The 143468-nt window shown below is 38.4% G+C and overlaps 9 protein-coding genes across 12 annotated transcripts; 3 read left to right on the plus strand and 6 right to left on the minus strand.

Moving 5' to 3' along the window:
- Positions 1-931: 931 nt before the first annotated feature.
- Positions 932-51918, minus strand: LOC146553327 (guanine nucleotide exchange factor VAV3-like). Of its 2 annotated transcripts, XM_085254614.1 has the most exons (28): positions 51592-51918; positions 48247-48363; positions 40074-40132; positions 39392-39457; positions 38743-38860; positions 37673-37765; positions 37240-37308; positions 37047-37150; positions 36583-36682; positions 36199-36294; positions 32497-32565; positions 31948-32034; positions 30638-30723; positions 30019-30151; positions 26506-26615; positions 24529-24630; positions 23947-24038; positions 22520-22563; positions 21515-21539; positions 20003-20133; positions 16297-16362; positions 16032-16066; positions 15774-15890; positions 10467-10554; positions 9834-9963; positions 5419-5472; positions 3782-3930; positions 932-3167 (listed from the first exon to the last, which is right to left on the minus strand). In XM_085254614.1, the coding sequence occupies exons 1-28, from the start codon at positions 51793-51795 to the stop codon at positions 3126-3128; spliced, it is 2586 nt and encodes an 861-aa protein (XP_085110740.1). In that variant the 5' UTR covers positions 51796-51918; the 3' UTR covers positions 932-3125. The 2 variants fall into 2 exon arrangements, with proteins under 2 accessions (XP_085110740.1, XP_085110741.1); XM_085254615.1 differs by lacking the exon at positions 5419-5472 and having other exon boundaries at positions 933-3167.
- Positions 51919-53805: 1887 nt separating this feature from the next.
- On the plus strand, positions 53806-64635 carry dcaf8 (DDB1 and CUL4 associated factor 8). 2 transcript variants are annotated; one of them, XM_085253357.1, is made up of 13 exons: positions 53806-54077; positions 54578-54660; positions 54751-54846; positions 56700-57346; positions 57872-58012; positions 58106-58200; positions 58455-58565; positions 58710-58840; positions 59284-59391; positions 59516-59646; positions 60183-60302; positions 61082-61198; positions 62178-64635. In XM_085253357.1, exons 2-13 carry the CDS (start codon positions 54615-54617, stop codon positions 62283-62285), a joined length of 1851 nt encoding a protein of 616 aa, XP_085109483.1. In that variant the 5' UTR covers positions 53806-54077; positions 54578-54614; the 3' UTR covers positions 62286-64635. The 2 variants fall into 2 exon arrangements, with proteins under 2 accessions (XP_085109483.1, XP_085109484.1); XM_085253358.1 differs by having other exon boundaries at positions 53807-54077; positions 54578-54651.
- A 1049-nt stretch (positions 64636-65684) lies between these two features.
- Positions 65685-77822, minus strand: ndc1 (NDC1 transmembrane nucleoporin). 2 transcript variants are annotated; one of them, XM_085253355.1, is made up of 18 exons: positions 77648-77822; positions 75071-75191; positions 74885-74986; positions 74188-74362; positions 73972-74098; positions 73332-73440; positions 71236-71287; positions 70984-71116; positions 70337-70429; positions 70157-70238; positions 69711-69872; positions 69337-69588; positions 68990-69102; positions 68537-68587; positions 67888-67951; positions 67696-67796; positions 67304-67464; positions 65685-67199 (listed from the first exon to the last, which is right to left on the minus strand). In XM_085253355.1, exons 1-18 carry the CDS (start codon positions 77684-77686, stop codon positions 67136-67138), a joined length of 2001 nt encoding a protein of 666 aa, XP_085109481.1. In that variant the 5' UTR covers positions 77687-77822; the 3' UTR covers positions 65685-67135. The 2 variants fall into 2 exon arrangements, with proteins under 2 accessions (XP_085109481.1, XP_085109482.1); XM_085253356.1 differs by lacking the exon at positions 68537-68587.
- Positions 77823-78000: 178 nt separating this feature from the next.
- On the minus strand, positions 78001-79279 carry LOC146553330 (uncharacterized). Its single transcript, XM_085253359.1, has one exon. The coding sequence runs from the start codon at positions 78933-78935 to the stop codon at positions 78177-78179; it is 759 nt and encodes a 252-aa protein (XP_085109485.1). The 5' UTR covers positions 78936-79279; the 3' UTR covers positions 78001-78176.
- A 760-nt stretch (positions 79280-80039) lies between these two features.
- Positions 80040-84274, minus strand: yipf1 (Yip1 domain family, member 1). Its single transcript, XM_085255181.1, has 10 exons — positions 84191-84274; positions 83867-84012; positions 83597-83751; positions 83433-83513; positions 83254-83341; positions 82978-83094; positions 82020-82186; positions 81659-81841; positions 80966-81045; positions 80040-80669 (listed from the first exon to the last, which is right to left on the minus strand). The coding sequence occupies exons 2-9, from the start codon at positions 83898-83900 to the stop codon at positions 80986-80988; spliced, it is 885 nt and encodes a 294-aa protein (XP_085111307.1). The 5' UTR covers positions 83901-84012; positions 84191-84274; the 3' UTR covers positions 80040-80669; positions 80966-80985.
- A 236-nt stretch (positions 84275-84510) lies between these two features.
- lrrc42 (leucine rich repeat containing 42) lies at positions 84511-87715 on the plus strand. Its single transcript, XM_085253969.1, has 7 exons — positions 84511-85148; positions 85240-85371; positions 85445-85566; positions 85691-85776; positions 85857-85970; positions 87087-87171; positions 87249-87715. The coding sequence occupies exons 1-7, from the start codon at positions 84760-84762 to the stop codon at positions 87536-87538; spliced, it is 1218 nt and encodes a 405-aa protein (XP_085110095.1). The 5' UTR covers positions 84511-84759; the 3' UTR covers positions 87539-87715.
- A 1204-nt stretch (positions 87716-88919) lies between these two features.
- Positions 88920-92950, minus strand: tmem59 (transmembrane protein 59). Its single transcript, XM_085255101.1, has 8 exons — positions 92721-92950; positions 92393-92498; positions 92065-92159; positions 91621-91773; positions 91415-91487; positions 91153-91276; positions 90905-91022; positions 88920-89668 (listed from the first exon to the last, which is right to left on the minus strand). Exons 1-8 carry the CDS (start codon positions 92874-92876, stop codon positions 89516-89518), a joined length of 978 nt encoding a protein of 325 aa, XP_085111227.1. The 5' UTR covers positions 92877-92950; the 3' UTR covers positions 88920-89515.
- A 522-nt stretch (positions 92951-93472) lies between these two features.
- tceanc2 (transcription elongation factor A (SII) N-terminal and central domain containing 2) lies at positions 93473-95427 on the plus strand. The gene is made up of 4 exons (XM_085254107.1): positions 93473-93904; positions 93981-94122; positions 94392-94585; positions 94901-95427. The coding sequence occupies exons 1-4, from the start codon at positions 93806-93808 to the stop codon at positions 95087-95089; spliced, it is 624 nt and encodes a 207-aa protein (XP_085110233.1). The 5' UTR covers positions 93473-93805; the 3' UTR covers positions 95090-95427.
- Positions 95428-95541: 114 nt separating this feature from the next.
- cdcp2 (CUB domain containing protein 2) lies at positions 95542-98990 on the minus strand. The gene is made up of 6 exons (XM_085254967.1): positions 98924-98990; positions 98367-98714; positions 97611-97952; positions 96272-96625; positions 95978-96156; positions 95542-95847 (listed from the first exon to the last, which is right to left on the minus strand). The coding sequence occupies exons 1-6, from the start codon at positions 98988-98990 to the stop codon at positions 95542-95544; spliced, it is 1596 nt and encodes a 531-aa protein (XP_085111093.1).
- Positions 98991-143468: the final 44478 nt, after the last annotated feature.

Below are 143468 nucleotides of genomic sequence, written 5' to 3' on the forward strand. Positions count from 1 at the left end.
TGAAACTGTTTCTTTTAGATGGTATTTTGATGCAGTTGTTACCATCTCTTACTAACATGACACATAAGAGCTGCGAAGTATAGTAGTGTGTAGTGTCTACAGCTTAGACACAAGTTCAGCAGTGAAATGCTATTATAGGCACCCCTGTTTTTGGTAATGCTAACAAAGACTTTCTTATTTCATTTATTTAGGTTTTGGTTTTCCATCATTATTTACTCAGTAGGACATTTTTCTGTAATGCTGACCTATCAGCCCCACAGTCCTATGACTGTTTTCTCTATAATAATTAATCTATAATCCACCTCCTATGCAATTATTCTAATGCCCACTTTGGGGTGGTAAATGGACTAAATGGTAAATGGACTAGTTCTTATATAGCGCTTTTCCACTCTTCTGAGCACTCAAAGCGCTTTACACAACTTGTGCATTCACCCATTCACACCCATTCGCACAAGCACAACTGACATTCACACACATTCATACTCCGATGGATGCATCGGAGAGCAATTTCGGGTTAGTATCTTGCCCAAGGATATTTGGCATGCAGACTAGGGGAAGCCGGGAATCGAACCACCAACCTTCCGATCAGTAGATGACCTGCTCTACCACCTGAGCTACAGCCTGCAGAAGCCCATCAATCCTGGCAGACTCCCATGTTTAATAACTTTAGCAAGACAAAATGCTAAAAAGACTTCAAAATGCAGGGTCAAAAACACTGTGCGACATCATACTGCCTATATCTTTTTTTTTTTACATATACTATATGGTTATGACAAATACATGCATGTGACGAGTGTACAAAAAAATCCTTGCATTTGCAAATACTGGAAATCCTGCAGTCACATTCTTTTACTTTAATTGAGCCATTGCGCTCAAGTTATAAATAATTTAGGACAAAGGATCAACAAATATAATTTCCAAGAGAGGAAATATGTTGCAAATTTTAGCCTGTACAATGCAAATTTGCTGAAGGGGGTACAATTTTGTGCCAAATTTCAGTGTGGCAAAGAAAAAAAAATACTGTTCTACATCTACATGTTCCTACATCATAACGGTTTTCAGTCGTCTTCCCTGTTCTGTTTGTTTGGACATTATTTGAGCACTGCCTGTTCTCCACTGCGCCTCCAAAAACCATATCAGACACAGCTGTGATTTGTGATGCAACCTCGCAGAGCCTTTGTTCCTGCAATGTAACATTTGTCCGAAGAGGGAATAATAGCCTATCCCATTTTAAAAGTGCAATTCAAAGAGCGTGCTTTTATTAAATATTTATGTCAAACACATGGTTAGTGGGGTATTAATGTTTGAAGGAAAACAGCATCACTTAACGCCCTTGTGCTACCTTGCTCTACAGTGAACAGCAGTTACATCACCCTTGAATCATTCATACTGAAACCAAAAAAAAAAAAAGAGAGAGAGTTGAGGTAAACACAAAATCCGTGGAATGCAAAAGGGCTCTCTGGTTTCCACAGTAAATGATCAAAAGATCAAGGAGCTCATAGTGAAGTGTAGACCTATCCACACCACACATGTACTTTTAAAATGTATTTGGCTTTATAATTCCTTTTATGCATACACTTTTTCTCTTTGATGTCTAAAAATGTATGAGTACTGGGCATTATATTTGCTCTAGTGTCATCAAATGGGAACACTGTGAAACCACCTTTTTCACTGTGACAAGTTGCCATATTCATTTGTAGTCTTGTAGGCCAGGAATAACCACGGCTGGAATAGGTTGATATTTTGGGAAATGCTTATAGAGTTCCTTGGTGAGTGTAACAGAGGACTGATAACTCTTGTGTCTTTCCACTAAATATGAACCTGCAGCCACAAGGAGGTTAGCTTAGCTTAGCATAAAGACTGGCTTCAATAACCCAACTTGCTATGGAGATTTCAATACCCACCTACCAGCCCCTCTTAAGTTCTCTAACATCACTCGTCATCACTATGGGTTTGCCAGACAACCCACAGAGACATAAAAAAGTCCCCACTGACAAGAAAGTCCAACACATATACAAGTAAAACCGCACATTGAATGTTTTACAGTTTTGCTTTATTACAAATTGAACAAATGAATTCTAACCTCTCAATAAGTGAGCCTTTATGCCAATGACTGTTTCATACTTTATATTAAACAGACTAAATTCAGACTGGTATTAACCTTCTCATCTAATTTTGCCAAAGGAGCAAATAAGTACATTTCTCAAAATGTCAAACTATAGCTTTTCAGGCTAAACAGATTTTTAATGATTTTCATCAACTCAATGTTTATTGAAGGCTGCACTTAAAGTTGAGGTGATTATTTAAATAAAACAGTATTTAAAAGGACAGGAATCTAATTTGGGAGATGTAGCTTTATCAGTGGCGTCCTATGGCCACATAATCAGCTGTTTCTCTGCAGATGTGCATCACTTCAGCGTCCACAGGTCCACTGACTGACAGATCAGTCCATCATGGTTCCATCCTTTTTCTCCATGTTCCACCCCTTTTTAAAATTAGGGTCAAATTCAAAGTTTGGCAGTTACAGTTTTATCAAAGGTTTGTGTCCACGCAGTTTGGAATGCAAAAAACAAGATTAAAGAGAACTGAACGCAAATATCGACACAGCCATGAGGGCTATAGTGTTCCAGGAAGAGTCAAAAACTTCTCAACACTTTCACTTTAATTTGGTACTTGAGCAGGGCACTATAAGCAGAATCTGTGGTCCAGCTAGATGATTGAGCCTTGCTGACCTCGATACATGACAACAACGAAAGGCAAGACTCATACCAGATGATGGAGTCATCAATAATAAGAGAAGTTGAGTGGGAGAGGAAGGGAAGGGGGAGGGTTATCTAGGCACAGCACATGTACTTCCCAGTGGGCCGCAGGGGCAGACAGGACTGCGTAGAGGTAAGATATGGCATGACGCTCCTGGAATCTGTGATTTGACATTTCTGTGTGAGAGTCTGTCAGAGGACAGGAGAAGGTTTTTAAGGGCACTGCCACCTCCTCTTGTGTCCAAGTCTCTGGATTTTTATCAAAGAGAGATATGACTGTGGGCCCAGACAGTGGCAGAGCAGCATGGCGTTCACTGGAGGGTTTCAGCCTGAATGGGTGCTGAATACACGTTCCAACAAGCGAAGTCAGTCCTCCTCTTCCACATAAGTAGAGGGAAACCATCCCACCTAAGAAGAGAAAAGTAGCATCTAGATCAGCATTTCAAATTCAACCAGACCTCCGCTGATCTTGTGAAGAATTCTTCTCCTGTCACAATGTACAGACTGTTATATGTAGTCTTGATCAGGATGGGTCAATAATTCTGACAATTTGGAGGTGAGTACAAGAGATAATTCATTGTTAACTCTAGGATGAGTGGTAACTGTGATACTGTGCCTGCATGGCAGGGTTGGAGAAGTGTGTTCACAAGCAGTGCCATACTCAGATGTGAGCAAATTTAGTGGCGAGTCGTTGTGCATCGAAATGCATAACAACTGATACTTTGGCTAAACAAACCTGGTAAAAAAAATAATAAATTAACTGACGGACGTTTTGTTGTGCCAATGTGACATGTCCCATTAAAACTAAGGAGCTTTTTTCCATTTAACTATGGATGAAGTGGTTCACCCTTCATGACATGCACACTCACAAGCTCCCTGCCAAACACAGCCATTTACTGATTCACCCTTTTTAATTTCATTTTTAATACAAAATATTTGTGAAATATTTATTTGTTGTCCCACTTTGAAACAAGTAAAAAAAATCCTGCCAGCTGCAAAGAGCAAGTTTGTCAAAGACATACCCTGCCACCGACTACTCCCTTCCACCACCCATTGGGCATCTTGGTGTAGATAGTGATAACGTCTCCCTGTTGCAGAGAAAGCTCCCGCGTGTCTCTGGAGCAGAAGTCGTAGCGTGCAATTGCATAACCCACCACTCTAGGAGAAAAGACTGAAACAGAGAGAGATCTTATATTACTTTTGGACCCATTTACAAAATTTCACCTTATCTTAGACTCTGTGAAAACATCTGCTGACACTGATCCAGCAAGAAATATCACACTTACAGATCAGAGTTACACTCCTCACAAAAATGTAAGCTGAATTTAATATTTAAAGACAAAGTTTACAGATGTACTGCTGTTTTCAGGGTGAGATTAAACTTTCATGCTCACTTACTGTAAGAAAACTAACTAACAAGGATCAAGAGAGAACTTGAGCCAAACTAAATTCAGTTCATCTATATAAAATTATTATGGTTCATTGATTTTTTTCTTTTTTTTTTAAGTATAAAACATATTCCTCACAGGTATTAATCGTAGTAAACTGACTATGTCATTTTGTGAGAATGATAGGGCAGCGATTCTAAAAAGCCTTGACTCATGGGTTTGATTCATGTAAAAGCAAAACCGCAGAGGCAGAAATGAGATAATGCTTAAGGTTCGCGGGTGAGAGAGGAGAAATGTATCCGACAGCTCAGCTTGGTGGGTCCAAGCACGCAGCCAGGATGAGAGAACTTGGGTTATCATGGTCATGTGTTCATCTTATTAAAAGTTAAAGGTGAATTCAAGCGATGCATCCAGCACTTATCAGGTTATCCAAGTTTGTTCCTACGCATGCAGGTCAGGGCTCATATCACACGTGAACACGGCTGTGCATAGGTTTGTTTACCTTATCTTTGAAAACACAGATGACACGACTGTGCAGATATGCTGGACGAAAGGAATACATCTATCCTCTCATGCACACAGACATCCAAAGTTAACCCACATCACAACAACTCAGGTGCTCAGTTCCACACACGCATGCTTAAAGTAAGCACAGAGAGAGATCATTTAATTCTTAAATATTCTTAATAAACTAAAATTTTTGCATTCGTGTCTTGCTGGAAACACGAAAATGTGAAAAACCTCCAGTTATTCTGACTCGGGAGCCCTTACTCATTATTTCAAGAGGGTAACCACCACTGTTGGCCTTAAAGTCACAACTTTTAATGGATACTAAAGCTCAATTAACTGTTTTATTGTGTAACATATTTGTCACAGTTCATTAAGTGAAACCATACAAACAAAAGCGCATGTCATCTTTTTAATTAGCTGAATTGATAGTGTTATTGTTGGATGTAGTAAAATGTAAATGCCAGCAATGGTGGCTTTGCAGCTCTTTGCCAGTGGTTTGCTGACATTTCTGCAGTTATCTTGACCAAATGGGAGATATCATAGCCGGCAGAAATTCATAACATCTGTGATATTTAATTTCCAGAAGACTGATGTGAGGGTTTTTCCCCAACGGGGTGACTTATACACTCTGTGTAATTACCAAGGAAAAAAATGCATTATTTAAAAGAGACAAGAAAACAAGACAGCTCATCTTTAGAAACGTGGAAATGTGGACATACAGCGGGGGGAATTCAAAGAGAGTAGAAAAGCTGTACCTGTACCTGACCAGAAAGGCGAGGAGGAGGGAGGAACAAAGCTGCAGCCGCCAGGAGAAACTACAGAGAAACGAAGCGAGTGATGGGAGGGGGTTCAGGCCGTAGTGGGAGCAAAGAGAGAACATAAGCAAAGTAAACACAAGTTTGACAGAAAGAGAGCGTGTTTGTGTGAGGGTAAAGGAGAGAGAAAGAGTAAAAGTTGTCAAAGTCAAAGTACAAGCAAAAAAGCAAATAAGGTTGGGGATACGCAGTGAGAGAGGAGGGCAAAACAGTGAAACCATCAGACAAATTGTTACTGCCCCGGGCACATGCACAAAATCTTACACAGCACAAACCGCAGTAAGGTGGGTTAAGTGAGTGAGCCTATAATGCGTTTTGATGCCTGAAAGTCAGTATAGGTATGACTTTTTTAAACACTTATATGTTGCTTTTTATGCCTCAGTACCAATTCAGCAAAATGTCAGTGGTAGGCAATGGACCAATATTTAAGACAATTGTGTGCTTTTGACGTAGCAAAAACAAGTCTGAGAAAGTATCATTCCTAATTCAGGATAAAAATGTGGAGACAGGAGCACTACAGTGTGGCAGTCCTACGCAGAACTGCCAAAACTGCCACAGCCATATCAAGACATTACAAGATATTTCACAAAATGCTGTATAAAGTCCTTTATTTGGTTACCACTTCTTCTCTAATTGTGGTCCAATCCTAAAAGAGAAAAACTTCAACAAAAATAATCAGAATATATAATTTAGTTTGCTTTGGCATACTAATATAGCAGGATAAAATGAATGATAATGTGTTTTTCACCAAAGGACCTAACCCAGTGAAAATGAAAAATTGATGGGAGACACTTAATTTGGAGATGGTATAAGCAGGACTGCTGGTCTGAATACTAAAGACTATTTTGGTATACAGATGGATCTACTTGTTGTAGGAATTTCTGTAAAGAATCCCTTTGCCTATTAACGTCCATCATTTTTGGTTTACTATGCTGAATAATAAGTCTCGGATGTAAACTTTTGGCTACATAATGTGGCTTTCTTCAACTTTGTGCTGGTTACACTGCATAAAAATCAGCAATAGCAAATTTTTCAGCTTCAACTAAAAAAGCAGCGGCAGCTTGTGTGTAAGTATACGTCTGAGCAGAAGCACGGTGCTGTGACAAGGCAGCATCTGGGATTCCACACTGCAAAGCTAAGAGCTCCTGCTCCCATATGAAATCTCACCTGAGCCAGCAGACCCTCATGCTCAGAAAACAATTCCCGTCAGCACAGCAGTATGGTTTCATGCCTTCTCTTTGTACCGTACAGGCAGAGACCAACATGCGTCAAATGTCTGACCAGAGTTCGCACAACTATTAACATACTAATATAGCATGAGTATTTATACTTTACATGAAAATATTTTTGATTCTTTTAGACAAGAACATATGTGCATGGACCGTGCACAGGGTGACATGAGTTTCTATTATTTAAAATATGCTATTTATATCAATGTGGGCCAGAGAAATGACCACAAAGCTACAGCAACTGAATACTAGAAACCTTGTGAAAATGTATTGCAGGCCTGATGTATTCGATGTTTTCAGGTGAATGCACAAGTTGAGTATCTTAAAATTCTTTCAATAATTCTGTCATAAATATTTTCAGGACATTATACATCAAATTTAATGATATTGATATAAGATAACAGACTCCGGTGTCCCAGTAAAAGTTAGACAAAATGATTACCCTGACAGACAACACAAGATCATTGCATTGCTAATTAGTTCCCAACTCCAGCTTTCACACACACAGGGAAATGCACTCAGTCAGACTTAATTAAAAATTCTAGCTGGGGTTTTTCCAAGCAAATTACTCCAGAGTTTTGATGGCTTTACAGTAGTTCTGCATCTTGTGATTGTTTACTCAGCCTTGCATTCTATTTTCTTTGCTATGAGGTGTCTGTTTTGAGATTGTTGTTGTTTTGGCATGACATCTGTCTTTCCACAGAGGCTGTTTACCAGACAGAGAATACGGTGCCCACTCTAAGTCTGTCTATGGGGGTGGACGACTTAAGGCAATAATAATCTATCCCAGAATGCAATGAGGCAACGGCAGGTCTGTCAAGAGTTTTTCAGAGACAGCGGCGCGGTGAATGGCAGCAATGCACAAACACGGCTCTTGCAGAGCTGCTTTGAAGCTTGATGCGCTAGGAGACCGATGCTGACAAAGGAGTGAGAGGGACAAGGATGTAGCAGAATTTTACATCCGAAAAGACACAAAGGGCTAACTTTGACTTTGTTCCTGTGTTCAGTTGCTTGCCTCTGCCACTCTTGCGGCAGCTATGGTTGTTTACACATACACCTTTCTTTAAGTTAAGACAGTTTACCTCCAGCTGCTTCCTGCTCTTTTACATCAGATCATATTTGCAAACTTTTCCCACTTTTGCGGAAACAGTCACGGTCTCTCGGTTGGACCAGGGGTATCCCCCAGGTGTGTGTCAGCAGGCGGCTGTCACAGGTTTTTTTTCCACGGCAAGCCCAAGTAAAATGTCATGTCCTGTCAGGAAAATTGTGAAGCCATCTCAGAGCTGAGCAGAGTGCGGAGTGTGACGTTTGGAGTAGCAGGCTCCTGGTGCTTGCCTCGGGCACTGGGCTCTAACTGGGACCTCGCTTTCCCAAGCCTGGTGAGCTACAGAGGCTCTTTTATATTTCTCTCACTCGCTGTCTCTGACTCTCTTTTGTGTTTTCCTCTCCTATCTCTCTGACTCCACATCCCTTTGTACTCTTTGCCTCTCTTTGCATCTATTAAGATGCAGTAAGATGTATAGGATGAAAACATACACAGATTAACTTGACGCACAAATACACACAGAATAAATAACAATTAGAATAGAAGTAGATCACATATAGGTGGCCATGAATGTCACAAAATCAATGGATTTTAATGTTTTTTTTTCCAAATTAGTCATCTATAACTGTGAGTCATTTACAATGAGGGTAAAATCAACATAACAAGAACAGCTATTAATAGCCAGCGTAAATCATCATCATTATCCAGATTACGTATCCGGATGCATGTTAATACAACGTATCATCTTTTGCACTGCATTCTCTGTCTCGCCTGTTCTCGCCTTCTGCTGCTGTTATTCTCCGTCTCCGGGCTTCCTCCAAATGTCTATCCACATTTTCTACTTCGATTTTCTACTTTCTACTTCTAGTGTATGCTTCCTTCTTCACTGAAGACAAACTGAACAAATAATTAGCACAGAATCAATTAATGAAGTCATGTTTTTTATATTCTTCATTTAAAACCTAGATTATACACCACCGCTGATACAGACAAGGACAGCTGGAGAGCCAACTGCTGACTACTTCTTTGAAGTCCGCCACCTGGGGCACATGTGTAGTTGTTGTACTATAATGTAAATTCTCTACGGAGTAGTCTGTGCAGTCACAAAAAGCAGGCAGGCACACCGACGGTCACATGGACCCTCGTGCTCGCTGTCTGATGACGAAATTTACGTCAATGGGACCCAAGCGGACCCTAACAGGCTTACTGAACATACAATCTAAAAAGTTCATGCTGGTTTTTATAGAAAGGTGTCAGAATACAAAGTGCAATGCAGTTTGTTGTGTGCAATGCAGCTTCTTGGTGCTACATACAACAACACACCTTCAGGGGTCTAGTGAAGTCCATACGTCAATGGGTCAGGGCTGTTTTGGCAGCAAAAGGTGGACCAATACAATATTAGGCAGATGGTCATAATGGCATGCCTATTAAATATACCGATCAGGCAGTTAAATCTTAAATGACATGAGAAGACCAACCAAGCAAAAAAAAAAAAAGAGGTTCGAAGATAAATCTGCTGCTGTCTATGCTATGCTATTCCAAGGGGAATCATGTTAGCTCATTATGCTGAACTAAGTGTTTCTAACATGTCTCAAATGTTAGGAATATGACAGCCTTGGGTATCAAGACAGAGGTATTAGACACTTAAGTGTCTAATAATGAAACAACTGCTTTGTCAGCATGTTTATATATATATATAAAGCAAGAGTGTATAGTACACTGACTTGACTGTAATGTAAGAAACTGTGTAGTAGGTGAGAAACTGATTACAGCAAATGGTTTTGGGGTTTAGAGTGTTTTATTGTGTCTATGAGATGGCATGGGAAATATAGACCACTGACTATATCCATCATAAAGACAGGTCTAAACTTCCCAGGGAAAAAAAAAATACTACTCGCCTTGCTTTATCTGACCTGGTCTGTTGTAGCAAAAGTCTGACCCTCTGGTCCTCCAAACAGGTCAAAACAAACGCTCAGAATATCTTTCAGCTACAACTGGATAAAGCTCTGATCTGAACTTGGAGCTTTTCAGCCTGTCATACAGATACCATCAGGAAAGGAACCTGAATGTTTGCAAAGCAGACTTACCACTCCCGACCTTGGTAATGGCCGTGGGCACGTTTCCATTGGGCTGTTCCCTGTAGGGGTGCTGTAGAGTGGTGTCGAGACTGCTGAAACCCTCCTTTAGAGAGTGCTGTTGGTAGTATTCCACCAAGTCCTGTGTCAACCACACAAGAAAAAGAAATGTACCCAAAGCACCGCTAAGCCATAAAAATACAGACTGTATAGTGCACAAGTCTATAGAAGTGAATGCAAGGACAAGTTGAAAGGTTAGCTGCTCATTATTCTTGACAGTACAAGCAATGCAAATACAGAGAGTATTACAGAGAAAGTGTCCATGGGCCAGCGTACCACAATGGTTTTTTTTTTTACACCAATGTCAAGTGCAAGCACTGAATACATTTGAATATCAGCTGCTGCGATACAAAGCCACAGCTTTAAAGCATGTCCCTGTGGCTTTCTAAGTGGGTACAAACATGTCAAAATAAACCAGTGGTAGTTATATAATTTTAATTTTAAAAAGTACATTTTTACTTGTATGGAAATTGCATTTTTCTCAAGAGAGGTCTGCAAAAATAGTGGAAAGTAAAAATGATTATGCTTATTAATGCTATAGCAGATTGTAGGCTGCAAAAATCCATAGAAAGATAAAGCCATTACCTGCACAGTTTTGAAAACCCGACTCTCGGCAATGTAAAAGCCTCCATCCTTGGTCAGAATCTTAATGTGCTTGACTTTATCATTGAACCTGTGGAGGATGAATAAGACATGGGTTGTTAATCAAGTAGACATGCTTCTGCATCAGTCCAGTCTCTATGATGAACTGTCACTAAGGTCTGTCTATGCTGAGAGTTGGTTACTATGCTGAGCCAATTTCTATCTCTTACCAAAGCACCGTATAGTCAAAATTATGCCAGAATTAGACTGATCCTTTTATTATAATTCACAAAAAATGTAGAAAAACTAAAAAATGAAGCCAGGGGCTTTGTTCGGTGCTGGCTTTGTTCAGTGCTGCCAAAAATATGTTGCCTACCCCAGCTTTAAATACATTAGCTGACACAACAGTGTCACAACTGTGCTCAGGGTTAGACAACAGTAATTATTTTACTCATAAATTATACTCCGTAACAGTTTCTAATCAGCCAGTCACAAATAGACAGAATAACAAGAGTGTCAGCTTTTGACAGCCACCATAATACCAAAGTACAGCGTGCCCTCCCATATGGAAAAGATATATGTAAATCTTATAAAGTTTGTATCTGTCTTGTGTGAAACTTGTATGAAAAGCATATAAGTGTGAAAACAGATATAAGATCCCTTGAAAAATTATATAATGAAACTTGTATGTTTTGGATACTTACTAAAACAATGTATGAAAGTAATGCGAAAGTGGCCACTTTCATGAGTAAATCATGTAAGCCTTATATGATTTACTCATGAAAGTGGCCACTTTCATGAGTAATCACATATAAGTTTTTACTATTTCTTTTCCGTATGGGCTCTTTTTACTAAGGAATGTGAATTCTGCAATAGAGTTGCCTAATTACTGCTGCTGATTGTATGGACTTGGTGTGTTTGCCACACTGAAAGTTAGTACAATTGCATCACAACCAAATGTAAAACATAACAGTTGCAATTGAGTGATATTGTGGATTAAACGACTAAATCATCACTCAGTGCTGTGCAAAAGTCTTGAGCCATCTCTCATTTCTTTATATTTTTCAACAGCTGTCCAAGGTTCATTTATTCATTCATTTTCAGTGCAGTCTTTGAACCTGACCGCTTTCAGAGGAATGCTTTTTGTTTGTATATTTTTTACTACGTCATATAACATTGAATCTTAGTCAAAGAGCAGCTGTTAAGAAGCGTTTCCTAATTAAAGGAAACAGGCTGAAGTATGGCAAATTACACAGAACTGGACTGAAAAATCACTGGCCAGGTCTTATGGACTGATGAATCAAAACTTTACATTTTTGCTGCATAGTTATCATACAGTATGTACTGAAAAGAGTACGACAGAGGACAAATGCTACAGTCATGGCTTGGAGTTGCACTTAAGTCAAATTTTGATGATCTTGACAAAAGTGATGAAATTATAAATGTAGAAACTATTGTCAGATTTTGATTCGGTGTGTAATACCATCTGGAAAGTATCTGATTGATAAACTTCTAGCATGACAATAACCCCGAACACACTGCCAATGCAGCAAAAGAAGACCTGGATAGAAAAAACAAACAATTGAATGTGATCTACCATGGATTGGGCTCCCCGGTGCTAGGACCTCAACATTAATGTGATGTAAAAAGAAGAAGAAGAGCTTTAAATGTCCTTCAAGAGGCATGGACAACTATTCCTGGAGACTACTTAAAGAATATACAAGAAAGCCTGCGTATGATAGTTCAGGCTTTGTTGAAGAATAAGTGTGGTCTCTAGCTTGTTAAAATTGGACAAACCTTTTTTTTGCCTTGTAGACTGTATTCCCATGTATGTTTGCAAACGTTTCAATAAAACACTGCATCTATTTGAGATTATAATACTATATATAGTTCTATGTTTTAATGTAGGAGTGTTTGAAGTGGTAGTGAAAGTAAGTTGGGAGTTTGAGCCATTTCCTGTAGTGTGCTGTATCTAACATGTCCTTAATATTAAACGAAGGCAGACTGAAAATCTCTCAGTGCAGTGTATAACCAATGAAAAGAATATTTTCAAGTTGCATGTACGACTGTATGGATGTACTAAATGTATGACTGTACTGTAAGTAACATGTTACTGATTTGCAGTCATAGGGTGCCTAACACACAGAGACAGATAACCCGTTTGGTGAAGGCAAGATGTTTCCTTCCCTCGTAAAGGCTCCCAAGGTGTTACACACATGCAAACAGCATTCAGCACACACAAACTGACCGCTTGTAGTGTTTGACACCAGACAGTTCCAGTTGATTAGTAGCAGCTCTCTGTGTAAAGCTCCATTATCTCAAATGGCCATCCTGATAATGATCTTAAGCATTGAGACAGGCAATTAGGATTGGAGTGTTCAGAAACTGGCCCTGTACATCAAAGCTTTGAATGAGGAACGGTATGAGTCCACCAAACCAAATGGGCTGGAATGGTGTGTCACAGTCTGAATAGTCTTAACATCCAAACACTATTTCAGAGTGCACCTTCACTTGTTATAATCTCTTGGAGCCATCATGGCAGGTCAGAGGGACTCGATAGTCCTTTCTTTTTTAACAGAGTGAACAAGCTTTGATGTGCCCTGAAACGTATTCACTAGTTAAATGGGCAGGGCTGTATTTGAAAAGAGGAGTACGCAGGCACTCATCTTGTAGATAAAGCAGTCATTTGTTGAGGCCTTAAGGGAAGTATGTTTTATCTACAACTCAAGTGTGTTTCTAGCCATCTTTTGAAATACACAGACTGATAACTGAAGAGCATCAAACAGTCTGATGCAACGCTATCAAGTTTTCGTTGAATATACGTCTGAGACAGATGGTGAAATAGACTATTCGATTCCCCCTCTTTCCCATGCTATATTCAGTTGAATAACTGTCATACAATAACAAAAATGAACTTCTACAAACTTTAGGCATGATGTGCAAATGCCGGACAAGGTCTCCTTCACCAAAAAATGTTTTTAACTAAAACTAGAAAAGTTTTGAGAATTTTGTACTTTAGCAGTGACAATTGAAAAATGTGTCTTTCAAGGAACATTGTTAATCTAACTCTATATTGTCACAATTACAGGCATTTGAGAATCAGAGTACAAATACAAAATGCAGCTATTCAATGATGATTTCATTCATTAAGGGGAAAAAGCCATACAAACCTACCTGGTTAAAAATGCAAAAAAGTAATTGCTCCCCTTGTTAAATAATGAAATAACTGTGATTAACTTGGTTGTTTGGAAATCTGAGTTCAATTTCATTAGCCACACCCAGGCCTGGTTACTCCCACACCTGCTGATTCACTTAAATAGAACAATAACTGCAAGCCTCGCTTGGCTCAGTTAAAGTTTTTGTGATTCAACAATAAGGAAGACGCTGGGGAAAACAGCATTCATGGGAGAGATTCAAGGTAAAACCACTCCACCACGAACCAATATAAACACTAAGGTTCGACTCAAATTTGCTGAAAAACATCTTGATGAGCTACAAGACTTTTGGGAAAATATTCTATGGACTGATGAGACAAAAGTTTAACTTTGGAAAGTTTGGGTCCCATTACATCTGGTATAACACTAATACAGCATTTATTAAAAACAATGTTATACCCATAGTCTAACATGGTGGTTATGTGATGGTCTATGGCTGCTTTGCTGCTTTAGGACTGACACGACTTGCTTTAATTACTTAAACCATAAATTCTGCTCTCTAACACAAAATCCTGAATGACAATGTCCGGCCATCAGTTTGTGGCTTGAAGCTCTGGCGCACTTGAGTTATGCAGCAAGACAATGATTCAAAACACACCAGCAAGTTGACCTTTGAATGGCAAAAATAAAAGAATTGAGGTTTTGGAGTGGCCAGACTTAAATCAGATTGAAAGGCTTTGTTTTGATGTTAAACAGGCCGTTCATGTTCAAAAACTCTGCAGTGTGACTGAATTAAAACGAATGTGCCGAGAAGAGTGGGCCAAAATTCCTCCACAGTGATGTGAAAGACTCATTGCCAGATATCGCAAACACTTGATTCCAGATTGTGCCACCCTCTGCAAATTTAGTGGATAATTACTTTTTCACATAGGGGCAGATAGATTTGGATGGCTTTATTCTGTTACAACATGAAATCATCATTTTGAAAGCTTTATTTTGTATTTACTCATTTATCTATCTCCAGTACTATATTTCTAAGTACTGCAAGTACTATATTTCTAATTAAGAGACCAGTAAGCTCTAACTTGACCTTATTTTATTATATAAATTTATAATTATATAACTAGAGAAGGGCCAAGTTTAATTAATTGTTGTCCTTATAGAAAAGTTGTAAAATAAACCACAACAATGGCAAATGCAGTTTAGCGTAACCTTGAATAATAACTGTTGCATGAAATAAACTGATGAAATTTAACCCACAAACGCACTAAAGTGCAAAATTAAGTAACTGTGTAAAACCATAACAAGATGCATCCCTGGATCCATTTCAGCGAGAGACAGCGTTATAGAAAAATCCCCCAGGACGAAACTCTTCCAATTTTAACCAACAAAGCAACAACAGGATTTAATGAATTCAGTTTTATTTCTTCACGCCTGTAGAGCAAACGGCAGCACTTTTTGCTGGGTGAAGGATTTTTTTTCACTGTGAAAATGAATTTTTAATTTGTTGGATGCTTGTGTCAAGAATAGTGAAATTTTTTCGTTGATAAGATGGTCTCTTAGGAAATTAGCTACCTCAACAGTCAGCACTGATGCATTTACATACTAGGAGGACTGGGAACAGTATGTTTTCTCCCAACTATTTTGTCAACATTTAGAAGCTTGTTAGAAAATTAGGGTGAAAGCAGACACTTCAAAACTTGGACCAAATAGGTTTATATTGCTAGAACAAACCCTAAGAAATGTTTCTTTTCTCATTTTAGACCTTTAGAAGCGACACTGCTTTTCCAAACGTTTGCACTTCAGTATAAACTGTGACTCATTACACCAGACATGATTTTTTTTTGTCAATCTTCAGTTACTAGATGCTGCTGTCACTACAACTTATTTTGCAGTGACGACTGGAACATAGCATGATCTCCTTCTGCTGCAGCCCATCCACTTCAACATTTGATGAATTGTTTGTTTTCTGAGTTATTTGCATGTGGGCATTTTGTTTTCTTGAATTATTCCCACCATCCGTCTCTCGCAAGAAGGTGTTTTTGCCCACAAGACTGGTGCTGACTGCATGTGTTGTGTTAATTTCATTTTTATTTTTTTGGTAAAAGAGTGAAAAATGTCGGAGAAAATAAATAGAAAGCAAGATGTCACTTACTTTATGCTGATTGCATATTCAGTGCACTCTTTACTCCTGTGCCGAATCAGATACGTGCTGTTTTCCCGGTCCAAGAGGGCGACCTCAGCTTGGCATCTTTCCATAGGCCCTGCAAACCTCAACATCCATAAACAGCTACTGTAATTGCACTGATCCACTCACAATGCATTGTCATAGTCAATGTATAGCCAACATTATCTATAATCTGGAGTAAGAATGAACTGTGGCCATCCTTAGACATTTATTTTTGCCACTTACCAGAGCTGGGCAGAATAATCGACAGGTTTTGGAACCTGGCATAGAAAAATAATTGTGGTTATTTTGAGTTTTGATTGAGTCAGATCAGAAGGTAGAGGTCATTTATGTGATATTCAAGGCATATCTAATAGCTAAAATCCATCTTCTACAGTGAGAAAACTGCAATATAAAAGCACTACATTCTTCTGCCAAAACATCAATACACTGAATGCATTGTAATGATACTAAATTTGTCTTATTGATCACAATAAACATGCACACTTACACACGGGCAAGGCCTCACAGCATCGCTTGGAAAGAAGCCAATCTTGCTTGTAGCCAGATTTTTGCCCTGCAAAGGCAACCGCTTGTTAATCGCATTATATTTGTCTGGGAGCAACTGCACCTCTCTCTCTCTCCTTCTCTTCCTTTTCTCTTCCCCTCCCACTCTTGCCTCAATAAATCCTCAGCAATTAGCACACAACAAGCACTGCATCTAATTTGTAGCCCGAGTTAATTATGGTTCAAACTCTGCCGGCAGTTAGATTTGTACTGCATCAAAACAAGAGCCTCGTTTAACACTAAATAATGGATCTTATTCTGGTCTTTGAATATCCAAACAGCGTGATCTCTTGGGTTGGTGCTAAAGACTCACAATTGCATTTTAGCTAACCCGCCTGAAGCAACAGGCTTTATGTGAAATCATTAATTCCTCCAGCAAACATGGAGTAACAGACTTTTGTTGTCCAGTTAAATAAACCAATTTGGTCAAACAAATTACTTGTTGTTGTTTTTTTTACATAGACTTGTCTCTACTTGGATTGTTTAGTTTATTGTATAACCTTGTTTCTCTATTATGTACATTGTCTGGCAGACAGTAATAAGAATATGCATCAGCATTAAGCTGAAGATAATCTGAGTTTCCAGTTCCAAGTTAGAGGTCAATTTGAAGTCCATTGAGCCAATCTGAGAAGACGTTGAGTGGTGAAGGCATGTGGAGCTCTTCATTCGCCTTCCTGCCCCATTTATGCTTTCCTACTCACTCCTCCTTATTAGAGTATAAAATGCTTTTTGCGACCGTGCAAGCCCCGAAAGTAACTAGATTGGAAAGCAAATCTTTACCCATCTCTATGATTCATTCTGTGTAATAACATTTCATCAAAGGTTTTTTGAGAGCCCTTCTCTATTTGTTATGCTTTCGATAAGCGTATGATAAAGATTAAACTTATTACTCTGTTGGCATAAACAGGCAGGAGCCAAGGGATCAAATGAAATTACAGTGATTGATTGTATTGTTCTGCCAGTGGGATGGGGGATAATTGCCTTCTGGGTAACAGGGGATATGAATTCTCAATGTTCTGTAATTCCATCCTCTGGCGCCACTGGGGACATTGGAGATTAAAGATACCCTGTGGAGTTTTCATTGTAAGCAAACATGACTTTGTTAGGATTCAGGGTTTCTTTCCAAAATGTAGTGTGTGACTGTAAGACCTCACAAACTTACTGAAAACAAAACCTTCTATTCCTTCTTTTATTATAGGTATCACAGACCTCTTCTTCAAATGTAAAAAGTAACAGAGGCAAAAATAAACATTTTGAGGCTATATAGTTAATAATAACAAGAAGAAGAAGAAGAAGAACAGAATAAAAGGCTGATCGACATAGTGTTGAAATGAATGAGCGTGGTTAACTGATCCTTGCTGCATGCAGAATGCCAGATAACCAGAATGGCCCAGAGGTAAAAGTTCCAGAGGAATTTATCCCATGGAAAACTAGGCCCACATCATTATTCAAAACAACCACCTTTAGCTACAGTAACTCAAAATAATCATTTCTGTGTGACTGATCAGTTTCTCACATTGTTGTGAAAGAATTTTGGTCCATTCTTCTTTACAGTGTTGATTTTGTTCAAGCATTCATTTCATCTGCTCTCCCTTATGTAGCAGGCTTGTCAGAGAAAAACGTTCTCCAAGTGTGACAATATGGTGCATTTTTATGACCGAGCAACAGCCTCAGACATAAACTGGTTCATCCCAAGGACAGAACGCCCAAACACAGGGTAAAAAACAGTTTATGAGCTGAGTGCAGTGAGGAGTGTTTGGACGTCTACATAGCAGAAACCAAACAGGGACTGCACAAATGCATGGCACAACATAAGAAAGCCACCTTAACAGGACAAACTTCAGCTAGGGTGGCCGTAGTTCAGGTGGCAGAGAGGTGACCTCAGAGTAAAGATGGACAAAGATGGACAAAGATGGCAGATGGGTTGAAAGAACAGTAAAAAAGGCCATCTACATCCACTGTGAATGATCAGCATTGAACACAGGTGATGGCTTACGACACCAACTATCAGCCACCTGCAATCCAATTCTGAGATCCCTTCCCAAGTACGTCAACCCCTATTCACACTATGCCTAAGGTGACCTCAATAGCTCATGTGATGCTGGAGTGGGACAATGTCTTACAGTGGTTTCACCTGTCAGCCCCGGTGACAGGAATGACTCATGCCTTTTTTCACACTTTGGCTCACAGAACACACCTCAGAACCTCCTCCAACCCCTCTTGGATAAGAGGCAAAAAAAACCCTAAAGAAGTCCAGTTTCTTTCTTTTCAATTTCTGAAGGCTGCCAATACCAGGATGCCAATGAATCTACACAGTCCTGATAGATGATAAACTTCCGTAAAAGAATTTCTTGAAACATGCATTCACACCACTTGAAAACTTGTACAGTCATATTACAATAAGGTTGATTACAATAAGGCGGGTGTTGATAAACCTGGAAACTGCTTGTGTAGCCACTTCTCCCTGCTTTCATAGAGTGCTTTAAAAAATTCTGTGTCAGTGCATGTGTGGAAACCAGCTTCATATTTAAACCAATGGAAAAAAAATGATACAAACATAACAGGAATCCGCTTATCAAATACTGCTCCACTGTTGGTTATAAAGTCAACAGGACAGCTTTTAGTTAAGCTATTTACATTATCATTATGCAGAGCTCAGGAATACACAAATGTGTTTTATCAGATAATTCCTGTGATTATCCCCTTCCAACATGCAGGGTTACCATGGTAGCAAACAATGCAGTGCCATCAGGTCTGTGGCATGACATTCTGGTCGCTGCTCTATCAGCTTACATGAAGTCTCATGGCATTCATGTCCTCACCCTCCACTATGTGCTCTGTCACAACAGAGAGAAACATGAAGCACAGGAAATCGGGCTAACTGCCTACTTCCAGCTGCGCTGTTGGCAAAGACTGCAGTACGATTGGACCTGTACCAGAGGAGAAGGATGAGGCTTTAGCACCAAAATAAAGCAGAGTGAGAAAAAGCTAAGGAGGCTGCCGGAAGACCCCAGATAAATCGCCATCCCTTCAAAAATAGAAAAGGTCAAATGCTCTCAACCGCTGGCTGACCTCGTGAGATGGTTGTTAATGTGCACACCACCATTAGAACGTCCTCCAGAGCCTGAGCTGTATGCCGTTTTATTGTTTCGCCGTGGCAGTCAATTAATCAAGTGGAGCCACTAATTGGTTAGATCATCTGATGTAGCCTCTAATTCAATCTAAAGAGTGAAAGAACAGCCAAATAACCCGTTTGTAATGTAACAGGGGTCCAGTGAAGCTCATACAAATCTTCAGCTGATATTTTTAATTGGAGCTGACCTCATCATACTGTCACATTTGCGGCTCACCTGATAGGACACCCGATGTGATGAACAACAACAATGCAATTAGTGATTTATAGCAAACGGCGGCCAAAGGGAGATAAATTGTTGAAGTCACCACATTAATCTACATTTTTGAAAGCTTTTCTGTCACCTAACGGCATCATCCAGCATTAAAGGAAGATGTAACATACAGCACAGATTCAAAGTCATGACAGTGCAAAGACATTGCGTGCACCACACCAAACCTAGTCAGCCATAACATGTTACTTTTTCATAGAGTCACAGATGTTGAGATAAAACAAGGTTGAGCTGAGTGACACGCACCTGCCACCAAGAGCTGTGCAAGTCGGCAAACATCAGTTCAATGATATCCCCCACGTGAATGCTCAGTGGGGGCGCACACTGAGAAGAGGGGATGCCACTGTAGTCTCTGATCACAACCATCCTGGGCAAACCTAGCAGACAGGGAGCGTAAAGACATTAACACTCAAAATTAGAAACATTTTGTGTGACTTTTTTGAGCAACATAGAGAACTAATACATTGTGATCATTCATTTTATTTAAGGGATATAAATAGTGCAGCTACATGACCGAGAAATGTCATGAAAAAGGTGCTTTTGGTTGATTGCTCAACAAGCAGACCTGGGCTATGCAGTGAAAGATATGAGAAAATACACCTTTTTTTTGGGAAATTCAAGTGAACCACCCATTCCATCATTTTATCCACTTTCACCACTAAAATGCCCAAAATAAATTTCCTGTATTCTTCTTACCCTGAAGGTTTAAGCACATTCTCTAACCTGATGTGTAACAGGTACATAACTACACAATTGATGACAGTGGATTCTGTCAATTTTGATAACAGCCTAAACCATCATACTGTCACTATTCTCAAAAGCAACAATTTGCCATTGCAGGAAATTCATCTCTTTGATTCCTGAATGGCTCAGTACCAATCTTTCCACGGCATGGCAGACAAATACAGCCATGAGCACGGGGCTAAGGCTAAGACTAAATACCCCTGCCAACTTAAAAGACACAGCCACTTACTCTCTCCTGACTCACACATCTAGACTTCTCAGTCGCATCTCCCTTCCAGCCACAACTGCCTTGCAAACCAGCCTGGGGAAACTATTAGCTGGCTCTGACCTCAGATGAATGGAATATCTCACATTCATGTTTTTAATAAGAACAATAAGCACAGATGTCTTTCTCATAAAGGCCCTTATGGAAATTGATTTATCACAAAGGCACAGCTCAGCAGTTGAGGCTGAGGCATATAGACTGCTGGAAGTGTTTTTCTGCCGACATTTCTCCTGCCATGGTTCTCATAATGATTCCACCCACACCAATTCATCTCGGTGCTGTCTAGAGTTTAAGCATCACGGCATGAAGTGAGAAAGAGGTTTCTGTGGTCTGGTTAAGGATTTCTTCTGCATTCTATTATTCATTGGTTATTCTTGCTTAAGTATATTTGTCAAGAGGAAACTGTTGCTGTTCATTACCTCCCTTTAAACACTGCATGCATGTGAGCAAAATAGATTTGAGTATTTGTGCAGAAGTGCATTTCTAAGGAAGAATCTTGAGGATTTTTTGTGGCCAAAAAAAGAAGCATTTCAGTTGAGTGATATGTGATCAAAAGCGAATCACAGCATTGAAGGGTTAGCTTTAAACCACCCTCTATCTGTTACAAAACTCACTCTGGCCTGTGACTAACCATCTCCTTTTCATCCTGTCTGCGTTTCTGTTTTGCTACAGAAGTGAGATGAAAGAAGCTTAAGAGGTACCACGTAAAGCCCTTAGCAGGTTCACAAAAGTGGTCAAGCCATACTGACCTGGGTCCGCTGGTGTTGTGTTGTCCTGTGAATGGAAAGAGAAAGCAAGATGCAAGAGAGAGAAAAGAGCATGAAACCAAGAAAGGAAGAAAGAAATATGGAGGAAGGAAAAGATTGATAAATATAGAGGTAGAGGTTTCTTACTCCCTGTGTAGGATCAGCCTGACCTGCACAGTGAGTCACATTCTTAATACATCATTCTGTGAGTGTTCTATTTTTAAGGTGGTTAGTTAAACAATATGAAAAGTTAAAGACGGAAATCAAGAGTAAATTGTCAAGGTTTCATCTTTTTAGTATAATAACCAAATAAAAACTGTAAAAGACATAAATATTGTATTATTTTATCCTTGTTATGACTACAATAGATTGTCTGCAAATTATGTGGACACAATGTCTTTATTCTGCAATTGCAGTTGAAGAAGGAGAATGAAACTTGGCCATTTAAGGATATTTTTGAGGATTTTCTGCATAAACAGTTGGCTGTTACGTGCCACAGATTTAGCTATGGACTCCTATACTTCTTAATTGAGGCTCTGTTTCAAAGTTGACACATAAAGACTGCCATCTAAATAGTCAATAAAGACTAAACTGGCGAGATACACCAGCTGCTGTGATTGGACAGCTGTTACATGCTAGTGCTCTGCCTTGTATTTCATTCAAATTGTAGGCGCTACACTCTGTACAAGTCTTTCAATTAAGGAGAGTCTTTAAATCAGTGTAATGTTGCTGCAAGACGAGGAACAATAAAATTACCACTTAAGCAAAGTTTTCAAAAGGGAGTTGACATTTGTATACCAACATCTTTTATCAACTTAACAAGTGTAAACTGTTCACTAGTATGACCAACTCACTGGAATATCAGTTTACATGGGCACAAAATCATTCCTCACTTATATGTGTCCATAGATGAGAGTGCTTTTGTGCTCGGCGCTACAGTTCATCTGTCTCCATAATTATGTTAGCTTAAGTGTCTAAGTCACAGAAGAGAAACAGACCGGGTCTTACCTTGGGTCTCAACTTGACAGGCTCTGCAGTGAGGTGAAGAACAGCTACAGTGAGAGGAATACAATATGAGTGCGTGGTGGCTTTCTGACATGCAACCTCAGCTGTCAACCTCTGCTAGCCCTCATCATGCCTCTGAATGCATAAAGACCACAGCACTTCTGTTAAGAAGGCTTGTCAAAGGCCTCAGCTAGCTTTAGCCAGCCTGTGCATTCAAGGAGAGTAAAGAACTCAAACTACAGCACCAGAATGGTGACACAGGCCCACAACTAGACATAGGAATAAGATTCAGCAAGTACTAAATGAAGCAAACAATTATATATGTAATATATATAATTATATGTAATATAAATATTTGTAATTTGCTACTTTGTTTGCTACTTTGCTACTAATACAGAATTTAGATTTTCCTTCAGGGAGAAATAATCTGTACCTTTTCAGAGGAGTAACAGTGTGTGAAAAACTAAGTACATCGAATTAATCGGTAGCCTTTAGAGCTACCTTTAGCAGCAACAACTTTAAATGACTGGTTTATCTCACATCATTGTGGAGGATTTTTGGCTCCCTGTTGTTCACAGCATTATTTCAGTTCACTGAGATTGTGCATTTCAGTCAGGTTGAGGTCTGCACTTTGACTGGGCCAACTTCATTTCTTATTCAGCCATTCTATTGGAAATCTGCTCATGTTCTGGGGATCATTGTCCTCTTAGATGACCCAGTTTTGGTCATTTCATCATTTTCATCAGCATTATGGCCAAACATCTCCATCTTGTCTGTCCAAAGGATACCGCTCCAGAAGTTACAAACCTAAGCCATGCTGCCATGTTCTTTTTAGAGAAAAGGTGCTTTTTCTTGTCAACTCTCCCAAAGGAGCCATACTCATTTAGTCTTTTCCAATCGTAAAAAGGTGATGTGTCTCTGAGATGTGTCTCTTGGGGTTCTGTTTTGGGTTGGGTTTGTTTTTTCAAAATTTCTCTTGGGTATTAAACGGTCTGATCTTGACCTTGAATTTGCCACCCCTGAGAAGATTGTGGCATTGTGTTAAGACAAAGATGATGAGTTAATTAAGTTCCTTTGATTAGCAGCAACTGGCTTCTACTTTCTCTCTTAATTCTTATAGCAGCAGTTTAGGTGTACTTAGATTTTTCACATGACTGTGAAAATCCACATGGCTGTAAATTTTCTATACAGTTGCAAATCTGGTACGAGTGTTTTATACCAGAAAAAAACTCAAAAGAGTGACCAAACTGTTAAAAGGACTTTCTCTAAGGAGCACAAATGTGCTCAGTCGACTTCATGGGTTTTTTTTGCCTTTTAGATGTTTATATTTTGTGTGTTTTTAATCAAAACTGTGGCATGATGGTGATGACAAGGGTCACCCAAAATGTGGGATTGAGCAAAACAATTGGTTTGAGAGGTTTTTCTCTCACCTGTTCTCCCACAGACTCCCAGTCGACCCAGACACTCTTTATGAGCCCCCAGGCCACATTTTAGACAGAGATAACCCTGGTTAAAGATGCCCCTGGAGACAACACAGAATATATTTCATGTACAACAGCGCCCTTATAAGAAACACACTGACATTTAGAATTTGCTCTGAACACCCTCAAGATAAGAGGAATGGTACAGCACGTACCATTCAGCTTTAAAACTGATGATTTCTGTCAAACACTGAGATTCAGTTCAGTATCATGTTCTTGATAAAATAATACTACTAACAATTAAACTAAGCTCATTTCAAAATAACCTTCTTTTCCCCAGAAAAAGTGACTGAAAGCCAAAATATATAATGGGTCATTATGTTCCTTCATGCATTCAATGGAAAAAAGATTTGAAAGTTATCTTAAGAGAGCTATCAGTGAAATAACACATGATGGTTTGCTATCTTTGAGCTATTCATGTAGTTCGAGTTCATGGCAACCCTGTTTCAGGTACACAAGTGTTTGAACTTCATCCCAAAAACATAATCATCTAAAAAAAAACAAAAAGAGCTCACTGACAATTAATCTTACCTAAGCAAAAGATGACAGAAGCTGCAGGAAGTGATCCTTTCAAACGTGTGCATCTTAAAATGGTGGGAGTTGTGGGTGGCCTTCTCCGGTCGGATATTTGATCTAAGACAAAGAAAAATGAGCAAAACGTTGCTTAAACACTAAAATGAACTAGCAGCTCTGCATGGTTGTGCTTAACCAGAGCGCGTTAATGCTAACAAGCATGCATGTGAATATGGTTACGATCACAATGCTACCATATGCTTTGCGGCTTTCATGTTTACCACAACCTCTATTGTAAGCTGTTTCACATATGAGTGTTCTGAAAATGCTGAAACAATCAGGTTAGAGCTTGTCCAAAGTTGTCCTTCCTCACATGTAGCACACAGTAGAAGCTAGCACATGTCAGCCACATTATTACTGAAATATTCTGTTTTTTTAGCCAAGTACTGGCCAGTACTTGAATGCTGTGACCACAACATTGCCTGCTCTACTGTGAAATTGAACACCTGACATACTTTGTTTGAAGAAGTCGACAGGTTAAACCACCTAAAATGGTTCCCATGCACCTTTTTCAGGTAGGCTTAAAAAAAATCCAGAGCTGCATTGAATATGCACAAACAGCTTTAGTTAAACGTGTGAGGATGCTAATATTTGCTAATTGTCTCTAAACACAAACTACAGCCCCAGGATCATGCTGCTCATATGGCTAAAAACATGTAAGAACTACGTTTGTATGAGTGGGCGTCTCAGTAGTGGGAACAATTTTCTTCCTGTTTACTCAAATACAATTCATTCTTAATAATTTCTTCATCAACTAAACAGAGCAACTTTGTTGGGGAAGAACAATCTTTAGTTTATTCCTTCAGCTGATTGAAATAAAAGCAATTTTACCTACAGTGCACGCATCCGAATAAATGAAGAGGACTTGAATGAGCCCAGGCAAATCTAATTTTGATCTGCATGTGTGTATCTGCACCATGAGAGGTGGAAACGTGAATAGCAGGAATAGGCAGCCTTTCTGGAACGTGAATAAACACACAAAACATTTTTGTATTAAACACGCCATCCAGAAGCCGCTTAGACTGAGTGCTCCCATAAGTGAGTCCTTCATCAAAAGCCCACATCCTCTTAGGTAGGTACAATTTTCACTTTTTGAATTGGCCCCTTCTGGTGTCATTACTCAATGCACAGAGGCACAAGTCGCTGTTTTCAGGTGCAAACCCTGCCCGTGCGGCAAAACAGTTTTAAACCTGGGGTGAAAATGGATACAGCCTTTTCTTTTAAATTTTGGAAATTACACATTCAGTTTTTAGTGCCAGGGGCTTAATGGTAATGGAAGTGTAGAAATTCATACGTCACTGCATAAAGTTTAAGTTCAAGGAAAGACAGAGAAGTACTAAAACTGCACATTGTGTACTGTACAATTTGCATTGCTGGTACAGTAAACATATCAAGAATACTTTCACCGAGAAGTTTATTTAGAAAGGCCACAGCATACAGTTGGGTTTCACATATATATACAACCCCAACAAAAAAACATTTGTTCAGTCAGAGTGTGATGTCAAAACAAGACAGTATTCTTCCAAATCAACATAAAATAGGATGTGGATGGGATATCTGCCCGCAAAAGCTTCCTACTGTTACAAAATAATATGAAAGATATATCTCCATAAAGCACTGATTTGAAAAACCATCGAGGCAGAGTGACTTCTTTGTAGTTCTGCAGCTCTCTGGAACAGTTTATGTGCAGCTGTATATGTGTGTGTGAGTGTGTTATCTTACTGTTGTCAGCAGTGTGTGCTTGGTAACAGCTAAGACCTGATCAAACAGTGCACATGAAAGAGTCAACACCTCTTTTGGCCTTGGAATAACACACATGCAAACAAAGACAAATAAACAGCGTACACACCCACGCATAAGACCAGTGTGATTACGTGTCTGCAGCACGGCTACCAAACTGTCACCGCTGTGGTGTTCATGTCTCTGTATACTTACATGGCCATTTCAAACTGATCCAGCCACTTCTTCTTCAGCTCTCTGGTCTTAAAAAAGAGTTCAAAGCCCGTGTGCCCCTGCTGGTGTGTCACATAGAACCCGTAGCACCACTGTGGGGTTCAAGAAGAAGGAAATAATCAAATTCACTAGTGTGTTTTGTTTTCTTTTTCTTTCTGATGCATTTTGGGTGCAGAAGCATTTATGTGTGGGGCTAAACTGACTAAATGTATACAGGAATAATTACCTCACAGAATCAACACTTTCGTGGCGGGGGACACAGTAGTTTGGTTGGTGAAAATCTTTCTTCACAGCAAGAACAAACTTTTCATCTATGTCATAAATCCCCAATACCATGACAGGTTGTTGCAATGTAGTTATCCGTTTAACTGTAAATAGTGCATCGTGCTCTGTAATTGGGATGGATGCATTGTCTGAAATACCAGAGAATGACTACTGAGCTACTGGCTGTTAAAACAGCTGAATAAAAACCTTCAGGGAAAATAAAATACACCCAAGTAAACTCTGAGTGACTCCATCCGATGCTGTTGTTTTACTGGTTATCATATATTCCAGTTTGTGAGTTTGTATTCAAGTTAGGAATGCAGATGCCCACACGGTCTTTTGTCAAGCTGAAATTATTGTTTACCATACGATAATAATAAAATAGCGCTTCATTTTTGGAAAACATGTTTATAGGCCTTTTTTTCTTTTTTATGAAAAAAACAGGACAATTTTTACATTATTAAATATGAAACTCAAGTCGAGAGACAGTCACCTTAGCTTCAGTTAGTCTACACTCATTTTTTAATTTAGACTATAATTCAATTCAATTTACTTATATGCCATCTGCTGCAACTATAGTTCTGACTATACATTCATACAGTACTTTAGAAACCAATGCAGGCACAGTGACACCGTCTGCACATTGACAGACTTCGGGGGTCCAAACCTGCCCAATAAAGTCCTTGGGGCCCCTCTAGTGAGACCAGTGACACTTGAGTTGTAAGTTACACAAACCCATACAAAGTGGCAATGAAAAACTAAAGACTCATATTGCTGATAAGCTGCAGTGTGAGTTCAATCGATTCAGCTCCCAGTAGTTGCTTCTAAGTGAGGACGATGGGCAGGTCAGACTTTGAGAACTACCCCTTATCTCGCTTTAAAACTAGCTTGTGAAGCTGTTTCACTCAAAAACTACAAATACGTTGGAAATGTGTTGAGGACACTGTGTGCTCACAGTCGTTGGTGATTTCCCTGATCCATTTCTGCACCTACAGAAAATGTCTCTCTTTTCTTTTTTCTATTTTGCCTCTGCAATCAAAGACAACCATGTTTGCACTGTTATAACTATAGCTACATTTATCTATGATTGTACTGCATGTATGTGCCAGTGCAAGTACAAGTGCAATTTTTTTGTTTTCATGAAAAAGCAAAGTCACTTGAGCCAAATGCCCCCCCCTGTCAAAGTTGCCTGTCCAGTTCATGTGGTCTGTTGCCAAGCTTGCACATGCAAGGAAACCTCCTGCTGTGAAGTGACAGTGCTAACCACTGCAACCAGAAGTGCTACAGACACAGTGCTTCTAGTGTATGTGATAAGTCGATCAGGATTAGCTTCATATCTGCCATACAGACATAAGAGTGGTGCCTGTACTGCAGTATAGGGGAAATAAACCCATTCACCAAAATGCCAAATTCTTCCTTTATTGTTCCATCACACACGAGCCATGTCTAAAGAAAATAAGCACATTAAGAAATGGGTGCTATTCCTCGTCACCAGCATTTATGCCTTGTATCTGACCAAGACAACTAAGGGCTTACTGAATCATGGTAATCTCAAAATATCTAAAATACAGTCTGGGTTTAATTTTATTTAGCATCATTTTGAATCACCTTGTAATTTGTAATCTTGCCAATCACACATTTCTTTTAGTTCAAACAATGACATGACAAGATAGACAAAAAGAGGAAGACCACAGAGAAAGGTTTAGAGAAGCAGTGACAAGAGGACAAGCAGATTGTTGGTGTGACAGAAGAGAAGAAGATGATGAAGGTGGAGAAGAAAAAGACAAAGAATGACAAGGCAAAAAGAAATGCAGACACCACCCTTCTAACATAAAGCCATAACGCTTTTATCAGTCTCCACTGACGTCTTTGTGCCAAGATGGCTGCCACCAGCCTCACAGATCAGTGCATCAAGAGAGCAGCAGCAATAAGATTTTAACACGTGCTCTGCACAGAGAGTACTGAATGACTTAAGCTGTGTTAACATTGAGACAGAGCGTTCTTAGAGAAACTAGAAAGCTTCGGAAAGTCCTAAATTTCAGAACATAACTTCTAGGCCAGAAACCAGCCAGCTATACCAGATCTTGACCACATCTTCTGAATTTTAAACTGACAACTGTTTGCTTGTTGTCTTCAGAAGCATATTCAATTAATCAGCTATCCTCAAATGCATTTTTTTTTCAACCACTAGCTACTAAATAGCTCCACAGCAGCACTTTCAGTTTAAGTGCCTTGCCCATGGGTCCATTAAGGGACTTTTTAAATCATTTCCCAAACCTCTTGGCTTTTTCAAGTCTAATCTGCTTCAGCTGATTGTATCATATTTAATAACAGGAAAAGTGGTTGGGCTTTACCTGTCTGTGACTGGCTCTGAAAAGTCCTGAGAGTTTCTGAGTGTTAAATCATTGATAACCGTGAGGGTGCTCGGTGGTCACAGTGCTCAATGAAATCTACCAAAAAATGGGCTGTAGCTTTAAATGGCCTCGGAGGATTGCGCACATCCTTCACCTGATATTAATATCGCTGTCTTGTGTGTTCATGGGGGTAGGTACAGAGTATCTCTTTCTCTGACTATTAGCTTTTGGGTGCAAGTCTTGCGACAAAGAAATTCTTACACATGTGTCTGTGTCATTTTGTGCAGCATTAAATAAAGGTCGTATGTGATTGATGGAGCTTTAGGTTGAAAGCGGGATAAAAATGACGGGTAGAAATGTATCCGACCGTGTTAAGAATCATTAAGGGGTTTATGTCACTGCATGTTTCAGACGAGATTTTTAATTCAGAAATATTGAATAATCCTATCTAAAATATACCAATCACTGTCAAACGGAAAATAGACAATAGAGTAAATGAGGATGATAATAGAGTCTCTTTGAGAAAAACCACAGAGCCATTTCATTCTGGCAAGCTGTCACTTTCACATTAGCAATCAGCAGCAGAGTGAGAAGACACCATCTGTGGGCATACATCAACAAGACATCAACAAGTCCACTCCACTACAATACGGCCTGCAAATGTTCCCACAAGCCGAAAGATAGCATCGTGTGTAAACTGTATGCACCTTACGGGCTTCTACATCCGTGTTTGCCAAAAAACAAATAAACGCTACAGCCAAACTGAATGACAACATTCCTTAGTGTATTCATTAGCGTAATTTACAGACAGATAAAGATCCATTTCACAATAAAAGATGACACAATAAAAATACTAATATAGTACACCGTGTCTGACCTTTTTACCCTCTCTGTCAGGTGTGGGGTTGTTTGTGATCTTGAAGTAGTTGAGGTCGAGTATGTCTTTCATCTCATAGTTGTCTCCTCTTCGCTTGCAAACAATGACGGCCACATCAAATAAAAAGATGTGCCTATGAAATAAGAAGACAGAGTGTTACATTGCTTCATTATTAACATGAGTATATATGTCACGTACAGTTGTTGCAAAGTAGGTTTGTTTTTATTGTTGTTACTTTCTTGCCTTAGAGGTTAAGAAAGCTGACACCAGTATTTGGCTTAACTCTGAAGGTAAATATATCAGATACCACAGTTTTAGTCTGACGTTTTCTTGGATGCCTGAAAGTGTTTGTATCCCACAACTTTTGTTGTAGGGTAGGGTTCTTTTTTGTTGCCAACAAAACAAGAACCCTATGACCCCAAGTCAGTAAACTCAATATTGCTGATTCTTTCTTTCTTTTTTTTATTTACAAAAATGAAACCAACTTATTTTCACTCCAAATTCCACATTTTTCTGAAAATTTGAAAACCATTTCATTAAAATTAATTTAACATGCATGTGTTTCCTGTCTGCAATCCTAATTTTCCTTCCCAAACAATGAACTTGGAGGTACAACAACCTGTCCTGTTTCTTCTTGTCAACACTGGAGACTATGCGCACCTCTCCATCTCCCTTTGGCCGGCCGTAGGTGACTAGCGGCGTGTTCTGCAAACAAAACACGAAGGAGGTAAAAACGCTAGACTATACACTTTGGAGATCAAGCAACTCTTAAAATGTCAAGGTTCATCTTTCTCAAGGCTTGAAAAACATACAAGGATCATATCTGATTAATTCAACATTTTGATGCAGAACTGGGACCTACCAACTGGAATCCAAGCGAAAGTTGAATTTAAAGAGTTAAAAAGAAGAGAAAAATAAATGAAGATAGTTTGAGAAAGCAAAAGGTTTTAATCACACCTAACAGCTACTTCAGGAATGCAATATATATTCATAAAAGTACCTAAAAGTATACTAATATGAATCAAATCCCCATAAAATATTAACTTCTGCAAATAAATTTTCACATAATATTCACAATAAGACATCAGGTAGGTTTTTGGACATTCAATTGATTAGATCAGTTGATTCCTGCCACCTGATTCACTGATTAAAGTTCATTCATGTGCAATCAGGTCAAGACAAGGATGAGGGTCTTTGTAATCTGACAAGCTCTCTTGTCTCTGCTGCTGGGTTTCACGACTCTCTGTAACCTCCCTGTTTTTTCTTTGACCAGCTTCTCTCAACTACTGAAACCTTCAGAAATGTAAAAGCATAATTTACATTTTAATGTCAGCGGTAATGCTGAACAATAATATAAATATATTTCAGTGGATGCAGCTAAATTGCATTAATTATCCATAATTATGCAGATTACTTTTAAATCATTCTTATCTAAAATGTTTTATTATCCCATCAGACATTTATTATGATTCTGTTTTTAATCACAGTTGAAAAATCTACAAAAAAAAAGAAAAGTTCTTCACATCTCGCACCTAAGAAGAATGACTGAAATATTTAGTAAGCTATTACCCAATACATTTTCTGTGGATAGTCATCACCGCAGCTCTAAATGGTATTATCTTTCTCTAAATCTCTGATATGGTTTAAGGCAGGATTTTTAAGACCTCAAAGATACATAAAATACACTTTTTACCTCTATTATTAGCCGTATATAGTGGCATCTTTTATCATTGTGCATGTTTGAGCTGAATTCTGTTTCGTGGTGGATTCCCTTAGACTACATTAAATTTAGACAAAGACTGGACTTTTTAAGCACTTGCGAAAACTGAATGTCTTCTAAAAGAAAAAACATGTTGCAGTGATATTTTACACTCTTATGTGGTCAATCCTAACAGCTGCTGCTAATTGTTGAAAAAATCTTTATTTTACCAGGTTTTCAATAGACCTCTGGTACTGGTCGATCTCCCTTAGAGTCTCATTATCTCTCTTCACCTCGTTGACATACTGAGCCAGGTCCTGACAATACAGACCCACACAGACACAAAAACACACATATTATGCTTTGTAAGTTCAGTCTGAAGGAATTTAAACATGTAAAACAAATCGTTTTGTAAAGATAGTATCATGTCTTTTGTGCTACATTTTGGGGGAAATCGCCCATTTAAAATATCTGCATGTTTCAGTGCTGAGAATTAGATGGGGAGACAAAGTGAATGACAATATTCTCCACACCTTTACTTTAAATGGATAAATGCGTGTTTGTATTGTAGTTTCTTTTTCTTGTTTGTTTCTTCAGTCAGAAAAGCCATCATGTCATGTTGTGTGTGTGTGTTTGAGTTTGCTTCCTATTTTTATTTAATAGGTATTGATAGCTGAATGGCACAGACCGTTTGGAATAATCTGCTGAATCAGCCTGCTTTTGCTAACAGTCTAAAATCACTATGATTACGTACCATTTACCATAAGCACTGCACTTACTTTCATGGCATCAAGAGCGATCTTCAGGTTGCTCTTGTCAGCAGCATCCTGAGTGTGTTTGACTAGCTCCTGTTAGAGAGGAAAAGAAAATAAGTGGCAGACTACATCCACTAACAGAACTACAATTGCATAGGCAAGCACATTTAGCATCACTACATGGATTGATTTTATATTAAGGATCACTTTTAAATTGTATGAAAGACAAGATTCATCCTATACCAAATGGGTCCCTTCATATTCAGAGGACAGCTGTTAAAACATCAGGATAGCATCAGGTAATTAGATAATTATACTCTGAAATCAAAATTAAATGAATGAAGAAAGAAAGGGAGGGTTTCTTTCTTCTGCTTTGTTTCATTTTCAGAGTATATGAAAAAAAAAGCTTCTCGGCAAAGGCTGGTTATGGGATTTATCAAAGTATAAATATCATTTGAAGCAAATGAAGTAAGTTTAATTCTCGTCCATGATCTTTCAGAATGAACAATTAGAAATACAATACTGTGCAAATGTCTTGAGTCGTTCCTCATTACTTTATATTTTACATGGAAAGTGGGATAGTGCAGTGATTCGCTGAAATGTTCAAATATTCATGGAAAGTATACAAAGCAAAACAGTTCTAATGAACATGAAATTTTATATTTGGTAAGATCAACTTTATTTTTCAACACAGCCTAAAATCTTGTGGGCAAGCTTCGGCTGCTGCTGCCTTTTGTTCCATTGTATATGAAGTTGAGTCCACACTGCTTCACTAATGTTGAGGTTTGGGCTCTGAGGAAGCCTATAACTGACAATGTTTGTGTGTTTTCGAATCCAGGTATGCTTTTACTGCATTGGTAGTGTGTTTGGGATCATTTTTATGCTGTTGCAGTTGCTTTTCAAATGGTATTGCATCTCTCAGGTGTTGTGTCAGGTCTTTGTTGACTGTCAGATACTTTTCAACGACTAAAAATACTTTTTATGCCTAAACCTTGGCATTTTGGGGAAATTCGGGAAGAAATTATGTGGTCTAAGGCGTTTGGAAAGAAAAGCGTCTAGACTTCCAAGAAGCTTCTTCAGTTCTAAGGTCAAATTTTGGAGAGTCCCAGACTTAAGCCCTGTGGGAGTGTTCCCCCAAGAGGGACAATGGACCCCTAGTGATCCTCTAACCTAATCACACGAACCAAGGTGTGAAAACAGGTGTAGGTCACAATCAGCCAAGGTTTCGGGTGAACTCATTGTGAAACCTAGCCCCATGCTATCATGTGATTTCCTGAGGTCAGAAGGCCCAGGATGTGAGTGGGTGTTAAGGTGTCTGGGATCCTACACAGACAAGAAATCGCGTGCTTCTGCAACAAGCTGCAAGTAACAAAGTGCCTAAATACACTGTTTAAAATAGGTTCTTTGCTAAGTTGCCTGTTATGTGTAGACACAACATTGACTCATCTGATGAGTTGGCCAAGAAAAATAAATAAATAAATTTTTAAAATGGTCAGGTACAAGGACTGGATGCAAAATGAGTGAAAAAGCAGCCAATGTCCAAAGATAAATGAGGAAGGAAAATATAAAGACTTGAGGAGTGGCTCAAGACTTTTGCACACTATCTAAATATCAGTAATGTAAAGATAAAGATAATTAATTCCATAATATATTCATAAAATCCATTATATAGGTAAATTTGAAAGTGTACATCCATCCATTCATTCGCTTCCACTTGTCCTCTTTCAGTGTCGCGGGGGAGGGGGAGCCTATCCCAGCTGTCTTAGGGCGAGAGGCAGGGTACACCCTGGACAGGTCACAAGTCTGTCACAGGTCGCAAGTCTAGCACATAGACACAGACAACTCTTCGCACTCACTCATAAAACAGTTTTAAATTTTAAAGTTCTTCTGTTCTTCAAGCTTGAAGTATAAAGATGAATACACGCATGGTTTTTCTCTTCCTAGATGCAATAAACAAAACTCATATGAATACACGGCACTGCTGACATTCAAATACTATTGAATGTCAGCAGTTAAAGTGCAGGAAGAAAAAGATGTCACACACACACACACACACACACACACAGAAACATCTATTTCTTTAATCACATGGAAGTTACTGTTGTGAGCGCAACCTGCACAGGGGAATCAATCTGTTGATGAAACCTGTCCACAATCTCCCATGGAAGACGTTGGGTTCATTACCATCAAAACAACTGTTAAGCAATAAAGAAAACATGCAACAATTCTAGACCACAGTGAATTGTTTCCACAGCAAATAAGACTACGTACTTGAACAGAAAACGTGTTTGCTAGCATTGTGCTTCATTTTCTGCTGACATTTTATTTTTAATTCTAGACAGATGCTGCTAGTTAAAAATACATGCCGCCGATACTCTGTTTGCTGTGTGTGTTTGATGTTCGTGGCAGAAAAACTGCGTTAGCAAGATTTAATCATTATTACAGCATTATGTATATTATATGTGCTTAATATTAAAAGTGGTAGAATGACTTTCGGTGTGACTAGCTCTGTGGTAACGTTACACAATAAGAGATTGACTATTGTTCAAACTGGTGTGTCTGCGCCGTGTATGGCACAATGCTCTTTCCTAACTGTGCTGTAACCTCTTTCACTTAATTTCCACCTCGCCACTTCTTTTCCCCTTTCATTCTTTTTTGTCCCTCCATCACACAGTTTCTCCTCAGGGGTGTCTGTGAACTCCCAGGATCAACACCATTCACCATGGAGGGCTTTACCTTCCACAACAATTTTTTTTAAAAGCTCTCTAGGCAAAGCCCTCATCTATCCTGCCAGCTGTAGTCTGACCTCTGATTCATACTGAGCTGGGGAGATGGTGTCATACAGTAAATCAGTATGCAGTGAAATCTGTGGGAATCTAACAAGCTTGAAGTCTGGAATCCAGTATGTGAATGAATACTTTATGTACAACCGTCCTGCAAAATGTGTAACAAATCTACATAAATTCTGAGAATGATTTAAAACAATCTTGGTTCAGTTAATTTTGGAGGAAAAAGGAGAATATATCAAAATGCACTAACATAATGAACTAAATAATAACCTAGACTTTTTTTGAGTGTGGATCTTCTGGGATATCAAAGGGAGAGAACAATGAATCAAATTTGTGGAGGATGTCGCCCTCAAGTGGTCACTGACATGCTACAAGGTAGTTGGAGCAACTAACATAAAGTTGACAAAAGCCCTTTTCGCTCTGAAGTGATTAAAACTTGCACCAAATGTAAAAAAATATTTTTAGTATTAAATAAACATCAAACTTTTTATGGATTTTTCTAGGGCACACATAGAAAAACTAAACAACATCTGGAAATTCTGGATGTTCGTTCCTCCCATAGCAACAAGTAACCGTGCAAGCACCCCAGCAAGAAGCTGGGTTGCAACTGACAACTATTTTTATGACCAGTTGATGAATGCTTTAGTATTTAAAATATTTGCAAATGATGAGAAAATTGGAACAACCCTATTTTTTTCAATTTGACATTTTTGCTTTCTTTTCTGGGATCAATCAACTAATTTTTCGCTACACATAAACATAAATTATTCCACTGAAATTGCTCAGTATAAATGTAGATGTATATAAAGTGATAAGTGAGTCATAGATATTAAAATAATACCAAATACTTGTTAACCCAAAGAAAAAGTGACAAAGCCACAAAGACTTTTCTGTCACATGTTATTTTTATGCTACTGCGTGAGTCAAACATCTCTACCTGCAAAAGGAGATGATACTTTAGGACTCTCTGCATTGGGACAACCAGCAGGTCCCTCAGTGTAAACTTCCCATTGTTGGCCCTTTTGGAGCACTCCTGGAACAAAAATGTAGTAACTGAACAGTACGACCTAGAATGCATCAAATACATTCACTTTAAGTGTCCTGTTGATGTAACTCTGACTGGCAGTAAGAATGACAACATATATATTTTAAATTCTAGTATCATTGTTGTTAAAGCTGAAGCAAAGGAAGCGCATAATGCATTATCTAAAGACGTGTAAGTGTAGTGAAAACAGTATACACTAGAGGTCACTGAAAGCTTGATCTGTATATCGGTGGTCATTGCATGTTATAGACAGGCCCGCTTCTTCTAATGTCTCACCTCCAGCTTCAGACGGACATCCTCCTTCTCTTTGCAAATGAGGTCTAAAACGGCGATGGCAATTTCCACTCGACTGCAGTATATTCCATAAATGAGCAATCTATAAAAATTCAATGGAAATGAGGTCATGATGAGTGGTGACTAGCAGGAAGGGACATTGGGTGTGCACGGAGGGCCACACATGTTGTTAAGGATCATTTCTCAAACAGCTGTATATACTCTGAACCTTTCTGAAACACACCTGTACAAAGTTTAAGGACTTAAAATGTGTGGGCTTAAAGAATGATTTTTACACAACACTGACAGCTTTAATATAAATTTTGCAGATAGCAATCAATGAAAATTAAATTACTACAAAAATCAGCACTTCTGTAGTTGCATATTTCCACAAGCGAAAGTTCAACTCAAATAACTGAGACTTTTCTTTTTTGTTACATGCAACATGTTCATAATTCCTCACATACCTCTCTTTGTAGCTGATAAAAATCTGGTAGAGATTTAAGGCATTTTTGTTTAAGATGGAATCCTGCACTTCAGCCATCAGGCTCTTGTGAAGTCTAACCAAGTCCTGCATCAGAGAAAGAAGCCGTCAGTATCTGAACAGAAAAGTGTATCTTTCAATTGTGTGTGGCAAGAGTGAGAACTAGCGTGACTTACTGGAATGTTTACAAAAACTTTGTCTATTTCAGAAGTAGAGAAGAATTTCTTCAGTGGGTTCAGGAAATACTGGAGACAGAAACATTGAAAACCTAAATGAAACTGAATTCAGCTCCTCTTCTTAGGCCATTTTACTTATTTACTGTACAGCTGGAAACTACAAACAGCGTGAAAGTGAATTTGTAAATAATTTATAACTCATACTGAAACCATTTACACACGTCACATAGGATGTTTGACAGCAAACAAATTAGGGAATTGGCAACTGGGGATTTCCCCAAAATTCCCCATAAAAACCCCAATATTGTGCTCCGTGTGTTGTATAAAATTATAACAATTACAGCATTTACTGTCACTGAGATTAGATTTAGCATTATGATGCAGTAAATCCATCATTTGTTAGTTCAAAAGAGGAAAAACAAGAGTTCAGTACCTTCTCAATTGACTCGAGGGTTTCCGTGTATTTCTCCTCTGTCTGTTTAATCTCTGTAAGGCAGCAGCTTCGGATATCAACCTCTGCTTGCTTCTAGAAAGACAGATATCTTAGAAACTGTTGCTTGAATGTTTAAAAGAAAAGAAAATCTTTTTGTTATTTCTATCTGCAGACAGGAAAGCAATGTTTTAACAGCCACCAAACAGAGAGTAAGGTGCAGCAGGTGGCAAGTGAATAGATGAAGAGAACAGAATTAGGTCCCTTCAAACCAAAATTTACTAAAATACTTTTAAAACTATCAAGAAATCGGAAGAATCTGCCTTTGATATGCTTTAAATTTTAGGATTAATTAGGAGGATTTTTCAATTTGCAAGTATAACCCATATAAAATGTTTCAATAGTTAGATTTATTCTATTCTTTATTCTAAGTAGTAGGATTTAAATAACAGACTAGTAAGGTATCTCACCTTATTTTATAATGTAATTTAGTCATTCATGTGTGTGTACATGTTTAGACATCTTTGTGAGGACAGAAAATTGTCATGCTTCTTTACTTGTGGGGCCCCACACTCACTTATGGGGACAAAATGCCCGTCCTCACGAGTTCGAAGGCATTTTTGAGGCTCAAAATGTGGTTTCAGTGTCAGGGTTACAATTAGGTTGTGGTTAGTACTTATGGTTAGCAGGTTAGTACTTTTTTTCACAGGACTTACAATCCCATGAAATTTTTCTACGTGACTCTATAGAGATTAGGGGCTGCAGAGGGACTACTATAACATATATGTCTCTTAACTCATTATATATTAGTATATGACTGGAACATTTTTTTACACTGTGGAAGTGTAAGTTATTTAAATTATGAGTCTTGCTCAGTAAAGATGTTGCAATGCTGAGTTTTAGAGGATTATCCTGCACCGGGTAAGAAGCTGCACTAAACTTTTAGTAATTAGGATTTTGTGGATTTTGTTTCCAACAACGCCCACCAACTATTCGACATGTGAGTTAAAGGTATTCAGTGTTTTGTGTGGTGTTTGAGGGGTGTGTGTGTGAGCGCTGACTAATTGTGGTACCAGTGGGGGAAGCTGCTCCGTTCTCATGAGGTCTTCATAGATCTCGCCACCAGCATAATCGTCTTCTAGGCCATAGACCGCTGCATACAAGTCATCTTCGTCCTCAGGAACATTCTCACTATGACATACACAAAAAAAAAAATAAACACCACTGAAATCTGCTGATTATCAGTTAATTTTTGCATTCACAAGAGATGCAAGAAGTAACCTTTGTTACACCGGTTGAGTAACTCAGCATTAAATAACAATCACTGCGTTTAACATTCAGGAATTATGTATTTCCAAAAGGAATGATTCACAGAAATGAAAATTCTGGAGATTATTAAAAGCCTTATTTGCTACGAGCGTAATGCAAAAATTGCTCTATACACCTGTGATTACTCTTCTCTGTCGATCAATCACATTGTCAGCAGCACCCATCCAGATCCCTGATGTGGGTGTGCAAGCACTCAGCAAAAACATGTAGAATTACTCATTCATTTCCTCTGACAGTAACATCGAAACGGAGCCAAGCCAGTTAACAAAACATGTGGGTGTCCAGACCCCAGGAGAGCATGGATGATGAGCAGAGCTGGTTCTGCTACTGAGTGAAATAATCACGTTCTATCAACACTAGTAATGGGCCCACAGAGAGAAGCTTCATACATACTCAATCATGTCTTCCAGATTGTTGTAAATGTCCTCGTTTTGTAGGCTCTCGTCCGTTGGAAATGGCCTGGAAGTGACAGTAAAGTAGTATAAGCTTCAGTATTTAACAGAATAAATGCTCCAGTCGGGGGGAAAAGCACTGCTGAGTAACTTAGGACAAGAAAATAACTTTTGATAAATCAGCATGTATTTAGATATCAAGAGCAGTCTAATAGAAAAAGATGGAAACTTATAAAACCAAGCGTACTTTGTTCAAAAGAGGAAGACTTGCAATTGTTTAAAATATATTTTACACTAAAAAATGATTAATGATCACTTGTTAGAACTGCTGAACTGATCGTTGAGATCAACAGTATCTATTCTTAACTACTTTGCAGCCTGTGCTTCATTTCTGTTTTTGACATATTGATTTTGTATACTTACTCAACAATTATATCTTGTCTTTTAATTTAATACCACTGCTGTTTGCACAGTCAAGTATAAATAGAAACATTTTTAATCATTAACTAAAACAGCTGTTAAAGATGGAAATTAGACATAGCTATAAATGTGCCTGCAGTGTGGGTAAGGTGAGAAGGAGGAGGAGATAAGATATAAGTGAAAGGAAAGTTCACATGGTTAGATGACCTTTTTTTCCTAGAAATAACACTTAGAAGCAATTTACTGAAAACTTGATGACTTACTTGAATCCTGCTTGCTGAGCAACTGTCGTGTGAGAAAGCTTGGACAGAGTGTCCATAACCTGGAGAAACAAAATGTGAAATTACATTTGTTGGTTTGGTATAGAGAGACAGAAAGAGAGGACTGACTGAAGAGAGAGAGAGATATATATATACATGTTTAATAATGCAAATATATGACACTTATTGTGATTCCCAGTTTCAGAATTAAATCGGATTCACTGAGTTAAGCTTTCAATTTAAGCTTTAATTATCATATGAAAGTCAGATTTAAAGCTCTGATAGATTTCCTGCTTAATAACAATACCAGCTTGCAGGGTTAACAAGCCAAATCGAAACAAATATGGGTGCTTCACATAATTAATTACTTTTATCCAAATGTTCCAGCGTGGAAACAAGATGTATCAGGGTCTAATCGCAAGCAACACTGTGTACTTCAACCAAGACAGAGGAGCTGTCACAAAAACATACAATTAAATAACTAGCCTTCTTTTACTAAATTATGTATGGATGTGTTCCCATAGCAACATAAAGGGGCAAAATGTAGCTTTTAAGAAAACACTGAGCCCATGCATTTCTTATATAACAAATATTAAGGACGAATGGGCAGTTGCCGGGTTATTCTGTGAAGGAAGACTCACACGCTAAGCTGAATGCACAACTTGAGGGGTTTGTCCCAAAGAAAAAAAAATTGCCACTGTTTGGAAACATTTTTGGCTTTAGTAAAGAAAACAAACAAAAGGAAGACAACAAAAAATGGTTTCTGCTATCGAAGGTAATTCCACCATTTATTTATTTATGAACAAAGCAGGACAGCAATACCACAAAGGTAATACTACTAACCTGTTACAACACTTGGAGCACAATTTTAATAGCTGATTATATTTATAGTACAAACCTAGTGAACTATGAGTTTAGGTTATGTCGCCCTGGAGCTTACTCAGTCAATGTCTTGGGTGTGTCATTAATCACAATCTTTAATGAAGGAGCATTTTTGATGAGTTTTCCACTTGCAATTAATACGCATACAAATCTATCCCATCCCTAAAATCTATCTTTTGACATGAACGCAGCAAAGACCAATGCACAAACAAAAAGAAAGAGGCCACATGGAATTGCACAATAGATCATGTTATGACCATGTGAACAAACCTCACTTGCCCACAAGTAAAAGTTTACACTAAAACCACCAGTAAATAGCTGTAAGCCAAACTCACTGACCACTTTTAATGATGTAATGGTGTGAAGCACTGAGCATCATTTAAACGCCACATCTGTCCATCGCTTTATGTGTTTCTTGAATGCGACAGTGAGTTGTCTGCACTCAAATAGCCTACAGTTACCAGCTCTCAGTGCAATAGCGCATCTTTGGGAACTGCGGTGAAACAGAAAATTCACATTATGGATGTGCAGCTGACAAACGTGCAGCAACTCTGTGATGCTATCACGCCAAGGCTTTCCAAAATTTATGACGAATGTTGAACATGTCATCAAGAATTAAGGCAGTTCTTAAGATAAAGTCAGACCCCACCACGTACTAGCAAGGCAGTCGTTAACGTATACGTGGCAGTTACAACAGTTTCCTTCACCAAAATAAAAGTTAGCTTCATTCAATTAGATTTTTTTATTTCAATTCACACAATTATGTCGGGAAACTTCATTAAAGGTCCCTGTTAGTCAATATTAAGAAAGAAAACCCAGAGTGAAAAAGCACTTGGTGAGAACAGGTGGAAAAAGCTGCCTTGTGATAGGAATCAGTAAAATTATCAACTATTAGACTCTTCTATATGGCTGAAAGGAGAACAAACCCGCAAAAGTTAAGAAACGGGTCCCTACTAGTTAAACACCACATGATAGTAGCAAAATGTGTCAGCGCATGACACATGACAGATACACACGACACAGACGCAGCTGTTCCGAGCTGTCAGATTCACTGTTTCTTTGATTTTCATTTCTTTCTCAATTCCATCTTCTGTGGTTGTTAAATGATCTCACATCATAAAGTGAGAATTTTTTGTAACAGTTTACTCTCTAATAGCAGTCTCTGTGCACAGAAGCATTGCGCAAACTACAAGTTATTCTTTGCCTATATTTAAAAGATTTTGTATTTATTTATTTACTTTATGTGTTTTAATGTGTATCGTGAATAAAATTCAAATTATGAATGCAAAGAGGGAAAGGCCGACAGTGACAGGGAGATGAATTCTCTGGAAGGAACGTTAAACTCACACCATGTGTTACACTTTGTAATGTTCCATAAAATAGTCAAATGTGTGTCAAATTAGTACAAATGTTGTTACACTGACACCTCAAACAGTGCGTATCTGTAAGGGTGTGTGCAGAATTGCATTAAATCACTTTTGAGTTATGTGTTAACTACAGAAATACATGATCACCCTGCACATGACAAGGACATAAATACAGGTAATTCGCAGCTTTTCATCCTTAACATAAAAATGTAAACTCCTAATAATATTAATGCATGTGCAACATTGTTATCAGAAAAGTATTTGTCATATTTACTCAGAAAAAGGATTGGAAACATCACTTTAAAAAAATCACTTAAAACTGTGTAATTATATTTTTTTAAGAGGACCTGTAAAGATCAGTTCATGGACACTGATCATTATTTCTTTCCGCTGAGGTACTTGATCATTATGAGATGATTAATTTCTTAAACTTGCTGTAGTTAGTGTCAATATATAGTCTTGCCAAAGCTTACAGTGCTGTCAGAAGTCTCTACAAGTGAAACATTGCAATGTAATGCAATGTCCCAATTACGACAGAAAAGTAAAAATAAATACCAGTTATCTCATTCACATCATAGTTTCTCTCTATGATAAATTATCCAGTGACAAAGCTGCAAAGTTCGCAAAGTTACATTTTTGGATTTGCAGCTAAGATAGTTATTTGGGTTAGATATAGCACCCTTTGAATCTTGAGTTTATCTCCCCTTCCTGTGTGAATAAGTCCTGTGGCTTTGGCTAAACCCAGGTGTGCTTATGACTTGAAAAGAGGCCTGTTTGTAAAGTGTACCCAGCTTTAAAAGTGCAACATTGTGATGTTTGCAGCACTGGAAATGTTTTGTTTGTTTGTTTGTTTCCCCTGCATCACTGTTTGCACTTAAAAAAATTAGATGCCATAGTGCAGCATAACGTTCCACAATGCAAACAATTATATTGATCTCTGTGAAATTTCTTCGAAAATCTAAGACCACTGATGTAAATGTAACCCTGCTCCTGCACACTTTGTCCACATCATAGCTGGTTTACTTCTAGTGATAGTGATAGCTACTGAATACAAGATTGAAAATCTAAAGAAACATATTAAAGCCAAACTGTTTTTAGATGGATTCAGTGTAACTTGCACAAGAAAGGAGAAAGCTCTCTTGTGAATACATGAAATGAACAATCTAACACTGGTTTAAATCACATTCATTTAGTGAAGTGTAAATCCTTCTAGGCGGTCTTTTTTAAAAAACAAGTTGTTCTCACACCTGACATGTCTGAAAGCCATTTGGCTGAAGCTACATGTGAGTTGAGAAGCAAAGCCACAAGCTAAGCTGAAGACCAACCGCCTTGGTTAGTGTGGCCTATTTACGATGTCTATCGTAAATCCCCGGAGCACTGTGAAAAAGACAGAGAGCTGTAGCATCGGATAAGAAATCAAATGTTCATGTTTGCCACTCTGCAGGTGCAATGCAGTCACTTCTCTGTGAAACTTGTTCTAATTTTAGCAAGTACAAATAAATTCATCACACATTCTGCCCTGTGTTGTTTTTGAGTCCCCGAAATAAAATAGACGGTCCATCAAACTTCTGTAAATGCTCTCTTGTTTATGCAACTGCACAAAAGTAAAAAGATTGAAACTTCATAAAGGAGAAGCAACTTAGCAGTGAGGTGATTATTTGCCTCCTTACACTGGGTTTCAGTCCATTTCAGGATCCATTTAAAAAGTCTATTTCTTGTTTTTAAGACTTTCGATGGATTAGCACCACCTTCTATTATAGATCTTTTGAAAATCCACATACCAGAGATCTATGAGCCAAATGCTCTTGATATCTTCCTAGATCCAGGCTTGAAAGCAGAAGTAACAGAGCCTTTTCAGCAGGGCCCTCTAATCTTTGGAACAACCTGTTTTCACATAAGATCTGCCCAGTTTGAAACTCTTAAATCATTTAAAAACTCCTTTACACACACGCACACACACACACACACACACACACACACACACACACACACACACATATATATGGAGAGAGAGAGAGAGAGAGAGGGGGAGAGAGAGAGAATAAACTTTGACTTTACTTGACTAGTGCAGCTGACAATGATCATTTTTCATTATTATTAACACAGAAATAACGGCACTAAATATAAAGGTGAAACTTTACATGGTGTGATGGTACTAATGGACCATACAGTGATAATCTCTACATGACAGATTTTCAGTTTGGTTAAAGGAATAGATTGACATTTCAGGAAATACATATATTTGCAATAATCAAGGTTGGGCAAGAAGATTGATACCACTGTCTAGTTTGAATGCTAAATATTAGCTTGACCCAGAAATAGGAACAGGCAGTGTGACAGTGTAGCTCTATCCAAAGGAAAAGCATGTTAAAAGACATGTTAATTTCATCGTTTTGGCAATATATATATGAAATTCATATTTCTTTTGTTTTGTGAAATTCTGTGCTGAGACAGACACCGAAGTTTAAAATGATAATTTTCCTGGTAGCAGACGGAGATTCTGATATTTCTTTCTACTTCTTTCTTTTATTTTCCAAGTTATTTGTTCAATATTTAACAGCAGAGAAACAAATACATTTTTTGGTATATTTGCAGATTATTCTGTGCAGAATTAACGTGTTACTTAATTAATTAATTACTAATGGTCACTTTAATGGTCAATTTGTAAATATATTCAGTTGTTTAAATAATAATCAAGCTGTTCCCGTCTATCACACTGTACAAAATATACATTTTTTTTATTAGCTTCCCAAAACAAAATTAAAGTCCATCAACTTTCTGAGAATGCTCTGATATTTATTTAGCCACCCCAAGGATGATTCTACGAAGATACAGCCAGAAAGAGAATGTAGTGTCGTTAACACAAATTATAATCAGGAACACATTATTGTTGAGAGTTTTTTGAGGCTTTTGGTAATTGTCAGACTTTATGGGTTATGCAAATGTAACATTTCAGAAGGGGCTACTTTAGTTTTTACCAACACTAATGTGAGCTTTGCAGAGTTAAGCATCAAAGCACACATTTAAAACGGTATTTTCGCATTCTTCAGTGTGTGATGGTACCAACTGATCACACAGTGATAATCTGTGCATGAAGGTTGCATTTCGCAAGTTAAGGTAAGAAGACCGACAGCGCTCATATTTCTAAACGCTAAATATTAGCTTAGCGCAGAACAGTGAAACAGATCGCTTGATGTAACGTCCACCTACCTACACTTAATTAATTAAATTAATAAATGTTTTATTTGTTTTTTATTAAATGATGGGCAGATATGGACATTTAAGTTTAAAACAACAATTCCCCGACAAGAATTCCAGTTATCCATATGCTATCAGCGTATTTCTTTCATAACAAAAACCTGAATGGTTTAAATCGTTTTGTGTTTTTCACATTTTTATCACACAATTTTCAAAAAATTTGCAATTGCAAAATTGATGTTTTGCAACAGATAAACACTGAAAACTGATATCGCTGAATACGATCCTGTTCGCCGATATGCCGATACCACTCAACAACACTGACACTGGCCAGAAATGAGACTGTTAACACTTTATTTTCATTTCTACAAAGATTTGAATGTAAAATATATCTGTCAAAAAGCTCAAATAATAATGTTTAGAATGTATAATAATGTATAGATACAGCAGTTCTGGGGTAGGCAGGTAAGGAATACACCATGCATAAATACGTAACATGATAATTATTTATAGTGGTAGGGAATTTTACTGACGTCTTTCGATGTTTTTAGCTTAAGCCAAACTAACAGGTTGCTAATAATATGATTATATTTTATGTGCTGACATGTGTTATCAATGTTCTTATCTTACTCTCAGGAAGAAAGTGTGAAGTTATTTCCCAAAAAGAAAAACTGCATGAACTTCGCACAAAAATAATGTTGTTTTGTGAAAATATTAATAGTAGTTTATACTGAAGGAAGAAATAAACACAATTCTTGCCCCTCTGCTTTATCTCTCTAGCCTTCAGCCTTCTACGTGCAGTCAGTTTGACTCCCTGCAGTGAAGCCTGTAGTAACTCAGCTGAGAAATGTAGGTTACAGAGCTCTCATTAGATATTCAGTGGACTAATACTCAGTCCACAGGCAGAGCTGGCACAACTCGACCCCAAGTGGATTACACTGGTTGAGATTTGAGATGTTCCTTTTTTGGATTTTTCTGTAAAAAAAAGAAGAGATTGAGCATTTCTTCTTTAGACATACAGCCCTTCATGGAGCCAATCCAACCCAACTGCTTAACCTACAGTCACCCGTATTTCTAACTGCCAATAAAAAAAAGCAATGATCTGGTGCAATCTTTATCCTCCAGAGGCTTGTTTGTTTGATGGACAACCCTTGAACATGGCTGAGATTATGCAGCCCGGCTTGGATGTAGTGTACATATTTGCAAGCCCTACCTCCCCTGTGGGATTATCAGCAGCCAGATTAACTAGAAGCTTCTTTAGAGCACAAAACACTGAACTGAAAGAAAAGAGAGCCTGAATGAGAAATTACACACACAGCTTGGTATGCACTCTCATAGTTCACGTATAACCACTTCCATTCTACAGAGGGAGGTGAATTCACTATTGCAATCATATATAGTATGCCTAAGTTATGATGTATATAAGATATATGGTATTACTTTACCAAACTAAACTCATGAGATACCGTATACATTATTTAGACACGATAAGCATTCAGGCAAAACAACTAAATGTAAAAGAAATGTAAAAAGAGACAAACAAGCCTATTTAAGCTTCAATAGACTGGCGAACTGGCCCAGGTCTGCCCTGCCTCTTGCCCCATGTCATGTCAAATAGGCTCCGGCCTTTCTGGAACAGTGAAATGGATAATGAGTTAAGAAAACGCATGGATGGATAGCACAATCTTATGTACTTCAGAGGTAAAAAAAAAAAACTCAGATAAAATACATTCAGCATAGATTAATACATATGCTCCAATAGTTTTATTTAAAAAAAAACAACTATAATTTTCTTCAAGCCTCTCAGTGCTTAGACAACTCATAATGCCCCCAGGTAAAATGGTGTACTTAAATAGGGAAATGTGGGAATAAGGCTCCTCAGAGTAAGTGTGCTTTCCGTGGCGAAGTGCTTTAAGCGACAGTCCGCTGAGTGGCTGCACAGAGCGCACTACAAACCCACTGACCTGGTAACGCTGTGTACACACACTGAAAACAGGTCCCACAATAACACAGCAATAAAAAGAAGTCAGCCAATCCCTTCAAAAAGCTAGGGTAGGCAAACAGCGAACGCTTTCAGACTCACACACAGAGAAGAAGCACACGTACACTATGCTTCCATCATACCTCAGACTTGTATTTTAAAGAGTTGGCAGGATTTATAGATCAATTAGGACAGAAAAACAGAGCAGGTGTGGCATCACTTACACCAAAAGTCAGCTACGAAGACAATAATGCAGTGAAACATCACAAGCGTATTGCTTGTTTTGAAAACGTTATCATCTGTTCAAGCTGTTTTGTAAAACACTGGAAAAATTATTTTGTCAATTAATTGTTCTTTGACTCTTTCTTTAAAAAAAGAGATCCGTTACAGAAAATTCTCTTTTTAGACTTTTTACATAATGATTTTCTTTTTTTAGATGGATAATGTCTAAGTTTGGACAAAATCTATCATAACACTTACTCTGAACTATTACTTATGTCTAATATCTGAGCAATGGAGAAAAACTGTAAACTGGTTAACTGAGACAGACAATCTGCACAGTTATTATTACCAGTTCAAATGTAATAGTGCTGTGACATGTAATGTATTCACTCAAACTAATTTACAGACTTTTATAAATGATTCTAATAACTGTATGAAAGGCGAGAAGAATGTCATGATACATGAAATTACTGGGCTGTTTCATAGTGCAATGTTAGAAAATCATAATGACAGAAATGGGTGCTACCTTTCCAAAGTCTCGGACATCGAAGAGATCAAAGGCTTCAAATAAGTCACTCTTCTTCATCCCAAACACATCACAGCAAGAGGCCAGAAATGTCCGGATGTTTTTCAAGCACAGGAACTGCAAAGGGCAGAAACAGACTGTTATATAACATAAAAAGTTGTATGTAGATAGATTTCATTTTACATTGTTTACATTTTTTGTAACTAGTTTTTGTTTAAATACATATGTGAAAACATAAAAAGTTGTTTTTAAGGTTATCTCAACCCGAACTCAGTACAAATTACAGGTTTCAAGAGGGTTTTATCTCCACAAGATTTTTAACACTCATCATAGCGAAAAACTAACACCAAAGTACAGTAATCTGACTTTTTTTTAAATAAACAATTTTACTTGGAATTATTTTGAAGAAACGGATCTTATGTTCCGAAACTGCTGACAGCACTGTTTGCGTTTTTTCCTAGAATAACAGTCGTGCTGTTTCTGAAAATACCTGTCGCTGTTGAATTAGTTACGTGGGATCTCATTTAATCTAGAGCTAGCAGACAAAAATTAAGTCAAATAAAAACTAAACTACCAACATGAGTAGATACCACAGTAACATTAAAAGTGTACTTTCCGTTGTTTGGAAAATAAAAACAAAGTCTTTAACCTCCTTTGTAATGTAAATCAAGTTTAATTTACAGCATAATTTAAAGCACCAAGAATTTAAAGTCCCTTTTCTAAACATAAAAGTAAACTACAGCCCCTACAAACTGAAAATGAAAAATGAAAGTTTTATACTGTGAAATGAAACCGCCAACTATGTTCTCTGTTGGTGTCACTTCCTATTAGGATCTTTGTGTTAGTGGGAAGACAGCAGCCAACAGGAACATTGGACATAAAGTTATGGTTTAGAATTCAAGATACTCGTCTTTGTCTAGTTTGAGCCACTTCAGTTAAAAAGAAAACGTATACAGCACTGTTAGATCGCCTCAGTTCATTTTTCCTGTCAAACACATTGCTGAGAAATGGCTGATTTAGAAACTGAATATTTAATAACTTAAGCAGTAAGTAAGGGAATTCTTGAGAACAGATAGGCTTCTTTTTATCACATCAGCTCATCATGGAGACGCCTGTAATCACTCCGCCGCCCCCAGGGGCCCTGTTTGTCTACGGAGGAAGTGCAAGAACATGATGGCTTTGCACCACCAACAGCCTCATGCTTTTGAACACAGTCACAGCCCTGGTGCACATTCTTTTATTCACATTTAGAGTAACACCCAGAATCTCTGGCTCCACGATAATAAAAATACTTTTTTAAACACCTTTTAAGTTTATTATTTTTCATTTTTCATTTTCAGTTAATAGTGGCCTGTTTGTGATTTGTTTAGCTAAGTTTACTTCCTGTTATATTTAAACTAGACTACTTTAAAAAGCTTTTACTTTGTATAACTTTGGAAGCAAATAAGAGAGGCAGTGGGTATTTGCGTATCCGATGCGTATTTGTTCATATTTGTTCATGACTGACATAGTCAAAATGGTTATGTGAATTGTTATTTGAATTTGTACCAAAACTCAGCATACAACACGGGTCTTGGGTGTAACCTTTCATCAGTGTACACTTTAGTCGTGTTCACCAGTGCCCTTGTTTCTTTTTTCGAAGATAGCCCATCAGTAGATGAGAATGAAAGAGCCATTTAAAATATGGAGCCCACTGACACACATGCCTTTTGCAACCATTGCCAAGTGGCCTACAGCTACAGGCTATGTCCATCCATTGTTTGGCCTGTTATGCCCTGGGTTTGCTTTAACTCTCTTTTAAAAAATATTAAAGAAAAGCACATAGGCACTGGTGAAGCAGATAGTGCAAAGCATAGCACATGTGCATAGTACAGTTTGTGAGACAGAGCCCAATCACTCATGCAGATCTATCACTACAAAAAAAATATCATCATGATGATCATATCATGGTGACAGCTCATTTCAACCAAACTGTATATAATTTGCTTTTAGTGCCTAACTATTTGATGTCAGCTAACAAATCATAAAATGTATTTATGTTCTTGTGTGTGTGTGTGTGTGTGTGTGTGTGTGTGTGTGTGTGTGTGTGTGTGTGTGTGTGTGTGTGTGCATCAGGTCACTGTCCTTTTATGGTGTATTATTAACGGTTTCTTTGACTTTAATCGTTCATTACTCTTTCAACTAGATGCAGAAAGATCTAATCACCTGCCTGAGTCTGCTGCTGAACAGGAAGTGCTGCTGTTACAGTAACGTAGGAGCACAGAAAACGTATAAATATATTGGTAACCACGGCAGGCTTTATTTATGTTTGTAGGCACACCTGCAAATACATATATTACACCAAGGAAGATGCTTTTAATTTAAAACATTAAATTGTTATGTTTTGTTTTATTTTATTTAACTGGCCAAGACAGTAATGCAAGAGATTTAAATAAAAATTTGCTTAAAATTGGCTTATTACACATGTCATATGCCATCAAACCAAACGGCAAGCCACTGCACAAAATGTAGTTTCCCAACTAATGGGTGGATCAAAGGCAGGATTTTATCAGATGTCTCCAGAGCCTTCAGCTCCTGAAGGGTTACTGCATGAGCAAGGAGAAGTCTATTTGGACGATTTCTTAGTGTTTCCCAAACCAGACAAGTTTCACACAAGCTAAAGAACTTTCTCTCCTATCCAGAAAAAAACAAAGATCAAGACACCAGAACAGCACACGGAAAGTGAAACATCATCTTCACAATAAAAGAAAAGGGTGAAGATATCTGTCAGAGGCCACTCCACGGCTTTAGTGAAACTTATCTGTTGGACCCAAAGCCAAATAAGACAGGACACAAATAAAACGGTGTGTAACAGATGGAAATAATCTAAAGCTCGCCTTAAGCTGCAAATCCTTAGAATTTGCGGTTTTATTTTGAAAATATGGAATAACTTATAGGGAAAATCTCACCTAAGTCTAACCTTTAATAAAACTGGAACAGGCTTCTGTACCCTAATTACTGTAGCTCCTTGCAGGCAGAACAACAAAATATAAAACGCTCTAATATAGCTTCCACCATTTCTCTTCCATGTATTTAGGAACCTTATTTAAAATTGCTACAGCTTGATCTTCTTAATAAGGAGCTGCAAATATGTCTTTGTCCACTTTCACAAATTTTTGATTAGGCGTCCTCTTTCACCAGCGGAACTACTTTGGTTCTTTACCAGTGGTTATTGGGCTAATAAACTGACTTTTCCTGGACACCACTATAGGTTTAGCTTATGGCATGTTAGTGAACGCATGAATTTGATTTCACAATATTTTTTACAAGTAATTCGTAAAGTAGCGCATAAAATGATGGATGTACCTGTGACATTTGTGGCCTGAGATTGATCTCCTTTAGGTTGATAGTGTGGGGTCTTAGGTTGTTGAGCAGCTGGCACAGCAGCACCCCGTCCCGCAGGGTTTGCGCCAGGTCGAACACCTGCGCCGTGTCCGCAGTTACCCGGTGGTTCGCAGGCAGCACGTTGCAGCTGATCAGCCACATCGCACATTGCCTCCAATACTCCATGTTGGCGAAGAGCGGAATAAACCGCAGGCCAATGTTAAATTTAAAAACTTTGTCCGCTTATGAAGTCTGTGCACGGCATGGGGAAGAAGCTGTGTCCTGAGCCATCCTCATGTCTCTTCAAACTCCAGCATCGCCTCTGGAGGACAGACGAGCCGCTACAACTTATGAAAGCTGCACAGATGGGGGTGGCTGTTCTGAAACCCCCTGTGTTTGAGTGAACTTCCTCTTCCTTATTTTGTAATCTTTCCGTTCCTAAGCGTCTTATTTTGCTTGTTTGTTTGTTTGTTTTCTTAGTTATGTCCCCTTATTTATGAAAAGAGTCATGTGCAGAATTTTACGAAAAAAAGCTGTGGAAAATCAGGTCTTTGTAAGGCGTCTGTGCTTTTAACACATGAGCAATTGTTTAATCATACGTCTGTGCAGAAATGTTCTCCTGTTCGCCACATCTTTGTGAAAGAACATTGATTCACCTTTTTTTAAAACTTTAATTTCTCTACTAAAGTTGCAGGCAACGGATAAAAATATTCTTATTTACTCATAGATTTGCTGGTTTCTTTGTATTTGAGGAACTGTCAGTGATCATTCGCATGTTTCAATTAGAGCAAGGGGCAAATCACTTGAAACAGATTTAGTTCTTCTGCCACCATAAACACCACTTGAAAAGTCAGACGACCGCAGTCAGTGCCCTATACTGGCCAGACGGCTATGCACTGATATAGGGAACAATATAAAAAGACGTGGCTTCCATTGTGCATCAAAAGTATTGGTAGGAAATTTGTCAGAACTCAATAAGCATGCGTGCAGTTATCAAGGATCGCGATTTTTATGCCGTGATAACGCCAGAGCATTTTACAACAACCTGTAGGGGGCGCCAGAAACGTACAAGCTTTCTTCAAAATCATTGTGGATTACAGCCTACTCGACATAATTGTCATTTTATGACAGTTGTGTTATTTGTAAGCCCGGGCTTTGTGGACACATATCCCTTGGCCTTATAGGTGAAAACCAAAAAGGTCCCAAAATTAAAAAGTCCCAATCAGCCACATGCACTGAAGTTCCCCTACCCAGAAGACTTGGAAATTTAAGGCTACCATGATGGATTGAGTCTAATTTACATTATGTGGAAAATTTAATATGGATAAACTGAGCAACATACACTCAACAGTCGCCTCACAACAGGCATCTCGGTGAACTGTATAAATGAATGAATACGCTTGTGCTAGTAGTATCATCGTTAGACTGAACTTGGATCATTGCAGTCTTTGTTCTGTGCTCTAAAGAATCACATGTAAGTAAGTGTGTGAATGAGTGTTTGGGGGGGGGGGGGGGGGGGGGGGGGTGTTCAGTGGTTTGTTAGGCTATTAATATGACCTTGTAGCCTCCGGTGTTATTCTTGCTGTTTGCAATTGGTCTTGACCTTAATAACCTTTACATTTTGTTCAATAGAAAAACATTTAAATGAAATAATTAAACATTTGCAATTTCTTTTCAGTGTTTTGCAAATTCTGCGTTTTGCTGATGTTCAATAAATTAAATGTTCACTTAAATTAAATATAAACTAATTTTAAGTATTATTAATGTGTTCTTATTTTTATTATCATCATCAATGTTGTTATTATTATTATTATTATTATTATTATTATTATTATTATTATTATTACTGTTGCGGAGGAAAAGAAGCGTTGATATGAAATATAACTTGTTCTCATCCACTAGCTTGTATTGTATTGCTGGCTTTTTTAAAGATAATCTCACTTTGTGTGCTGTAGAAGAGATTCTGCCTGTTTCTTGTACTGTAATTAGTCAATATGACCCATCCCAGTGGTCTCAGCAACTACAGGACAAAGGTTTTTGCGCATATCGTCTTGTTCATACTATTATTATTATTATTATTATTATTATTATTATTATTATTATTATTATTGTCGTTGTCGTTGTTGATGCCGATGGTTAATCTCTGCGTACCAAACTTCCGGTAGAAAAAAAAACATGCGAGCACGAAACCGGAAATGTAACTAGAAAAAAAAAGAAAAAAAGAAAAAGCTGAACCGTCAAAACATAAACAGAGCAGGCAATCTTATGTGAACGCAGCTAGCTCGCAATATAGTCTGACTTTTCAAAAAAGCTTTATGCACGCATTCCTCATGTCGTGTGTTTTTCGTCATAGAGTTCCTAGTCAAGGCACTTAGCTCATTTGCTGAGTAGCGAGGTGGAGCAAATAAATCTGCAATAAAGATTAAGACTAAACTAAGAAGTACGCCTCGTCGGGCCTTCGACTACAGGTAACGCTAGCTGTGCTAGTTAGCGAGTATAAGCAATGCTAGCCGCTTGTTTGCATTTTGACCAGTAGCTGGTTAGTTGTGCAGCACAACTTAGAAAACTGTGTTTTAGTTTCGACATTTGTTAGCCTCGAGTTTGCTAGGTAGCATTAGCTTATGGTAATAACTGTCAGGCAGTCAAGCAGTTCTTTTATACAGGACAATACATAGTTAAATATCACAAAGCAAAACAGGCCCGTGATTCGGCTAACAAACGACTTCGTTTGTTTATATCTTTACATGCAGCGGTGTATAGCTTGTAAAATTAGCCAGACTGTTAGTTTGGAAGCTACGGGGCTAACAGGTAACTTGTACCCTATTGCAAATAGTGTCAAGTCGCTATTTGGCAAGAGCTTATCAAATGAAAGCCGTGGCGTCGCCTCGTTTATAGCACACAAACTATCCAGTCTGATTTTGAGTAGTTGTCAATGCACCATTAATTTTGTTTTTGTGTCCAACACGAGGTTGTACCTCGGGTCGACGCAGGACTTCACAGATACAATGGCTGAGGCTGACGGCAAATCCACGGTGCTTAACGGTAAAACAAGTCAGTTTATATACTAATGACAGCAGTGCATGGTGTCATACTCCGCAGCAGTCATCACAGTTCATCAGAGAAAATGTTTGGCTTCAATAGGTGGCTCTGAAGAAAAGGAGCCTGGAGAAGACCGACACAAAGAGGGGGATGCCTCTGGAAGCAAAGAGGGGCAAACACAGTCTTCCTCTCTAAATGGTAACTCTTATAGTTTTAGTATGGTGGAAAAATTTCATAATGAGTTTTTCCTACTATATATGACTAACCAGAGGTGGGACCAAGTCATTGTTTTGCAAGTCTCGAGTAAGTCTCAAGTCTTTATCCTCAAGTCTCAAGTCAAGTCTCAAGTAATGTCAGGCAAGTCAGAGTCGAGTCTCAAGTCACTGGTGTAAAAGTCCGAGTCAAGTCACAAGTCTGAAACTTTGAATTTCAAGTCCTTTCGAGTCTTTAAAAAAAAAAAAGAAAAAATAATGTTGCAGTTATGCTAAATGTAAATATTAGACCATGTAATTTTAAAATCTGTGTTTTTCTCAACACATGACAAAATAGTGAACTTAGAAAATATACACAAATTGTGAAATTGCACCTCTTTAAAATGCAGCTCAATTAAACCTAGCTCCAAGAATAATTTTCACCGACAGTTCTGAGATAAGCTGCATGTTATTCTTGGATGCGGTTGTAGGACCGGCTTTAAAATCGCATGACAAAAATATCATACACATTAAAAAAAACTGTATCACCAACGTAGCCTGGACAACATTTGCTAGTTAGATGAAGTCAGCTATCTCATCTTAGCATATTTATATGCATATTTATAATCATACGGTTCTTGGAGTGAGTGCATACACTCATGAAGTTTAGTAACTTCAGGTCACTGCAACAAGCCCAGGTACAGTTTACCGACGGATGGGTACAGGACCTTGAAATGCACCGTGTAGAAAGTAAAGACCATCGTACGTATCATAAGTTTACCAGTCTCACAAATTGTCGTCATAAATACACATTCCTTAACCGTTTATTAATAGGACCTTTGAGCTCAACGGTAATTAATTAGTAGTGGAAATAATTTCTGGTACCCATCACAGAAATGTAGCAGTGACAACAATATTGTATGCTGTAATCGTACTGGGCAATTAGTGATACAAAAAACCTGTTTTATCCTGTGAATAAAAGTATATGTTTTTGTCAATGTACCATAATAACAGAAGCGAAACGCAATATTGTGTCAGGACAATTCACTATTTATGCACAATAAATAAAGGAGCATAGCGCGACAATTTCTGTTCAGCGCCAGACTTGCTTGTAACCTATATCACTAATTATGTTATGAAAATGACGTATTAACTACTAAAAAACACTGACCTTCGTGTAAATGCTTGGAGCAGACTAACCTGTGAGCTGGAGTGTTCTGGGACGTTATATTTGATCTTTGAATGGCTGCAATCCAGGCCATCCGTCGCGTCTTTGTTACTTCGGAAACATGGCTCGAACAATTTCTCTTCAACGACGTAATCCGATAACAACCGATCTCTTTACCCGTCAGCTTCTCGTGGCTGTCATGCGACCGGCTATTGCAGTTAATAATACAACGGCTTCTTGACATTTTTGTGTTTCTTTTTATCGCTGTATAACTGATTTCAATTGAAAGCCTGCGTGCGCTAGTACCGCTTGCCACGAGTTCCCAGAATCCTTTGCGGTTCTACCCGTGAATGACGTCACATTTTCAATCTCTATATAATATGCATGTTAAATTTTATATTTGGGGTAAAATATCAAGTCTTTTCAAGTAAACCGGTTCAAGTCCAATTCAAGTCCCAAGTCATTGGTGTAAAAGTCCAAGTCAAGTCACAAGTCTTAGAACATTTTTTCAAGTCAAGTCTAAAGTCATAAAATTAATGACTCGAGTCTGACTCGAGTCCAAGTCATGTGACTCGAGTCCACACCTCTGTGACTAACCATCTACATATTTGTCTTTTTCTTTATGTATTTTATGAATCTCCCTATGTGACAGTGTTGCTTTAACCTTATATTGGGCGTTTCTATTTCCAAAGAAACAGCCGAAGCATCTGGAGACAAATCTATGCCAGATATAGAAGGAGAGACGGGCACAACCAGGGAGGGAGAAGAGGATGAAGATACAGACAGCATGGACGGCAGCGGCCTCTACTCTTTAACTGAGGATGGTGAAAGGGAGAGCGAGGGAGGAAGGCGAGAGAAGGCCAAAGAAAAAGATGGTGGGAAAAGGGCAGCTAGAAAGAGAAACAGACCTGGCGGCGGCACTAACCACTCCTCAAGTTCAGATGATGATGACGACGACGATGATGATGATGAAGAAGAACAGAAAGATGATGATGACGACGACGATGATGATGAAGCTATGGAGGCATGGCTCGGGGCAGAGCTCCGTGACATGCGTGGTCCTGTGTGGCGGGCGGTACCCTCGCTGCGCTCCAGAGAGATCGGCAGGGACTCACACCAGTTTGTGAGGCGCGTGTGTGGGGCTCGTGGCCTCGTGCAAAGGCTGGAGCTCCAAGGCCGATTAGAGAGGCATACAGGTTGTGTCAACACATTGCATTTCAATCCATCAGGCACACGCCTGGCATCAGGCAGCGATGACCTGCGTGTGGTGATCTGGGACTGGGCCATCCGTCGTGCTGAACTGGAGTTTGACAGTGGACACAAGAGCAATGTCTTTCAGGTAAAACACAAAAATAGGACTACGGTAGAGGTTCATTATTAGTTAGTCCTTTAGTTATTTTTCCAAATAAATGTTAGTAATAGTAATGTGTTAGTGTTCGATACAGCAGAAGGAAAAATCTGGGGGGGGTTTTTAATGTTCTAAAAACTTCAGTTTCCTTCAAGAGTTAATAAGATGATGTTTAAATTATTGAGTAGTTTTTTAATATTCTCTTCTTCTCTTATTTGATTGTTTGTTGTTGAGACAAAATAAGTAGCTTTCTGGGACTTTTTCTTATAAGAAGCTATAATCATTATACCACAGAAACAGTGATAAAAAAGTAGAATGTGGAAACAAGACTAAGTTAGAGACAAGCAGTAAATTGCTATTTGATGATTTATTTGTTTTTATTATTTTATAATAATCCATTATTAAAAAAACCAAACTTACAAGACAGATTGAAGTGACTAATTCATGAGCATAATTTAATCAAGTTAAATTGTGGTTATAAAATGCATGATTGGGCTACCCTTGGCTTTAATTTAGGCAAAGTTCCTGCCTCACAGTGGGGACTCCACCTTGGCCATGTGTGCTCGTGATGGTCAGATCAGAGTGGCTGAGCTTTCTGCCACACAGCGCTGCAAGAACACGAAACGGGTTGCACAGCATAAAGGCGCTGCACACAAGGTCTGTGAGAGGAAATCTTTGTCCAGTGGTGTTTAAGACTCTTAGAGACAGCTGAATTGGTGTCATATCAATTTTTTGTTTTGTATTTTTTAGCTGGCCCTTGAGCCAGATTCACCTTGCTCCTTTCTGTCAGCTGGAGAGGATGCTGTTGTATTTGGTATTGACTTGCGTCTAGACCGCCCTGCCAAGTAAGAGTCAAGATTTTTTATTATCATTATGTATTCACATAACTGAATTCTGTGCAATGGCTCTCAGCTAAGTACTATTAAGTTTCACATTCAGCTAGTTTTGTCACAGTGAGTGTAGAGTGAGACTTGCTGTGGATTGACAAAACTGTCTTGCGCACCATGTGAGCAAAACACATAAACAGATTAAAATTTTTTTTAGGTTGATCAGTGGTAATACTGGTGTTCTTTTGTGTCTCCTTGTATCTTTGTGGTAGTAAACTGGTGGTTGTAAAGGAGGGTGATAAAAAAGTGGGGCTGTACACCATCTTTGTGAACCCAGCAAAGACACACCACTTTGCTGTTGGCGGGAGAGATCAGTATGTGAGGTATGAACCAGGGAATAGTAAAAATGCTTTTTTCCCCACTCTAAAGAATCCATTATCATTGTGGTATGATACAATTTTGTCACTTAAATGTTATTCTTTGACTCTTTTTCTCTTCTGACAGTATTTTGTTTTCACTTTCTTTAGGATCTATGACCAGAGGAAGATTAATGAAAATGATAACAATGGTGTACTGAAAAAGTTTTGTCCCTCACATCTGGTATCCAGTGAGTCTAAAACCAACATAACCTGCCTTGTGTACAGTCACGATGGCACAGGTAAAATAAGTTTTCTCATTCTTTTCTTATTCTATTATGAACATTTTTAGAAATATTTCTTAAAAATAAGGACACAGACCCTTGATAATTCCTCGATCTAGTCTTTTTTTTTCTTTCCTTTTTTTTTTTTTTTAGTTCAAACCTCTTCCCTTCTTGTGTGATGTGATGCAACCACTGTGCAATCTCAGTGACATTGAAATAGAACTAGGAGTTAGCTCACTGACTAAAATTCTAGGATTTTTCTTCTTCTGAAATGTGTATCTTTTGTAGAAAACCAATAAGGTCAGATAAAGTGCCAATGACACCAATTTATCAACTTTTGGCTTGGCATATATAAATGATGTGTGCATAGTCAAAAGTTATGAAAGTCATGACTAACTTCTGCCTTTATTGCATTAAAGGAAATTAAGCAAATGGCTGTTTGACATTTTCTGTATGTCCAGAGCTCCTGGCTAGTTACAATGATGAAGACATCTACTTGTTTGACTCCGACCACAGTGATGGGGCAGACTATCTCAGGAGATATAAGGGTCACCGCAATAATGCCACAGGTACTACTTTTTAAAATTATTTTAAATAAGCTGTATAAGGTATAGACAACTCTACAAAATAAAGCTGTCAGCAGGTCATTTTTGAGTTTCTGGCATTGATATAATACCGTCCTCTTGCTCACAGTGAAGGGGGTGAATTTCTATGGGCCATGCAGTGAGTTTGTGGTCAGTGGCAGCGACTGTGGGCACATCTATCTATGGGACAAATACTCTGCTCGTATTGTCCAGTTTATGGAGGGAGACCGAGGAGGAGTGGTGAGTGGGAAAGTACCACAGATTTTTTTTGAATGAGACAACTTTGTAAGACCCTTTAGATCAGCGGTCCCCAACCCCCGGGCCTCGGACCGGTACCGGTCCGTGAGTCGTTTGGTACCGGGCCGCGATAGTTGAGGCTCAGGTCTGAAATGTATGGTTTTCAGGGTTTTTATCATTTTTCAGCGTTATTTTGTTATTGTTTTTATCGTTAACTCGGTGTTCCTGAGTCTTTTCGCGTGTGTTATGAATAAATCTTCTTTTTTTTTGGTACCGATACTAGTTTTATTTTGTTGTATTTATCCGCGACACCTTAAAGGCCGGTCCGTGAAAATATTGTCGGGCATAAACCGGTCCGTGGTGCAAAAAAGGTTGGGGACCGCTGCTTTAGATGTTGAAGGTTTCACTCCAATAACTTGTTTTTAGTAGCAATTTGCAGCATCAGACTTATGTATTTATACTTTTAAGTTTTCATTTTTATATATAAATTAGAACATCAATGTGTTATATGCTGTACGTTTGACCTTTGAAAACCACAGGTGAACTGTTTGGAGCCACATCCACATCTGCCAGGTATGGCTACCAGTGGGCTGGATCATGACATCAAACTGTGGGCCCCCACAGCTGAAACCCCCACAGGACTCAAGGGTCTCAAAGAGGTATTGTATCCTGTTTTATTGTGTGAATTCAGACAAATGAATGCTTTACAATGATGTAATTGTGATATTGCAGATACTCACACAGATTTTTAATGAATCCAGTTTAAGATTTTATCTAAACTACTGAAAGTGAAAACGGAAGTAAATGTGCCCCAACACATTTTCCTGTTTGACTGTAAAACCTAATGTGTACAGACCTAATTTCATCTGTACAGTTGCTATTTATGTGAGAAGCCGACCGCTTGTGTGTTGTGTAACTCCACTTTGTCCACTCTGTGGGTAAAAAGTCCCCATTGTTTAGCATTAGAGGACCAACGTTGAAACATGGAAGCCTCACACCCAGAATGAAACAGATATGTTATAACTGTTTTATTTATTTATTTATTAGTCACTGTGATAATTGAAAATTTTCATCATACAGTACCTTTAGACCTTCCTTCCGGGAAATCTGACTGCATTGTTAGGCCGCTGCGTTTTTTTGTTTGGTCTGGAAGAGGCATTACACCAATTCTTTAGAAAGAGATCAGCAAATGACATTTACTTGGTTCACAAATGGTAATGAAGGATTTAACCTACTGTAATGGGTAGATGAATGTTGGCTAAACAACCAGTAACAAAACAGCTACTCTTGGTCTTAAATTAATTTCAGTGGTAATATAATTGTATTAAATCTTACTTTATAACATATACTCTCTTTGCATCAAGGACATGGACATGTTAGCTAATATTACACCCTCTCTGTCCTCCATATTCACACTCATTTTGTTTTGTTTGAGAAGGTAATGAAGAAAAACAAACGGGAGCGTGACGAGGACAGTGTGCGCCACGGCGATCAGTACGACACCCAGCTGTTGTGGTTCCTGATGAGACACATGAGAAACAGGAGACCTGCAAGGGTGAGATCTCAACAAGTCCAAAATTACTTTCTTTTTTGGGGGGTAGGGGTTGGACAGGGATTGACAGGGAAGAGTTAATATTTTTGAAAAAAGTTATGAAAAGTGTCTTTAGGGAAGCAATTTTCTAATACATCTATGTAATGTCTCTGCAAAAATAATGTTGTTGGAAGAAAATCTGAAAAAGTAACAATCCAATATGTTGAAAATGTTTCAGTTTTCTGAAAAGAACAGATGGGATGTTTTAGGGCTGTTCGATATAATGATATATATCGTTTGACGATATAAAAACATCTATCGTTTCATTTTACGCTATCGTTTGTTTCGTGGTGTCGCAAAATAAACTGTTTACGGCAATATTTTTTCATCGTTTTGATGGTCACTGTAGTGGCTATAATAATTTCTTAAAGTTCTCTCTTTCTCTTATATGTAATATAACCACGCTACGGACGGACAAGCGCCTGTTTTTATGCGTTGTGGTTAGCAACAACGATGGTAACAGCATCGCGTGTCCGCTTGTTTATGTTCCACATAAACCTTTCACAATAAAGCTCAAGATCCTGTTGAGACTTTTCAAAATGAACTGAATCACGTGAAAGAGCAGATTATTTACGGATGAGAAGTAAAAAAGAGCCGCCAGGTGTTAAAAAATAAACCTTAGACTCAAACATTAGAACAGGCAACCCGCAGCACGCCGTGTAATAAATACAACTTATGTCCAAAAATGTATAGTTTCATGCATCGGTTAAAACACTCGACTCCGGGTGAAGGACGCGCAGCTGGAAACACTTCACGCAAGTCGAGTTGCCTGAGATTCACAGAATTTACAGGAAATGTTAAATTTTTGTGATTTATATTGTTATCGGGACGATGGAATTCTTATATCGGGATATGAGATTTTGGTCATATCGCACAGCCCTAGGATGTTTGCATGTGACTCATTTAACTTGCTCATTGTCACTTTTCTCTGGTTCAAATCCAGGCCCGCCGTGAGGGTGCAGATGCAGACACAGATGATTCTTGGAGTTCTCCAGATTCCTCAGATGAAGAGGACGGAGGTCCAGATCACGTCCAGTGCATGTCATCATGAGCCACACACATACATAAACACACACACACACACATACATAAACACACACACATACATAAACACACTTTATTGCCCTTGAATTGATGCACATAGGCAAGCACTATTGACACACTGGCACATTCAAACACTGACGAGCCACAGACTTTTTTAACACACAAACACAGATAAACACACATTTACTTAAACATACTGTTGAAGCAGAGTGATAGTGACAGAGATGCTTAGCACCAGGTTTCTCAGCAGTTACGAGTGTGCATATGGCAACTACAGACACACTTCCAGAATCCCTTTCTAGTTTTGTTTTTTTGAGACTTTTTCAAAGAGGTGAGGTTAGTAACTGCTTTTACACCCCTATGAACCATTTGGAGGTCCTTGGCTGTCCATACATCAATTAAATGCTCTGTCTAGGCCCAGAATGATGTACTGTGTGTATATGGCAACATATACATCCAGCTTTAGGCAACCTGTAGTAAGCTATACATCACCAGCACACAATCCCCTTTCTCTTAGTAACACACCTCTTGCTTTTGACTTTTCTGTGTTGAGGAGGGGTTTATACACTCAAGCCATCCCCTAAATGTGACTTCCTTTAAGATTTGAACTTTGAGGGAGAGCCCAGCGGCCCCCGCTCCCAGTATCATACTGATTCTTAGGCTGTTAGCTCAAACAGCTGATTGCATCTATCACTTGTTTGCTCCCAGAGAAGTACTAACTCTCTACGTGCTGCATTATCCTACATGCTGCCCTCAGCCACTCCCTCCTCTCCTCCTTCCATCATCTGCCCCCATCACTACTGAGTGCACTTTGAATCAGGGATGCTTTAGTTTGAGAGACAGACAAAATGTGCACTGAGTGTGTGATAGGAAAATCCAGTTTAGGTTTTTTTTTGTTTTTTTTTTAATGTTTTTTTTTTTTTTCTGAGACGGGGGTGTTTTGCACTTAAGTGTTTCATGACTTGAGAAGAGGTGGTTTCCTTTGTTTTGACCAGCCTTTCCTCACCTCTTTCTTCCTCTTCCTCCCTCAGTCTCTATTTAGTTCGCCTCTCAGTGATCACAGAAATTGAGAGGTAGAAGGTGTTCAGCATATGTGTAGGAATTAAGGACTGATTTGGGGCTCTGTTGGGGAATTTGTCATTTTAAAGAGCCAGAAACGACCTGGATTAATTGCAGTTGAAACACTGCCTAAGAGCCAATAGAGATGGGAGTGATAAAGGGCTGCAGATGTTTATGTGGTTCCTTAAAGAAATTTGGACATTAACTTTCATTTTCTTGCCATGAATCTTGAACAAGGGAGAAATGGCTAGCCTGGTTCAGTCCACATAGCAGCACATTTGAATCTCTCCACTTATCACATTTTATGTTTGTTTAAGCTGTATGACAATCTTAATTGTCACTGAGGATGGTGGAGAGTAACCAGAAAGGAAGTTTTCTAGGCTTTGAGATTTGGCTTAAAAAATTGACATACAGTGTTATAACTTAGTGCTTATTAGTTGGTTTGGTTATCTGGACAGACCCAGCCTAGCCACATCCCTGGGTTGCATCCCCTTTGTATAAAACAATGCTAAGTACCTGATGGTGTTAGCTTCACATTTAGTATATTTAATAAGCCTGACCAATGTATCATCTAGCTTATGGCAAGAACAACAACAAAAGAAAAGGTTTAAAATGAATTCCACCTGAGCCAGGTCAGGTGTTAGCAGCCAGCACATCACTCCTGTCTCTGTGCTGTGTTGACAGCAGCTCAAAGATGAGGATGGGGGGGAGGAGCAGAGTCAATATGCTTGCCAGTCATTTGTTGTGTGAGAGCGATAAAAGTCCAGCTTTTCTCATTTTCTATGAGAACTGTAGTTAGTTGAATTTATATGTATATATATAAATATATATTAAAACTGTAAAAAAAGAAAAAAGAAAAAAAAAGACTTTAGCAAATGCTGTTCGACTTCAGAAAAAAATGTCAGAACATTTGATTGGTAATGATCCAGAGGTTTATATTCTATATGAGGACAAAATACTTTTAAATTCAGAGAAAAACATGTCTTGACATGACCATTTTCTGTTTTTTTTCCTCTTCTTATGACATCTGTTATAAACAGAACTGCTATCATTTCAAGTATTGACTTTTTCTTTTTTTCTTCCCAGAGAAACAAAAAGCAGTGTTTCCTTTCTAGATATCAATCCATGATTTGAGACAGTTCTATCCAGATGTTCCCACTGGCTATTTTGGGTATCTTGTATACATATTACAGCTTTTGATGAACAGTTTTTTTCCCCACCACTGCCTAATATTGCGTTCTACCAGTTCAGTTGGAAATAAGTACGATTCGTGCAATAAACAAAAACAGTGCTCTTGATGTTGTCATTTTATGGTCTCATTCTTTTGCATTTGTTAAAACACTTGCTTGCCCTATTGTGTGTGTTTAAAATGTTGTCATTGGATTTGCAGAGACCTTTCTTGTGTGTCTTGTGGTAGCAAACTGGTGGTTGTAAAGGAGGGTGATTAAAAAAAACAGTGGGGCTGTACACCAGCTTTGTGAACCCAGCAAAGACACACAGAGACCTGTTTAGGTTTTGAATGTTTCAATCACTATTGCTCTTTTTTTAAACTGTCTCATTTAAATGTTCACTGCTAAGGTTTACTAATTTCTAATGATGTACTCATCCACTTCATTGATGCTCGGTCAAATATGAAAATAACACAGACAATCTAAAATATCATCACTTTGACTCTCATATTCAGGCAAATTGGTCCATGGCTCCATAGATTTTAGAAGGGCATAAAACATGATTGTAGTACAATCATGAATATCATGCTGTTTATTAACAGATTGATTTTTAAATTGCCATTAATGTTGCTAAAATATGAAAAATTGTAACTGATAATGAATCTTAAACAGTTTGCAAAAAATAAGATGCACAGAGGACAGAATTATAAGCCTGCCTTTGAAAAATTTATGTTAAACAGAGAATTTCTTTTAAACACAACTTTTCCAAACATACTAGATGTGTTTTTTTTTTGTTGTAGGAAGACAAAGTGAGGACCTAGACCATATTTGCTGACTCAAAGATCTTTCAGACTCCTAAGATATCCTCTTTTCTTCATGATTTTTTTCTACATTGATGAGATTCCCAGCTACGGACCAGGGCTGCCTCCAGAACTTTTTCATAGGGGTGGCCACTAAAAATATTGGGGTAGCACAGCAATAACAGAATTTCCAGTTTTCTTATGCTGTTGTCAAATATACTTAAAACAGATAGCAAAAAAAGAGAAAGAAAATAATTCTGTCTACTTAATTTCCTGTTATTAAAGTTGATATCACTGAAAATACATACATATGAAAACCAAATATAATTTTTAATCCATAAAAACCTGTTTTCATAGATTGATTGTAGCGTGTCTTCCTCTCTTTTGTACTCAAGTTTATTAAAATTAGTACCAACATAGACAGTGTTGCCAGAGGAGGGTGGGGGGAGCTAGCAAATTTTAGGGGGGTGGTCAGTGCCTGTCATTTAGCCGGAGATTTGCAGCAACTAAGGAATGTTTCCAGCACCTCGTTTAATCTATGCCATGAAAAACTGAGGCAGTGGTAGGTGAGTGTATATACAGTTGCTTGCGAGACTGCTGATTTCCATCTGTAATTGTAATCTGTTATTATTATTATATGTTATTATAATTGCTGAATTCCATTTAGCTGCTGCAGTCTCAGGTTTCATGCTGTTTAGGCTGTATTCTAATAGAGCTCAGTTATTGTTTATAGGTTTCTCCTACAAAGAGAATCACAATTCCTCCAGTTTAATTAATGGAATTGCATTTTTCTTCCATATGTAGCCAGTTTGCACAACAATCAAAGCCCTCTGCTGTCTAATGTATAATTTGGGATTCTGGTGTGAGGGTTCAGTACTGAGGTAAGTAGCCCTGAGCAGAAAGCATTGATTGAAGTCTCCACTCCTACACTTTTTGTTCATCATATATCTGACAACTTTGGCATGGTCTTTCCTTTCAATTGCCTTCTCCGTCTTACGCCTGTGACAAGCACGCATTTCTCCAAACCAGAGAAAGGATCTTCACGTGTTTTTATTCAAACTGTTTTTTGAGCAGAAACTTAAATTCTGGCAGTGACAACATTTATCCAGGCTTAAAACCTGCTGCACCAAACCTGTTCCTCTCATATGATAACGTCATTTATCATGAAAATAAAAAAAATAAATAAAAAAAAAAATCATACAAACTGGTAACATGTACAAAAGCTGGTGTCTAATTTGAAAATGTATTTTGCTGAGCTGATGCAGACAGATGATCAGTTGTTCTAGGCAGGTGATTAGACTCAAAACCAGATCTATGAAAATGCATTTTTAGGATCCATTTCAGACACCCGTGAAGCCAAAAAAAAAAAAAAAGCTCATTACAAAACAAAGACAGCTTCTTCGTTAGCCCTCGTGCCATCTCTTTTCAACACCAAAAATATTACTCAAGAGGACAGCAGCTGAAATATGAAATCCAAAGATGATGATGCACAGAGAGCCCTTTGTAACTCATCCCAATCAACAAACGTCATATATGAATTTCTCACATTTCCTTGTGAGGAAAAAATTTTATTTATTTATTTTGAGCCTCTTTTACTGTAGGGTAGATTAATATCTCCTAAACACAAGAGATAACAGTCCTTCAACCCGTTTCAGTCTGTTTGGCTTCCTGCTCCTTCCTGCATGTGAGAGATGTGATCTCAACCATCAAATATAATCCCACGGTATAGTGCAGACATAAATATTAAAAGAGGCACTATCATGGCCTTTCATTTGTTGACATCTTTATGCATTGATAAGAATCTCAAGGCACGGCCAGCGTCAAATACATTACTCCTTGTACTCCAGAAACTGCTGCAATCTTTTCTGATGCTCTGCAGACAGCTGAACAGCACTGAGGATCAAACAAAAACACCAAGGGTTATAATACTCAGCATGCAGTTTTCTCTCTTAATCACACAAAATACTACTCAGATTTTAAATTGTAAGCAGCCTTACTTTAAGTGATCACCAAATGTGGTTGTTATCCTGTAGATGGCAGTCTTTAGTGTGGCCCTGAGAGCAAAGCGCAGAGTTTTGTATGTTGAGTCTCCCATGCTGCTGGTCGACCTGACAGGCTTACTGGAGGCATGGGGCAGCTTGAAGTGTCGATCGACAGCCTGCAGACGAGAAGTACAACTGTCCTGTACATGTTCTACTTAAAATGGTCATTGTGCTTAATCAACCTGCGTTATAGTGAACTGGGCCCTATTAAAAATGGTCTCCTTATCCTAATGGAAAAGCCATTAGGACAGTTGTTTCTACTGTTCTTCTGTTTCTACTTTAAGGGAGCACAAGAAAATCTCCAGCAAGTATATCCAGAATAGGTAAAATAATATACTGTAATTTACCTCTTGTAAGACCAGCATGCAGCTGAGAATGCTGGGTAATGTAGTCTGCACAACCCCAAACTGATCTTCAGAGAATGAGGCTTGAACAAGGTAAGAGAGCCCTGTAATGGAAGGAAATCAAAGAAAATAAATTAATATGCGGGATGGAAATTGAATTCAAATCAAATGTAAGTATTCACAGTTTCTTCCTACCTTCCAAAGCCCAGATGTGGGCCTGACTGTCAGCAAAGAGAGCCTGACTCGAGGCTTCTGGGAGCTGCAACACACAATGTTAGCTAGCAGGATTTTTTCCCCTTTAAATTAACAGATGCAGACTCACAATGCTAAATTAGGAAGTTGTTAGTGGGGCACACTTAGTGTGACTACACTACAGCACTACAGCATGCAAGTGTGGTTAAAAGAAATATACATAAACCTCAGAAAGTAGACTAACCACATTAGTTTCTACACAGAGGAAGCAGGGAAATGCAAGTAGTGAGATTTTTCTCTCATAATCTCACTGTGTGATCAGAAAAAGGAAATCTCTAAGCATATACTCCAAGCACTAAACTGATTGTCACATGACCCCTTAATTCAAGCTCTAAAGGTAATTAGTATGCTCACTGGAAGAGCAGGTTGGATAGAAAAGAGATGCATTAGTAATGCCTCCACCATTAGGTCCAGAACCAGGAGATAAATTAGTAATGGCTACTACACGAGAACGCTAGATTTGTTAAAAAATTAAAAAAAGAAAAAGAAAAAAAAAAAGACAAAAATCTACCAAGCCAGATAAGAGCATGCCAGAGCCCCCCAGTGTGGAGAAGTTTAAGGGAGACAGCATGCACATGCCACACGTTCTTACCTTGTTAAACAAATACACTATCAGCACTCGCTTTGCCAAGAAATTTTTAACCTAAATGAGACAATTAAATGTAGAAGTGTTTTGGTGATAAAGTTTAAAAAGAGAAAAAAAAAAAAAGACAGACTAACACAAATACTAGCTTTTCACACTTAACCCTGGGTCGAGACCCTGTAGTAAAAGCAGTACTTCTAACAATAACCATAAACAAGCTCCCGATTTGGCACATTTCCCAGAACCTTACATCTGAATTTGTGATATCCCTGTTAATTTTCACATCTGTCCACCCCTGACTGTAGGTTTTTGGAAAACTAGAAAAGCTGGATGAAGTAGACCACAGCACTTGACTCCTGTTATATTATTCCTGAATTAATAAGTGTGAAAAGCCTTACGTCAGAAGCACAGTGCAGGACCAAAAACACATTATCATTTGGCTTTGAGACAAGGTTTTAGTACCTGTTCTCTTCTGTTCTGGAGGAACTGAGCCAGAAAACTTGGTTTGGAGGGTTCCTGCTTGTCACTGGGAACTGAAGCTGGTGATGGCGGGGGACTGCCATTAACCTGGGAATCTGTATCAACAGAAGCATAAAGCTTATAATGTACCCAAAAATGGATCAACCTATCAGACCAACCAAAGTAAAAAAAAGTATCACTTCATTGCCCCCAAATATGCCATCATTAAAAAAAAAAAAAAAAAAGGGGGAACTGTACCAGTCAACACATTCTCTCTTTTGTCTAACATTGCATTTTATTGCAGTTGTACGATCTGAATGACCTGACGGCTCCCATTATTCCCTACTCACCTGTGGATGTGGACCAGAGTTTGGGCACTCGCCTCATGATGTGGGGGCTCTGCACTGTGCCATACCAAGGTGAGCCTTGCTCCACAGGAGCAGCAAGACGTCGCAGTGCAGGAGACATAAAGGGGCTGTCCAGATCAGGGGTGAATGGGGCTGTTAGAGGGCTCTGCTGGCCTCCAGCAATGGACCGAGCGAAGACTGAAGCTGGAGTTTTCATAAAAGCGGTAGGCCTTGGACTCATGAAATCTTCTGTACCTGAGGTTAGGATTACAAAAAAATTAAAATATACATACATGCCATAAACACACTCACACTATGTTAATATACTGTTATACAGTTGGCTGACATGGACAGCCACTTCTGTGATACTAATGTACCTGATGTTTCAGAAGAGGTCTTCCTTTCACTCCCACTTGACAGTGATTTGGCCCTGCCATTGGTTGCTACAGTGTCATGATAGGCTACAAGTCTCTGGGTAAGATCAGCCAGCAGAGAGAGGCACTCTTTACTGATAGCATTCCAGTTATGAGGATGTCCACCTGGGAATAAATAAATAAGAAATACATTCTGAGCTAGATAAAAGCACAATCTGAATATCTGACATGCGTCAAGATTAATTCTTACAAAAGAACTGTGGCTCCTGCCTTGCATGTTTGATGTTTGTGATTGATTTAACTTGAGGTTTGACGTGAGGTCAGAAGGAGCTTGACAGTTGACTACCAAAATCTACATATTATATGCCTGATGTCACAATCAGAAGAATGGGCTATACAGCAATAGAAATAATAAAAACTTCTTTTGCGCAAAGAAACTATGATCAGACCTGGTTGACTCAGACTGAAGACTTCACACCGTCGTAATGGAGAATGCTGAGACAACAGAGCCAAGTCCTGCAAAGCTAGGAACTGAAATTGGGGAAAAGAGAGCACCAGAATTTGGTGATCAGTGGGGTTTAACCTAAAATGGATATGTTTGCAAGAATATAAATGTGTTTTGTACCTACTTTTAATAGCATTGGCTGCTTTTCAGTCAGTACTTTAGGAAGGCAATGGTCTGCATCCTCAGTAAAAGATGACTGCACAGGAAAACTGTACCCCTACAGAAGAAATGTATTATGTTTAATTTCATTTTATTATTTATTTACTATCTTTCATTAGAAACTGTAGTCAAGCTGCTTTTCAGTCCTTAGAAACCCATTGCCTTGACACTGCTGCCCCCTAGTGTTTCCAAGTTATTAAAAATATAAATAGAAGTTGTGTAGTCTTGATTATGGATGTTATTGTGGTTACTATGTACTGTTTTCCACTGACCAAAATCATTTTGAAATTGTCAGCAGAACCTCTGTATGACAGAAGGATATATAACACGACACACACACACACACCTAAATTGACAACTTAAAAACAAAAAACAAAAAACAAAAAAAAACAGTTTGTAAATAAATGGCAATTTTGAAATAGGTCAATAGTTCCTAGAGGAACTGGACTCAAGATAGGATTTATTTTATTTAGGAAATGTAATTATCACAGTATTAAAACAGGAAGAAACAACCTTCCCTCGATGACTTGTTAAGGATACTTAATATACTGAACAGCACAATTGGTTTTAAAATATTTACAGATCTAAATTTTGCCTTTAACGGATACATACCTCAGTGAGAAAAATCCTAAAGAGCAGCAGCATGATGTACCAAGTGAAGAGGAGAAAGGTGGCACTGATCCAGAGGTGGTAGAGGAGGGAGAGGTCCAGCAATCCAGCTATGCTGTCAAGAGGGTGGGCAGAGCTGGAAGGGTAGATCACACATAACTATGATAATGCAGTGTTTTGCACGAGGCGAGCTACTGATCAGGCAAAAAGCATTGCTAAGTATTTTCAATAAATCATATATGATCTAACACTAACCTGCCCAAGTGAAGATTCAGTGTTTTACAGATCCATGTTCTTGGAATGTGCCCTGTTGATATTAAATTTAAATAATGAACACTTCCAGTATGCTGTGCAGAGAAAGCCAAAATCCAGACAATCTATATCTATGTATCTATTGTTGTGGGATTTCTCTTTAGTGCATTGTCCTGTAATGTATTGTCTTGCTTTCATGTTACTTAGTTTAGTATGTCTGGTTCACACCTCATTCACGCTGGAACAGGCGGTGAGAAACTGGTGAATGTCTCCCAGGATGCGGAAGCTCACACAGGAAGGCTTGACCCCAGAGTGGGGGAGATTCACACAGGTGATAGAGAGTCTGTCTGTTTAGAGCCAAGGTGTGAACTGCAACTGTAAAAGCCTTTTGTTCTGTGACCGTGTATAAAAAAAAGACCTGAACTGTTCATTGTCAGAGACGACTTTCAGTGCCCCCTGACTGACGGCCCTCCTTATGCATGAGATAGCTGAAATAAAGGTGTTGTTACAACTCATCTGGTCTGCAGGCTTTGGTAATTAAAATTTCCACAACACTATCTATAGTGGTGTGTGTGTAATTATTCAGCCCCCTGAGTCAATACTTTGTAGAACCACCTTTTGCTGCAATTACAGCTGCCAGTCTTTTAGGGTATGTGTCTACCAGCTTTGCACATCTAGAGGCTGAAATCCTTGCCCATTCTTCTTTGCAAAACAGCTCCAGCTCAGTCAGATTAGATGGACAGTGTTTGTGACCAGCAGTTTTCAGATATTGCCACAGATTCTCGATTGGATTTAGACACCAGACAGGTCAGGGATAAAGTTATTGAGAAATTTAAAGCAGGTTTAGGCTACAAAAAGATTTCCCAAGCCTTGAACATCCCACGGAGCACTGTTCAAGCGATCACTCAGAGAAATAGAAGCAGTATGGCACAACTGTAAACCGACCAAGACAAGGCCGTCCACCTAAACTCACAGGCCAAACAAGGAGAGCGCTGATCAGAAATGCAGCCAAGAGGCCCATGGTGACTCTGGACGAGCTGCAGAGATCTACAGCTCAGGTGGGGGAATCTGTCCATAGGACAACTATTAGTCGTGCACTGCACAAAGTTGGCCTTTATGGAAGAGTGGCAAGAAGAAAGCCATTGGTAACAGAAAACCATAAGAAGTCCCGTTTGCAGTTTGCCACGAGCCATGTGGGGGACACAGCAAACATGTGGAGGAAGCTGCTCTGGTCAGATGAGACCAAAATGGAACTTTTTGGCCAAAATGCAAAACGCTATGTGTGGCGGAAAACTAACACTGCACATCACTCTGAACACACCATCCCCACTGTCAAATATGGTGGTGGCAGCATCATGCTCTGGGGGTTCTTCTCTTCAGCAGGGACAGGGAAGCTGGTCAGAGTTGATGGGAAGATGGATGGAGCCAAATACAGAGCAATCTTGGAAGGAAACCTCTTGGAGTCTGCAAAAGACTTGAGACTGGGCTGAAGGTTCACCTTCCAGCAGGACAACGACCCTAAACATAAAACCAGGGCAACAATGGAATGGTTTAAAACAAAACATATCCATGTGTTAGACTGGCCCAGTCAAAGTCCAGATCTAAATCCAATCGAGAATCTGTGGCAAGATCTGAAAACTGCTGGTCACAAACACTGTCCATCTAATCTGACTGAGCTGGAGCTGTTTTGCAAAGAAGAATGGGCAAAGATTTCAGTCTCTAGATGTGCAAAGCTGGTAGAGACAGACCCTAAAAGACTGGCAGCTGTAATTGCAGCAAAAGGTGGTTCTACAAAGTATTGACTCAGGGGGCTGAATAATTACACACACACACCACTTTTCAGTTATTTATTTGTAAAAAAATGTTTGGAATCATGTATGATTTTTTGTTCCACTTCTCACGTGTACACCACTTTGTGTTGGTCTTTCACGTGGAATTCCAATAAAATTGATTCATGTTTGTGGCTGTAATGTGACAAAATGTGGGAAAGTTCACGGGGGCCGAATACTTTTGCAAGCCACTGTATATAGAGATAGATAGAGAGATAGAGCGGGTGAAGCTTCATTAATGGCATTTTAATTAATAAGAAAGTTACTTACCCAAAAAGTAATAAACAACGATGAAGTTCCTGACAGAGTAAAGTGCCTGAGTGGCACTGCACCTAACCACCAAAGGAAGACATCCCTTGAAGCGAAGGTATTTGTATTGCTGGGGAAATAATAAGTGAACATGAACAACAAATATTAACTCACACTAGACAGCTGCAACTTTTTTTAAATTTATTTATTTTATTTTTTTGGGGGGGGAGATTTAATGGTAAATGGACTGATTCTCGTATAGCGCTTTTCTACTCTCCAGGAGTACTCAAAGCGCTCTATACAACATGCCACATTCACCCAGTCACACCCATTCTCACAAGCACTGACCCCAAACTGAGCGCCATCTAATCACATTCACACACATTCATACTCCGATGGATGCATCGGAGAGCAACTTGGGGTTAGTATCTTGCCCAAGGATGCTTGGCATGCAGACTGGAGGAGCCAGGGATCGAACCTCCAACGTTCGGATCAGTAGGTGACCAGCTCTACCTCCTGAGCTACAGCCACCTCATTTACTTGTTTTGTCTCAGAAAAATATGTTGGAGCTATTCGCTGTCAGGATACTAATTTTGATTCACTGTCACATGTGAGGCAGAATCACAGATAAACAAAGAACATTTTAAAGTCCACTGTTTACCTGAACAGTATGGAAGGAGACATAGTTCATGTTGTGGATCACACCCAGCAGACTGTGGGAGAATCCAACAAAAGCTCCACCCAGCAGAAGGATGAGATGATATTCATTCAGACACATCTGATGATAACTGTCAGGGTTGCAAATAAATGAAGGCAGTTAAACTGTGGAAGAAACGTTTAAAGCTCACCACCAAAGCTTAGTGTGGTAGTCACTTACCCATCGGTCTGCGCACACGGGTGGCCAAGAGTTTCGTATCTAAATCCAATGGTAACGGCAGAACACCAAGCTACAATCATTCCCATGATACAGTGGACCAGGGAGTTGACAAGCTGTCGAGGGTGGAGAAGCTGACCAAAGAGCGCGATTTTCGAGCATGCAATAGTTGGAATGACTGAAAGAAAAAACAGTAACAACAAAGAAGTTACATAATAGACAATTTTTTAGTGGAGTACCCATTATATTATCTTATCATTTAAAACCTGAGTAAAGCTTATTAAAGTAATAGCTGGCCCCATGGATGTGTTGAACCAGTACTAAACAATCAGGTATTTTAGTTGTCCTGAAAAGAAAGTAAAACTTAACTCATTTTACTTTCATTTTGTTTTATTATACAATTTAAAGAAAAACATAACACTAATCTTTTTATCCAAGGGAGAAGGATCGTGTGTTTTTCATGTTGTGGTGTCATTCAACAAACTATTCCCTATTTAACAGACAACATTAGTCCACAATCAAATTACTTAATTCTGTTAAACTAATGATAGCATTTTATTTATTATAAGCTCTACCATAACACTGAACTGGTGACATTAATTCCAGCTTCACTAATGAAAATTTACATATGATCTATCCACGTAACATGTTAGTAGTAAAGAAAATCTTTAGGGAAGTTTTGCAGTGCTCTGTGACTCACCTGTGTAATACTCAAAGTTCAAGAAACCAACCATGATGATCACTCCACACAGCAGGATGAAAGAGAAGATGGCAGTTGCACTTGTTAGCATGGAGAAGCATTCTGGAATTAAAAAAAAAAAAAAAAGTGTACGGTAAGCTTCATACTCAGCTCTGAGTAATCTTAAAATGCAGCGTGGTGACTCACCTGATATGGTCTGGATGGGGTGGAGAACACTGAACTTGCTGAGGAACACAAAAATTGCTGTGCTGGGTGGCAACAACAGTACAGCCCAAGCAATACTGGCTGCAGCTCTCCAACAAATTACCTGAACAGAGCAGTCATTATTACATTATAGACATTATATAGCCCATCCTTGTCCATAGTCTTATTACGTCTCATATTGATTACTGCAATTCCCTCTTATTTGGTCTCCCTAAAAGGTCCCTTCAGCAACTCCAACTTCTTCAAAATTCTGCAGCTCGGGTCATAACTCGTATTCCGTCAAGAGCTCATATTACCCCAGTTCTTCAGCAGCTTCACTGGTTAGCCATAGAAGCCAGGATAAACTTTAAAATCTTACTTCTCACATACAAGTGTATCCATAAATCTGCTCCTTCCTATTTGTGTGACCCGCTTCACATCACCACTTTCCCGCCCTCTCAGATCCTCATCTGCTATTCATCTTACTGTTCCGCCCGCATGTCTTATGGAGAACAGAGCCTTTAGTGGTGGCTTTGTTCCTTGGCTCTGGGACTCTCTTCCTCCAACCATAAGAAATATAGACTCTCTTCCCGCATTTAAGTCACAGCTCAAAACACATCTGTTCAAACTGGCTTATTCGCTTTAGTGCTGATTTTATCTGTTGTCAAGTTCTGTTTTGCAATTTTTACTTATTTTATGCATTTTATGACTATTACTCCTTCTAATAATTTTTCTCTTTGGTAAGGTGACCTTGGGTTTCTGAAAGGTGGCCTCAAATAAAATGTATTATTACTATTATTATTATTATTATTATTATTATTATTATCATTATCATTATTATTGATCACCAAGTATTGGGAAAGAATAACCACTTGATTCAACGCTATAAAAAAAAAAAAGAAATTTGAATCCATATGAAAAGGTCTTTTTTTTCTTTTTTTAAATTGTCTTACTTAAATTTCACATTCATGTACAGAACGTGTTCTGTGCTAATCAGGTTGTAAAGGAAATCTCCAGAGAGCATGTAATTTAAAACAATATCTTCTGGGGTGTAAAATTCTGAAACCAAGATGCAAACATTCCCAATATTGCATTGCAATTCAATTTTCTCAAAGAGTGATACCCATGTGGAACTGTTAATGCCTCGTTAAAGGTGTTATGTTCAAAATTTAGTTTTTTGTCTTGATAATAATGCAATGAAGTGGCTTCTGTTGAATATAGGTAGCTGGTTTGTTTTTGTTTGTTTGTTTTTCCCTTTAGGCTTGTTTTATAGGAAAAGGTAGGTATGAACTTAAAAGTGGTTTTGAATGACTGTTACATTAGGGGTAAAAGTGATTACTGGTAACTTCCAAAAAAAAAAGGTTACTCATATTTAATAATGGATTGCATTTATATAGCGCTTTTCAATCAGAATCAGAATACTTTACTGATCCCTAGGGGAAATTATTTTTCGTTACAGTGCTCCATTATAAACAAGGCATCCAAAGCGCTTTAAACTGTAGTAGATGACTTATTGTCCAATAATCTGTCAGACATATCTTACATGAAAGACATCAAATCAGTTTGAATAGGAAACAATATTCCTACCACAAGATAGAAGCTGAAATCATTTTTGGTCAAAGTCACTTTATATATTCTTTATTTTCCCCAGCTAAAATAAAAAATAAAAAATTACTGACATTAAACTTTTCCTTTTCAAGCCAGATCCGGTCAAGAAGGGGACGGATAAATGCAACAAACGTAACATAACAGCTCTATAAATATATTTAGGTGGCAAAAAAAAATGGATTGATTATAATCTAGAACACATTGTAGGTACAATAAGTCAGAGTCATTAGGATACATGAAAAACAGGTCATTTCTCTATCATATATATAACGACTTCATAAATCCTATTGAGTACAGCCTATTTTCCAATAAAAACAAAATATCAGACATTACAATAAATAAATAAATTTAAAAGAAAAAAGAAAGAGAAACATGAGTCAATTTTTGGCACGACATCTTCACTTCATTCAATGTAACATAAATTTAAAATAAGTGAAAACATTTCAATTCAACATCAGCAATTCTTTTTCTGTCATTGTTTGGTAGAAACTACGGAGGCCTATATACTTTCAGTGTTAGCCCCTAGATGCCTATCGTTAATGTTTACAACATGCGTGAATCAAATATTTTCATATTTCAGTCAAATAATACAAATAATCACTAAGTTAATTTTCCTTATTGTTTTTGCTACCAGAAAACACGCTATACTCAAGTTGCTATTTATCGATCGGGTTTAACGTGTGAAACTTACATATCTGCATAGTTGTTACTAACTTCATATTTGTAAAGACACTTTTTTCCCCTTTTACTTTGCTCGCGTTTCTTTCTTTTATTTGAATAGCCTCCATTCGCACCTCGGTTTCTCAACTTTCTGTAAACACTTTTAAAGATAATTGTAAATAAATAAAATCTGAAGACGTTCATTAGCTGCATTCAAAGAAGCTAGCATAAACAGATCTAAGTTTAGCAAGCTAGGAGACACGAAAAATCACTTTCTAAATAGTCATCTGGTGTCAGAAGAAAAACACTCACCTTGCGGATAAACCAGCAACTCTGCTCTGCAGAAAACATGTTGTTTAGATAAATTTATGCCTCTCTTTGAGAAGAAAACGACAATCAAAACTATTTACGCCTCAGATTCCCATATCGCGCCACATGCATTCAAAGGACCTCTGAAGGACCCCGATTAAAAGCTGTCCATCTTCCTGCCTGCTGCCAGCGTTTCATATTCATTCAGTATATGGATTTAACGTTGGGTCTTGAACTAAAGATTGTACATATAAATTCTCACTGACTGGCACACGTACACTACGTTAAATTTCATCATTACATTAAGCTCAGCTTACAAATGTTTTCCTGAAAGGTCGACTTTCACCGATCCTAAAAATCAGGTTACGTTTAAATTATGCAAATGCTATTAAAACAACATTGTCACAAGATGGAATTACACAAGAACATAAATCAGCTTTAAAGTTGTGTCTCATTTTACTCTGTCATTATGTAACATTAGTCCAGTAATTAGTTGCCATCTCAAGTGCAGAGTCAGTAGCTGTCAGTGAAGTCAGTTCTGTATTCCTTTAGCTTCATCATGCACGAAAGCTTTCTTTCCGTGACTATAGCCGTTTCCGTAAGATGGGAAACTGTGTTTATCCAAAACAGTATTTTTGTCACTGTCCCGTGAAAATGGCTTTATCTCAAAAGCATTGGCTGGAAGCTTTTGAGTGGAACTGATGGACATGTCGGTTTGAACTGCTTTAAGGACGGGTGGCTTCTGTCCAGGTTTCTGTATTATTGCAGGGAGGGCAAGCTGTTCCCTCTGGGACTTCTTGTCTTCCCACAACTTAAGCAGACGACGCTGGTTATTTGTCATATCCTTGAGATTTTGCTGCAATGACTGTACTTGATCCTCTAAAAGTGTTTTAGAGGTGACTGTATTTGCCAACTCTGAGGTCAAGCCATCAATGGTCAGACTCAGTTTTCCAGCCTTTTCCACCAGGGAGTTGCACTCACGTTCTTTTTCATGCAAGTCATTGATTATGTCCTTGGTGGTCTTTCCATTGAACTTAGGGCTGCACTCAAGTCCAATTTCAGTACGAAGAGCCTTCACCTGTTTCCTCAGCTCCCTGTTGTCCAGAGCCAGAGTCTTCAGTTTCTGTTTCATAGCCTCTGTTGAACGCATCCTTGACTCATACTGCCTGAGCTTCTCTCTGAGAACGCTTTCTTTGTGCATGGCATCGTCCCTTTCATTCCTGCATTTCTCCAAAAGTTTCAGCATCTCAAATTTGGACACTTTTTCACCTTTGCCATTTGAAGTGGCCATCCTATGGAAAGGTCTTCAAGTCACAATATATATGTCTATAGCTATAAAAAATAATTAAAAGGCATTCCCCAAAAATGAGAACAAATAGCAAATCAAGTCCTCCTGTGTTGTGCTGATAAATCTACAAGTATGTGCAGCTGTCTAGACTTCTGAGACTGAGGCAGGTGACATTCCTCCAATAGGGTTACCTGTTTGACAGGCAGCTCCTGTGTAACTCAAAGCTGGGGCTAGAATGACCATTAATTAGGACGCCACCATCCCTTTGACAAAGGTTCAAGTGACACTTTTTTCTGTTTTGTTAATTAATCAAAAAAAAAAGTAGCTCTACTTAATTAGTGGAAATATTAAGCATAGTCTTTACGTAGGTTCACTGAATGTAAAGTGCTGACCACACACCGTGTGCCTGCATGTGGTCAGCTTTGGATATATACTGTGAGATTTTCCACTGCGGGTGATCTGCGAATCCAAACGGTGATACGATAGATTCTATCGGTTTGCTCGACCACGTGACAGTTTAGATGGTTGAGCTGGAAAACGGTAGCAGCAGCTCACTTTTAAAGTTAATCTCTTTGAAATGTTCATCTTATACCTATTAGTTACAATCTCTTCTTTAAATATTTAAAATTTCCAATTGTTGACATGTATTGGAAAACAAAGTAGTTAGAAACCCAAAGAAATGAGTCACGTTGCACATGGACGTGAAAGCCGGGGTGACTCAAGGCTGCCTAAAATGAAGAATCACATGAAGTATTTTAAGCACTCATCCAATGCAACCACCCAGAGTTCAGAGTATGACTGTTAGATAGAAAGCACTTAGACATACAAAAAAGTGCTTGTATGAATGTGTGAATGGGTGAATTAGATATGTTGCATAAAGTGCTCTGAGTGCTCAAGTTGAGTAGAAAAGCACTATATAAGATTTAGTATTTAATTAATATTAACTTTTGACCTATGACACCTGAGATGGATATAAATTTTCTGCAGGCATGACAAGAAACAATTAGGCAACTACTTATGTTATATAATATAAGGAAACCTGTCTCAGTTTGTGTTAAAGATCTGCAATGAACTAGAAATATAAAACAATGACATTCAAATACAGCATTTCCCACAATAACCATGTTTTATTTTCTCCATGAATCAATAAATTCCACACTTCCGATCAAAAACATTACCAAATTAATTCCAGAAACACTTACATGACCATTTAAAAGTTTAGCACAGGTCTTTGGCATTAGTTGGGTGGACTTGTAGAAACTTAAGAGTAACGTACAACAGCTCCAAGTGTAATAACGCTAGTCGTTGGTTAACACACCATATCTATAATTGTTTACACAGAAAATTCTGTTTACAAATGATTCATTTCCCATTATAGGAATATAAAAATACATGCCATCGATGCTGTCACCAGTTATGAAATGTGTTGTTATAGAAATATTTAAAAATGTAACTTAAGTATAAAGGTCATACTAAAATATACCTTTTTTGTTATTTTAAACCATACTCCATTTATATGCATAAAGTTTAGAATCCAGCACCCGTAAAAAGAAAACAAAACCCACACGCTTGCTATTATTGTGCATTTTCAGATGTCACACAGCTGATCCAAACACGCACTCAGGATACAGGGGTTAAGGTGTTAAGACCGGATGTACGAGTTCAGGTGAAATTCAGACGTTGCATGACTTCATCAGCACAGCAACTTGATTCTCTCTAATAAGGCAACACGAGAGCCTGCAATTTCAAAGAAAAAAAGAAAAAGACAAAAAGGGGATAACACTTGCCTTGGCATGGCAAAATCATGTACAGGAAGTCCTGTGTCAGATTTAGTAGGTCAAAATGACACACATGTGAGCCAAGGCTCCAAAAATGGGTCAATAATGTATTAAAGTCCTCCTTTGTGACACTACTGAGTGTAAATATGCAAACAACAAATGAAATAAACACCATGTAGATACATATTATAAATACATATCAGATTTTCAGTGTATATGTAAAAGCTTAAAAAGCTTCTGTGTCACTATTGGTACCTCGAGACAATGCAAGTCTTTCATGTCGTCGAATTTGTTGGCTTTACCGTCTTGTTCCCTGGAATAGTAAAAAAGTAGGTCTGCAAAAGAAAACCCAAATGAGTAAAAAAAAGTGTCAAAGAACTTGTGCAAAGGAGTACTGGCAGGGCAAAGACATGTTATGAGAAACTGGTAAGCACGAAATCCAAACTGTGAGTAGGTGTGAAGCAAATGTTCAGGGGTAGAGAAAAGAATACAGGATTTCTGGAAGCCATTCATCTTGTTAAGCGTTCAGACATGGCTTAGTTTGAAGACTAATTACTTCAATGTGGTGGGACATATGATATCCCTGAGGACCGGACAGTATTCATGATAGGAAGTTTACTAGAAGCCCTTTCTCACACCATGTAGTAATGTAGTCATAGTTTCCGCTGAAACACATCTCCCCAGAGGGATTCAACTTGACACTATAAAGTATATTTGTTTCCCAAAAACCCACAGAGGAGTCAAATGCCAAAATATCAGTGTAAGTGATCGGATCTGTGAATGGCGAATGGAGAGGTGGGTTCAAAACTAGGCCATGCTGACATCACAGAGGATAAATTAGAAAGAGTCAATCATTGTTATCTAAATCCAGATGGATAAGCGTTATGAAATAGATGGATTAGCACAAATACTATTTTGTCATTAAATATCAAAAGTAGCCATATTTACCTTACAACCAACAGCCAGCAGGATGTTGAGCAACACAATCACAGACAGGAATGCTATCATAACTCTGGGGTGGTCATCTCTGACTGCAGGCCAGAAAGTCAAAACCAGTACTGAGCCAGAGAGGCAGAGTGCCACCACAATGGTGCACCAACTCAGCCAGTTAAAGGGGAGAATCCACAGAACCTTGATTTAGAAAATAAAGTTAAAAAACTAGAAACCAGCAAATCATGTAATTAAATATGCATCTGCTTTTAGGGGGTTATATAAATGCCTAAAATTTAGTATAGTGCTTCATTTGTTACTACTACTTTAAAATGAATAAACAAAACACAAGACAAAACAAAAAAACAAAATTTCTTACCACTGCAGGTATATATATTGAAAGAGAATAGCCGTACACACAGACAATCTCCATAAAGGCATATGACACCAAGTTCACCATTTTATTGTTTCTCCATAGCAGAAAACCCCAGACGGCAAGAGGCACTAACCAAGCATAGCTGAAGATTATTGTTGCAGCAATGGTTACTGGAAAACATAAAGAATCAAAACTCAGTGTGAAATGGCTGTTTCCCTCCCATATTTAATGTAAACGTGTATGAGAGTAGGGCTGTTCGATATAACGATATATATCGGGTGACGATATAAAAAAACGTCTATCGTTTCATTTTACGCTATCGTTTGTTTCGTGGTGTCGCAAAATAAACTGTTTACGGCAATTTTTTTTCATCGCTTTGATCATTGATGGTTTTGATGGTCACTATAGTGGCTATATTAATTTCTTAAAGTTCTCTCTTTCTCTCATATTTAATATAACCACACTACTGGCCTGTTTGTATGCGTTGTCGTTAGCAACAACGATGATAAAACCATCGCTTGTCCGCTCTTTTATTTTCCACATAAACCTTTCACAGTAAAGCTCAAGATCCTGTTGAGACTTTTTAAAATAAACTGAATCACGTGAACGAGTATGCAGAGTGTTTACGGATGAGAAGCAAAAAAGAGGAGTCAGGCGCTAAAAAAATAAACCACAGACTCAAACGTTAGAAGACGCCGTGTAATAAATACTCACAAATAAAACGGCGGCCGTTACAACTTATGTCTAAAAATGTATCGTTTCATGCATTGGTTAAAACACTCGACTCCAGGTAAAGGACGCCCAGCTGGAAACACTTCACGCAAGTCGAGCTCCCCAAAATTCACAGAATTTTCAGAAAATGTAAAATTTTTGTGATTTATATCGGGACGATAAATGTCTCATATTGGGATAGATTTTGGTCATATTGAAAAGCCCTATATGAGAGTGAAGAGGAGCAAACCTTTTCGAAACTCTGGGGTATATTTGTAGTCCCGATCGCCTTGGTGGGCCAAAAAGTTGGATATGTTTCCACTTATGGCGGTGGCAAACACAAGAGTGGTGCAAATCCAGAACGGTCCTAAAAGCAGTTGTTACACACATGTAAGTTGTTTCCTTATTGGGGGTTTCCATGAAAATAGCATTTACCAATAGAATACAACATCAAAGAACAATACACCTAGTGTCATACAAAAAAAATCTGATTGAGACATATCTGTTAAAACTATGAAGAGCTAACCATAGAGATCAGGATTTCTACGGAGGTAGACATTAATAAAGTTCTTTCTGGGCCATGGCATCATTGATCCAATTATCCTTTCCTTTACCTGAAAGAAATATTAGAAACCACTAAATATGGAATCTGATGAGACCTAGCAAAAATGGTGCCAAAAAGTCATTAGAAAAAAAAAAACTTACATGATGGGTCTCGATGTCAAAGAACCTTTGGTAGTACTCAAAAGACCAAAAAGAGGGACTTTTCTTTTGCCCTGAGAGAAGCTTAAATTCAAGGATTTGGTGGAAAAATTAAATTAAATCTTAAAAGTTAATAAAATATATTAAATTCAAAGGCTTGTCCTAACCTCTGCCTGGTCATCATTGGCAAGTGGATCCTCAGTATCAGCTTCAGTGGAGAAACCAGTCGCAGTGCTTTGCTTAGGCTTCACATCTTCATCATCGATGCTGATGGTAGTTGCATCTCTGTTGGCTTCCAACAGATCGCCAGCTTCGTCAAATTCTAGTTAGTTGACATGGATTAATGCAAAATGTCAACGATCGCTTCTTGTGAGTTTAAATTTTTCACAAAAATAAACAACTACATTTCCATAACACAGTGGAAGATTGACACTCACCCTGAAATTGAAACGGATCATTTTTCGACGCCATTTATAAAGATTCGAAGAGCGAAGTCCGTCTCAAACGCACAGGAAATTAATTGTCACACAAGGGCAACAACTTAACCTCAGGAAGATATGGGGAATGTTTAAGACTTCGCATACTATAACCAATAAAGGAAAAAGACGTTATGAGTTAGCTGAGTTAGCTACCAAGTTCTCACTTAGCAGATCATCAACTTTGACAACTATGTAAAATCTGATTAAGACAGAAAAACAACCATTAAAAGTATCAGTCTTTTTAAAATATGTTTTAGCTATCATCTTTGGAAAATCAATTACCAAATTATCCTTCCAAACCCATAAAAATCACTTAATTTCTGCCGTATACGTTGGCACTTCCGGGAGCAGGCTCGATCAAGGATGTAAACAAGACTTCTTCCTAAACATTTTCAAAATAAGGGTTTGGATTTTTTTGTCATTTAAACTACTACTTGGTGAGATCCTGAGAGGTTCATTATAAAGTATGTACACGTTTTCTCATATTACATTCTTGTTACTTAGAATACGCAATTTGGTAAGAAGTTCCTAAAAAAACAAGCATTCGTTGTTAACCATCTTTTACTTTGAAGTGAGCAGGCACAGCTGCCAGTAACTTGCTTGCACTGTAGGAACCGCGGCTACCGTAGGAAACCCGGAATATTTGTCATAATGCATACAAGTAGTAAAGCAAATGCCGTAAAATGTGAAATATTTGGAGCAAAAAAGTAGTAAAAGAGTTTTACTGCAGGGTTTGGGTGTCCTTTTATACTAATTTTAGCCAAGGACATGATACTATTTAATAGCTAGCTTGTGAGCTACTTCGAGTTTTTGCTGACTTAACGTGCAGCCCTTAATAGTGCGACCTTACTATGGACAATAGCACCATTTATGTCCGAGAAAGAGGAAGTCTTCGTCGTGTCAGTGACATAGTCCTGGCACAGCCAAAGCCAGCGTTATCGTGCAGAAGGACAAATCCGTTTGTGCCCAGAAAAGAGCATTTTATATTCACCTACAATGAAGAGGGAAGTCTGCGATATACCACAAAATCTCTCTTTGACATCACTTTGTTGTTTGTAGTTGACAATATTCATCATGTAGACTCTCTGATTGGCTTCCCTGAGCAAATAGGTGATAAACTTTTTGTAGCAGCTGAGGAAAATCGTGTATTCTTAAACCCAGAAATTTCTTCAAAAGCCCTGCAGTTATTCAGTGATGCATATGGAAGCATGGTACTTGAATCACTGTGTTTACGAAACAGGTGAGTCGGACTGCCACCAAAAAACTGCGAGGTTCCTTTTCTTCTTTACCACGGACAGCTAGCATTTGTTGTTCCTCTTTTATTTCTGCAGGTTTCCACTTCTGCACGAGCGAATGGATGAAATAAAAACATTTCATAATTTGAAGTCTCTGGATTTGTTTGGCTGCAAACTGGGTGACAATCATGAGCTTTTTCAACATCTAACATCCACCTCACTGGCAAGGTATTGCATTCCTAAATAAATTACATGAAAGATTTAATAAAAGCTGTTGCTAACATTTTTTTTCCCACTCTAGGAGCCTGATTCAACTTTTCATCGGTAGTAACAGCCTGTCAGATGCTGGCCTCCAACGACTGACCGCACCTATCCGTATGATGCACAAGGGACTGGACTGTCTTCAGCTTCTGGATATTTCCTGTTGGTTACCAAACTATTAGTTGATTTCATGGTGATGGCACAAATACCATCCCCTCCAGATTTGAAGTATTCAAAACTCACATCATTATAAAATTGTTGATCAGCTATAATCTGTCATTTCCAGACAACAATATCTCAGAGAGGGCTCTCGAATACCTCACATGTCTCCCAAAACTTGCAAATCTTGATGTATCTGGAACCAGTTTGAAGGTATAACATCAATAGTTGTGTGTAACACTTATCTGTGGCTCATTGTTATACTGACATCTAAATGTAATGTATACCTCTAGCTTGGCACAGGATTGAAGGCAACAATGTCGAACCTGTTAGGACTAATTTATTCTGAGAAACCACTGGCTGCCTTTGATCACTCAAGATGCAAGACAGAAGGTTGGGCTGAACAGGTAAGTATGTTTAAATGCGGATTTGACATTGATAGAAGAATAGAGTAGTGGTCAGATGTTTACATAAACTCATTATGGGTATGATGATGGTAAAATATTTCCCCCCCAAGGTGGAATCACTGTATTGTACACATCTTTAATAACTTTAAAAAACATGTACATGTTTGAATTTATTCTGGAATTTCTGTATTCCATTCATACATACAGCCTCACCAACATTTGGTTAAATGTCCCTTAGCAAGTTGCACCTCAACCAAAACCAATTTTGATTTGTGTTTGGGAACATTGTCCTGTTGGAACACAGTTGTTTGCAAGCTTTAACCGTCTAGCTGTTGATTTGAGGTGGACTTTTGGAGGTAGTGCTCCTTCATTATTTAAACCACTTTGTGCAGTGTACTAGTACCACTGGCAGCAAACAGACTCAAAGCATAATGCTACCACTGCCATGCTTTAGAGTTGATACAGTGTTCTTGGGTTTGAAAGCCTCACCTTTATTTTTCCAAACATACCTCCTGTCATTGTGGCTAAATAGTTCAATCTTTGTGTGGTCTGAACATAAAAAAATTCTCCAGATGGCATTTGGTTTTGTTCATGTAGGGAGCAGCAAAATTCAGTCCTCCTTCTTTCTTAGTCATCACCGTCTTGGTCCATAGCCATTTAAAACTTCCTTCAGTGTGGACCGTGATGCTGGTGTTACAGTCGTTTCCAGTTCAAGGCAGCCTTGGGTATTGGTAGTTTCTGGGTTGTTCCTGAATATCTTAACAAATTAAATTTCATCTGGGGGCGACAGTTTGATCAAAGCACCATTGTTTCAACTGATGATCTTGGAATCTGCAGTTCTTTAGAAATGGCTCCAAGAAACCTTGGAAACTTTTGTAAATCCACAATTCTTCTTATATCTTCATTGACTTTCCCATTGTTCTGCTGATGGTCAAGTCAATGAGTGCTATAAAAACATATTCTGTTTTACAGCTCAAATAAATAATTAAAAGCTCAGAATAACCTGAAATTCATGCCATGATGAATGGACTTAAACTTCTGATCACAACTGTTTTTTTTTTTTGTTGTTTTTTTTAAATAACAAGTGTCAGGAAGTAATGTTTGGCATGTTTTCAGGTTGTAAACCAGTGGGAAATGAATAGCTCACAAATGCCAAAACAGAAAAAAGTTGAAGACTCAAGAACATCGGCACTTCGTTTTTGTAAGTTCATATTTACACAGCGATGGCCTATTTTTAAATAAATAATTGGACACTTTTAAAATTTGTTTTTTCTGTAGTTGGCAGGCAGAAGTTTGTCAGAACGGTACTGAATGCAACACCTCTGACTCATAAGAGCACGGAAGAGGATAAGAGTGAGAGACTCCATTTCTACAGACCGGCGAACAATGACGTAAGAGAAAAACAGGTTCCCTCCAGGACAAATGACTTAGAGAATCCCTGCCATGATCCCAGAAAAAGGAGGCTTCAGTCGGAAACGTGTGACACTTCAAATGAAAGCCCTCCGGGAAAATGTTCGTCCTCACCAACTCTTACTGCAGAGGACATTGACTTGTTGAACAGCTATTAAGGCATGCGTCCAAACTAGCACGCAGGTTGAAGAGCTACTTGAACATGTCAATGAATAGGTTGCCTTTAGACTCAAGGGAAGGAAGATGGTTTCCACTGGTTATAATACAAAAATGTCTTTTGGGATTAAATTGATAAGGTTTGTATATTTTTTAACAATAAAGTATTGTTTTTGCATTCGTCTTCTTTATTATCCATTTTATTGTTCAACAGTAACTTTAAACAGGACAAGGTGGATTATTGTCCTGGGCCTAATCTTGGGGATGTGTTTGGAAGAAATTTTTGCTCATGGGTCCTAGCAAGAACTTTACTTTTCTGGACTTTACACAGTGCAACTCAACTCAAAGGTTCTGGTTTGTTATGGCAGTGGGGGGTGATGACTTCAGGCTTTAAGCAGAGATGATGAGAAGGCTTCACCGGTCTGGGAAACCCACTTCTTTCAAATTAAGCAACCCTAGATTCTTCTTTCATTTTCAAACTTGGAAGTCCATGCGCGACTGGTGCTGATTCAACTTAAATCACTTCGGGCGATTTATATTGATGTTGCACACATTTCTTTAATGCCACAAAAGGTTTTGTCCAACTTTTTTCATGTAACTGCAGAAATACTGCCCCAGACGTGTAAACAGACTTTGATGTGTCAAGTCTGTGCAGTTCCCCCCCTAAAATCAAATTATCACACAGAAAACCTGGAGGCACGGTCATTTTTCAATGTAGAAAAATGGTACATGTTCCACAGAGAGGGAGCAGCAGATAAATTTGGTCATGATTTTTCCCCTTATATTCACCACGTAATTGTCTCTTGAGATGTCTTCTAGGACATTTTATTGACAGGTCTTTCTATAATGTTTATAACATCAGGTAGCTAGAAAATTGCTTTAGGAGGCCAATGGTAAAGTAGTCATACAAGCAAATGTTCAAATAAACTTGGTATCTGTTTTTTTTTCCCCTCTGCAGTTGTAAAGCTGTGTGAAGGCGCATTACTTTACACGCGGCCCATCATACAATTTTTAACCTCATAGCAGAGATTGAAGATAAACACTAACACAGGAAGTGTTAGCTACTCTCAGTTTTGCCTCAGAGTTTTTATAGAGCCATTCTAGAAAACAGTGAGGTGTAGCAATAAGCGATCAAAAGAAAGTTTTGCATGTCTTGCACTACATAAAAAGGCAACATTGTGCCCACTACAATGTACTGTCAGAGATGCAAATTAGACCACTGCAGTTAAATGTAATTACTGTGGTATAATAAAAAGTAAAATCTACCTGTGTAGTTGTGTGAAGGCATTGAGCAAGAGTTCTACGACTCCTTTTGCAAACTATTATCTATTGCAATAGGAGTCATACGTTGGCATTTTAAACTTCAAGAACAAAAAACAGACATTAGATTCACTCTGTATTTAATTTGACTTATGATAAGAAGAGACAACAGTTAAGCAGGAAGGACTTACTGTTTGTACCATCACTATCAATTTATATAAAGAGCAGAGAATTTTGCTGTAAAATTCAATATCGTTAGGTTATCACCCCAGTAGAAACATAAAAGCAAACAGGGTAAGTCTGCAGTACCACCGCAACCTATTTTATCAAAAGTTAACGGTTTGGAAGAAACTTGCATCACTTCAAGTCACAAAGAGTTAATTTAAACATTCAATAAAGTAAGCACACGAATAGAGAGCTAATGCACACCAAAATTGCAATAAACCCCCCAAAACCTAGTTGACTTGTACTGCTGTCACTGTGCTATAATGCCTCAATTATGCCAATATACAGAAAAACTATCACTCCAACTTTAAAAGCTACGATTGACAGGAGGCAAAAAGAGAAAAAAATAAAAAAATAGGGGTGGAAAAAAAAAGTTCTGCAAGTAGTGAGACTCTGAAAGTAGTGACTTAAGACTACAATCAGGACAGGTCTTAAGCCAAAGGATAAAAATCAACTTGAGATTATACATAAAAGAGAATAACCCCCTTTGGGTTCTAGATGTTAGACTGCCCTAGGTTCACTTTGGAAGGGAGTGGTCCAGCCTCCTCTTCTGATCCATTGGAGGTGATGATCAGCAGGGAGGATGCTGGATATGGAATCAGTTTCTGTTCTTTAATGTATTCACTGTCTCCATAGATGCTTAATTTCTGAAAGAAAAAAAAAAAAAAAAAAAAAAGGAAATTTTTTTTAAACATCGTTTTGATGATTCTTTTTTTCCTGTCAACACAAACCTCATTATTCAAGGAATTCTTTAAAAAACATTTTTGCCAGCCACGATCTCTAAAGCTTCCATATTGTTTGGTCTATATATAAACCAGAAGTGTCAAAATGACTGTTCAGGAAATAACTTCAGCCCAAATGCACACACCAAGCCCACCCGCTATTTGTAAGGTGCCCTTTGTCTGGTATTTTTGCTGGTATTCTGTTCATTCAGTCACTTTTTTGCCCGTGTTAGTCTAGTAAGGTGGCTATTACATTTCTTGAGACCAGTCTTTGGTGATACAGAGTGAAGCATTTTGAGTATGCGACCAATGCAGACATGCTTGCATGCACTTCTCTAAAACACACAATGATGGTACGCGCAGGCAGAATACTGACTGGCTGAAACATCTGCTTGAAGGGAGCAACAGTGGCATTTGGCACAAAATGGAAGAAGTGTATATACACTGTATGAAAAAGTATGCATAAGAAACTGAATTAAGCAGAAGTGGATATCATATTTTCTTGTTTTTAAACAGTGTTTCTCTTCACTGTAAAGAAGCCATTTGTCTGTTATGATTTCTGTGTTCTCTGCAGCTCTGCCACCAGCTGTCGTTGGAGACAAAATATTTTGATGCTGCCCCCTGGTGACAGTACACTGCTATAACATGAGGATAAAGGTCCACGTAGCTCCTTGAAGACTCCACAAAGGACTGGCACACATATAAAGCATAAAGACGAGTTGGAAACAAAGAAATAGTCCTTTGGTATCATTCTGTGCTGCCACATTATAATGGGATTTATTACATATGAATGACATGTAGATTTGTGCAATTACTCTGCAGAGGGCTCTGGAAAGGGCATAATTTGAGAATCCTCATTTTAGAAATACTGGTTGGGTGATTTTGGACAAGACTGGCATTTCCAACCTTTGTGCCAAGATATGCTAGTCACCTCGTAGCTGTAGCTTCATAATTACTATGCAGATGGGAAAGTGGAACCAAGTTTCTTATTTAACTTTGCAACAGCACAATAAGCAATTATCCATTTAAAAATAATTTATACGGAGTATAAAAACAGAACTACAGCAACTAAATTCACACATAGCAGATACGCCCAGATTAAGCTTGTGTGCTAAACAAACTGCTGTAAACCACTTAAACAAACAAGAACAGATATCATACCTCAGCAGGTACATACTGATCCACAGCAGTTGCCACAGTGGCACAGCAGATCCAGATCAGGACAAAAACAGACAGGACCAGAGTTGTGGTAAGGATCCACCCCGGTAGCCAAGGATTCCTGAGGAGTAAAGGATAAGTATCAAGGTTATGTAGCTGCACAAAGGCAAGACCCTCAATACCATTAATATCCTGTTCAAGTTAAGTAACAGCACCTCTTGGACAATGTAGACAGAAATGTGCTAACCAACCTTGAGAGAGAGCTGAAAAGATTGTATTCGTCATTATAGGTGTGGTCCCCAGCCATGTCTCTGTCCCTCTCCTGGATTAAAGTGCGTTCGTAGTCCTTAAATACAGGGCTGCTCAGTCCAGGAACTTGAAAACAAGAAACCAAACTCAGAAAGATATTCAGTGATGTCTGCCTTAACCTAACACATTCTTTGAGATCAAAACTACTTTCGTCCTTAACTAATTACTTTATTTATTTTTTAAGAGGATGAATGAAACTCTTACAGCTCTTCTGAGGTTCCTCTTTAACATATTTTTCCAGTTCAAACTGGGAGAAGAACTTGATTTCAGGTACAGCCTGTTAAATATAGGGCAGATTTTTATTTATTTATTTTTCCTAGTCATTTTGCTCCATTACATTTGCACATTACCAGGGTGAAGTGCATTGTTTTGCATCTGGTAGATTAGGGGGTTGGTTTTCTTTTACTTACCTGGCAAATGATGACTTTGCCATCATCAGCCTGGAGGTAAAAAGTCCATGTGGAAGTGATGAAGCTGTGGGCCTGACTCATTACATCATCCCAGAAACCTCGGACCAAAGTCAATGGGTACAGAAGGTGAATCTTAGGCATCATGCTCTCCAACTGGGGGAAAAAAACAAACAAACATATTGAACAAAGGATTATTTTAAAAGTGGGAGCTGAAGTGCAACAAATACAGAATCAAGAGAGATCAAACAGCTGACCTAAATGAAAGCTGCATGCTCCAGTACCAAAGCCATCCCTACAGTAAAGTTGCAAAAGCAATTTCAAGTCTCTGCATTTAAACTTTAGTTAAATGCATTCACTGAATCTGAACTAACTATGAAAAAAACTACTAATACTGCAGATGGTTCTGTGGAAGCCACTGCGTGAATGCGTTATACACAGTCATACCTGCTTATTTCGCTGCTCAGCGAAGGGGAGCTGATTCTGACAGCCCAGGTTGCATGCATACTGCTCATCAGACTGGGTGTAGGCTTCGTGACAGGCTGCAGAAGTTTGAAAGAGGTGAGCGATAACAGATGATAGAGCCAACAGATCAAACTGGATTGTGGATACAGAACAAAGAGTCTCTAGAGCAAGCTTACACCATGGAACTGGATGTACTAAAACGGAAGCAGATTGTAAGAAATACTTTATTGTTACGAGCATAGCACGTAATTAGTTAGCAAACCTCTTCGACAGCACAGCTGTGAATTAACTGGGTCAGTGCATAGCTTACTTGATTCACACTCGGATTTGGTCTGATTTAAATCTTCGCTGTCACGGACAAACTGACAAATGGAGAACAGGCGGCAGCCTCTCTGACAGGCATATAGTTCTTCCTCCTGTACAATAAAAAACAAACGGGAGGACCAGTTGAATGACTCGACAAACAAGGATATCCAGCTGAAAGATGACGCACTTTCAAAACTTGTCATTCACAAACAATATTCGCTGAAGAAAAATGCATTGCAAAAAAGGAAAAAACACACGCTTGTCCACTTATTAAACGCAAAAGCTAGCTAATGGTAGCAGCAGTCGCTTTCCTTTTCAATATGACAACTTACCCGAGGATAGGTATGCAAACTGTATGTCATTTCACATGATTTATGGCAGGACGCAGTGTTTCCCAAGACGCTGTCAAATACATCTGAAGATACTAAGGTGCCTGCGAACAGGACGGCGAGTCCCAAAGTGCAGACAATTGAGGAAAGAGACCCCATTTCGCCTGCCAAAACCTAAACAAATAACACGATCCTCTTCCTCGTTCTCCTTATCGGGTTGTGTTCTCGCGGGAACTTTATCTCGCGCGAGACTTTTTTCAGAGTTTGCTAAATTTAAGGTTTGCTAAGTTTAAAAACCCTAAAATCTTGTTTGGAAAACAATGTTCCAACATGAGAAGTTCTGTTTTGTATTCAATGTAAACAGTTTGTGTTTTCCGTCTTCTTTTTTTTCTTTGTAAACTATATCCACAAATACTCAACAATAATATTTTGACTAAAAAAAACCTAAAATCCTAACAGTAACAATAATCAAACAATAAATAGTGGAAAAAAATCAATGTGTTCATTTGTATTGTTTTCCGAAGCAAAAATAATAAATAAAAAAAAGACTGATATCCGAAAAGTCAGAGAGGAAGATAAGGCCAAATTATTCAAAAGACATTTTACTGAGAATACCAGCGATGATACTAATATAATAATAGTATTATATTACTTTAAAATTAATATTCATATTATACAAAAACGTTGGTCATTTATTTACTGAAATTTTGTACACGAGGGCTTCCACATCTTTCTAATCTGCTGAAGAGATTCATTGTTTCCGAGTGTACGTAAAGGCAACATTGCCACTGCCATTATTTACCATAGCCATCCAGCTACTGTTAGCTCTATCAAAGAGATTATTTATCGCAGTTGTAGCGATAATATGGAGCTATCCTTTAGTAGACTATAGCGGAATTACATAATTAACACTGGCAAAGCATTTATTCAGTTAAATTTGGCTTGAGTTAGACAACGTTACCCGAAAGGCAGAAAGTAGCTGTTAGCTGAACCACGTAGGAAATCGGCTTCTTTTTAGTCAAACTGTTGTATTAAAATTTGTCAATCTCATTCTTTCTACAAAGAAGCTTCCTGGCTTGCCTTTGAACATGGACAAGTTTGTAGTGCGGTTTCCTAAGGGAGACGCACCTAAAAAATCGAAGACAGACGAAAAGGTGTACAAACAGACTACAATTGAATCTCTACGGGTAAGACATTAGGCATGCATGTATTGTGTGTTAACGCATTTATGTAGTAATTGCTTGCCTTTTGTGTTTCGTAAAGCGAGTGGTTGTTATTGAGGACATCATGCGTTACAAGTCAATGCTGGAGCTGCCAGAACAGAGCAAAGACAACCTGCTGACTGCCCTGAAAGAGCTGAGTAAGAAGGTCCCTTCCAAGGAGGTGCTCAAGTCCACGAAAATAGGTAAACACAATTTTTAATAACTCTTTATACAGATGGGCTGTCGTTAGAAAGTCATTTAAGTTTCCATTTTAGTTCAAAGATTGCACAACCAACCTTTATAACATGAATAACAGCTTACATGTGAGCTGAGTTTGCTTTTACTCTCTTATTACATGAGAATTATAACTCTGAAGAGCAAACCACTCATTAAAACAGTGTTCTCCTCATAAATGCCAGGCCAGTCAAATTCACAATATTCACATACGTAATCAAAACATCTCTCTGCTAAGGTCACACTGTCAACAAAATGCGAAAGCATCTGGATCCCGAAGTAAGTTCAATGGCAGCAAAGGTTTACACGGACTGGAGGACGTTCATCGAGGAGAATTCCAATAAGCCATCCATTGAAGTGCGCTCGGACAAACAGTCTGAAGGACTCAGGAGCAACGCTAGAAGGCTCATGTCTGAAGCACTAGAGGTCAAGGTAAGATGGAGAATCTCAGGGCAATCGTGAAACATGGCTTTAGAAAGATTTATTTTTTTTATTATTTTCGTTTCTTCCCGTTTCCTTCCTTATCATGTTACATGTTGAATGTAAGCCTGAAAATCAGCATATATGATTTATTGATCGCTGTTTACGAGTGTATTTTAACTTATGCACATTTATTAATTTAAAATATTCCATTCCCAGCACTGGCATGTTCTTTATAAGAAGTATCTGAATGCTTGTTCATCTTACAGCTACTTGTTGTCTGTCTGACTCATTCCTGAAATATTTCTGTTCATCTTTCACCTACAGGAAGATTCTGGTCTTATAGACAACATCGAGAGGGAAGTGTTTCACCAGAGCTCCCGACTGGTCAGCACTTCATACAGACGGACTGTTAGAGCACTTGTGTTTGCCTTCAAACACAACCCTGAGGTCAGAGCTCAGGTGAAGAACAGCACAATAGCAGTCAACAAGCTGGTCTCTAAATACAAAAAATAACAGAATAATAAACTATGTAGAGCCAGCTGTATATGGAAAATAGTTTTAATACAATTGGAGAAGGATTTTATGCACACATTTTTTTACATTTTATTTTTATTGTTTTCTTGATTTTCTGTAAAGAAGTTTAAAAAAAATCTTTTTGTGGCACATCAGTAGCCTAGCACTTTTTGCAACTGCACATGAATCATTGTAAAGAATACTGTAGGTGATGATATTAATGCTATTCCTTTTTGTAATGTAATAATGTAGGCATTCTTTTTCAACAGGTGCATTGTTTTTTTGTCTTGTAAATGAACATTTTTATACGAAACATGATTTAAAGCATGACAACTTAAGCACTGGAGTCCTGTCTTTGATGAAGAAGAGCTAATATAATCACATACATATATATATATATATATATATATATATATATATATATATATATATATATATACATATATATATATCTAAAGAAGCACTAGCCAAACAATAGCTATAACCATGAGAATAACAGCCAGAACACAAATGCTAATAAAGACAATATCGCTCAAATCATGAGGCTCAGCTTCTGGATCCCCTTCACTGCCACTGCTACCATTGTCAGTTTGCTGGGCCTGCTCCTCCAGACGACGCTCCTCTGCAGAAATGATGGACACTGATGCTATTTTCCGCAGGGCATCGCACTGCAATTTATATTCTTGTACATTTTCCTGCTTCCCATCAGAGAAATCAATGTAGAGTTTGTTTACAAGCATGGTAATGTTCCGATGTTTCTGTAAGGGATCATTAGATACAGTATTAATAGAAGCAAGTCGCAAGTGTCTGCAACAATTGTTTAGCAGTTTAAATAGGGCAAATTGCTGCCTATTATAGTGTGCCAGTAAATGAGAACATGTTAGTCACCTGGCTGGCAGTACCACAGTCGACAAACTGAGCCACTATCTTGTATGAAGTGGTCGTTAACTGCGCTGTACAGGTCGGGTTTCCTAAGTAGATGCTCTCACGGTCCAGCTGAGGTAAGGACTGCTGGGGTATCACAATGGTGAATTCTGATCTTGTGCAGCTAACATTTACAGGCACCACTTGGATTGAGGAAAAAAAATCACACTTTTTAAGAGCAGCATAAGAATGATATGGAAAAAGTTAACAAAAAGATATTTTAGAAGTTAATCATACGCCTGTACAAGGAATATTTACCTCCCTGATAAGAAGCGGTGAATCCTCTGTGTGCTTCATTTCTGTCTGTGCTGAGCACGACCAGCAACTTGTTGCCCTTTGAGACGAGAGAAGAAGGATGCTCCCTGCCACACCAGCGTCCCATCAGAGCGTCCGTCTGGCTATTCCCATCATAAACTGCGACAGAGTCATAGTCGCACTCATCTGATAAACTGTTGCGGTCCTCCAAGTCCATTAAGGGGAAGAAGAGTTTGATGCGGTAGCCTGCGGCTAGAGTGATGCTCCAGTGGCAGTTAATGTTGTTTGGGTAGATGTTGGGGAAATTTGGGCTGCTAAAGTTGCCACTCACATGAGACAGCACCTGCTGGCACTCACCTATTAAAGTACAGCCAATCAGATAGTCATTTGGATTGCAGATGTTAGCTTGCTGCACTGCGTTCATTTTATGATTGGCTTTTTTTGTACTTCATCCTCTCCATGCAGCCTCATGTAAGTCTCGGACTAAAAGTTTATGTTTAAGATCCTGGTCACTGTGTCTGGCAAATAAATTTTAAATGGGCAAATGACATTACCAGAGCCTCCTCCAGATGTTCTGTTTAACTCCCACAGACCAAAGACATGTTTATATGACTGATTTAATCAGTGACTGTAAGTTGGCTGCGTGTGTGACTATTAGAGTGTGTGGTTGTCTGCCTCTCTGTGTTAGATCTGTGATGGGCTGGGGGTTATAAATGGCATTTATACAGGTGTCTCTTCAAGTTTTTTTTTTTTTTATCCTTTTTGCCAGCTGGCTTATGCTCAACAAGGTCAAATGGGCACAGTCTGTGAGCAGCTTTCTAAAAGTTACTCTGCAGTTTCGACTGAACTCGAGTGTCCCTAGACCAGTCAAGGACCTTCACATTTGTGTTTATGATGGTGGTGTTTACCCAGTTTCTATGAAAGAGGATTTTTTTCTTTGCAACTGAAATGCTTCTATTTGATCAGATTGTTAGGGTATATTGTTTCATGCTCTTGATATCTCCTGTGGCTTGTTTCAGTCGAGCTGCAATACCTTTAGCCAATAATAAAATCCATTGTTCTCTGTTTTTTAAAATCCAACATTCTCACAAAATGTTCCCTGTTGATCTTTAGCTTTTTGAAATAGATTTTTTTGTGGGTTTCAAGGTAGATTTTCTGTTCTGTGAGTGAACAGAAGTTTTTAAACATAATTTGCTTTAGGTCGAATGTCAAATTGTTGATAATTGAAAAAAAATTACCTTTAGGTTTCTGCATTTACACCAAAAACATGAACACTCAAGGAGAAAAAATACAAAAGGACTTTGCATATTGATGTGAGAAAGCCGAAATCAAATTCACCTACCTGAATAATAGTAGGCCTTGAACCCACGTCCCCCAATGTTGAAGTCAGACTTGAAGACTACGAGAAGTTGGTTGGAAGTAGTGATGATGTTGGGGGGTTTATCTGTCCCACAGTATTTACCCAGATGCCGGTGGGTGACTGTTGGGCCGTCAAACAGGGCTACAAAGTCAAAGTTACATCCTTCATTGTTTTCCAGCTGGAAGTCCAAAAACACCAAGGTGACCACACTTGTGTTAGACACATGGATGGCCCAAGAGCAGTCGGCATTGTTGCTATACTCCTGGGGGTAGCCTGGGCTAGAAATTACTCCAGATAGTCCAGTCAGGACTCCACCACACATATCTAGAGAAGAAAAAATGCAGATTTAGATTTGCATTGGAAATCACATGCACGCTTTCTATTCAGTGTGCTGCATTTTTATAGCTAACTGTTAGTCCAAAGTTTAGGCAACAATTCAGGCATTTCTAGTCATGCTAATAGTTCTGCAACTTTTAGAAAAGAAAACAGTAACTAAATTGTAAACACGATAATATGTTCACTGTGAGCATTATGGTTTTGTGAAATTTGCCTCATCTACGCAGCCACTAGGATCCGTATGAGCTCTAATTGAATATAATATACAATATTTAAGTGAGGTCAAAACCAAGAAATTTCACTTACAAGACACGACTTAAACTGTCTAAACATGGCCGGACAAAATCAACTCAAGTTTTGGCCAACTATCCCTGTCACATTGCATTAAGTGTAACAAGCTACCTTTTCTGTAGCCAACAGTGAAGCCCCTGTAGGCCACATGGCGGTCTGAATGAAAGATGATGGACATGACATTCCAAGAAGAGGTGAATTGAGGTGGAGAGATGTCCCCACAAAATGTCCCGAGGAGGTTCCCTTCATCCTCAGATATGCCATTGTATATTTTAATGTAATCATAAGCACAGCTTGCGTGGTACTCCAGCTCAAAGTAGTGGAAAGTGAGGAGGACAGAGGAGCCCTCTGCTACCACAATTAGCCAGGAACAGTGTGTGTTGTAGGGGTATAGGCCTGGGAAGTTTGGGCTGGAGAAATTGCCAGATGGAGCAGAGAGGATTCCTCCACATTTGACTCCTTATAATGACAAAAAATAAACAAAACAAAACAGAAAAAACATTTCATTTCAGTTCAGAGAAAGAAGTCATGGTTCACCGTGAAAGTGTATTACAAGCTGACATTGAACAATTGGATCCCACCATTCTCTCTATATACAGTACCTGCAAGATAAAGCACTCCCATGAAATTTAAGCATTGCTCCATCAAGATAAAGAATGGCAACTCACCTTTTTTAGAATCAGCCTTGTCAAAGAGCAGTACTAAATGAATCAGTATAGTCACCCCGAGAGTCATGTTGTTATTGCTGATTTGGCTTTTGTCACACCCCAGCTACAATAACGGCAGAAACGCACAACGGCAATGTCAGAGCGCACAGCCTTGAGACATCAGCAGCGGTGCCTGTAGAGGTAAGAGGACTTTGAAAAATTCATCCGTAGCCTGAATGAGTAACCTGATAGCTGCCTAGGCCATGCTTTGCCTTTCCGCTAAATTTTAATGACTGATATCCAATGAGCATGAGTGGCTTGTCAGGACACTGTTTGGAGAGATGTTATACATTTTTAATGACACACACACACACACACACACACACACACACACACACACACACACACACACACACACACACACACACCCCAGTACACTAAACACCAGCTGCAAATGGAGTTAATAAAGAGGTAAGAAGGAGAGAAGGATGATCGTATTTGTCACTAATATAAATGGCTTCATTAATGTGACGTGAAAGAAAAGATCCCACAGTCACAAAGTAATAAGGGCACTGTGCAGGCTTTGTGTTTGTTAAAGCAGCTTAAGCATGCATTTGCATTTTAATGCACTTGAGTATATATAATGAGGTGAAGCGCAGAAATAGTGTTTATTGTTTCTGTTACTACTGAGGTTCACACCTGCAGCTTCTGTTTGAATAGTCTCATTGTACCTAAGCACAATTTTTAAAACAATGGGTTTCAGGAGGACGAGAACTTTATCATATCAAATCTTTTATTCTCAACAAATGCTTCATAATTGCTTTGTGGCAGTTCTGTTCATATAAGTTAAAGGGCTCATTTTTTGTGTAATAATGTGCTTGTTTTAAATTCAAACAAACACAGACTGTGCCACTGCATTGTATCTGATGAGTAAGGTAATTTTCCTCAGAAAATGCAAACCTTTTTAATGCAAATTCTGTTTATACTCTAATTTCTGTTTATGGGAAGAGTAATGTGGCGACTCTCAGACAGAGATTTTGTGGTATTTGCCAAACGCCAATCATATTCCATGAGTCATTCCTTCTGTTTTTGCAGCCTTATAGCCGAGCGGTGGAGACACATGTAGACAGTAATCCTGAGTCAATGTGATTGCACAGCAGACAGGGAGATAAAGTACTCTTAGTAAAAGCCTATTCTTCAAATAAATGTTTACTATTCCAGCAGTGCCGTGAAGGCAAGGCTTTTAGATTGAGCGTGTCTAATAGCTTCAGTGAGCAACACTAATTCCTAAAGAAACCTGCTAGATGGTGCTGTTACACTGTGAAAATAAAGTGAAAATCAACACTGGGTTTTAAAAAGTCATGTCAAGCTCTAAGCTGAAATAAATAAGAATGTGATTAAAATCAGTCAAGTGTTTTTGCACAGGGGTTCCTGGAACTAAAATGAACCGCCTTGCCTTTGAATTTTAATTCTGTCCTCTCTGAAAGCTTGTCATTGTTCAAGGATGTGGGTGCTGGGCAGTAGTGAAATGTGTTTCTGAAAGATACCGAGTGTTTAGAGCAATTAAATCACCTATTAGCAAGTAAATACTATAAAAAACAAAATGGTTGAAACTGAATTCCCGCAGAATAAAAATGAACTTCAGTCGCACAAAAGCAGACGTTTGACTGAAGAGTTTAATTCAATGATTTAGTTCCAGAAATGCATGAAAGGAGTGTTAAAATTATATTCAGGAACATAAAAAAAAGAAGCAATTTTAGTAAATATCAGAAGTGGGTGGTTATTTAGACATTTGGCAGTTGTGAAGAGTGGATGCTGTTGTTGATGGGCACACTCCACAGTCTGTCTAGCATCTTTTAATTGAAACCACACAATGGCAAATGCTATATTTGTGTGTGTTTTACAAAAATCTGTTTACTAAACATGTTTTTCCAAATGAAGACTGTCAAACTCAGCTGTAAGACTATGGTGGTAACTGCTGTTTGTGATGAATGGTTTTTATAGTTTACATAATCCAATTTATATAAGCAGGTGAAAAGTTAAATGGAAAAATTAACAATCATTGTGGGAATCAGGTGTTTCTGTTATGCTGCGGTGGGGCATTTGATGATTGGAGTCCAGCCTTTTCTTTAAAGGGAAGAGTAATTCCAAAGTTATTCTAAGTGATCATTGCATAATGAAACATCTCTATCCTACTTAAAGTGGGCTCTTACAGGATGGCAATGCCACCATAATTGATGGGTATAAAAATGATGTAATCCATATGCTATGGCCTTTAAAGTCGTCACCTCTGTACTCAGTATGAGATCTTGACAGGAGTTAGATTGCAGAGACTATGTTGTGGAAAAATTGAATTTCTGCATGTGACACTACATGAAACAGTTAATCACCACAGTTTTATGATATGTACAACTGTATCCAGTGACTTCTTGCCGTAATGTGTCTTTTAATGTCATTTAATGCATGGTATATTTGTAGAGATAAGATCTAATGATAACTTTTGGTGAAACAGTGAGATCAAGGTGCATTAATAATATTTAAATCTTAGAGCTTTACCTCTTGACTTAATGAATATTTTAGATAAAGCAGTGGTGATCAAGCAAAATTAAACAGGGACTTAAACAGGGACACTCCACTACAGCCTTGTACCCTGTAGTCCTGTGCAGTGTTACCTTTCAGCCAGAAATTGTTTTTTTTCTCCATTGCAATGATTTTGTTAACATCTCTACCTTCTCTATACCAAGGACAATACTGATTTGTTATTGCGCCGCCAATTGGGAGAACTCTCAGACTGGATTATGGCCAATAATGAGCTAAGCCTCCCTCTATAGTTATGAGGGCAATGAAATCCGTTATTCGGGTTATGAAACAAAAAGGAGAAGGGATTAACATTCTCCTGGCAATTGTGGCTATACTATCATTACTTAACTGCACCAGATGAGATGAGATTTGTCTTGCTAGTGATAGTTTTTGATATAAAATTAAAGAGTGGAAAAACGCACCACAGAGAATTTACACAGAAAATATGATATATATGATGGAAATTGGCCATATATATATATATAGCCAATATATATATATATATATATACCTTGTACAGTGGGGCAAAAAAGTATTTAGTCAGCCACCGATTGTGCAAGTTCCCCCACTTAAAATGATGACAGAGGTCAGTAATTTGCACCAGAGGTACACTTCAACTGTGAGAGACAGAATGTGAAAAAAAAATCCATGAATCCACATGGTAGGATTTGTAAAGAATTTATTCGTAAATTAGGGTGGAAAATAAGTATTTGGTCACCTCAAACAAGGAAAATCTCTGGCTCTCACAGACCTGTAACGTCTTCTGTAAGAAGCTTTTCTGTCCCCCACTCGTTACCTGTATGAATGGCACCTGTTTGAACTCATCATCTGTATAAAAGACACCTGTCCACAGCCTCAAACAGTCAGACTCCAAACTCCGCCATGGCCAAGACCAAAGAGCTTTCGAAGGACACCAGGAAAAGTATTGTAGACCTGCACCAGACTGGGAAGAGTGAATCTACAATAGGCAAGCAGCTTGGTGTGAAAAAATCAACTGTGGGAGCAATCATCAGAAAATGGAAGACATACAAGACCACTGATAATCTCCCTCGATCTGGGGCTCCACGCAAGATCTCATCCCGTGGGGTCAAAATGATCATGAGAACGGTGAGCAAAGATCCCAGAACCACACGGGGGGACCCGGTGAATGACCTGCAGAGAGCTGGGACCAAAGTAACAAAGGTCACCATCAGTAACACACTACAACGGCAGGGAATCAAATCCCGCAGTGCCAGACGTGTTCCGCTGCTGAAGCCAGTGCATGTCCAGGCCCGTCTGAAGTTTGCCAGAGAGCACATGGATGATACAGCAGAGGATTGGGAGAATGTCATGTGGTCAGATGAAACCAAAGTAGAACTTTTTGGTATAAACTCAACTCGTCGTGTTTGGAGGAAGAAGAATACTGAGTTGCATCCCAAGAACACCATACCTACTGTGAAGCATGGGGGTGGAAACATCATGCTATGGGGCTGTTTTTCTGCCAAGGGGACAGGACGACTGATCCGTGTTAAGGACAGAATGAATGGGGCCATGTATCGTGAGATTTTGAGCCAAAACCTCCTTCCATCAGTGAGAACTTTGAAGATGAAACGAGGCTGGGTCTTCCAACATGACAATGATCCAAAACACACCGCCCGGGCAACAAAGGAGTGGCTCCGTAAGAAGCATTTGAAAGTCCTGGAGTGGCCTAGCCAGTCTCCAGACCTCAACCCCATAGAAAATCTGTGGCGGGAGTTGAAAGTCCGTGTTGCTCGGCGACAGCCCCAAAACATCACTGCTCTCGAGAAGATCTGCATGGAGGAATGGGCCAAAATACCAGCTACTGTGTGTGCAAACCTGGTAAAGACCTATAGTAAACGTTTGACCTCTGTTATTGCCAACAAAGGTTATGTTACAAAGTATTGAGTTGTATTTTTGTTATTGACCAAATACTTATTTTCCACCCTGATTTACGAATAAATTCTTTACAAATCCTACCATGTGGATTCATGGATTTTTTTTTCACATTCTGTCTCTCACAGTTGAAGTGTACCTCTGGTGCAAATTACTGACCTCTGTCATCATTTTAGGTGGGGGAACTTGCACAATCGGTGGCTGACTAAATACTTTTTTGCCCCACTGTATGTCAGTATGATTAGAATAAGAACACTAAACCACTGATAAGATGTTTTTAAACAAATAGAAGTAAAACTTATTGTTAATAGTTACATATTAATATTAGTTACATATTTCAAATTTACCTTAACCTCCACTCCAAATGACAGCCCTGAAATGATATACTATTAGTCTGTCACAGTAAATGAAATGTTATGCCAGCTGAAAAAAAGGATAATAACAAAAAGAATTTAAAGAAAATGTTTAGAGAGGAATGTTGGCGAATGTGCTGACAGAAATGTGAGAAGTACTTAAAGCACAAAACATATCTCATCTTTCACAATGACCTTATTATTACACTGCACAAAAATAATGAATGCAGTGATTGGTGGTTTGAAGCCTCTACTTGTGAGTAGAATGGGTGCAGTCAGTGAAACCCAAGTTCCTGGTTAAATACCAAATTTGGTTAATAAGCTGTATCCCTGGCCAAGGGTGCGTCTTACAAAGAGTAAATAACATTTCAGTTAAATCCTAGAATTTCACTCACCTAAAACATAAACATATATCTCCTATAAAGGTTGGCAGATGGTTGCATTAAACCAAAAAGCACAATCCAGTTTAGTGACTCATATTAGCTGAGGTGATGCCTAGCAAACAATTAAAGGGTTAAGCATCCGCCTCGTGGGTATATCTCTTGTTCTGAATATTCTCTTATTCCTCGACTGGCACACAAAGCAAAATAAAGGAGGCAGGACTGTACTGAGAGCCTAGAGTGTCCGGTGTGACTGGGTGGTAATGGCAAATGGTTTACATGGCTTGAGGCTCAGACAGAAGGACCCATTACCAGAATTTTGCTTAAGGGCTAGTGAGGTGAGTATGAGCTCTGTTTGAGTTGATGGCATGCTATAATGTTACTGTGTGAATATAAACATCTAAAGTGCCTCGAGTTGCATCTTGAGCTAAAGTCTGTGTAACACTTGTGATTTTAACTGTTACTCTCCCACATATGCACTTGTTTGCAATGTCACTGTGTTTGCACTTTGCAAGTTCTTGGTAACTGGTCATTTTTGCCTCATTTTGTGTTATTTTTATTTGTCATGTAAATTATAAAGTCATAAGGTGAAGAATGGATTGGATACCGCGTTCCCCTTTAGGTCGTTACCATGCTTAGTGGGTCTCATTGGCTTATTCTGTCATTGTCCACTTGGGTCTCAATTAGAGATGAAGATTGTGTTATTGTAAGGATGATTGTTCTCATCCATGCAGCCTCTTCGCATAATTATTTCCCTGTGGTATGTGCCTCAAGAGAAGAAAAACATTGCTTTTAGCATCAACATAATGGATGTGTTCAAGACAACAGATGTTCATTTGAAGTCATGTCAGATGTCACACCACAGAACGATTTATAGTGCTATGTAAAGTAATCATTTCATTTTCTCTTTTTGTCGGAATGTAAAGCAAAGAGCAGGACTGAACAATAAATCTGTGTCACATTCACTGCCGATGGGGGAAAACTGCAATGAAAGAAGAATTTAAAGCAATCCTTTACGTTTTTTATTCTTCCATTACAATAGAGTAATGATGATGGTATCTATTTCACGTGCTAGTAATCTATTTTTTGTGAATATTGAAATTATTCTTGACATTATGTTACAAATAGAATTCCATACTACAATATCTGTCAGAGAAATCATAATTATGTGTTTCCCTAAAAGGTTTTTGGCTTTTAGTAATCAGTTGAAATCTCATTCCCACTTCAAAATAATCTGCCAGGAAACTGTTCTTGCATGGCCAGTGAGTTGTCAAATGAGCCAAGTTCACGTTTTTGTGTGTCTCTGTCGTTTGCTAGACCCGTCCATATCCAAGCAAGCATTAACCTTCTGGACTGAAAACTGAAGCCAGAGCAGAAGTGCTGAAAGATTAGTTTTTGGAATTACAGCTCAAGGCTGGCATCAATAGTAATTCAGTGTCCACAGACTGCCATATTAAAATGTACAACTTTAGAGTGGGAATAAACATGTTTATAGCATGGTGTAAAAAAAAAAAAAGAAGAAGCTTTTGGCAGGTGGTGCCAGTGCAGGTATCTGAAGTCTTGTCTTCTAGGCTTAACAATGAAGACACTGAACTTGAACTCTTCACCATTTATGTGGTGCTGGTACATTTTGAAGTAGTTTTAATTTTGTTTTCTGACCAACACAATTGTTTGTTGTGCTCTTAATTGTACAAGTGAAACTATAATATCTGTGTTTAGACATTGGACCAATACAACATATGAATACACTTTGTTAACCAAGCTCTGTAGCATCAGCTGTCCACTTTCTGTATGGTGATTATGTTATTACTGTAAGATCAGAGGTACAAGGTATAATGTTAAACCAATATGTAGATGATATCAGGTTTCTCACTCACTGTTGATAAAAAGATGTCTATTTTTTAAATGTATGGAATGTCTATAATTGTGATATCTGTTCTGTTGTGGTTTTAACTGGAAGTCACCAAGACACAAAAAAAATCTCAAAAAGAACAAAAAATGAAAATAACAAATATGGTCAATATATTACTAATAAAAGCTTCAAAATTTATGTTCACAAACCAGTGGATGACATTTTATTGGCTACATCTGCAATTTGTATACAGTGCCTATAATATACTGCCATTTTTTGCTATTTTCTATTTGCCCTCTTAACGACGTGTTTCGAAGAATGTATTGTTCAGTTAGCACTGTCAGTTTTTAAGTCAATTTCATCATCTCTGTTGTAGTAAATTTGTGATCCAAGCTTGCTGGGGTAAAACAGGTCACATCTTCAGTGCCAAATACCAAAAAACACTTTTTAAATGTTTAAATAAATATAAATCAAAGGAATAAGCTCTTACATCAATCAAAAATACATTCTCCTATAGCACTGTCTGCAGTAAACAGCATGGCAATGTCTCTACCAAAATGCAAGTTTGGAAGTCTTTTAAATTGATTAATAACCCCTAAAACACAAACCATTCAATATCAGTTTTACTAAAAAAAAAACAAATTATTTTGAAAGGCACCATTTATGATGCACTCCCATCAGTAATAAGTGAAATTTCTGTTTAATGTATTTAAAAATATCACAGCAAACACATCAGTGTATGACATCAAAAGCAGAGCTCTGTGTATCAGTTCCAACTGAGCTTTCTAGACGGCTGTGTTGTTTTGGGCAAAAGGCAAAAGCCTTTTATTCATTCAAATAGTGATACTGCCATGTAAATGCTTCAGATAACAGGAATTCATAGGAGGAGAGGAGCACCCAGGCACACAAACAGACTTAAATCTTGGCCCTCAGCAAAACCACTTGATTAAGCTGTTTTAGTGCCCTTTAATCACTGGGTACTAAATAGAACGGCGGCTAAGCTGTCATCCCTGATGGACAACATCTCCCACCCCATGCAGCAGACTGTGACAGCACTGAGCAGCTCCTTCAGTGGGAGACTGCGGCACCCACGGTGTGGGACGGAGAGATTTCGCAGGTCTTTCCTCCCCACTGCTGTCAGACTCCATAATAAAGACTTTAACTGATCAAGCACACACATCCATACATATGCAATAATACTAAGTGCAATAATCCTTTCTGTCATCATTGTATTTTTACTCAGTTGTATATAGTATTTGTATTTGTATTCTATTTTTATCTATTGTATATTTATTTTATTTTATTCTACTGTATATAGTATTTTATTTTATTCTATTCTGTACAGTTGTGTACTGTATTTATTCTTATTGTATTCTAATTTTTGCCTCATAACTTTTGCACTGTCCACTTCCTGCTGTGACAAAACAAATTTCCCACGTGTGGGACTAATAAAGGTTATCTTATCTTATCTTATCTTATCTTATCTTATCTTATCTGACTCATAATGCATCAGTTATATCAGAAGATAAAACAGCTCTCGCTACGATCTGGCATTGATATTTAAAAAAGTAATCGAACAAATGGAATGATGATGTGGATGTGCAAGGGAATAAATGATACAAAAAGCTTAGATACTTGATGACAAATGTAAGAGCATTGACGTTATGTGAATTATTAAATCGCTTATGACACATTTTTAATCTTTTGAGTTGAATGATGTTGGATTCATTCAGATGTACGTACTGTATTGATGCTGTCCTAAAAACGCAAGCATAAAATGCCCAGAAATGACTAAGCCAAGTTACAAAACCCGTTGTATTCATAGTGATTACAAATACTTGAAAACCTGAATAAATGAGTGAAAACAATAAATGCAGATGCTTCCACAGAGGTGCACTGAATATTAACATTATGCAATCAACTTCCAGTAATTTTATTGAGTAATTTTATTTATAGACATGCTGAATTTGTATCAAGACAAGAAGAGGAAAAGATCCAAACAGGGGTGGGACTCACAAAATAACAATTCTGATAGGCTGGCCACAACAATGACTAGATCATGACAATCATCTACCGCTGTGTGACCCAAAACTATGTGGCATACACCAAAAGAAGAGTACAAGGAGAAGATTTTTTGTAGTTGTAGCAACCACTGTGCATGTGGTTTTTGTCCATTTGCTTGGTAACTGCAAATCAACACGAAATTGCTCTTCGTGGTTGTCTTTATTTTTCGATTAAACATCTCCATTCGGATCAGGGTGGTGCCTTTCAAGATATCAGAGGCCCACTGTGCCGCTCTGAATGGTCTGATAAGTATGAACGCATAAGTACTTATTAAACACCTATCTGAGATTTTGGACTGCTGTGTGAACCACAACTCTACTGCTGTGACCAAAATACCAAATACACCCAGAGATATGTGGAATCGATACCAAGGTACAGGAGCAAAGGGAACAAAGGAGAAAAACCACAAAGTCTCTACTAACAGTCGTTATTTGAAACCATGACCACCAATTCTAATGAGCTTGAAAGTCAGTATTTGGTAAGATCATTTGAACCCTCTTAGACAAGCTTTCTTGCAATTTCTTTATAAGTAGTCTTCTGGAATATTTTTCCAGGTTTCTTGAAGGACATTCAAAGCTTCTCTGGATGTTGGGATTTTGTTCTGCCATTATGGGTCATCAGAGTCTAATCGCCAAATACATTAATGTCCGATTTTTTTAAGGACACACTGTACTCCCTGAGATATACCAAGTTTTCAGCAATAGCTGTTTGGGAATTACTTTGTTGCCACATAAATGCTATTTTGTCTGTCAGACTGATTCAACAAAAGAAGTGTCACAAACAAGGATGCAGTGGACTCAAGAGCAGACTCAATTGCTCGAACTATGTACAATTTATTGAAAGGAAAAGGGACTTAAACAAGACTGGGTCTAACAGAAATCATTCGCAGGAACTGAGGGAGGCCCGAGGGCAGAGAAACGGACGTTGAACACAAGGAGAACATGGGCAGGAACTTCTGCAAACACAGGAGAAGGGAAACAATTAAAGGGCAGAGGTGAGTGGTACTAGTGGAGAGTCTTGTGCTTACTTGAAAACACCGGCTATTAGGCGGGGAAGGGGTTGCCGTGGGAGCATCCCAGGGATGGTTGAGAGTGTGGGGAAGCTGGTCCAGGTTCCAAGGTGTCCAGGGAAGTTGAAGTACGGGCTGGAGGGCAGGCTGAGGAGAAGGTGAGTGTATGGTCCTAGGGTTCTAGGCAGACTGGAGAACAGGATGGAAACAGAACCAGCGCTGCTGATGAGTACGACGGGTGATGAATCTGGAGAACACAGGAGATGGAGAACACATTAACCCACGATCCAGGCACACAGAGTCCGAGCACAGAGGAGTCCAAGTTTACCACGGGTGGTAGCAGGACGAACTGGCGAGGAGTGGCAGGCAGTGCTGGCTTAAAAACCCTCTAGATGGAGCCCCCGAAATTGGAAGCAGGTGATGAGCTGGCCAACTCCACCCCAGGGGATGGACAACAGGAACCTGGACCACACCCGACCAGACACTCCCACAGCATATGACAAGAAGCTGGAATAAATTATGTGTTTTGTGACAACCTGCTGATAAGAAAGGACCAAAAGGTAGTTCATCCATTTCATTCTTGAATGATTCATAGGTCAGTGTTAAGAGGTGTAACAAACAAACACCATTCCTCTAAAAATAAGACATGACAGGAGTGAAGATGAGTGGAAAAAGCAGCCAGTGTCCAAAGGAAAACTTTGAAAGACCTTCAGAAAGACTCTAGAATTGTTGTTTAAGGAGTTTAAGATTAAGTTCCCATTCCTCCAGAGAGGCCAGGCACAACAAAATGCACTGATCCGTCTTTAGAACTAGTAGCTCAAAATGTGCTATAATTATGATTTTGATAGTAATTTCAGAGGGATTTGCCTTATTTACCAAGTAGTTTAGGTTTGTTACAAACACACACACACACACACACACACACACACACACACACACACACACACACACACACACACACACACACAAAAACCCATGCATAAGGTTATTTATTATTCTGAGCAGAATAACGACCTGTCTTTGGCCACATTTTTACTCCATATCACCGCTGACCCTTTTTGGCCTTGGTGGCTTTTTGGACCTGAATCTACTCTTTACTTCCTGACAGATGGTCAAGTGCTACCAGTCATGTCCTAGTCTGTGGGGGGCACCAGCTGTATGTACAGACTGAGCACATGCAGAATACCCTCAATGTACCTTTTCTTCAACATTCACACCATATTTATTTGCAAATAATGTCAAGTCTTACATTGGTCAACAATATGAAAACCAAATTTACCAGTTATAGTACTTGTCAAAGGCCAAGCTGGCAGTGCTCCACCTGAACAGTTTGCATAACATTGCAGTACAGCATAAGCAATGTGGTCAAAAATATTGCAATGTACGACATAGCAGTACAAACTGTGAGTGTTTATCTAAGAAACCAATTCATGCTCTTAAGGAATAATACGCCTTGCGTGAACAGTTGGAAATGATCAACTCTTTATTGGGAACCAAGGAAAATTCTTCCCTGGTGTCATTTGGAAATGAGGCCCAACAGTATATTAATAGTTTGGGGGACAACAGCAGTGATAGAGACAGAAGGTTAACAGCTATTGGCCAGTTACACTCCTGGGATGCAGAATGACCAATTACTTTGATTAATAGGGGTCTAATTAAATCGCCTCTCTCCCAGCCATTGCCAGTAATGTTTTCAGTGTGATAAAACTGTAAGTAGATATTACTTGTTCTTTCTCGTATTTTTATTACTCCTATGTTGTCCATGTTTGTGAATCTGTGCTGTGGGCTGATTGCCAGTGCTTCTCATAAGACATTATTATTCTTTGCATTCAGACTGATGGGAGTGTGCTTGTGTATTTCTGCGTGTGCATGGGGTTGTTTGTGCCATGTTCCCTCATCTATCAGTAGGCTGCCCTTCTCCGATGACCACTGAAGCTCCATTAGTACCCACAGTCCTGATTGATGTTGCACAGTACTGTGTCGGAAGGCTAGGAGTGTTTTTCTGAACCAGCGACATGCTTATTACAACACCTTTCCACCGCAGAAAATGGAAATTGCTATGCTGATGTCGTGAGGCTCAGATTTGAAATGATGGTGAAATCGACAAATGCCTCAAATGACTTGCTTTTATATATAATATATAGAGAGATATTTTAAATATGACTGCTTAGGCAATGGACTACTTTAGGAATTCATTAAACAACAACTTCTTTCATGCACAATGGCTCTGGACTGTGTCTGGTAAACTGTACAAGCTCCCTTAATTCAGGTGATTCAGGTGAGAGCAGCCAAGTGGTTACAACCTGTCAATATCTGCTTGTTTGGAAGGATTTAAGTAGTTGTTTTGGGGGTTGTGTCAGAGAAAGTCCAGCCCTCTGATGGATCATTTTATGAGCTGTCTGAGACATCATAAAACTGGATAGCTTCTCTCTTCTTTTTTCCCCGTATGAAATGAAACCAAGTAACCTGAAACCCTCCTGATCTGACAGAACCAAACAGCTGTGTTTAACATCCTTGATCAAATAAAGATGACATAGTTGGCTATTATAATGAAATGCCGTGAAAGGCAAAAATGGTTTGTTTATGAGATCAATTGCTGATGAGGTTTCACTGATAAAAACATACTTTTTCCATGTTTTCTTTCACCTGCTCTTCTGGGTGTTTTCACTCTCTCAAGTCTTGTCTGTGTCAGCAAAACGGCATGTCTAGAAAAGTGAATGCTTCAGTTATGTCGCTACGTCTCAACATGGCCTTTGAATTCTTGTCTGCATTTTTTAGTGGAAAGCAATGACACCATGAGTACAAGGGCCAGCTGCCAAAATATCCATGCCGCGAGACAATGAGGGAGATGGGGGGCTCTGTAGCCTGCTGATGAGTACACAGTCTCTTTGATTTTCCATTTGAAACAGAGATGTGGTACTTGTAGCCCGCTGGACTGTCAAAATGAAGCCTAGCAGAATCACTCAAGTTTAGATTAATTTGTGCTAACTTTGCTTTTCTTCCTTCCACAGTGGCTGTCTGTTGTCATTATCAAGGTCATAAATGAGTCATTGGTAGGAAATGAAAATAGTTATCTTGTTGTTTTCTGTATGTAACTGAAAAGTTTTTAATTCGTGTTTAAGGATTAGTTGCCTAAAGTGTAGGTTGTTGTTGATGATTCAAATTATCTTTGAAATTAGTTTTCTATACAGAGATGTAGGAAATATGAGGGAGAGCTGATGACATGCAGTAAAGGCTGAGTCAGATTGAAACTGACAGCCTCAACCAGCAGAGCTTCCCACGCACAAATTATTTTTTTATTGTTAAATTCGTGCTGTTTGGCAGATGGTGTACATTTTTTCCATCATTTTTTTTTGCCAGCAGTTTATGCATACCATTGCCTTATGTACAATGACATGTGACAAAGTGCAATGATTGCTTTGCTGCATATTGAACGTACCATTTTAGTATTCCAATGCTGCACGTTATTACATCCGTTTCCACACATTAACCTTTTCCAAGCTCTTTCCTTACTGTTGTGCTCATATCTGCCTAGACTATGATTAATATGCCTTTATTCTCATGTGATAAAATCTTGCCAGTCTCCCTGCCTGCCTACCGACAACTCCAGTCACCTTATTATTTTCAAAAGGTTGTATGGTCACTGAGTTTAGATTATTCCATTCCCTACTCTACATCTTATGCCCCACATGTCCCTTCCTCATTCAAATCAGTTTTGTCTCCAGGAATTGGAATATAGAAATAGGTTTAAGCTTTTGTGCGGATGTGTTTCACTACTGTATAACCATTTCATCAACTTCCCACTAGAAAAGCTTGTGTGAGTTCCCTTGGTTTGGCTGTGTTTTCTCAGCTAGTCCTTTGTGGCAAAAAGTGTGCATTCTGACTCAAAGAGGGAAATGGGCCAAACACCACAGTATTGAAAAGAGAAAATAAGGATGTCATGAACCTCAGTATTTTTTTCCTAGCATAAGATTGTGCATATATACATAATCCCAGAGGATTTTTGTCCTGTTTGTTTGGGTTTTATGTGCTTGGGTTTGTGCACGCAGATCCTTTAAATAACATCTCTAGGATTTCTCTCTGTTCTTAAATGAAAGCAAATCCAGTAAAAAGAGTTAACTCAATAAAGCCTTATCTTGTTTATCAATATTTTTTTAGCTTTCTATCCTGATTTGTTACTCTCAGCTCCAAGTCCAGCTAGTGTGAAGCACTATAGCGATCCAGGAGTATTCCAAGAGTGTAGCATTTGGTCTGCGTAGGATGTTGTATTTTGTATTTAGAAAATTAAAGGAAAGCTCTATGCCCTTCCCATCTCTGCCTTCCTGCTCTCAAACAATAACCTCTGCACATATATTTAGTGTTGCTGAGAGCTGTTTTAGGGACACATTGGCACATGTGATGGAATCAGTTAACACTCACGCATACGTGTTGGATCATTGCTTGATCTAGACCATTCCTGAACTTTTGGGGGTTATCTCTGCCGGCTCAATTATCATTGCAATCAGTAACATTTTGAAAACTAACCAGGCAGGCTAATATTGCCTCAAGTAGCATAAGCTTTGCTAACTGCCTGTGACTAAGTATAATGACATGAAATGGGGTGATTACTCTAAAATGATCAACTTTTCCATTTTGGTGTTGACTGCAAGCTGCAACTGCACTTCCTGAAATCTCTCATAATACACAATTTGATTGGTCAGTGCCTGTTCTGGAACATTTGACTGGCTGGTGCTTGTACTACAGAAAATCATCTTTCTCAGCTCTTCACTGCAAATGTGAATGCTAATGACTGCTAATGTGAATCCTGTTTTATATCGTTTTCAGTGGCCACAATCAAATTACATTTTGACTGCTGAGCTGTCAATGTTTAGGTGATGATCTCAGCTCTCAATTCTGCCTGAACAGACAACTAATCAGGTTCATATTGTATAAAAGACTTTTTGATGCCACCAAACTCTGTGTAGCAAAAACTGTATAGTTATTATTACCTAATGCTGCATTTATACAGTTTTTACAGCTTAACAGAGACCACTCCACAATGTTTTGCTATGTTATACAGCTGTCAGTATACAGTCTGTCAAAACTGTGCAGTGAGATACAAACAAATACACAACAATGATGTAAGTGCTTTTAACAGTCAGAATCATATGACTCAAAACTGGTGGTATAAAACTAACTGGACAGTGAGAGACATGTCAATCAACTGCTGTTTGTACGCTTCCATGCAGCCCTGAAGCTGCAGTCATACTTAACCTGTAGAATTGCCAAAAGCAGCAGTAATGGAAAATTGAATGGAAAGGTTAAAAATAGGGTTTAAAGTCTGATTTGTCCACTGTAGGAACCTTAAGTGTTGGTGTAGCAGTGCAGCAGGTGGAAAAGACTCACTTAGAAATAAGTTACACAATAATTCTGTTATGGCAACAGTAGATTGTTCTTTGTCTACAGGTTGGGATCAGCTGACCTGTGTTACTCTGAGGTTTACTGGTCTTTATAGATTTATCCAACCGCATGTAGTCTGAGGTATCATATCTGCCTGCCGCCCCTATCCAGTATAAAGACAGAATGAAGGTGCAGTTTACAAACTAAATCACATGATCATCTTAAATTAAAATTTATGACCAATACTGAGACAAAAGGGTTGATCGGCTGTCTATTTCATGTGAGCATTGGATCAGAACAGCAAAGGATTGGTTTGGCTCTTAAATGGAACGAGCTAGATCTGCACATTGCTAATGAACTGCACAGACTGCCTACACCGGTCCAACACAGTCAGTTACTGTAAACTGTACCATAATATTGCAAACAGACCAGTTCAGCCTCTACTGAACTATCAAGTATTCTCATACAAATGTTGAATAAAACAAGACTTCATAATATTAAATATTAAATATAATATATTCTTCTTTAAGACATAATGTTCAGATCCAATTTCAGATTAAATAAATCTACAATTAATAAGAACATTTCATTTAAGCTCTAAGTTTCCAATTTTCCAGATTTCACTTGCTGCACAGACCTTAGATTTGAAAATAGCCTGTCATCTATCTCCCCCATCCTCTCCTTCTTACATCTTCCTCCATTTCTGAGAGTGACGTTATCACACTTTACCGTTTCCACCCCCCCCCCCAACCCCCACCCCCAGGACATATAGCAACTGTAGCATTAGCCAGCAGACAGATTGCATGTTTGTGTGCCAAACAATGTACTGCATGTGTTGGCAGTTTGAAAAGCTGTATTTGAAATTAAATGCCACAAAGTGTATGTCTGTTAATGCTCACTCTAGTTCTCTAATGCATGCTTGATGGTGAAGATGACAAAAATATAGATCATAATATTAAAAGATCATTCAGTCATTTGGGTTTAAATTTAATGCCTAGAAAAGTTTTTCTGTAAATATTGGTGTAGATGTTTTTAAGACCTGCTTTTTGTTCGGTAGTAACCAAAGAGAAGATTGATAATAAATTCCATGGAAAATGGTTCTACAGTAAGTAAGACTGGATGCTCGGACAAGGCTTTTATGCCAATATGTCATTACAAAACAAGAATAAATGACACATCTCAACTTTTAAATGTTGTTAAAATTGATCTGGATTTTTTATTTGTGCTAAAAGCATTGCACTTCTGGAATAAATTATTAATGTAGTGTAATGCACAAATAATCTGTTAGGCATGACAGTATATTTTACTTATTCCCTTTGGTGTTTTTGTACATGATAGGAAAAACGTAACTCTTGCTTACTGGTTTCAGTTATCATATTGCAGACTATGTCTTACAGATTTGAATAAAAAAGAAAAAAAATCTAAAATAAAAAGGTTAAAAAGAACAAACTCTGACATCCATTAAAAAAAAGGGTAAAATCCTTATTCCAAAATGTATTATCTCCTTTGGGGATGTTGTAAGAAAGTGAAATAGCTATTACTATTTTTCCTTTCCAGGGAGAGCCATTACTGCCTAACTCCCCTTGTGTCACTGACTATCTTTTGACTGTAGCATATGCGCAGACAAAAATCTCGATGCATTAGCTGCAGTTAAAAGCCAAGCCTGACCAAACGGACCACTTTGCACACAGATTCTGTTTCAATTAGCTCAGAGACAGCGATCAAAAGACATTACAGTCCATAGCAGGTCTTTGATTGTGAAAGTGAAGTTTTAGATGGGAAGAAGAAGTAGATAAAGGGGTTACTGTGGTTACTCTGAGCAAACCATTTTGTTCTTTAGTGCAAACTTCTATAGCGTCTCTTTCTGAGCTTTCAGCATTTGACATTTCTTCAAAGAATACTGTTAATTTTCCCAGTGAGAACCCTCTTTCTGGTGTGCTATTGCTGCACAATTCCTGTAGAAACAGGAATAGCGCCACTCTGTGCTACCTTAATTCATTAGAAAATAAATAAAAACAAAAAAGGATGTCAGACAATAAAACAGGATATTTAGGTAAACCTCCCATTACAACATACCACCGAACATATTTACATAAGAGCTGGCAGAGGATATAAAAATGATAACCTGAGCACCCCTCACAGCGCATGTTATGAACCTTGTGGCTAACTTAACAATCATTTGTAGCAGTTTAAAGATATCATAACAGACTCTGGACTGCTTAACATGTTGGAGTTGGCAGATTAATCATTTAGCTGAAAAAAAGTCATAAAAATGTTAAAAAAAAATAATTTGTTGGCTTTGAAAAGAGTTATTTATCTTTTAATGCAATGTGAAAGAAATTACAGTTTAGAAGAAGGTTATAGTTTTAAATAGACTTGTAACTCTTAGACATAAGACTTATTTGTGCGCATTGTTTTCTGGAACACACTGTACTTTTATTATTAACCGTCCTCCTTTCTGGGAAGGGCACCTTGTCTTCTTAAATTCATGTATTGTGTGTGTGTTTGTTCATATTTATGTGTTCGCGTGTGTGTGTGTGTGTGTGTGTGTGTGCTTAGATCAGAAAGAAAATCTGTATCTTACCGTGTGTGTAGCCACTCAAAAGTGGGTAAATTTGCGTGTCTCTATTGCAAGTCTGATCTGGGTGGAGGCTATTAAAAGATGTACATGCTGTGCAAGTGCCCTTTCCAGCATGGCAGGATCTCCACCTAATGTCACCTTTGTCACACTGACTGACAGCATTGAGGGAAGCAAGGGGGCATCACCTGCTTTCCTATACACGACCACCTGTCAGAGCCAGCAGGCTCACAACTGATGATGCTTAAGATCAAGCTGAGGGCAGCAGACTTCACTTCAAGGATATCCTGTATGCTCCATAAACTCCATTGTGGTGCATTCATTAGCTCTATTAACCCTAAACTTTTAAAGGGTAAGCATGTAATTGACCTGAATAGAGAGATTTCTGTTGGAATCATCATTCACTTAATGTCCTCATGTCTCCCGTCTTTCCTCTTGGGTCCTACTAGTCAACTTTCTTTTTAGCTGACGGTTCTTATTTGCTTTAGGTCAGTGTCCCAAATTCCCCAATGTGAAATCACTGTTTCTGCGTGTCTTATATGTGTCACATTATTACACTCATGGTATCACTATGTATGGGAATTTCCCAAGGATAGGTGGCCCCCCGCTACCACGGGATATTCAGTGATGCAGGAAATTGAAAAACGTTGAGGACCAGATTTATAGCCCATCGTCTTTATTAAGCCTTGTTTGCAGACAGAAAAGTGAGCGTGTTTATTTTAAGCTCAAAGTTTAAAGTGTCAGCTGTGCCCACTTTCTACTTATCTCGAAATGAGGAGTCAAGATCGATCTGCTGTTTTTGTCACGAGAGTTTTAACAGATGGGACACATCACAGAACATTATCCCAGCATGCTTAGCTGTTGATGTATAATGTATTTGCACATGTGCAATCAGCAAAACCAGAGAGAAATATATGTGGATTTACCAGTTAAAAGTTGCTCTTAGATAAAGTAATATATTAGCAACATATTATTATTATAGTAGTAGTGATAGCGTTACTAGAAATACTAGTAGTAATATTTCTTTTTTTTTAGAAAAATAAAAAGGGACCTCCAGTCGAAGGATTTACTTTAAAACAAAGCAGTTGTATTACATTTACACTGAACGTTTGCATTTGGTTGCTACGGCATTCCTCAATTATCATTTAAATTTAAAATCAAATGACCAGTTTTCCCTGGAGTGAGCCCAACAGACTCAGCAAGCAGTCCAAAAAAAAAAACACGACGCGTAAACGAGAACGCAAGTCCTGAGAGGATGTGTTTAGGGATGTACGTACACATTCTGAACTGTGGCACCGAGGAAAAGCCGCGGCTGCTTGAGACAAAAGTGGGTCATGCAAGAACATCTTAAGGGACTGCTGTGAAATTCTAAAAAGTCATTTGCTGGGAATTGAATTTCTAATGACACTAAATGAAAATGGAGCTGTGAAAGTGTTCCTCTCCTGTGTGAGCCCCAGTTTCTACAACCCCACTGAGACCTCGAGGCGCCACGGGAGGGTAGTAAAGACAGGACTTATGGAAATGAATGGCACCATGTGAAAATCACATTTCATTGGGCTTTATTAAACTTTATATTTGTTTGATGAGGCCCACGGCTCTCAGATATGAATGTGATTAGTTTACAGTGTTGGGGGATGTTTTAGTTCTTCATTTTCATATATTGTAAACATTTAATCGAGTAAGACTACAGTATCAGCCTGGGGGAAGTTGTTGCGGAAAGTTTAGCCATTAAAATTACACGTTCCAAAAATCCCAGCACTCCTGCATTGTACAACAGAGTAAGCCGCTTCACTGTTGCAGCATAGTGTATATGTAGCTGTTACCTAGAAATCACAATAGAAACTGAACTAACTTAACCTTCCTGGACATTAGTCATACTCAGTATGTTTTATTTTGTGTATTTTGTTTATGATCCCTCTTTTCAAATCAAATCAAATCACTTTTATTGTCACATCACAAGTGCAGGTACACTGGTACAGTACATGTGAGTGAAATTCCTGTGTGCGAGCTTCACAAGCAACAGAGTTGTGCAAAAATACAATAACGTAAAACAAGCAAAATATAAGAATGGCTAAATCTGAGCCTAATAAATATATGTACAATATATAATACTATATGCATTACTGGATGTGTACTAAATATGTTTTTCTACGTGTGTGTGTGTGTATACATATTTTACAAATTAAATAGAGTAAACAATAAATATATAAAAAAATATACAGAGTTGGTTGAGATTTAGTTTTGATTTAATGGTTGATGGTTTAGTCCATAAAATGTCAGACAGGGCAAAAAGTTTAACAAAAAATAGAGAGCAAAAGCTTGTTTTGTCCCCATACTCACAAATACTCCACTGCAATATTATAAAATGGAATAATATTAATAAAAGTACACCAAGTTCTCATATTTTCTAAGGTAGAAAAGATGAACATGTGGCATTAATGTTTTTTACGTCACCAAAATCTTTTACAAAGTTTTTATGCTGTTGATGGGACAATCAATAGCTACTGTAAAAATCAGGAGGTAATGTTGATCGTGGAGTAAATGTTGGCCACTGCTGCCTTTTTCATCATCCTCATCCTTCCGTACCCTGAAAAATCCAGCTCTGTGTCTCAGGTCTGTCTTGTGATTGTGGTTGTAATGATCACTTGGCAGTGGAAGTACATTGATTATCGGCTTTTGCCCATATCTATTACCTTGTCTAGACTTTTGTCTGTGTTTGCCTTTTCTGCTTGTTGGAGTGAGTCACAATTACGCTTTTATTACACTGTTTTTTGTTTTGTTTTTTTCCGTCAAGAGCATTTCATATGTTTATGTAACATAGACCATATATATATATATATATGATCTATGTTACATAAACATATGTAACATATTGTGATTTCTAGGTAATAGCTACATATGCACTATGCTGCAACAGTGAAGCGGCTTACTCTGTTGTACAATGTAGGAGTGCTGGGATTTTTGGAACGTGTAATTTTATATATAAAAAACAAAACAAAACAAAAAAAAACAACACCCAGCACGCCCTTGCGGGCGGTTTATCCTTCAAGCTCGGGTCCTCTACCAGAGACCTGGGAGCTTGAGGGACCTGCGCAGTATCTTAGCTACAGTATCAGCGGAAGGGGCTACATCAATAGGATGAGGGACCTATGGATATATATATATGTGTGTGTCCATATCTTTTAAGGACACATCTTTTATGCGTGTCCTTATGCATCTTGCAGCTGTTGCCCTTTACAAACACCCGGGTCTATGTTACATAAACATATGAAATGCTCTTGACGGAAAAAAACAAAAAACAAAAAGTGTAATAAAAGAGTAGTAATTGTGACTCACTCCAACACTGGTGAACACTTGAACAGTTTTCTAATTTGTTTGATTATCTTTGAAGTGACAGTCATGCATAGTAATCTCTATTTATGCTAATATGCTGTTCCCCTTCTTAAACTGCGGTTGAAGATATTGGCATCTGTTGGTTTTGACGTGTGTGTGTGAGTCTGTGACAAGTGAGGGTCTGAAATATAAACTGAAAATGAAGCAGTGTGATCTGTTGTGCTGAGTGCATAAACGCTGAGGCATGGATGCTCCTTGTTGGCCTAATGGTAGAGAGGCTAATTAACAGCAAAAGCCGGCTCGTTTGGTTGCCAACGCCAACAGAAGGTCATGTTCCAGATGCCAGCTGGTATCTAGAGGGTGGCTGCTTTTAAATTAATGGAGAGCACATCATAGAGGGGATGCTAAAGGTACATTTTTGTGGGCTCGGTGACAACCACAACACCACCTCCATTAAGAAACAGTTTATTTTAAACAGATTAATTACAGTGAAATCAAAGCAGTGTTCAAACCGAGGCTTTGTGCACACATTAACTGTTTCAAATTATTATCATTATTGTCCCTCTGTCTACATGTAATAAGCAATTTTACTAAGAAGAAAAAAATATATACAACTTAAGGAGATAATAATGTTCCAAACGTTTTATTTTGAAGTTGAAATTATCTGTGCAACATCTACATTTGATGTATTTTACATTCAGCTTGTACTGATGGATCCATAGCTGTTATGAACACAGAAAACTCCTGTCATGTTTTGATCCACCATGCAATACCTTGGGAAAGCATCTGATTGATAACAGCTTCATTTTTGCATATGACAATGATTCCAAACACCCTGCCAACACAATAAAAGCATACACGGACAATGGAACACTATCATCCCTGAATCCTCCCTTAGTTATGCTGCAATAGGTGTAAGCTGCTGGGGGGATTCCCATGATGCATTGAGTATTTCTTCTCCAGTCAACTTTCTCACTCACTATGTGTTAATAGACCTCTCTGCACTGAATCATACTTGTTATTAATCTCTGGCTGTGTTTTTTCTCTCAACCCAACTGATCGTTCCAGATGGCCCCGCCCCTCCCTGAGCCTGGCTCTGCTGGAGGTTTCTTCCTGTTAAAAGGGAGTTTTTCCTTCCCACTGTCGCCACAGTGCTTGCTCATAGGGGGTCATATGATGTTGGGTTTTTCTCTATGTGTGTTATTGTAGGGTCTACCTTACAATATAAAGCGCCTTGAGGCAACTGTTGTTGTGCTTTGGCGCTTTGAATTGAATAAAACTGAATTGAATTGAATTATCAGTCATGCATTGGCCTTCCCAGAACCTGCACCTCAACATCACTGAAGCAGCGTGGCATCATCTTGACACAGAATGCAGCAAAAGGCAGCCGACATGCAAAAGAAATACTTTTAATGTCCTTCAAGAAGAACTTTTTCTGAAGACTCGTTAAAGAAATAACGAGAAAGTTTGTTTAAGAGGGGTTAAGCTGTATTGAAATATAAAGTTGGCCCTACTATATGCTGACTTTCAAGCTTGTTAGAATAGTACAGACTCTATTTTTGCTTCATGTACTTCAAGTTTGTACTTGTTTTAACAAATTACTGCACCTATTTCCAATTTTCCCAGCAAAATGTAAACAAATCAAGGGCAACTCGAGACTTTTACACAGTACTGTATCTGAACTAGCATCCAAAACCAACTTCCCTGTGTAAAACAATAATCTAAAGTGAACTGTCATCACCCTTTGTAGAAGTAGCTGAACTTAGTTAAAGATAGGACTAATCCAAAGAAAAGTGTCCATTGGGAAGTATTAAAAAAATCACACTGCAGTTGCTAGTTTAATTACAAAGAGAATGATCTGTTGCTTACTTGGTACAGCTTTAGTGAAACTGCACTCATACCTGGCGACAGGCAATGCAGTTTCATTAACACGCGATATGAGACTCTTCATCTTTGCAGGTAAGGCCAGTTATCATTCTGAAATGAAGGCTGATTAAAATGAGTGAGTATTAGTAAACTCTGGCACATTTACATTTCAGTGTTGATTACTGCGCAGTTTCCATGACATATAAGTAAAATTAAATAGATTACATCCTTTTCAGCTATTTTTTGTGAAAAGCTGTTATGTTGCTGATGAAGTAATATTAAAGCCTCAATGAATGAGTCATCTTTGCTCAGTTCACATCTCCTGTAAATTGTGTATGTTAATACTGAACTTAATTCTCTACTGAATACCTCTGCTGCACTGTGGGAGTGTAAAAGCCACTTTGATGACAGCAGTTCATTTCATGTTGTGTCAACTAAACGCAAAAGAGTGGCCATTTGATATGGTTAGCTTTGCCTTGTTCAATTTTCAATGTATAATGCCCAGATTTAATTTATTTTTTCAAACTGAATTTTATATTCCCACGCACCAGAACATTATGATGCTCTCTGCTGAAAAACTCAGTTTAAATTTTCTTGTGATGTGCACAAGGCAGACATTTTATCGGCAATAAAAAAGGGGAGATAATGTGAATAACTGTGCGTGTACTCCTCAGTCCCTCTAAGCATGACTGAAACACAAATAAGGTGTGTTTTTCTTGTATTTCAAATTTCTCATGTTCAGAATAATTCATTCATTCATTTTCTGCAAATAAACCCATTTTCTTTTAGTATAGGTTCTAACACTGCTGGAGAAATTTACCATAACTCGCAGTGAAAAACCTACTTAAACACTGACTTGCGAGAATTCTCAAACTGCAGCATCTGTGTATGCTTTCAGATGTCAGTCAAGAGGCTTTGCTCTTCAATTCAAGGTAATATTTGCAAACAGAGAATAGAAAAGGGGGATTAGATTTCACTTACCATAACTCGCAGTGAAAAACCTACTTAAACACTGACTTGCGAGAATTCTCAAACTGCAGCATCTGTGTATGCTTTCAGATGTCAGTCAAGAGGCTTTGCTCTTCAATTCAAGGTAATATTTGCAAACAGAGAATAGAAAAGGGGGATTTGATTTCAAGTACAAACTCATGGCAGGAATTTAATTTTTGCAGACAAATGCCCTGGTCCAGCTCATATTTACATGCTTGCCTACATACATCACACTATGTTCATCCTAATGAAATGGAGATTCAATTATATCAGTCACTGCAAACCCCAGGTAAGAGCATGATTAGCATCTTTCTGATGCTTAAACATGTGACTGCTTTCTCATTCCTGCAAAGTATTATGTTTAGTTTTGGAAGAAGGTGGCATGAGTAAGAACTGATCACATTGGTGATGGCAAACACCTCCTCACATTCATTAGTAGTCTGCCTGTGTAAGTCTGTGGTTCTCCTGTCTAGCCACCCCATGGCTTGTTTGAGAAGAGAACTACACCTGATATGATGCTGAGCACTGTGCTCTTCCTTCTGGTGTTACAGAGATAATGACTGCTTCTGATTATATTAACAAACCAAACCATCATTTGCAGTAAAAAACAAGAGTAAAAAGTAAAAAGACCGAGAAATTTCAAAGGCGTTTTATACAACTTGGCTACAATATTAACATTTTTTCCCTACTTGTGTGCTCCTTGTCTAGCTAATGGTGACAGCTCTGCCTACAAAGAAAGGGCACAACTCTCAGGTGGTCCACGATCGATCAGCTGAAGGCGGCATATATTCTATCTTTGTCGGAGCAGGCATTTGTAACAGCATGTAGAGAAACCTATGGGTGAACTAGAGCGCATAAACTGGAATTAGTTTTAATTCCTTAAGCTTAATATGTTTATGTTGTTTGAGCACAGGCGTTTATCTCCTGAAAGTGAGAACAGTATCTCAAGCTTTCAGATATTTACTTCAGATAATTAACTAGAGGACTTTTGAACATGCATTATGTTTATGCACAAGACAAGCAATATAGGAACATTTCTGTGCAGAACTGCAGCTGTACAGACTGTCTACATACACATATTTGTACATTTTTACATCTTTCACAGAAAAAGGAGAAAAAAGAAACACTGCAGTTAGTGGTGACATAAATTATAATATAATGGCGTATTTATATTATGAGTTGTTTTAAAAACTATCATAGAAAGTTTTAGTTTAACTGATACTTTGCAATTTTACTATATTGTGTGTACGTCTCATTCCTTAGACATTGTCATTATTTTTATTGTTACCTCTGTAAAGCAGATTGTGACTGTTTTCTTGCTTTTTTTGCATTATATGAATACATGTTTCTTACTTACTTACTTTATATCGGTTTAAGTCAAAACTTCAGCCCCAGCATTTATGATTATATCCTGCCCTTTTTTGTCTTTTAAGACTTTTATGTCTTCATTTTTGTAAATAATAGATGTTAAATTAAAAAATTCATCTAAATCATTTAAATTTAATAGATAATTTTGCCAATAACAACATATAGTAGAATTTTTGTGCTGTCAAATATGTCACATCAATCACTATTTATCTCAAAATAATTTTTATTTAAACATTTCAGTAGACTCAAATACATTTTGCAGTTTGGGAACCTTTGATTTATTCATCTAGCCCCAAGATCTGTATTAGTATATAGCTGGCTGAGGTGTAACCGTTTACATGGCTCTGTACAGATGTAGTCATTGCTGAAGATGCCTGGGGCATGCCTCTGTTTACAATCCCGCTGATATTCATCTTTAATCAGCTGGGCCACAGTTGGATTAGCATGCTACATGTAGAAGCTGTGTCAAACATTAACATGTTCCCCTTTAGTGGTGGAGAGGAGATGTAGGGGAGAGAAGATAAGGTCAGCAGTTAAATATTATCACTAGCTATGGGAGAGAGGCCTGAATTTGGTGAAGGACGGCAGGGAGGTAGCTGCTGTGCTAAAATGCTTCATAAATGCCAATCAATGAGCGCTAGCCAGTAGCTCCTAAGAACCATGGCACTGAGCAATACTTAAAAAAGAGGAAAAAATAGCGAGCAGGAATCAGGATAATGAGTAGTTAATGATCATATGTATCAGTCACAGATTTACCTCCATCCACGCCAAATTATACCGGGCTGTAAGTGTGTGATTTGTCAATGACGTCCTACACTGGAGAGATTACATCAGAGATTTTCTTCTTATTGACCTGTAATAAGAATGTAATCAGTCACTGTAACATCTAAAGTGCTGAACCAAAGCTGGTACATATTTAAACATCACTGTTCATACTGGACCATGTTTCTTTTTCAATCATCAGGGACCTCTATTCCATCTTGTTCACACTTCCATCACAGGGTAAAGCCTATAGTCTATTTCCTAAGTCTGAATCACGTTCAGTAGATCCCTCTAATAAGCACAGGTCAAATAGCCTCCATAAATCATAAAATACAGCACTTTTCCTCTGGTTTCACTGCAGCTCTGCAGTAATGCTACAAGGAGCCAAGATAAATTGTTATTACTGCTCCTATAGTAGGAACCACTGGTAGAAAAAAATCAATTGTATAATCACTTGTGGACGAGAGGAGGAAAGGGCGACATTGAAGTGTTCCTCCATTTCAGGTTATTCCTCTCATGGAGGCTTAGAGCTGCTCGTAACCTGGGTAAGGGGCAAAAGAGAGAAAACACTGAGAAAAATGATTCATACTCAACAGCTCTCATCCAACTCGATCACCCAGCTGTAAGGCATAAGGCAGGTATGCAGCTCTTTGTCGCTGGCATTTACAGTTCATTTGTTTCCCAGGAAGTAATTTTCATTAAGAAAACCAATTTCCCCTTAAGTCCTCAACATGAATAATAAACACAAACTCTTGCAGGGAGAGGGCGAGAAACAACGATTCAGATCAAACTCTTCTAAGCAGCGCTCTAAAATATTTCGGGATGCTCTTTTTTGTTTGGGCTCCGAGGTAAGAGGTGTCATAGTTTGCAGAGCATGTCGTAATCACTCGCCTTAGGAGAATACTGCTAGAGAGCTAATCATTACCACTCTGCCAGCTTGTAGAAGCGGGGCACATTTCTTCTGCACAACTTTGGGCTGTTTTTGTCTGTGTGGCTGCTGCCTGTCAAACAAGCCACCACTGGTTGAAACAGCAAGTTTACATCAAAGCCGCTCAAGTTCATTTTGAAGCTGCAATGAAAGACTCAATGCTCTCTCCCTTTAATCAGAGCACAACAGCACTTTTTGCTGCATAGCTTGTTTACCTGAAAACAAGCTGCATTTCGCTAACAGATTTTTTATTTCATGTATGTGAGTTTGTGCACACGCCCTCTATCTAATGTAATATTAGGAGGAATTAACATTATATTCTATATTTATGCTTAAATATGTACAGGTATGGTCAGAGGTTTACATGGATTCATCTTGAGCATGAATGTCATGGTAATTTTGGGCTTTTGATGATTTTTTAAAAAACTTTTCTTTTTCCTGGGTGGAATGATTGCACAGAATATATCTTTGATGAACCGGGTGCACAAGTTTGAATTTAATTAGGATTTTCTCTAATCCACACAAGGTCAGAATATACATAGAGGCTCAACAGTATACATACACTCAAATTAGTGGCCTTGATGGTTCTACAGTGTCAATTAATCTCACAAACCCAAGACCTATTAACTCGTCATTAGTGATCATGATTGACTAGAACTGCTAGTTTCTCTGTGACAGCTCTCAATGGATCCACCAATACTCGGAACAATGGAAAAGACTGAGATTTACACAAACCGTGAAGATCTATTGGAGCTAAAAAAAATAAAAAAAACCCCTGTAGATTCCAAGATCATCAGTTCAAACAATTATACACGGGTAAATGGTCTTCAACTTATATAAGGCTTCATGCAATTCACTGTGCTAATGCCGTGGCTCTAGGCCTGGCAATGACAGTCTGTAGTTGGTTAGTAAATTACCGATATTTGACTGAACAACAACATTTAGATGAATTATTATGAAATTTAGTGTAGCAAACAGATGGTCGCCGCCACTCAGGCTTTTGCAGTTATGATTATTCTCGTCTCAAAGCTCAGGTGAGCACTCTCCCCAAATATTCACTTAGCAACAGTTAGCAAACAAGTATTGTTTGCTAACTGTTGCTAAATCATTGTTCACAAACTGAATTTGTAGTCACACATGTATACATCATCATAACATGACAGTGTTCCCACTGGGGCGTCCCGCTGCAGCTGTAATCAACTATCTTCTTTTGTTAGAAAATTGTTGCTACATAATTATTCTGTTGTCCAGTCATCTAAGAGTGTATTTTGTGATTTATTCATTTATTTCTTTGTTGATGATCAAGAATCTATCTGTATTTTTACTGTGCTTAAATACAGACGTTACAGAAATGCATGTCTGCTGCACAGTTTGCTGGTAAAGAAGGTAGTGACCTAAAGTAGGCCAGCATTTGATTACTTCTGATCAAATGCTGATAGCTCATCTTTAACATTCACAGCAGCACTCGGTCCACCCCCTGGAGCGACTAGATCAAATTCTCAATTAGTCTTGTTGTAAGTGTGCCATTGACCTTGAGAAGGGCCCTTTTTTTAAGCATAGTTCCTGGTTTGAATGTTAAGCCTTTCAAGTCACTTGAGGATAAATAGTTTGTGAAGCATACACAGCAAGTGAAGAAATGTAGAGATGCAAGACGACAGATATTATACATAACTAACATATGATAATTGAGCTGCACGCTACTGTGTCTGTTTCTTTTAAATAAATTATACTGCTAATGCAAATATTTTATGTTAAGTCGCTCTCAATAGCCTTATCTCTTGTTTACAAACAAATGATTTACAACAGATGCGTTCACGCACACAAACACACAACTGATTCATGGCTTCTAATTGGCCTTTAATGGAACCAGTGTGTGTTAATAAAAATCAGCTGCTCGTATCTTTTTAGGAGTGGTGAACCGTGGGAGGAAGGGATTAAACTGGTTATTAAACAGGTAAGATGCTGGAACCCTGGGGTGATTAATTCCACAGGGACCACCTTTCACAGTGAAAGTAATTGTAACAATTCCCAGCCTGAGCTTGTCTCTCTCCACCCCAATTCACTGTCCCTGGTGCAGAATTACTGCGCAAAGCTAGAGACAGAAATACTGTAGCTCTGCTAAGCAGAAAAAGGAAGCTGGAGTTGCTGAAGTTAGAATTCTTAAAATGTACACTCAACAAAAATATAAACGCAACACCTTTGTTACCACTCCCATTCCCCATGGGATGGACGTAGAGACCTAAAATTCATTCCAGATACACAATATAACCATCCCTCCCAAACAGTGGTCACAAATCAGTCCAAATGTGTGGTAGTGGGCACATCTGCACGGGCGACAGATCTGGTTGACATTCCTGCTGTCAGCATGCCAATTGCACGCTCCCTCATTGCTTGTGGCATCTGTGGCATTTTGCTGTGAGACAAAACTGCACATTCCAGGGTGGCCTTTTGTTGTGGGCAGTCTGAGGTACACCTGTGCACTACTCATGATGTCAGATCAGCATCCTGATGTGGCACACCTGTGAGGTGGGATGGATTATCTCAATATAGCAGATGTGCCTACTACCACACATTTGGACTGATTTGTGACCACTGTTTGGGAGGGATGGTTATATTGTGTATCTGGAATGAATTTTAGGTCTCTACGTCCATCCCATGGGGAATGGGAGCAGTAACAAAGGTGTTGCGTTTATATTTTTGTTGAGTGTATTAAACTCAAGTCCACAGTCCTGAAATGGCAATTTCAGACAAGAATGATCAGGGCATTTATTGAACAAAATGTTGGCTGTTGATGTCTCAAGGCATCAAGGACTCCTTTGTAACAAATAATTAATGCAAGCCTTTCAGAATACAAAGTCTTTTTTTGCTGATTTTTACCAAGTAGCATCATTCACACAAACTTGGATTAGTTTGGTCAACATCTGGGTGTGTGTACAGTGGATTGTGTATCAGTGTTTAGCTTGTTTTTAATTATGTTTTTGTTTTTATAACAGTACTAGGGCTAATTCAGTAAATTTACTAGTGCTCAATCTCACTTGCCACGTTATTACTGTTCACTAACCCAAATAATCAGCCAATCCCATGACGGCAGCTCTGTGCATTTAGTTATGTTGACATGCTCAAGACAGCCTGGTCAAGTTAAAACAAAATATAAGTTGTTCCGTAGTGTGGTGGTTTACATGTTCCCCTAACAGCTGAAATTTCCCTGGTTTTATCCTAGAAGGAGGCAAAAATCCCCCTTGTGTTAGTCAAAGCTAGAAGCTGTCTACTGTGATGACCTAAGGGAGCAGCTGAAAGCTATAATCGACAAACTGGGACTGAGAGACTAAGGAGAAATTTATGAAGCAACATTTTGGATGGTCACTGGTCACAGAATCATATTTACTTTTGTATTTTAGAATTTTTGTGTCTAAGCTAATGTGAAACTTTTCAATTGTTGTTTTGCACTCATTTAGCAAAAACAAAATAAGAATATATTTAAAATGGCATTTTCTTTTGTGCGTTTTGTGGAATGTGTTTTCATATTGATAAGATTTAACAGAAAAAAATTACAGCCAAAAGCACAACATCAACAAATTCTACTAGAAAATTATGTTTTGAACACATGTTTGTGTTATGTGCTATGGCTCCAGTACAATACTCTGGGCAAATGATATGCTATCTATCTAATAAATGTACCATCCAAGGTTTATAGCAAAAGCAGCCTTTCAGTCAAACATGCTTGCATGGATTAACTGAGAGGAGCTGCTACTGAATAAAATGAGAGCTGTATCAGGTCTGTAGGTAGCACATCAAAGACTCATATACAGTATTTTTAAATTTGAAAAGAAACATCCAACAATACTTTGCCCTCTGATTTGTCTAAATCACAACACTTGATGACTTTTTAAAGTGTTTGTAGCACTTCACAGTCTGAGGCCTATCATGGGATTGCAGCCTAGACAGAAAAATTGAAATGAACGAATTGAAAAACTGATAACAGCTGGCGGAGAGGATTGGGAATTATGAAGAATATTCAGGCGTTCCTGAAAAATGAAGCTTTCTCTGCAATACCTCAGGAATCCCTTGGATAGTTTTCAAAGTTTTCAAGCGTTTCTCTGTAAAAACCTGAATGCGGGGGGGAAATGCGACTGATGTACTTGTCTCATAGTGTTAAGAAAGTAGTCACTGCCTTGTCTGTGTTTTCTCATCACCCTCAGTGTGGGGTGCCACAAAAACGCCAGCACAGTGCGCGAGGTTGAAGGCGCATTTTCCAAGATAGCTGTTTTATCTCAAGAACCTTAGGTGTGCAGTGATGGTGGTATCCATCACCTTGCGATATAAACAGTGTTGGGAAGGTTACTTTTAAAATGTATTCCATTACAGAATACATGCCCCAAAATGTATATTGTAACGTATTCCGTTACGTTACTCAATGACAGTAACGTATTCTGAATACTTTGGATTACTTAATATATTATCATGCTTTTTACAACAACGTGAATGTACTATTGCTGTGTGATTTATTACTATTACTGAAGGTCCGCGACTCCGAACTGTAGTAAAGGGACCTCTGACTAATACGGCGGGGTCCCTGTCGGCTCGTAGCCGAAAAATAGCTTTACTTTGTTGTGTGGGTCAATTTTTCTTGCGAAAGACAGAGAGAGGCGTTGAAAGACTGCTCCAACGGAACTTATTGTTTTCGGAGGAAAACACGAACACGGCGTACAGTCGAGTCTTAATAGCTTACTTACAACTGGGCTTGTCAGGCACTCTTCTTGGCTGCAGTGGTTATTATTATATTTACATGCTTCCAGCTCCCGTTTTTCCTCGATGACAACTCATACCTTTCCACTCCCCTTTTTCTCCCTCAGAGAGCGTCGCCCTGTAACCATGGCAACCGTAACGCTGCCGCCTGGAACAACAGAACGTAGCTGTCAAACAAAACCCAAACAGTCCTGACCCGCGACAATATGTAACAGGAAAGTACCGCAGTGTAATCCATTTATTTCAACAAAGTAACTGTATTCTGAATACCACCTTTTTAAACGGTAACTTTAACGGAATACAGTTACTCATATTTTGTATTTTAAATACGTAACGGCGGTACATGTATTCCGTTACTCCCCAACACTGGATATAAACCATAAGCACCATTGTTTAGTAGCTGAAACAACTCGGTGCCTAGTCAAATATTTTCAGTAGTGACACCGTTTACTCTTATCCAAGTTTCTAGGAGTTTTCCTTTAGTTTTCTGATACAACAGAAAATGCTTTGAATTCTAATTAAATGCAGTATTGTGCTTGTGATTGTGGCTACTTTTCCCATTGGGAGGTGTCCCCAGCCTGTTATTCATCTTTCAGATTCTTTGAGTTGTTTTTTTTTTCATTTGTTACTAAAGGACCAGATAATGGCAGACTGGAATCGTGTAATTGCTCCAAAGCCGTCTGCGTATTTTTTAGGTGAGTTCAGCGAAGCGTAACAGAAAGAATGTCTTCTTTTGTGTTAATAGAGTGACTCTGCATTTCTCTGTGGCCCACTCTTGTAAGATTAATGATGGGGGCCAAGCCCTCCTTAAGGCTCATTCATTTCCATGGGCTCATCTCCCTTCAGACAAATATAACACCATGAATCACTATTCTCCTGTGCCATGTAGGTCTGTGGACATCACTGGATCAGTTTGCTGTCTGCAATTTCCTATTCAGAAGCACTGAAAAAGAGATAATTGTGTGTGCCTTTGTGGCTTTGAGGATATTAAAAATTTTCAGTGTGTTCTACATGTCCTTACAAGATGGGTTTTTATATCAACCTGGCAAGTAAGAAAAAGGATCTGTTGTAAGGCTCTCTCGCCATCCCATGTTTTGTTTTGTTAAACAAACATGACATTGGGCATGGGGCAGCATGGTGGCACGGTGGTTAGCACTGTTACCTCATAGCAACTGAGTTCAATTCCACCATCAGGCCAGGGTCTTTCTGTGTGGAGTTTGCATGTTCTCCCCGTGTTTGCGTGGTACTCTTCCCAGTCCAAAGACATGCGCTTTGTATGGATAGGTTAATTGAATTAATCTAAATTGCCCATAGGTGTGGATGCGGGAGTGAATGTGAGTGCAAATGGTTGTCTGGCCCTGCGACAGACTGGCGACCTGTCCAGGGTGTACCCCGCCTCTCGCCCTATGACAGCTGCGACCCTGAAAAGGATAAGTGCAAGCGAATGGATGGATGGATGGACATTGGTCTTCTGCAATAATGTGTTAACATATATTGAAACCTACAAGATTAAAACTAGTTGTTTACTGTTGGGTAGGTTCCTCTCATGACGCCAAGGCAGCTCTAACCCTGCAAAGTATCAACATGATACCTCTGGGAGTGCTCTGTAATCTCCGAGTGTCCTCAGATATCTCCTAAGTGTGATTGTGGAATACTTTTCCCATTGGTGGTGTGCTTGGTTTGCAACAGTGTTTGGGTAGATGGTATGTCCCATAAATCCAAGGGCTCAAGGTTTCCTGGCAGAACATTGTATCACAATGATAATGATAACCAAGGTTGCTCACCGTTCAGTGGTTTTAATGTTGTGGCTGATCAGCATTTATGAAAAGCACTGGAACAGAATCAAGTAAGAGTCTTGCACACAGTTCCCTATATCATGTTCAGTCTACTGATATACTGAGAAGTATCACAATATAACGAATGTTCTTCATAGGATGTTTCCAACAGTGTCCAGTGAGAATGTTGTTGCTTAGGCTCTTCAGATATGAATGTAATGCTGTAAAACTTTTACTTTGTTAGTCCAATTCCATGCATTCATTTTATAAAGCATAAATATTTGTAGATTCAATGGACCAAGAGTAAATTCAATGTTTCAAAGTATGCAGGTAAGTAGGTAAGTAAAGATGAAATAAATACAATTATTGAACAAAGCATCGCTTCAGCAACAACAAGTTGCTTCCCCCAATAACAGAAAGTAATGGGCTTCAATCAGTAATATTCTCTCCACTTCTTTTTCACAAAATGAGCTTCAACCATCAGGATCATGAAAGATTTAATAACCTATAATAAATCTTACAAAAGTATAGATGTGCTTCAAAAGATCTTCAAGTCTTTGCAGATTTTTCTTCTCTGAAACATAGGGTTTGAGTTCAAATAGAAGGGTGACTTATTGACTCAAGCATCATCAAACTGCAACCTATATTACACCCAAAGTGCTTGCAAACTTTTGGCAAGAGATTACAGTGTGATATGTTTCTGTACAGGGTTGTGATTGAATCACAGCTGTAGTCCAGTTGGCAACAATGATATTGTTACTTTTCAGTATTGGCTGGCTGCACAAGTTGGAAAAAGGGAGTGAGTCAGAGATGTGATCGAGGTATAATGGAGTTCTTCACAGGTCAGCGCAGAACTATTGACCTCTCAGTGGGTTCTCTCTGTCCTCCGCTCATCCGCCACAACATGCACCTCTCATCAGCAGTCCATCAGACCAGGGTTTCCAGGAAGAGCTCGGAATTTCGAATTGTACTTTCATCCAGCTGCTGTCCCGTTTTACAATTTCAATTTCTCCTTCCCTCAACAGTCACTGTAAACTGTGGCCAGCAGTGCTCTCATGCATCAATCAAAATAGCAAATGGTTGTGTAATGAGATGAGATGGCTGCATACAAAATAACTGGCTGGCTTCCAAGCACATTAGTCTCTGTTACAATTTTCTCCTAATCAGCAATTTCCCCTGCTTATCGTGCTCCATTTATTATTCTCTTTTACATTTGCATTTTACATTTCGGATATAGGAGGAAACACTGAATTAGAGGTTATCCCTACCAACCCACACAAATTGAATTGTTTTTACCCCTCCATGCATATTTTCACAGCAGATGATTTGTATCCACTAGAGGTGTTTTACCCAGTGGTGAGCTCATATTGTAATTCCAGGCAGGATGACAGGCTCCATGTTTTTCTCTGGTTCTGTGCTGCTAGATTGCTCTTGATGCATTTGTAGAAAGTAACAATCACAACACATTTTTAGGTGTACTGGAGCTATATGCGTGTGTCTCTATGTGTGTGTGTTATGAAAGTGTCTGTATGGGTGTGGGTGTAGTTTAAGGGACAGCAGGAAAAGCTGTTGCAATGTCAGCATCTTTCCCGGAGGAATTTAAAAGGTGACTTTATCGGTGATTAAATACTTTTAAAGCCTGGGAGATAATCATAGATAAAGTTTGTGCAGTGCGTGTGCAAAAAGTGATAAGCTTAGTGTTTACTGTCAACAAACCTCATGTAAAAAACCCAAACTAGCTGTGTATTAATCCACACCAGAGCTTGACGACTACTCTACCTTGGTTGTTGCACTTAACCACAAGTTCTTCGCTTCTTACTGAAGATGGAAAAACTGTATAGATGAATTACAAAAGTTGTAGCAAGTTTGAGTTTTCGGCTGTGGATCTTTACTCACTAAAGCCTTCTGCCCTGTCTGAAGGTCTTACGTTTTCACTGCAGAAGCTGCAGACAAATGTAATGATGCCTTCCTCAATTGGGTCTATCCCTAATGTAGCACTTCTACAAAATCCAGATGAACTATTAGCCTTTTTCAAAATTGAACGTCTTTCCATTCTTCCAGGAAAACCAGAAAGTTTAAATTGAACACAACCCTCCGGCTAAATAATCTCACTCAGTCCCCAGTGCAAGTGAAATCCTACAAAGTCTTTAACTATACTATGCAGAATAAGGATTAAATGTAAAAATTCAAGAAGGCAGAGAGAAAAGGGTGCAAGATGATAAATTACCATTGCTCAGTAAGACTCATTTTAGTGAGTTTAGTGAGTTATATCTGTTGTCTGTGGATGATCCAGTACTGATCCTGGGCCTGGTAGTGACTGAATAATTGTTTTGAACTTAATAAAAGCAAAATCTCTCTTTAAAGACAACAACTGGTACAGAATATCACTTGGTAATTTTTAATTTTCACTATAAACCTTTACTCATGTGTTTACCTACTTGATGCGTACCATGCCAATTGTTCAGATCCCAGTGTCATCGAAATCCATTTTTATCAAATGTTTTTTACAGGAAAGCTTTGATCAATATGTGTCCAACCGTGTGTCCTTCATTAGGCTGTGGAACACTGTATTACCTCAGCAGAGTGTTGTTTAAATGTATCCTGTTTGAAGTTTCAGAGCTCTATTTGTAGCTGTAATATTAAAATATAAATTCTTTATAAATCTGATTGGATTAGGGAGCACTCAATCAAAAACTTTTGTGCAGATCAACAGTCAAATGACATTTCAAATTCTCCTTTTTACGTGAGTGCACGCAGACCCTGAAGCAGTCCATGTTAATCAAAGCTAATGAAAGTTAATAACCAATACACAGAAACAAGTAATTTTTCCTGTGTTGAACTTGTTTAGTAGTACAGCCCTCATAATGTCTATGCACAGATTTTGTCAACAAAATAGTGCCACTGCCATACAATGTGACCATAATGGCTACATCTCACTTTTATAAAGGTAAAGATAAAGAACAAGATCACAGATGGATGTGGTATAAAAACCTTTTGGCAGAGCGAGTGGTGTCAGGCCACTGAAGGATGGTCTTTAGTTGGAAACTAGTTTTCTGTAAATCCATCCTGTTAGTGTGTGCAGAGCTATAGCTAAGAAAAACATTTAGCTGTGTTACTTGGTCATAACATTAGTAATGTATCTAAACAAGGTAGAATTCATAGTTTTCACATAATTTAATCATGGACAAATTAGCATTGCTGATCCAGGGATATTTTATGTTTTTTGTTTGTTTGTTTGTTTTTAATCTCTGAGGATAACATAAAATTAACATTTGGTTTTAGATGAAATATATTAACTTGTCAGTGGCACAGTGGTTCCATGGTTAGTAGTGTCACCTCGCAACAAGAAGGTCCTGGGTTTAAATCCACCAGCTGGGTGAAGCCTTCTTGCATGGAGATTACATATTCTCCTTATGGCAGCATGGACTTGGTCAGGTTACTCAAGCGTCATCCCACAAGTTAATTTGCTGCAAATGGGAATAAATGTCTGTATGCGCCCTGTGACACACTTGCAACCTGTCTGGGGTGTACCTCGCCTCTCGCCCTGTAACAGCCGAAATAAGCTCTTGCAACCATGAATTGGTTAAGCGTAATAAAATTGATGGATTGATATTAACTGATTTTTATTGAATGAATGTCCATGAAATTTGGCATGGGCACACATTCCTCCCTCAAGATGAATTGTTAAATGTTTAGTCATTCCTCTGTCTTCTTCAGGTACAAGCTTCATGTCTGCACAATGCTTTAGTTTGAGGGTAGGTTGATATACAATGGTTAGCAAATTCATTACACCATCTGTCATGAAAATAAGAAAACACAGAAATCTGTCAAAAATGCGTTTAACACAAAAATAATATTGTTATTTATTAATAACAAATTGAATTCACATTTATGTAGCTACATTTGAGCTGGCACTCTGGACTTCTAATAAGAATACGAATAATGTAGTTTACTAAAACTGCTGATTTGAACATTTATGGATAACAGCAATAGTTATAGTTTACCATTATAAATATAATTTCACTTAAAGAGCTTGCACATAATTACAGAAACATTGAAAAATAATTGTGGTAATTACCATTACTGTTAATTTAAGCCAGCTGTAGCACAAACCTGGATGGTGATCTAGTGAATTTGCTAAGAAATGTATATGAAATGTGTTCATTTTAATCAAACTGGGTGTTTTCTCTGCTGTCAATCGAACACCACCAGCACTGGTAGTGATGCATATTGTAAAATATAAGCTTTCCTTACAGAAGCCTGCGCTTGTGTGCCTTGAATAATGACAGCAACAGCTGGTGAATGAAATTTTTCACAGAACTGTTTCACGAAACTATTTTATGCTAAATATCTGTATCTTACTGAGCCAACATGTATCGAGCACAAAAAGGTTAATTTGCTCTGCCGTGGCTGGTGTTTGACAGTCATTTTAGAGACAAATGCAAGGTGGCTTGTTGAGTGAATAGGGGACATACAAGTGAGGTTGGTCTCCATTTACTGTGCAAGAGAATGGATGCTCAAGGACCTTGACTACTCAGAAGAGCACCAGCCGAATATTGAGAGGATAAGAGGTAGACCCATGTAGTAATTTGTAGTATTCATGCTACATTACACAAGCAGTTGTTGAGTTAAAGCACTCTAAAGAAGCAGATGAAATTGTAACTGCTGTCCTGGCTTAGAACATATCTGCCAGTAAAGGGTTTTGTGAAATATTTTTTTTCTTACTTAGATCCTTTTTTATTGCAACGAGTGGATGTAAGTTAGAGCTTCAATGTGTCGTTAATGTCCTTGGAAAGGGTTTTTGTGTTTTGTCAGTGTACCCTCAAAGAAAAACCAGCGCTAGCAAGTGCTCCCAGAACCTTGTGTTTCCAATTACTGTCTGTATGGCTCTTTTCAATATAGAAAGAGAAATGTTCCTGTGATCACAACGTTCTTGTAATGACAGAGTGAACCCATCAACAGGGTGGCGGCAGAGCCAGCCGGCATTAATGAATCTTCAACGTGAGACACAGAGCAATTACATGTGATGTTACTATGGCTTATTCTTTTCTTGTGGAGAACCATCCAATTATCAGTTGATCCGAGAGTTTCCAGGGAATCACAACAATTGTCACTTGTAATTTTGTTGTCGCTCACAAGATGAGAAATGTAACTTAGCAACAAAATGGATGGGTTTACAGGACTGTGCCACACCAGGGCAGTTTGTTGTTGCACTCTAATTAGATCTGACAAGCATGTCAGCATCCACAATTTCCTGCCATTGCTTCTTGCTTCTTTAAAAACAAAAATGCACTTTTTGTACGCTTAATAAAAAACAGAGAAACAGTAAACAGTAATTGTCACATTATTATCAAATACCAGAAATATTATCATAAGTGTTGGGCTGACAAATTGCTGGTCCCTTTCTTTTAAATTTTTCTTTTGTTTCAAAGTTTAGTTTAAAACATCTGCCATCTCTTTTTGTTTGTGCGTGCTGTATTTTAATTTTTAGGATGATATCTGAATTTATTCTTTGAAGATTTTCATAAGTCTTTTGACTTCCTGAGCCTCCTGTAAATCAAAGTGACTCTGAGGAAAATCTAGTCAGAAAGTCCAGGTTGGAGAACACTTCTCTATTTGTGCTTTTTGTCTGATATCACAGGAGTAGGAATAGATTTCATTTTTCCTTCAATAAACTATTGTTAGAATTTCATAAAGAAATCAGTCAGCACGAGCCACGGTGGGTTCTCGGCCTTTGGATGATTCTGCACAGCAGCTTTTGGAAATGAGTCAACCCGAACAGCTGCACGTACGACGCAGAAGGAGAAAATGTTCTACAGTGAATGTTTATGTTGTGCTGTTTTCCCTTTTTGAATATGCAAGCATGTTTTGTGTTTCTACAAAGGTACCTTGTGCTCCGTTCTGAAACTATATGCCAGATTCTGACTATGTTGGATATTTTAAGTTGAGTGGATAATGCATACATTACTCTGTATTTCAACCTGTCACTCAACTTCAGCTCCTTCACTTCTCCCTGTTTTTGATGAGCAGGACACTAGGGGGCACTATGTGACCTGCTGTCTCCTTTTTTATTGTGGACTGGTTTCCATTGCAAACTGGTAGGCTCCAGTTCTGTGCACGGACACTGCGCTGTGTGACCAGTGTTCCCAGAACCACACTATATAAGTGGGAGAATTGCAGACATACTCCCGGAGGCAATGCTACATTTCATACACGGAGGAGTTTGAACACTTGCACTGCAAGTCATCAGATCCACCCACACAATCAGAACTAAATGAGTGAAATGATTCTTTTTCTGCATTCACTGTTTTTAATTCAAACCTGACCCAGCCTTAATACATAGGAGAACTGAGGGGAAGCGTATTCATTTCTTTTCTCTTTTCAATACACTTGCATTTTGTGAAAAACAGTGTTGTAATATAAGCCTAGATGATTTTATCATCAGAAATCTGTTCAATATGTCAAGGAATAACTTTCCACAAATTAATCTTTAAATTATATAGTTTATATTCACTGACATGATTTTATATAAGCAATGAATATTTATTTTAGATAAGTCTCTTTTAAAAAGCTCTGCTCTTGAACCAGTGCATTCTCTCGCCTCATTTAAGGCACTGGTTTTATAAGCCGTCTGATGTAATAGCAGAATTACTCCTGTACTGCGTGTTTTAAGCCGGACACCTACCCTTTCTATACATAAATGCACTGCTATTTAGATGCTCTCACGCAAGTGGGCTGTTCTAACAAAAAAAACAAATAAATAAATAAATGGTGAGCTTTGCATGGAATGCTCTTATACAATGTCTTCTAACGGTCATAATTGTACTGATATGCGGGTCCCGGCTGATCCGTGCATGAAAAAAGACAGGCATGTGGAGGCATGCAAACCTGTGTGGATGCAGAGTACATGCTGTCAGCTACAACACAACTATACATACTGTCACACTTAAGCACCTCTGTGCTTATCCAGCTGAACGGAAGAATGTCTGGTATGGGAAGCTATATGATATTGTCCTGGCACACGAACACAGAATTTCTTCTTTCTTCCTTCTTTCTTTTTTTCTTTAAGTTTATTTATTCCTGAATAATGCCTCACTTTGCTTAATCAACCTTATAGCATCTGCATAGATGATGCATGTTGCAGTTCATGCTTATAGTAAAAAAAAAAAAGAAGAAGCTATTTAGTTAAGCATTAATGTCAAACCTTCTATCATGTAAAGGTTTATGGTTTTAGGAGTGTCTGTCTGTCCAGCTCTATTCTCATTTTCCTGTTCTCAGTCTTGTGTTAAAGCCTTTATTATGCAATGAAATCTTTGCTGTCTTGGTGGCAAACCTACTTAATAAATTGGCCATAAAACACAGCAGTTGTCGGTTTTTGATTTTGACTTTATAGCACAACCGTTATGCTTTTAGTCGTACTAGAGAAGATAAATACAAGAACGTAGTATGCATGAATAGATTGTCACATAACATAAACAACGCATCCTTCCTTTGGTTATCTTTTAAAACAAGTCATATAATGAGCAAGATATTTTTGCAATGGAAGAATAAAACAGCAAGTCTGTCTGCTCTCCTTCAAGTCAATTCTTTTTTTTAGCGAGGGAGGGTCAGTACAAAGAAGAGCAGCTTGCTGTTGTCGCTTTCTGTTATCTTTCACTTTCTCTTACCATTTGCAGTGACTTCTGCATAATCTGTGCTGCGACTTAGGTGTCAGTTTCACTATGTAACACAATGGGAAGTTGGGAATCAATAATCTGCCAGTGAGTGTGTGAGAGAAAGAAAGACAGAGACTTTGCATATATCCAGCAGAGTGAAGAGAGTAATTTCCTTTCTTTGGAACAAAGCACTGATCCCTAGAACACAGCTCAGTGTTTAGACAGAAAGCACAAAACATTTCACACTCCATAGCCTCCACATTGGGGACCACTAGCCAGCACAAAAAAATACATTCTTAAAGTCATTGATTCAGCCAAGTTCTGAAAACACTGCTCATCCTGGTCTACTTCAACTTTATTCTTGTAAATCCACTTTTTGTGCTTTTCCAAAAGTATAATTCTCTTTTAAAATATAGACACTGTTCTGCATATGAATTCACTGTAACTATGGGACATAATATACTAAGTGACATGTTACATTTTCAGTTGGATGGATGCATTTCAAAACTAGAACGACTGGTTGTTCTTTTGTTGATATTCACATATCTGTACTAGCAGCTACATGTGTCCTGTCTTTGGTGGCTTTGCATGTAGAGTACAGCGGCTTTTTAGAGTGCTTTCACTGAAAACAGGTCCCCACTGTGGCTAAAAACAACGCTGCAAGAGTCAACCCCAACAATAAAGTTGGCTGTAACTAATGTAGTCGTATTAATAATTAATAATTACATTTTTATGCCTCCATGCAGGCGACAGCCTTCACCATCTTGTAAAACTTGACAGCCAACAGTGGGAAAAGTTGAATTTTCAATGTACAACATGCTTCCAAATTCCTCTTTTTTGACGATAGTCATGTTTGCTTGTTGCTCGTGTTGAGTCTTTTGACAGTCTGGCAAGGCTGCTGACACTGAAGTTCCAGATGTCCAGAGCTTTGCACCAACATATAAAAGCAAAGCTATAGAAACAAAGAAATGTCTGTTCTTTCTGCATCCTCCTTCTGTTTCAAGTCCACAAGACCAGATTGTGATGTGACTGGATTCTAAATTAGTTTGCTAACTTGTTTCAGATCTGGTGGGCATATGGATTCATGTCGTGACTCCACTGACCCTGCTATCAACATTGCATATTTGCTATAAACACTGAGCCTCTTCCTGTTGTTCAGTTGTGAAGCCATACTGCACATGTGCACAATGCACCATGCTTGCCTCTCTTTACACCTTTCTCTCACAAAGACTGGACCAATAGATAACGTGGGAACAATTGCATATTACGAATCTGTTGTTTGTGTAGGCGTAAACATAATGAACAAAGCAATATCGCAGACACAGTCCTGGTAAAACATAAGTACATTCTCTTTGAATAATAAGGTTTTACGTATCAGACCATGATAAGAGCAATCTGATTGATAGAAGGTCTTGAAATTGAGTAAATACAATCTTAGATGATGAACAACACATGACACATTACATCACATCATTTTTTTTAATTAAACAGAATTTAGTCAAAATGCAGAAACAGCGTGTGAAAAACTAAGTACAACCTTACTGTTCCCATATAAACTAATAAGGTAGGCAGCCAGGTGCTAATTGCCAAATACATTTGATTACCTGATCATCAGAAAGTGTGAGTACATATAAAAGCAGAAGCTTTGGCAGTTTTCTAGTCTGTAGTATTTAGGTGTGTTAACATGGTGCCAAGAAGGAAAGACATCAGTAATGACCTTAGAGAAGCAATAGCTGTTGCCCATTAATCTAGGAAGGGCTATAAGGCGATTTCCAAACAATCTTATTCAGTGAACAAGATTATTCACAAGTGGAAAACATTCACAGTTACCAATCTTCCCAGAAGTGGATGTGCCGGCAGATTCCCTCCGAGGTCAGACCTTGAAATACTCTGAGAAAGTGCAAAAAAACCAAGAGCTACTTCTCAGACTCTGCAGGCCTCAGTTAGCATTTTAAAGGTTAAAGTTCAATTAGAAAAAGGCTGAAGAAGTATTACTTACTTAGAAGGGTTGCCAGGAACTGTCTTGTCTCTAAAAAGAACATGGCAGCACAGCTTGGGTTTGCAAAGTTGCATCTGAATAAACTCAAAGAATTTTGGACCAATGTCTTTTGGACAGACAAGACCAAAGTGGAGATGCACAGTGCCACATTTGGTGAAAACCAGAGCATATCAGCACAAACTGCGCAGGACTGGAGGTGATGGTTTGGGGTTGTTTTTCAGCCACAGGACCTGGCCACTTTGCAGTTAGTGGGTCAACCATAAGGTCCTCTATATACCAAAGTTTTCTGGAGGTGCACTTTGACTTCATTTTTGTGAAATAAATGATGATATGTAATATGTCATGTGTTCCTGTTCATGTGAATTTATACTTCAATAATTTCAAATTATTTAAGGACCAAATGAGTTTTTATCCTGACGTACAAAACCTTAGAGCTGACAGAGAGAGGATGCACTTTCTTTCACAGTGACTGTATATCTCATCCCATTATTAGACCGTGCCAAAATAGCACCTGTTCAGTTTTCTATGACAATCTGCAAAGAAACTCGAAATAGTGGAGCAGTTTGGGTGAGAGTACTTTTTCATACTGCTGCCTGAGACACAATCACCACCATACTTATCTGTTTCAGTAATTTAAAGTCATCTCCCAGAATGGGTTCAAAACAGCATGAAATGACACGCGAAAAGCAGAAAATTAGTTAACATGACACTTCAGATGTACTCAAAAGTGGCATGTTAACATTTAAAAAGCGTGTTTGGTGTTGCTGCAAATGACTTTTTGGTTCATCACATTTGCACCAACATGAATAATAGATTCATAGTCTTTTACAAATTGCCATGAGGTAGGCTTGTGTATATTCCTGTGTGACTAACCTGGGCTCATGCATTTCTTCCCTCGTCTGTAATCAGCAAGCCGTTTTAGCCCTCAGTGCTGCCACTGAGGAGAACGATGGCAAACCTTCTTGCATATCCAGAGAGAAGACATTTCTGTCCAGTTACAATTGTTTCTGCATTGCTTGAATTGGATCATCAGCCATCATAAAAACATTCAAGGTC

The sequence above is a fragment of the Mchenga conophoros genome, linkage group LG18, assembly GCF_057382185.1.
Source record: "Mchenga conophoros isolate Kocher_MC1m ecotype Shallow Benthic linkage group LG18, M_conophoros_male_GT1.1, whole genome shotgun sequence".
NCBI classification, from domain to species: Eukaryota; Metazoa; Chordata; class Actinopteri; order Cichliformes; family Cichlidae; genus Mchenga; species Mchenga conophoros.

Bases quoted from the DNA above. Each gene is read 5' to 3' on its own strand.
- ndc1 (XM_085253355.1), bottom strand. From the start codon at position 77,686: ATGTTTTCTGCAGAGCAGAGTTGCTGGTTTATCCGCAAG. The intron at 69,589-69,710 runs GTACATTAGTAT...TCCTAACCTCAG, and splicing joins GACCTCTTCTGAAACATCAG to GTACAGAAGATTTCATGAGT. The intron at 69,103-69,336 runs GTGAGTAGGGAA...CTGTTGATACAG, and splicing joins ACTCTGGTCCACATCCACAG to ATTCCCAGGTTAATGGCAGT.
- yipf1 (XM_085255181.1), bottom strand. From the start codon at position 83,900: ATGGCGTCGAAAAATGATCCGTTTCAATTTCAGG. The intron at 83,514-83,596 runs GTTAGGACAAGC...CTTGAATTTAAG, and splicing joins CCAATGATGACCAGGCAGAG to CTTCTCTCAGGGCAAAAGAA. The intron at 82,187-82,977 runs GTTTGCTCCTCT...TATGTTTTCCAG, and splicing joins TACCCCAGAGTTTCGAAAAG to TAACCATTGCTGCAACAATA.
- dcaf8 (XM_085253357.1), top strand. From the start codon at position 54,615: ATGGCTGAGGCTGACGGCAAATCCACGGTGCTTAACGGTAAAACAA. The intron at 54,661-54,750 runs GTCAGTTTATAT...TGGCTTCAATAG, and splicing joins GGTGCTTAACGGTAAAACAA to GTGGCTCTGAAGAAAAGGAG. The intron at 59,392-59,515 runs GTACTACTTTTT...TCTTGCTCACAG, and splicing joins TCACCGCAATAATGCCACAG to TGAAGGGGGTGAATTTCTAT.
- tceanc2 (XM_085254107.1), top strand. From the start codon at position 93,806: ATGGACAAGTTTGTAGTGCGGTTTCCTAAGGGAGACGCACCTAAAAAA. The intron at 94,123-94,391 runs GTAAACACAATT...CTCTCTGCTAAG, and splicing joins GCTCAAGTCCACGAAAATAG to GTCACACTGTCAACAAAATG. The intron at 94,586-94,900 runs GTAAGATGGAGA...TTTCACCTACAG, and splicing joins CTGAAGCACTAGAGGTCAAG to GAAGATTCTGGTCTTATAGA.
- lrrc42 (XM_085253969.1), top strand. From the start codon at position 84,760: ATGGACAATAGCACCATTTATGTCCGAGAAAGAGGAAGTCTTCGTCGT. The intron at 85,777-85,856 runs GTATAACATCAA...GTATACCTCTAG, and splicing joins TATCTGGAACCAGTTTGAAG to CTTGGCACAGGATTGAAGGC. The intron at 85,971-87,086 runs GTAAGTATGTTT...GCATGTTTTCAG, and splicing joins CAGAAGGTTGGGCTGAACAG to GTTGTAAACCAGTGGGAAAT.
- tmem59 (XM_085255101.1), bottom strand. From the start codon at position 92,876: ATGGGGTCTCTTTCCTCAATTGTCTGCACTTTGGGACTCGCCGTCCTG. The intron at 91,277-91,414 runs GTAAGAGTTTCA...CTTGTTTTCAAG, and splicing joins AGAGGAACCTCAGAAGAGCT to TTCCTGGACTGAGCAGCCCT. The intron at 91,023-91,152 runs GTTGGTTAGCAC...TTTACTCCTCAG, and splicing joins CTTTTCAGCTCTCTCTCAAG to GAATCCTTGGCTACCGGGGT.
- LOC146553327 (XM_085254614.1), bottom strand. From the start codon at position 51,795: ATGGAGTATTGGAGGCAATGTGCGATGTGGCTGATCAGCTGCAACGTG. The intron at 37,309-37,672 runs GTACTGAACTCT...TTCTGTCTCCAG, and splicing joins CCCTCGAGTCAATTGAGAAG to TATTTCCTGAACCCACTGAA. The intron at 30,152-30,637 runs GTTGTTGTACCT...CTTATTTCATAG, and splicing joins GACAAGAAGAAACAGGACAG to GCACATCTTTTTATTTGATG.
- cdcp2 (XM_085254967.1), bottom strand. From the start codon at position 98,990: ATGACTCTCGGGGTGACTATACTGATTCATTTAGTACTGCTCTTTGAC. The intron at 96,626-97,610 runs GTAGGTGAATTT...GTACTTTAATAG, and splicing joins CAAGGCCTACTATTATTCAG to GTGAGTGCCAGCAGGTGCTG. The intron at 96,157-96,271 runs GTAAATATTCCT...CCTCAATCCAAG, and splicing joins CACCGCTTCTTATCAGGGAG to TGGTGCCTGTAAATGTTAGC.
- LOC146553330 (XM_085253359.1), bottom strand. From the start codon at position 78,935: ATGGCCACTTCAAATGGCAAAGGTGAAAAAGTGTCCAAATTTGAGATG.